The 144,179-nt window shown below is 40.9% G+C and overlaps 1 protein-coding gene across 5 annotated transcripts; it reads left to right on the top strand.

Moving 5' to 3' along the window:
* The first annotated feature begins 76,110 nt into the window (after positions 1 to 76,110).
* On the top strand, positions 76,111 to 131,222 carry PUM3 (pumilio RNA binding family member 3). Of its 5 annotated transcripts, none has more exons than XM_007534392.3 (18): positions 76,111 to 76,252; positions 80,392 to 80,480; positions 81,334 to 81,549; positions 82,019 to 82,154; positions 82,757 to 82,832; positions 92,581 to 92,674; positions 92,876 to 92,942; positions 94,926 to 95,100; positions 96,421 to 96,524; positions 97,771 to 97,849; positions 100,516 to 100,614; positions 103,070 to 103,123; positions 104,336 to 104,416; positions 116,908 to 117,050; positions 118,402 to 118,624; positions 120,989 to 121,076; positions 123,371 to 123,461; positions 128,320 to 131,222. In XM_007534392.3, the coding sequence occupies exons 2-18, from the start codon at positions 80,402 to 80,404 to the stop codon at positions 128,450 to 128,452; spliced, it is 1,938 nt and encodes a 645-aa protein (XP_007534454.1). In that variant the 5' UTR covers positions 76,111 to 76,252; positions 80,392 to 80,401; the 3' UTR covers positions 128,453 to 131,222. The 5 variants fall into 5 exon arrangements, with proteins under 5 accessions (XP_007534454.1, XP_060055757.1, XP_060055760.1 ...); XM_060199774.1 differs by lacking the exon at positions 76,111 to 76,252 and adding an exon at positions 76,274 to 76,431; XM_060199777.1 differs by lacking the exon at positions 76,111 to 76,252 and adding an exon at positions 76,321 to 76,341.
* The last annotated feature ends 12,957 nt before the right edge of the window (positions 131,223 to 144,179 follow it).

The raw sequence follows: 144,179 nt of genomic DNA, 5'->3' as shown, positions 1-144,179 counted from the left end.
AAAAGGCTAACAAACATATGAAAAACTGCTCTAGGTCACTGATTGTCAGAGAAATGCAAATTAAGACAACACTAAGATACCACCTCACTCCTGTAAGAATGGCATACATCAAAAAGGACAGCAACAACAAATGCTGGAGAGGATGTGGGGACAGAGGAACTCTTTTACATTGCTGGTGGGAATGTAAATTGGTACAGCCTCTGTGGAGAGCAGTCTGGAAAACTCTCAGAAGGCTAGACATGGACCTTCCATATGACCCAATAATTCCTCTCCTGGGGTTATACCCCAAGGACTCCATAACACCCAACCAAAAAGAGGTGTGTACTCCTATGTTCATAGCAGCACAATTCATAATAGCTAAAACCTGGAAGCAACCCAGGTGCCCAACAACAGATGAATGGCTGAGAAAGCTGTGGTATATATACACAATGGAATACTATGCAGCTATCAAGAACAATGAACCCACCTTCTCTGACCCATCTTGGACAGAGCTAGAAGGAATTACGTTAAGTGAACTAAGTCAGAAAGTTAAAGATGAGTATGGGATGATCCCACTCATCAACAGAAGCTGACTTAGAAGATCTGAAAGGGAAACTAAAAGCAGGACCTGATCAAATTGTAAGTAGGGCACCAAAGTAAAAACCCAGTGGTGAGGGGTAGACATGTAGCTTCCTGGGCCAGTGGGGGGTGGGAATGGGCGGGAGGGATGGGTCACGGTCCTTTGGTGATGGGAATGGTGTTTATGTACACTCCTAGCAAAATGTAGACATATAAATCAGTAGTTAATTAATATGAGAGGGGGAAATCAATTGTATGTCTCAAAGGTTCTCAAAAGACAAACTGAATCTTTTTAATAGATAGGCTACGTATTTGATATGCGGACTCTCTCAAAAGCCTAGACCAAGTAGATTAGAAGCTTCCAATAGCACAGCTATATACAAGATACTGGGTACTGTCCAGCAAACCATAACAAAGGGACTTTTCAAAGTTAACCCAATTAACAAATAATGTGATGATAATATTAACTATTGATTGTCTTTTTGAACCCTAAGACAGCAGGAACCTCACATCTTCACTATAGAGCCCCTACTTCCCCCAGTCCTGGCACCCTTGGATAGGGCTCACTTTCCCGTATGCTTCTCCTAATCCATACCAAATAATATTGCATCCGCCGATCACAACCTAACCAAAGCAACGATTGCCATCTCAACATGCTTCACCTCAGTGTGTATCCAGAGACTTCACGTGTGGAATGACAACCCTTCAGCTTCATTACTCGGGTGAGACCTTTCCTTTTATAGTACACTCTAATTTCATCTCAGGTAGTTCTCTTTCTAACAAAGTCCCATAACCTAGACATACACCAGTTTCTGTGAGAGAGAGTGTATGTGCACACGTATCCATAAACTACTGCAAAATATATACCTGAAAGCAGGATTACACTAGAGTTTGCAGTGAGTACCTCCCTAACACTTCCTCTCCACTATTCCAAGCTTGGGATCCATGATTGCTCAACAAATTGTTTGGCTTTGTATGTTAACTCTCTTTTCAATCACCAGGTTCCAGATGCCACCAGGATGCTGGCTAGGCTTCCCTGGATTGAAGACCCCACCAATGTGTTCTGGAGCTCAGCTTCCCCAGAGACACACCTTACTAGGGAAAGAGAGAGGCAGACTGGGAGTATGGACCGACCAGTCAACGCCCATGTTCAGCGGGGAAGCAATTACAGAAGCCAGACCCTCTACCTTCTGCAACCCTCAACGACCCTGGGTCCATGCTCCCAGAGGGTTAGAGAATGGGAAGGCTATCATGGGAGAGGGTGGGTTATGGGGATTGGGTGGTGGGAATTGTGTGGAGTTGTACCCCTCCTACCTTATGCTTTTGTTCACTAATCCTTTCTTAAATTAAAAATTTAAATAAAAAAAAAAAAAAAAACAAAGCTCAAGGACTGGCTTAAGGATCCCAGTTCGAGCCCCCGGGTCCCTACCTCCAGGGGAATTGATTCACAAGTGTTGAAGCAGGTCTGCAGGTGTCTATCTTTCTCTCCTCCTCTCTGTCTTCCCCTCCTCTCTCCATTTCTCTTTGTCCTATCCAACAACCATGACATCAATAACAACAACAATAATAACTATAATAAAACAAGGGTGACAAAAGGGAATAAATAATTTTTTTATTTTATTTTTACTTATCAATTTTATTATTGAGTTTTCAGAAGAGTCGTTACCTAGTTTTCTGTATTTTTCTATGCAAAAATGAATCATGACTTTAACTACCTGGTATTTATTTTTAAAATGTATTTATGTATTTATGTTAGATAGAGACAGTGAGAAGTTAAGAGCAAAGGGTGAGATTGAGAGAAAGATATATACAGCCCTGCTTCACCACTCATGAAGCTTCCCCCTGCAGGTGTGGACCAAAGCCTTGAACCCAGGTCCTTGTACACTGTGATGCATGTGCTTAATTAGGTACATCACAGCCCAGCTTCCTGCTCTAAAGTAGTTCTACTGTGTTCCAGTTCCAGGAGCATTTCTACCCAATATCCTTGTTCACACTAATTCCTGCACAAAGTGCTAAAAATAAGGAATAAGTATTTTACATTTTAAAAAATTTTTCTTTCAGGAGCTAGGCGGTAGCGCAGTGGGTTAATTAAGCACGTGGCGCAAAGCACAAGGACAGGCTTAAGGATCCCGGTTCAAGCCTCAGGCTCCCCACCTGCAGGGGAGTCATTTCACAAGTGGTGAAGCAGGTCTACATGCCTATCTTTCTCTCCCACTCTCTGTCTTCCCCTCCTCTCTCCATTTCTCTCTGTCCTAACATCAAAGACATCAATAACAACAACAACAATAATAACTACGACAACAGTAAAAAACAAGGGCAACAAAAGGGGAGATAAATAAATATATTTAAAAAATTCTTTTCATTCTGTTTTTGCAAGTGCTTTTTGAGCGGCACTCCCCTGGGCTCATTTGCCACTCTTTACACTTCTGAACTTTCTCCATGTGACCAGCAACCAATCTTAAGTGCAGCCCTTACAGAGAAGTTGGAGACAGCAGACTTTTCTCTTTCCCCTGATTTTACAGAAAATGAGGTTTATGGTCTGAAGTGTCTTTCTGTTCTTGTTTTTGGGTGGCTTCCAAGAGGAAAATTGGAAAATGCTGACTTGTGTCATGCACATCCTGGAAGTTGCCACTTTCTTCCTCATAAACCATCTGTTTAATGACCAGTTCTAAAATAGAAAAAAACTGCTAAGGAGCAGTAGTCAACATCTGCCTGAAGTTTTGTGCCTTGCCTTTTCTGTTTTCTTTCTTTCCTTTTGAAATCAGGACATTATTTTGCTTTCAAATATTTATATTCCAGGTATCTGAAGAGGTAATTACATAAGTGCATTTAAATCATCTTCTATTTCCATTACTTTTGTCTGACACATCTTGAAGTTTTATCCAGATATGCAATGATTGTGCTCCCTTTTTGCCTTTCTCTTATTAAAGATAAGGCAAACCATCTACTCTATGCACCTACCTCACCAAGCCTACATGTATTTTGTTGTAGTGCTGTAATCTGTGTGAGTTTTCTTACTTAACACATTTCAGAAACTGAGCAGGGCTGTAGAAGCCTGAATCAGTGGAAGGGGACATGAGGTAGTGACTCCTGTCTTCCTAAGTACTTCATCTCTCACAACTGAAAGAGAAAGCTAAGGTATCATGGGGATGCAATATATTATAGGAGAATGAAAGGGAGAGAAAGAAAGAGGGTCTTTGTCTTCTTGAGCCAGAAGCCCTGTGTCATAAAAAATGAGGCCAAATCTTGGCATCTGGAAGGTCCTACTTCAATATTAGCATATTGGTTGCTATATGAGTGACCCTGGCAAGCTAATTTTTTTTTTTAAATTTCCATCAGGGCTATTGCTGGGGCTCAGTATTGGCGCTACAAATCCACTGCTCCTGGGGGTCGGGCAGTAGTGCAGTGGGTTAAGCGCACATGGTGCAAAGCACAAAGACCAGCATAAGGATCCCGGTTCGAACCCCCAGCTCCCCACCTGCAGGGGAGTCGCTTCACAGGTGGTGAAGCGGATCAGAAGTGTCTTTCTCTCCCCATCTCTGTCTTCCCCTCATCTCTCCATTTTTCTCTGTCCTATCAAACAATGAATGACATCAACAACAACAATAATGACCACAACAAGGCTACAACAACAAGGGCAACAAAAGGGGGGGAAATGGCTTCCAGGAGCAGTGGATTCATGGTGCAGGCACAGAGCCCCAGCAATAACCCTGGAGGCAAAAATAAATAAATAAAAATAAAAAACAAATCCACTTCTCCTAGCAGCCATCCCCCCCTTTTTTTCTTTCTGATTTTCTTATTAGATAGGACAGAGAAAGTGAGAAAGGACAGGAAGATAGAGTGAGAAAATGACACCTGGAGACCTGCTTCATCACTTGTGAAGTGGACCCTCTGCTAGTGGGGAGCAAGGGTTCAAACTCAGGTCCCTGTGCTTGGTAATATGTGCACTTAGTTTGAGTGTGCCCCAACCTGGCCCCCACCAATACATTTCTTTAGCATCCTAGTATATTCACTCTGTCATCTGTAAAGTAGAATTTATCATAAATGTCTCACCAGACTTTTGCAATTACAAATAGAGAGGATTTGTTACCTATTGAAATTAGCATACCATAGGGCCATGGCAAATCTCCTCTTCCCTTATTTTCTGTCTTACTTTCCTTGTGTCTCAACCCTACCCCACCCCACTATTTTTTTGTTTGTTTGCTTTTTATTTTATTTTACTTATTTTTCTTTTTTATTTCTTTATTAGGGTATTAATGCTTTACAGTCAACAGTAAATACAATAGTTTCTACATGCATAACATTTCTCATTTTTCCACACAACAATAGGTACCCTACTAGGTCCTCTGTCATCCTGTGCTAGGACCTGAACTCCTCTACCTCACATGCCCACCCCAAAGTCTTTTACTTTGGTACAATACACCAACACCAGTACAAGTTCTACTTAGTGTTTTCTCTTCTGATCTTGTTTTTCAACTTCTGCCTGAGAATGAGATCATCCCATATTCATCCTTCTGTTTCTGACATATTTCATTTAACATGACTTCTTCACACTCCATCCCAGATGGGCTGAATATGGTGAAATCACCATTTTACTCTGAAAATGTCCAATAGTTCTAGTTTATCTATCACTTCATTTAGCTACTTCATTTCTTTATTGATTTTTCTTCCTGGATGATCTGTCAAGTTGAGAGAGGGGGGTGTTGAAATCCATACTATTACCATGTTGCTGTTAATATATTGCTGTAGTTCTTTCAGTAGATGTTTGTTGTATTTAGATGGCCTCTCTTTGGATACATAGATGTTGATAATCATTAAATCTTCTTGATTGATTAATCTTCTGAGCATTAAGTAATGTCCATCCCTATCTTTTTAAATTTTATTTATTTTAAGGTCTATCATGTAAGATGTAAGTAGCTGTTCCTGCCCTTTTTTTTTGTGGTCCATTGGCTTGTATGGTAGTTTTCCAGCCTTTCACTTTGAGTCTATGTTGAGTTAGGTGGGATTCCTGCAGACAACATATGGTTGGGTTGTGTTCTCTGATCTATCTTCCTACTCTGTGCCTTTTAATAGGTGAATTCTGGTCACTGACATTTATTGATATCAACAATTAAAGATATTTTAATACCATTATTATAGATTTTTAAATTTTTCTGATATATAGCATATTTATGGTGATCTGATTGTTTATAGGAGACCTTTCAGAATTTATTTAAAGGCAGGCTTGGTGATAGCTGATTCTTTCAACTGTTGCTTGTCTGTGAAGGTTTTTATGCCTCCATCTAGTCTGAATGACAGTCTAGCAGGATACAGCATTTTTGGTTGAAAGCCTTCCTCATCGAGCACTCGACAGATATTTTGCCATTCTCTTCTGGCCTGTATTTTTTTGTGTGGAGAAGTCTGCTGTTAACCTTATGGGTTTTCCTCTATAGGTGACTCTTTGTTTTCCTCTTGCAGCCTTCAGGACCCTTTCTTTTTCTTTATACCTTTCCATTCTAAATATGATGTGTCTTGGTGTCTTTAATTCTGGGTTAATTCTTTTTGGGACCCTCTTGACTTCTGGAACCTTTATATCTTTTATGTTTTCCAGACCAGGGAAATTCTCATCTATTATGTTCTTTAGAATGCTTTCTTCCTCTCCCTCTCTTTCTTCCTCTGGTAGGCCTATAATGCATATATTATTTCTTTTGAAGTTCTCTCATAAGTCTCTGTTGTTGTTTTCAGTATCTCTTAATCTCTTTTTGAGATCTCTTACTTCTTTCTTAGTTTTCTTTAATTCATCCTCAATCTTGCTAATTCTGTTTTCTGCCTCATTTATTCTATTCTCTCTCCCCTCTGTTGTTTTCTGTAGCTCAGCCATTTTGTTATGCTGTTCTGATACTGTATTAGCTTGTTCAGCTAGTTATGCTTTGAGCTCAGCTATTTCAGCTTTCAGCTCTCTAATTACATTGAGATAGCTAGTGTTTTCTTTCAGAGTCTCATCTGTTGTTTCTGCATTTCTGATGATAATTCTTTCAAACTGATTCCTCACTCCTATGACTAATTCCTTAATTAGCATTTGGATGTTGATCTCATTCTTCTGTGCTTCTGCCTTTGGGGGTCTTTTAGCTGTACTTTTGTCCAATGTTTCTCCTTGGTGTAACGATTATTACAGTGTGTTATGAGGTCCTTCCCCAGTACTTTTCAGTTCACTGATCACTCTTGCCTGGATTGACTTGTGTCTAAGTAAGGTACTTAAAGAGTTCACAGTTGTGGAAATTAACAGTTGTTTCAATGGTATCTCAGTCCCTGAGTTGAAGCACAGTGGCTGTTAAAGCCTCTTTTGTTCTTTTTCTTCCCTGCAGGCTACAGTAGCCTGAGGGCTTTTACTTATAAGTAGATTTTTTTAGCTTACTCACTTACTCCTGACCAAGAGATAAAGAAGTGTGAGGGAGAGATAGCACAGTAGTTATGCAAAGGGACTCCCATACTCCAAGGATCCAAAGCTTCAGGCTCAGTTCAGCTTCTCTGTCAAGCCAGGTGGCACTGCTGGGCCTTGTGTATTTCTAAAGAAGTCCTGTTTATAGTCTGTAGGTTCTGAGGCAATTATTCACCATGTTCTCATCAGGAGAACAATGTGGAAAGACTCCCACTATACAGCCCCACTGCTAGACCACCAGGCTGTGGATCTTCTCTTGGTCAGTTCTCTGCCTCAGATGTCAGCACAAGGCCTCCCCCTGGTGCTCCAGCCTCTGAGGTCAGTAGGAAATGGAGATTCACAGCTGCATTTGGTGAGTCATAGTGGAGTTTTCTCCTCCCTTCAGCAGTCTTTTTGTTGGTAAAACCGACTAGAGACGGCTCCTCAACTGGCAAACTTCCAGACTGTTGCCGGCCACTCAGGAGTAGATATGGGTTTTAGCCCCAGGAATCTCTCCTTAGGCTCCTCTCTGCCCACAAGCCACACATGTTTTCACTCACCAGTGACTTGGTGGGTTCCCAAAGAAGTCCCAGCTTATCTTGTTGCAGTCCAAGGTTATCTTTGATATTCTTTGTTCTTTAGAGAAGTTTCTCAACTGGGTTGAGCTGGAGGTCTAGGCAGAGTTGTGGTCTCTGGATTCTCTGGTAATTTGGTGGGTTCCCAAACTAGTTATAGTCCTGTCTTGTTGCAGTTCCAGGTGGTCTCCTTTGATAGTTGACCAAGGAGAGGAGAGAAATGCCACCCCCCTTTTTTTAATTGTTCTACTTGGTATTTTCTGCAGACCTCAGCACTTTCTGAATGTCAGTGTTTCAACATGATTCTCTCCGTAAAGTGTGACCCCATTGTTCTGGGTTGGACAGACTCACTCCCCTCCCTTACTGTCAAATATTCTTTAAACTCTGACCTCCATGGAGAACTCCCCCTGCACCCACATTGGGTGACAATGCCTGCCCTTTGCTTCCCTGCCAGCACCACTTTTTATTGTACTGTTAGCATTTTATTCTTGACAGCCTCCCATCATTCCTGAGCTGTCACTCACCTTATTGCCCTGAACAATAAAAAAGAAGTTATCTTTTTTCTAAACTTTATGAAATCTATATCCCTAAAGTTCACAGATGGAGTCTCCAAAGATTGTTGAGTATATGTGTCAGTGAGTAAAAGCATTTTATGTCATATACCTCAAGTACAGTGACATTTGTCTTTTCTACTGATATTTGTCTTTTAATTATGTGCTTTATGTGTGTACTACAGTAACAATCATATAAAGCATAAGACTACATTCTCCATATAAGACATAGGATAGATACATATACATACACACTCATATATATGCATGCAGAGATACAGCATTGAGTATATTTATATATCTCTTGAATTTCATAGACTGTTTTATAATATATGCAAAGACAGAAACAAAAGCTTAGACTGGAAAATGTAAATATACCTGATTATTAGATTCAAGTCAGCCACTTATCCTGTGTCAAAATGTTTTGAGACTTAACCAAAAATTTCAAATCCCTGTAATGGCCTGATATACCAAGGCTTGTCATGGTATTCAGTCTGCAAAAAGGTTGATGAGCTTTATGATTTTGAGAACTACTAAGGGAATGCTGATCAGAGGGTTAAAATGCTTTGAGTGCTGCATCCAGTGGTCAACACTAAACTGTTCTCCTTGTACTTCACTAAGATAAACCTTCGTAACTATAAATTTGGCAGCTGCAGCAGAAAGAATTACAGGGAGGGGGGTTGGAGTGTATGATGATATGACTAGACAGTTTTCAGTGACATGTCCTTGTTCTACATCATCACTCAGATGCTTTTAGCCCTGATGCATTTATTCAGTAATGCTGTGCTGCATTATAGAGGATAGAACCAGCATCTTACTTTTGCAAAGCCTAAGTCAATATCTTACATAACTCATATATCTCATCTCTCACATAGTGGTGATAATCCTTCCTTTACTTAGTGAATTCAGTAATGTCTAATGTGTCTTTGATAAATGATGGTATTCATTTCCTAAGACTGCTTTAGCAGACTAGCACAAACTGAATGACTCTTCCACAGTTCTAGAAGCAAGAGGTCTAAAATAAAAATGGCAGGATCAGTGAGATAGCTGCAGACAGTGAGCTTCTTGCTATGTGCACAGCCCAGGTTTGAGATTCACCCCTACTGCATTGAAGGAAACTTCTCTCTCTCTCTGCCAAGAGTGGAAGGAAGGAAGAAAGAAAGGGAGGCGGGGGAAGGAAAGCAGGGAGGAGGAAAGGCAAGGCAAGAATTTTGCATGTTGCCTGTGTCTTTCAGCTTCAGAGCCAGACCAGCAAAACTTGATTTCCCTTGTATAGTTGCATCACTTCTGGCTCTGCTACCACCTTTGCCTTCCTTTCTACATCTCCATGTCTCTGTCCCACTTTTTCTAACCATTGCATTTTCCTGAAACCCCCAGTCCAGTCCCACCTCACTTTTTTTTTTGCCTCCAGAGTTATCATTGGGGCTCAGTGCCTGCACTATGAATCCACTACTCCTGGAGGCCATTTTTTCCATTTGTTGCCCTTGTTGTTATTGTTATTGCTTTTGTTGTTGGATAGGAAAGAGAGAAATTGAGAGAGGAAGGGAAGACTGGGCTGGGAGAGAGAAAGATAGACACCTGCAGACCTATTTCACTGCTTGTGAAGCAACACCCCCCACACACACACAGTTGGGGAGACAGGAGCTCAAACCAGGATGCTTCCACCTGTCTTTGAACTTTGTGCCATGTGTGCTTAACCCACTGTGCTACCACCCAGCCCCTCACCATACCTAAATTTAATTATATGCACACAGGCTTCCATTTCAAAGTCATTTTCACTAGTACCAGAAATTAAGACATACACTTTGGCAGGCCATAACCCAGTCCCCTCTGACAACTAATCAAACAACTGAGAATCATTTTCTGATTGTCTCCCAGACCCCAGTATATCCTCCCACATCTTTCTTTGAAGAAGGACACTGATCTGGGGTCCCTACCTGCCAAGGTTCCTCACTCCTTCCTTGATCTGTCAATAAGTATTCAGCAGCCGAAGTCCTTTGCCGAAGCCTCTCAGCACTTCTGTTCCTCCACCCCATCCTAACTTAGGGTTATCACTCAGCCTTCCCTACACATGTACCTGCTGTTTGCTTTGAAATGAAATCGTCAGTAATTATTACACGTTCCAGAAGGGCATGTCCTGCAGATGTTGTTTCCAGCTTTTAAAGATTTTTTTGAATGTTTGACATAATAATATTGGTATGTAAAGTGATGGTTGTATGCATAGGCCTTAAATCCAGGTATATCCCCCTACATATGTCATCTATAATATCTCTGTAAAAGTTTACATGGCAAAGTCTGACAATGAACTAGCCTCTTTTAATTTAATTTATTATTATTGTTGTTGTTGTTGTTGTTGTTGTTTTAATCAGAACACTGCTCAGCTCTGGCATGTGATGGTGTGGGGGATTGAACCTGGGACCTTGGTGCCTCAAGCATAAATGGCTTTTTTAAATATTTATTTATTCCCTTTTGTTGCCCTTGTTGTTTTATTTTTGTAGTTGTTGTTGTTATTGATGTCGTCATTGTTGGATAGGACAGAGAGAAATGGAGAGAGGAGGGGAAGACAGAGAGGGGGAGAGAAAGATAGACACCTGCAGACCTGCTTCACCACTTGTGAAGCAACTCCACTGCAGGTGGGGAGCCAGAGGTTTGAACCGAGATCCTTACACAGGTCCTTTAGTTTTGTGCCATGTGCACTTGACCCACTGTGCTACCACCCAACTCCCCCATAAATGGATTTTTGCATAACAGTTGTGCTATCTCCCCAGCTAAACTAGCTTGTTTTAATATCCTTTGTCAAATAACTGTTGAAGAAAAGAGTGATAGTTACTTTGGCTTCTCTAGACAGATTCTTGAAAGATTGACCTGTACTGTTTGCTTTAGAAGCATTACAGATTATTTACTAAATCTGGGTTCAAAATCTTAGGTTCAGAATCTTGGGTTCAAACTCTAGGTCCCCACCTGCAGGGGAGAAGCTTCATGAGCTGTGAAGCAGTGCTGCAGGTGTCTCTGTGTCTCTCTTCCTTGCTATTTTTCCCATCCCTCTTGATTTCTCTCTGTATCAACCTAGTAAATGTATATAAATAATAAAAATAGTGCCTAAAATAATCTTTGTCGACACTGAATTATTTCTGACTTTCCTTATTCATTATTATTTCTTTAAATTGATTTTATTATCTTTAGTTATTGGATAGAAGCAGCCAGAAATCGAGATGGAAAGGGTGATAGAGACAAATAGAAACAGAGAGATATCTGCAACACTGATTTACCACTTGCAAAGCTTTCCCCCACAGGTTGGGACCGAGAGTTTGAACCCAAGTCTTTGTGCATTGTAACATGTATGCTCAACCAGGTGCGCCAACACTTGATCCCATTTTCCTTATTTATTTAAGCTTTTCTAGAGTGCATATGTAACACTTTTAGACTTAAGAGAAGTACATATGTTCTTCAGAGAGACTGAAAAACCCACAAGCATGGTCCATTCAAACTGTTATCAAGAATACATTGTATCAGCCAATTCTTAGGACAGTAAATGCATGAAATTTCATCTGGGGGTTCTTAAAATCAGTTGGGCTGGGGAGACACCATGATAGTTTTGCAAAAGACTGTCATGCCTGAGGCTTCAAAGTCCCAGGTTCAATCTCCAGCACCACCAAAAGCCAGAGTTGAGCAGTGCTCTAGTCTCTCTATATATAACTTTCTCTATGTATCTCTCTCTTATTAAAATAAAATATAAAAATAGTAAGTTGTATTTATTGTTTTGTGTGCATTGGTGATTTTAGTTTAAACATTTTTTAAATTGCTATTAGGGTTATCCCTGGGGCTAGGTGCCAGAACCACGCATCCAATGCTCCTGATGGTTACTCTCTCTCTTTCTCTCTCTCAGGCTCTCTCTATATATATCTCTTTATTCCTTCCTCCCCCCCTTTCTTCTTACTTTCCCATTTTATTTGATAAGACAGGGAGAAACTGAGAAGAGAGGAGGAGGTAGAGAGAAAGATAGAAGCTTGCAGCACTGTTACACCACTAGTAAAGTTTCCCCATGCAGGTGAGGAGTGGGGACTCAAACATGGTTTCCTGTGTTTGGTAATGTGTGTGCTCAACTGGGTACACCATCACCCAGGTCCCTCCAATCCTTTTTTGATTGAGGCTGTTTGGATTTTTCAGTAGTGACCCATAAATTGTCTCTGTTGCTACTTTAAGTCAATTGTTCATTGATTTTGGTAAACCAAACAAGAGTACCATTACCTTTGTAATTCTTAGGTCATGAAAGTATAGCTTTCAATCTCTTCTTTTTTTATATATATTTTATTTTATTTATTTATTCCCTTTTGTTGCCCTTGTTGTTTTATTGTTGTAGTTATTATTGTTGTTGTCGTCATTGTTGGATAGGACAGAGAAAAATGGAGAGAGGAGGGGAAGACAGAGAGGAGGAGAGAAAGATAGACACCTGCAGACCTGCTTCACCGCCTGTGAAGCGACTCCCCTGCAGGTGGGGAGCCAGGGTTCGAACCGGGATCCTTATGCCGGTCCTTGTGCTTTGCGCCACCTGCACTTAACCCGCTGCACTACAGCCCGACTCCCTTTCAATCTCTTCTAACAAATTAACAAGGCATTCAATTGTCTCTGCTAATATTAGCATCATACGAATAAACATACACAAACATGTCTGTAAGACACAAATCTGAATTTTTTTTACTGTTTTAATTTCATTGTACATATTTATTTTAGAGACAGAGAAATTGAGAGGGAAAGGTAGAGGGAGAGAAAGAGAGACATCTCCAGCACTGTTTCAACACTTGTAAAGCTTCCCCCCTACAAATGGGGACCAAGGCTTGAACCTAGGTCCTTATGTATTGTGACAAGTGTGTGTTACTAAGTGTGTTACTGTCCAGTTCCAAAATATGTGCTCTTAAAACTTTTGTTTGTTTGTTTTTGTTTTGCTTCCAAGGTTATCACTAGGGCTTGGTGCCACCATTAGGAATCCACAGCTCCTAGTGCCCATCATTTCCATTTTGTTTTTTGCTTCTTTCTTTCTTTCTACTTTATTTTTATTTGATATGAGGGAGAGAAATTGAGAGTGAAGGACAGATAGAGAGGGAGAGAGAAAATAGACACCTACAGACCAGCTTCACTGCTCATGAAGCATCCCCCATGCAAGTGGGGAGCTGGCGCTCAAACCTGGATCCTTGCATATGATAATATGTGTGCTTAACCAGGTGCACCACTACCTGGCCCCCTGACTTCTAAGATAAATCACTTGCTCTACCATGCATGCCACCCAGGTTGCTGCGCTAGCTTCGTGGGCAAGAGAGAGACTTGATCCAGGAACCAAGCTCGTGCCAGGCTAGCTTCGTGGGAGAGAGACCAGGAACTAGTGGTGTCATGGTAATACAATTCTTTATTCATGAAGGGGGGCCCAGAGTCAGGAGTGAGTACAACGGATTAAACCACATTGCACCAAACCCCAATGGCCAGCGTCTACCTCCCTGTCTGCACACCTGCCCTCCTCCAGGTCGGGACACGGAAAGAGAGAGAAACCAGAAACAGAAGTGACTTTTATAGGATAACACTGGAAGTGGCAAATTAGAAATAGAAATAGCTAGGAAAACAGGGTGGAGAAAGGATATAGGCATGCTGAGAACTTCCTTAGCAACTGTTGTGATGGTTTTAACTGGTGGGATTAATGTTATCCTGTAGCCAGGGTGGGGCTCGAGGTAGAAATAAGATAGATCAAAGGAATGGGTGGGGAGTCTTTCAGGCAAAACAATGATTATGTAAATAGGCCATAGTGTCAGCAATGGAGGATGGAGCAGGGGGGCTGGCTTCATGTCCGACATCTTCCCCTTTCTTTTTATCTAATGGCCATAGTGTCAGGAATGAAGGGTGCTTTGTGAGGCAGGGAGTTTGATAGGACAAGGCACACCTTTGGGGTTACTACTGTCCCTCCTTGCTCAACCTCTCTCTTGTTAGAGAAAGAGACTAAAAGGATAGACACACCCCGCAGGTTCAAGCCTTGCCAAGCTCAGTCACATCCTCTAAGTTTCCTGACATCTCCCTCTTATTATTTACCTAATGGATATAGTTAAATGGGTCAATGTCTGTAAACTACTCCACTTCTGTCAGGGGAATAGCAGTGTAGGGGTGAACAGAAACCTTTTGGGCAGAAACCTGAATGATACCATATAGGCATTTTTAAAAGGACTGGAATAAGACAGGGAGCAATAAGTAAGAGTAACAAGGGACAGCGTGAGACTGAAGAGAGGCCTGGTAGGCAAAGAGGGGCTGCCTGATGGGCAGAAAGGGGGTGCTGCCTGATAGGCGGAGGAGTGAGGTTCTGATAGGCCAAGGGGTGAGAGGGGTGATCTGGTGTTGCAAAGTCCCAAGACAGCTGGCTGCAAAGTCTATAGACTGCTACAGTCGGTCCTTGAGAAGTCCAGCAGTGTAAAGGGAGTGTCCAAAGGTGTACTGGCAAGTCCGACAGAAGCATCAGTCAAATGCCAATGACCAGGGGGAGAAATGCTACACGTCTATCTCGATGGGGGAGGACAGCCACTGGAATCTTGCTTTTCTGTAGAGAGTGAGTTGAAACCACCAAAATGTGGCAGGTGAAGCAGAAGCAAGAAGGGCAGACAGTGATGGGCGAGAAAGGCAGTAAGAAAGTTCTGTCCTTGGAGTCTATGAATCAGGTTCTTTAGATCATGTCAGGTCACATCATTGGTTTCAGGGGGGCGCTGTAGTCATGCCATCTTGTGGATAATGTCAGAGGACAGGGGTCCAAATGGATTTCCAGGGATTCCTGTGAAAGAAACACATACAAATATGCTTCCCATGGTTAGCAGTGCATCTGGTTCGATTTCTTATAGATATTAAAAGAGGTTTAATGTAGTTAGTGCCTTAGCCAACTGAATATTGAGGGGAGTATCCCCCCTTTTTCTTTACTTAATTGGGCCTAGGCATTTGGTGGGCCTTCTCAACAACCGTTTGTCTTTGGGGGTTGTAAGGGATGTCTGGTATGGGTGATGTTATAAAGGCGGAAAGTCTTTAAATTGTTGGCTGACAAAGGCAGGCATATAGTGGCAAAACAAGATACACCAGTTTAGTGTAGAAAAATATGTGAATGCTGTTGTTAATTTACATAAGTTGTATATAAAGAGACTTCTTATATAGTTTAATATCTTACCATATGGACAAATGCTTCTTCATGTGAAGGCCTGACATAGCTGTAAGCATTTACTTGTGAAGAAAAAAACTTGTAACAAATTAGAAGTTTACTATAATTGATAACTCAATGATTATAATTGGTTTAAGTACCTTTATAATTTTGGAAGGCCTTTCTAGTATGATTTTAATGTTGTTTAAACAGTTTAAGCTTAATAAAATGTGGAAAGATTAAAAGAACCATTGCTAGAAGCCTCAGGCATGAGAATCATTTGCATAACCATTGTGTGATCTATCATTCACCCAGGCTGTTTCTACCTCTTTAATTGAGAAGGTATATGAGAACTTTACATATCAATAGCATCTTTTCTACCTTTTGTTACACCCATTTAAGATGGAGACACACCCCAGGTGTGCAGTACCTACTTTGAAAGACTCTGAATTTTAAAGAAAATAAATTTAAAGGTTAACCTATTTAGTCTCATGTAGGAGTCTCTGTGCAGCAGGATCTTCAGACCAAATTTAGTTAAAATATATTGATTTTTAACTGATTTTTACCTTAGACTTTAAACAAACTCAGGTTACTTAGATAGTTACACACATAAACATGTAGTCTTTAACACACAGGAGGAGAAAAACTTTTGTTACGAAGACATATGTCAAACACAAATTTAGATCTGTACTGTCTTATTTGAACCATGTCCATTCACACAGTTTAAGACTAAACATTTCACATTTATTCCAAGACTTAAAAAAATCAAAAGAGAAAAAAAAAAAGAAAGAAAACATTTTTTAGGATTGTTTCTGGACATCTCCTGAAATCATGGCTGTGTCCAGCATTTTTTATTTATAAAGTCAATTAAGTTTCAGAGTAGTCTGAGCAAAATGGGTCGTACAAAAATTTGGTCATTCAACTCACTCACTCACAAAACACAACTGGCCAATCATACCATAAGATATACAGAGAAGGGGGGGGCAGTGAGGGCTCTGTGAACCAGATTTTTCAGATCCCGCTATGTTGCATTATGAGTCCCGGAGGGCATCCTTCTCCAAAAAGGGCCTCAAAATCAGCTGATGGCATGACAAAGGAGATAGGGTCAGCATAATTCTGTCTTTATTAAGAACAGAAAAAGACTTCTTTCTTCCTAAAGAAACTTGGTTTTTGACCTAGAACTGAATTCTTATGTTCCATGAAACATAATTCTACATATAACAATCTGATACAGACAGAGAGAGCTCTGGAGTTTAGGAATCCTGGAGCATGATGGTGGAAAATGATCTAATTTGGGGTGGAGAGATAGCATAATGATTATGCAGAAAGACTCATGCCAGAGGCTCCAAAGTCCCAGGTTCAATCCCCCCAGAACCACCATAAGCCACTACTTTATCAGCTGATGTACTAAGTGATTCATCTCAGAAACTCTTCTCAGTGCTGTGATATAGCAGAAAACGAGACAGGGCTATGCTCTGTGGTCACACATTTCTACCAAGTGTTTTGGTCTAGTAAGCCGTGCTTGGTTTATCATGCCAGCTCTCCTAACACACATCAAAACAAACAAACAAACAATAGTTTCAGTCAGTTTTGGAAACTTTTAGACTATCTGAGAGATAGAATAATATCTGTATAACCAGCTGTAGATTGTTGGTTTTATTTGTTTGTTTCATAGAAAGATGAAAGGGGCATATTTTGTCTGGAAAGTCATGTTTTGATACTCAATAGTTTGTGTTTCTATGCATTTGTATTTCAAATTATATGGTTCTCTGTGAAACTAAAACCCTAATGATATACTACTGTACTACTAAAGATAACTAAAAAGAAAATTTTCACAATACCAAATGCTGGTGAAGGTGTTCAACTGCTGGAATGCTCATTCAGTGCTAATTGGAACACACCATATTTTTGCCATAGTGGAAAACATTTTAGCTGTTTCTTATGTGGCTAGACTTTCTTTAACTATATGTGTCAGCAATTCCACTACAAGTATTCACAAAACGAAATGAAAACTGTACTTGAATGTCTATTGCAACTTTATTTGTAATTACCCAAAACTGAGAATAACTAGAATGTTTTTCATAATAAGCAGACCATTGTCCATTCATTTAAGGAATGGTTTTCATTAGTAAGGAGGAGTGAAATACTGATGCTTGGGAAACTGCATGTGGATCTCAAAGACATTATGCTAAGTGAAGAAGCCAAATCCCAAAGGCTTCCTGCTATATAATTCTGTTCACATGACATTCTGGAAAAGATAAAACACCTTGTACAGAAAGAAGATCAGAGTTGAGAATGGGGGGAGGGACAATTCACTATAAAGGGGAACAGGGAACATTTTCAGGGTGGTAGAACTTTGCTAGACCTGATCATGGGGGTAGAACATGGTTGTACATGTTAGCCAAGATTTTCAGAGCTATGTGCTAAAAAAAATCAATGTTACTCTATGCAAAAAAAATATTTTATATAAAAATCTTTAAAAGGAACTGGGGAAGTGGGAAAGAGAGCAGAAAACAGCATTGTACTAGACTATGTCAAGACCAACAGTAGGCAATGTTTGCTGCTCACACTGAGTAATCTGGATGGCCTTTCTGAAGGGGTGGCAGCTAAGTAGAGAATTAAATGTCAACAAGGAACCAGTGTGAACAGAAGTGCAACTCATCTCCAATAAAAGAACAGTAAGAGTAAAAGCTTAGGGCAAAAGGGACCTAATCAATAGCAAGAAGAGAGAGGTCTAAGGCAGTGCTTTGCCTTTTTTCTAAACTTCTGCAAAAGAAAAAAGTTCTTTTAATGAAAAAAAAAATCTAGAGCATTATCCCACATCATAATTTAGACTGTGAAGAGACAAACTTGCTAAATATAGTGGGTTTATGTAACTCTGAGGGAGTCCATCAGATGTCATGGGAATGGAAGAGGGGAGGGAGAGGGATGAGGCGGGAAGATCAAGACATAAGTATGGAATTGGATCCAGGTAGAATTTAACTATGCCAGTGTCATAGAATCACCTTCTCTGTTTAAGGTTTGCTTAGAAGATAGTGACAAACCAAAGCAATAAGTCAAAGTGAAGGCCTGAGAAGTTGCTAGACATCAAAGTTCATAGATCTTATTATCAATATGCATTCTAACATTTGCAGAGATGCTTTATTTAAAATACTTTTTCCTGACTTTGAAGTGAACATCATAATTTTATTGGAAAGTCTATTTAATGATAATTATTGGGCTGGAATTATGCACATTGCTACATGTAGCTAAAGAGTAATATTTCTTGTTGGCCTGTGTGTGTGTGTGTGTGTGTGTGTGTGTGTGTGTGTGTGTAGACAAAGTATAGATTCTTAAGCTTGAAGCACCATTAAAAGCATATGTCACAATTTCTATATGGTTACTTGCCTTTATTGTTACTATTTTAGTAAAGTCAAAAATTTCTATTGTTCTTTACTTTTAGTACATTTAACAACTGTAAACTAGACAAGTATTTATGCTTTTTCTTCCTATCCTTCCCTCTATATTTTTCCCTTCGATTTTTTCCTCATTTTTTTTTAAATTGGTGATTTAATAGAAGTTTACAAAATTATTAAGCTTTATGGAAACACTTTCAAATTTACATTTGGAAGTGAAAATCAACACACACACACACACCACCACCACCACCACCACTACCACCACCACTACCACCACCATAGTTCTCACAAAATCTTCTTTTTTTTTTTTCTTATTTTTTTTACGAGAGCACTGCTCAGCTCTGGCTTATGGTGGTGCAGGGGAATTAAAACTGGCACTTTGGAGCCTCAGGCATGAGAGTCTCTTTGCATAACCATTATGCTATCTACTCTCCGCCCTCTCATAAAGTCTTAGATATAGTTTGGCTGCTGCTTCTTTGTTTTTAACTTCATGTGTTTCCATTCTCTATATTCTACATATGCTCCAAATGACCTACTAGTTGCCCTTTACCTCTTATCTCATTTAGCATAATTACCTCTAGCTCTTATCTGTTTTGCTCCAAATGATACAATTTCCTTTTTTTTGTTATTAGAGAAGTGTTCCATTGAATATATTTCCCATAAATTCCTTATCCAGTTATCTGTTCTTGGGCATTTAGGTTGCTTCCATATTTTGGCTATTGTAAATAGTGCAGCTACACACATAAGTGTGCATATATCCTTTCAAAGTAGTGCTTGCTTGTTCTTTGAATATATGCCTACGAGTGTGATTGATGCACTTTATTTTTTTTGCCTCCAGAGTTATCACTGGGACTCAGTGCCTGCACTATGAATCCACTGCTCCTGGAGGCTATTTTTTCCCCTTTGTTGCCCATGTTATTTATCATTGTTATTATTGTTGCTATTGCTGTCGTTGTTGGATAGGACAGAGAGAAATCAAAGAGGAGGGGAAAACAGAGGGGGAGAGAAAGATAGACACCTGCAGACCTGCTTGTGAAGCGACCCCCCTGCAGTTAGGGAGCCAGGAGCTCGAACCCGGATCCTTAAGCCGATCGTTGTGCTTCACACCATGTGTGCTTAACCTGCTGTGCTACTGCCTGGCCCCCGAGATTGATGCATCTTTATGTGTTTTCATTTTAATTTAAGGGTTCTCCATACTATTTTCCATAGTGACTGCACCAATTTGCATTCCCACCAGCAGTGTAAGTGTTCCTCTTTCTCCATATCCACATCAACACCTGTCATCTCTTGATTTGTTGATGTAAGCTTTTTCACAGATATGAGATGGTATCTCCTTTGGTCTTAATTTCCACTTCTGTAGTGAATAGTGATGTGGAACATATGCTCATATCTATGGACTATGTGAATGTCTTCCTTGAAGAACTCTATTCAGATTTTTTGTCCACTTTTTTACTGTTTTTTCTTTGTTGCTGAGCTATCTAATTTATATATAAGTTAATTTCTTTATAAATTATTGATATCACTCTCTTGTCAAATGTGTGATGTTCACACACAATGCTTAGTTGTATTTTTATCATGGAAGATTTATTTTGATATGTAGACCTGTATTATTTTTAACACAAGATTTTAAAGGATTTGAGAGAGACAGCATATTACCTGCCCCCATCCCACCCCCAGGGGAGGTGGGCCCCAGGAGAGCAGCATACAGAGTGCTGTAAGTTTTTATTATTTTAAAAAGTCTAATAAAATCTTACTTCATGTTTATATACATGCATGTGTATTAAATGTCATAAGAGCACAATAGGAGTGTTCTTTTTTGCAATGTTAAAAAATCATTGCAAATATTTTTTTAACATTATCAGCTATTTCCTAGCTTGTTAATATACCAGAGAATTTTTACTTTCCTCTGTAGTAAAATAAAGTGATGTCAGGATTGTTTATCAGTAGCAATATTGGATAACTATGTAGCTAAGAAAATAAAGGTATAGTGGGGGCTGGGTGGTAGTGCATCGGGTTAAGCACAGGTGGTGCCAAGTGCAAAGACAGGCATAAGGATCCCAGTTCGAGCCCCTGCCTCCCCACCTGCAGGGGAGTCACTTCACAGGCGGTGAAGCAAGTCTGCAGGTGTCTATCTTTCTCTCCCCCTCTCTGTCTTCCCCTCCTCTCTCCATTTCTCTCTGTTCTATCCAACAATGACAACATCAATAGCAACAGCAATAATAACTACAACAACAATAAAACAACAAGGGCAACAAAAAGGGGAAAAAAAGAAAAGAAAAGAAAAGAAAAGAAAAGAAAAGAAAAGAAAAGAAAAGAAAAGAAAAGAAAAGAAAGGTAGGGGCTAGTTGGTGGCTTACCTGGTAGAGTTCACATGCTACCATGCTTGAGGACTCAGATTCAGCCCTCTTTCATATCCACTGTAAAGGGGAAGCTTCACAAGTGGTGAAGCAGTGCTGTAGGTCTCCCTCCCTTGCTCCCCCCTTTCCCTACCTTCCTTTCTATTTCTCTCTGAAATAGAAATGGTGAAGTTGATAACCTTGGTGGCAAAAGGAAAATAGATAGGAGAATTAATCAATTCTTCTGATATTTACAATAAAAATGTACAGGTGAGATACCAACAAGGCCTCTCCTTTCCTTTAAGACATTTGCTGTATGTCACACATCAACAGGTGATGGAAAAATGATCTTTTCAAAAACAGGTATTTTCCTGGCTCTCTCTCTCTCTCTCTCTCTCTCTCTCTCTCTCTCTCTCTCACACACACACACACACACACACACACACACACACACACACACACCCTGAATAAATATTCTCATCATTTATCCCATCACCCACAGCTTTCCTTTCCACTTTCCACTCTGGTGTTTTCTCTTATTCTGGTCACTCAGTTTGGGATTGTCTTCCCCTTCTATCCATCCCAACAGTAATGCATCACAGCCAGGCTCTGTTCCACATACCATTACTAGCACATCTTATAGCCCAACGCCTATATTCAGTAAAAGTATTCTTTATAAAATGTACTTGATTTATTTACTTATTTTGGATAGAGACAGAGAAATTAAAAGGAAAAAGGGAAATAGGGAGGAAGGGAGGGAAGGAGAGAGATAAAGAGTGAGAGAGAGACCTACAGCACTGCTTTGCCACTCATGAAGCTTCCCCCTTGCAGGTAAGTACTGAGGGCTTGAACCCAGGTCCTTGCACAATATAATGTATGTGCTCTACCAAGTGTGCCACCACCCAGCCTCTAAAAGGACTCTTTCCCATCTTTGCCATATCTTCTGCCTTTGCCCCATCTAAACTTTTCATGCAGCACATTACTTGCACAGGCACATAACCTTCTCTTATATTAACTAGGTTCTTTGTGGTTTGAATCTTAATCTGATTTGCTTTTTTAATTTCCCATTGCAATATGCCTTGTGTATCAGAGTAAATGTGCACTGATGAAATAAACTTGTCATAAAGTTGAGAACCATTAGAATTATGGGATCAGGTCTACCAGTGTTCTCACTGTCATTTCAGCAGGAGAGGCAGAGCTATGTGTGTAAAAGTTAGACTGCAGGATTACAAGACTTCCACCACTGGCTCCACCACACGCAGGCAGACTCTCTGAATCAACTCCAGCACACTTTCCTACAGAATCCTGAGCTAGACTCACAGACTTTCTCAGTCCCACCATGTCAGAAGCCTTTCTCCATCAATAGAAATAGACACAGAAGAAAATGACACCCTACTGAAGGGAAGGAAACTTTTATATACATCAGATAAAGGGCTAGTAACCAAAATAAGTAAAGAGATCACAAAATTCAGTAACAACAACAAAAAAAGGGGAAAAAATAGTTTGATCCCCAGTACTGCATATATCTGAATGGAGTTCTGCTTTCTCTCCCTCCTCCTCTCTGTCTCATGTGAAGCTCTTGTATGTAATAAATAAACACATTTTTTAAAGGTGTGTGTGAGAGGGGGGTGCATATGAAAAGATTCTTCACCAAATGTGACTGTAGGACCAGGCAGGGGCACAGCAGGTTGAGCACACATATTACCATAAGCTCAGGCCCAGTTCAAGGGGGGAAGTTTCATGAGTGATGAAGCAGTGCTAGAGATTGTCTCTCCTTTCTTTCTCTCTTTTTTCTCATTTTGTTACTGTCTCTATCCAATATAAATATTAAATACACATGGGAGGGGGAGATAGCATAATGGTTATGCAAACAGACTCTAGAGCCTGAGGCTCTGAGATCCTGGGTTCAATTCTGGCACACCACCATAAGCCAGAGATGATCAGTTTTCTGGAAGAAACACACATAGAAAACTAGTATGTGATTGTTTTAAAATTTTAAAAAGGGGATTATGTGTAACATTATGAACCAAACATTATTCTCAGTGCTGTGAAAATACTACTGGTTTTTATTCTTACAACAGGCATTTTTTTATTTTTTATTTATAAAAAGGAAACATTGACAAAACCATAGGATAAGAGGGGTACAGCTTCACATAATTCCCACCACTAGACCCCCATATCCCATCCCCTCCACTGATAGCTTTCCTATTCTTTATCCCTCTGGGAGTATGGACCCAAGGTCATTGTGGGATGCAGAAGGTGGAAGGTCTGGCTTCTGTAATTGCTTCCCCACTGAACATGGGCATTGACAGGTCGATGTATACTCCCAGCCTATCTCTCTCTTTCCCTAGTGGGGAAGGGCTCTGGGGAAGCAGAGCTCCAAGGCACATTGGTGGAGTACAACAGGCATTTTATGTGTTATTATCAAACCCCCATTTGACATAAGAGGGAATGAAGACAGGAATATTAAGTACTATTCCTAATAACACAAAGATGATCAGAGTTAGAGCTAGGATTTTTAAACTAGGCAGTCTTCTTTGTGTGGTCTGTGCTCTCAACCACAAAATTCTCTCAACAATAATACCTTTCCAAAAACCATCTAGAAACTCACTCACAAGCTTCACTAACCAGAACTGAGCCACATGCCCACCAGTTGCTGATAAGAGCAATATTAATGACAACAAAAGAGTTAAACCAGTCAATATTTATCCCTAAGACAGAAATATATTCAACTTTCCCAGGAGACAGATCCTGTAAAAAAAATATACAAATTCACCTTTGTAGCAGATGTCCAACGACAGATGAGTAGAACACCTTATAATGAATAATGAATTCACCTTCTTCACCTTATCTTTAGCAGGGCTTGAAGGGATCATGTTAAGTGAGATAAGCTAGAAATAGAAGGATGAATATGGGATGATCCCACTCAGAAGTTGAAAACTAAGAAGGGAAAACATAATGCAGAACTTGGAGTGGAGTTAGTGTGTTGCACCAAAGTAAAGGACTCTGGAGCAGGAGGGGAAGGGAGTGTTCAGGTTCCTGGAACCTTCTGGTGGAGGAGGATCTAGGTGAGGGGGTGAGAATGTTATGTGGAAGGGCTGGGTGGTGGTGCACCTGGTTGATCGGACATGTTACAATGTGTAAGAACACAGGTTCAAGCCCCTGGACCCCACCTGCAGGGGGAAAGCTTTGCAGGTGGTAAAGCAGTGTTGCAGGTGTCTGTTTCTCTCCTTGCCTACCGCCCCTCCCCTCTTGATTTCTATCTGTCTATATCCAATAAGTAAATAAAGATAATAAAAATTTTTTAAAAAGAATGTTATGTGGAAAACTGAGAAATGTTACACATGTGCCAACTACTATATTTTACTTTTGACTGTAACCATTAATCCACCCAATAAAGGGGAAAAAAAAAAGATGGATGACTATGGCATGATCTCACTCATGGACAGAAGTTGAAAAGTAAGAACAGAAGGGGAAACACAAAGCAGAACGTGGACTGGGTTTGGTGTATTGCACCAAAGTGGGGTTGCTTTCAGGTCCTGGTGCGTGATGGTGGCAGAAAACCTAGGCTGGGGTTGAGAGTATTTTGCAGAAAACTGAAAAATTTTACCAACATGTACCAACAACTGTCTACTGTGTATACTGTGAACTATGAATCCCCCTAATAAAAAATTAAAATAAAAAAATTATATCATTTCCAAAAGAAGGGAAATGGAGGTAAGACAAACTAGGATTGCCTTCCCCAAGGGACTGCATGCAAGCCATGCAGCTTCAGTACTAGATCCATCTCCTCTGCTTGCATGACATGAGGAAGGTTGTGGTGCCATAGGCATAGGTGCATGGATTGCTGCCTCTTCTCACTTGCTTCCAGACACTCCAAAGACAAGAATGAAACCTAACAGATTGGTGTGTCCCCTCACAGGTCTTGCCATAGGACCTTCACACAGAGAGGCCCAGGAGATGTTTGTTCATTATAATTGAATTTTCATTCTCAGGTCTACCTAATTGGAGAGGTCAACAGTTGGCTATGCTCAAGGCAGACAGATAATGCGTTTTCACATTGATCTAGCAATCAAATGAATTCTGTGATACCTCCCTTGCCATGCAAAACAGCATAAAATCACACATTAACATAGGTCAATGCAAAAGTCCAAACTTATTTGTTACTCTTGCACTGACAGTTTACCTTTAGAGGTAAAATTAATGTCACATCTTTATTATGATGTGACATTTGCCCCCATAGTTAGAGAAGCATCTCAGAGAAGAACCAGGAGATAGAACAAATGACATAATTTGCCCCAACCAGTGTAAAAAGAGAATTCAAAGGTTTAGCTTGAGTGGCTATGTAATGTCTCCTCTTGCCAGAGGACAAGTGAGCCCCAAATATTGTAGCTTCCAAGTGCTTGGATTGGGGGTGACTGAGAGGGCCCCACAGATCTCCCTACAGACCTCTGTCCCCAAACAGAGACAGACATTGCATTTACAGTGCACACTAGGATCTCAGAAAGAGCCTGGTCCAAAGACTGAGTTTGGAAAGTCTCTAAACACGTGGATAGTGATTGATAATTCAGGTCCCAACCCTGGAAAAAGAGAAGAGAATCAAATAGAGCTATAGCAAAAAAAAAAAAAAAAAAAGTTAGAGAGGAGCTGGACAGTGGTGTATCTGGTTAGTGCACTTGTCACCATGCCCAAGGACTCAGGTTCAAACCCCTGGTCCCAACCTGCAAGGGGACTCTTCATGAGTGGTGAAGCAGTGCTTCAGTTGTGTCTTTACTTTTTTCCTCTCTCCTTCCCTTATCTCTCCTCCTCTCTCAAATTTTGTCTCTATCCAACAAAATATTAAAAACTAAAGTTTTTTTTTAAGTGTTAAAAAACAGTTGGAAAGAGTAGAAAGCATCAGCAAAAAAGGCAGTTTGTCCTGTTGGGAAGAGGAATTTGCTGACAAAACAAAAGAACAAAAGAAGTTGTTTCTAGAAGAAATGGAAAATTGGCTTCACATGTGGCCTACAGGGTCAAATATGATAGAAGCAGATTTGGCCACCGGAATAAGGCCTCAAAGACTTTCACAAAAGCTTTTTTATGGATGAGGAATGAAGGGAATAATGACAGTGATGAAATTTCATCTAGACAGCTCTAGAAGAGACAGCTCTTCCCAGAAGTTTCAATGTGAAGACTTAGAGAAAAAAAAATGGGCTGAGAGGTGGATCACTAGATTGGAACCTCTGTCTTGACTGCAAGACAAGACTCCATTGTTCACTTGGGTCTTGACTTGATTTTTTTTTTTTTTGGCAGGACAGATAGAAATTGAAATAGAAGATGGAGATAGAGAGAGAGACATCTATAGTCCTGCTTCACCACTCATGAAGTGTCCCCCCTGCAGATGGGGTGTGGGGACTTGAACCCAGGGCCTTATGCATGATGAATTGTGCATTCAGTCATATGAGCCACCTGCTGGCCCCCTAACTTGATCCGTATAGATAAGAGTCCTTTCTGATTCTCCAAGTCTGGGAAATTACAATTGTCTGCCAGGTTGTGACAAGGACAGCATTCTGCTGAGCAGATTTGCCACATAAAATAGAGAGAAGACTTCACCTCAAGATAGCTCACTTGGAATATAGTGCACCCTCATGACCCAGGTTCAAGCCTCACCCCCACCACATTAAAGGGAGCTTTGCAATCTGACTCTCTCTAAACAAAATTTACAAAATAAATTTATAAACCATATGCTGAGAGAGAGAGAGAGAGAGAAGTGTTTTCACAAGACCAGAAAAGTCCTGTGTGTGTGTGATTGTAGGCAGTGACAAGTTCTGGCTCTGTCAAAACAGATAACCAGTAAGCCAAGTGGAGATGATAAGACAATCAGAGACCTCACCCCCATCAGCTTTTAGAAGCAAAGTGACAGCAGTCGCAGTGCTGGCAGTGATTTGCATTTGATTTGGAATTGACAATGCATTCACATGCTTCCCCCATCAAAAAGTGAGAAAGAAGACTATCCAGTGAAGTATTCATCTGACCCCTGCACCCCCAGCCCCCCACCTCATATCCCCAAAGAAAATAAGTGTTGCACTGTCTGTATATTAATATGAGTAAACTCATGTTGTGTAGTCTCCTGTACACACACGCATGTACAGATGCAGTCTCCCCTCTCCCACCTTTTGATGCAGGTGGATATCTGCCCTGCATACACCTTGCATCTGGAATTTGACAGCACAGAAGGAAGTCAATTCTTGGTTTCACTTAGCTACCAAAACACATGATGAGTGTTTTTGGAAAGCAGTTGCTTATCAGGTAGCAGGCATGATAAATGAGCCTAAATTGAGTTCTCATGTGTCCAGGACTGTGTTTAGTGGGGTGGCCCTGGGAGGGCGTCAGGGGAGAGACAGAGGGTGCTTGGGAGAACAGAGGTGTAGGAAATGTGACATTTGTTGCTGAGTGTTCTTGGGCAAGTTTCCAGACACAGTCATGGGTCTTTGCCATCACTGATCTGTTCACTTGCCGTGACCCTGTCCCCTCGAGCTCTTCTGGGAAAGCTCTGCCCTCCTGCCAGCAAACCCACAGGGGTCTGGGGCTGGCTCTGTGTACACTCAGCTGCCAAGCCCACCACCTGTCTCCTGTCAAGCTCAGCCTTGGGGTGGAAATGCCTTCCTCTTGACTGACCATGCTTGCAATACTGCCATCCGGATTTCTTCTGTGGCCAGGTCCCTGCTCTGATGTCCCCAAGGGCCACCCATCTGAGCCCCCTTTCCTGGCAAAGCCATGTGTTTCTTGCATAGGAACCCATTCTAAAAAAAAAAAAAAAATGGATCCAGTTTTCTAAATTACCATCTGACATGCCAAGTGAAGTGAAGCTCCTTGTCAAACGACTCCCAGCTGACATAATAGCATTGTGCCTGGATGGCTCCGTCATCACAGAAGCTAGGAGGGCAATTTCATTTCATCTGTGACCTGATCACAGGAATTGTGACTGGAGATCAACTTGAGGTACTCAGAGCAGCTACTTAGAAGCACATCAATTAACATTTGTACACGGCTTCCCTGTGTATAAAGCTTTTATGTACACTGTCATAATATGTTAGGGGATGATGGTAGCTCTACAGAGAGAACAAAACTGACTTATTTTCACTGCTGAAGCTTAGAAATGGGAAAGAAACAGACAGATTCATACAAAAGAGAGTATCAAAAGCAGACCGCTGAGCCAAGACGGCATAAAAGACGAGGCTTTGCCAGGGTAGGACCCAGAGGGGCTGAAATGAAGATACTGTCAACTCACCATAGATACACTTGGGGAGGAAGGGAGAGCCAGGCTTGTCTCACCAAATGCCCAAGGCTGAGAGCTTTTAAACAACTATTTGGCCAGAGTGGAATAAATTGTTTATTCTCTTGATTGGTATACATATGTTTTCATCTCTGTTACTTACAAATTGCGTTGTTGGGGGCCAAACTGTGGCATAGCCAGTAAAAGTGCACCACCCGTTACCATGCTTGAGGACCCAGGTTCAAGCCCCCACTCCCCACCTGCAGGAGGAAGCTTCATAGGTGGTGAAGTAGGGCTACAGATGTCCCTCTTTCTCTCTCTCCCTCTATCTTCATCTCCCTCACTCAGGATTCCCTGATTAGGGCCCCAGCTGCTATAATATCTATTCCTGATTTCCCTTTTTTCCTTTCTCTTTCTTTTTCCTTTGAATTTGGTCACTATCTTTTCTTAGACTGGAAGTGTTGTTTGGTTAACTGGTATTGGTTGAACTGCATCAATCCTTGCTTCAGTTACTATTGTTGTAATTTCTGAGGTTGGGTGACTACAATTGTCATAAAAGTATTTAATATAGCATAGCTTGTACTCAAAACACAACTGAAGAATGACAGAACAGAAAAATTAAAAAATACATCAATAAAAAAATGGTTAAATCAAGAGCAAATAAAACTGCTACCACAATGAATCAAGACAGGAGCCCAGAAGAAACTCCAAATCAGTCAGAAGTAACCATAAATAAGAAAAGTATGCAAGCCACCAGGTTCCAGATGCCATCAGGATGCTAGCCAGGCTTCCCTGAGTTGAAGACCCCACCAATGTGTCCTGGAGCTCCGCTTCCCCAGAGACACACCCTACTAGGGAAAGAGAGAGGCAGACTGGGAGTATGGACTGACCAGTCAACGCCCATGTTCAGCGGGGAAGCAATTACAGAAGCCAGACCTTCTACCTTCTGCAATCCTCAATGACACTGGGTCCATGCTCCCAGAGGGATAGAGAATGGGAAAGCTATCAGGGGAGGGGGTGGGATATGGAGATTGGTGGTGGGAACTGTGTGGAGTTGTACCCCTCCTACCCTATGGTTTTGTTAATTAATCCTTTCTTAAATAAAATTAAAAAATTTAAAAAAAGAAAAGTATGCAAGCAATGTTAAACCTAATAATCACAGAAATGAAGACAACTGTGGAGGAAAGAGCTATCAGAAATAGGAAAACAACATATGAGAGACCCTGAAGGAAAACACAAGCTACCTTGAGGTAATTAGAGAACTGAAAGCTGAAATAGCTGAACTAAAAGGTCAATTAGCAGAGCAAGCTAATACTATTACTGAACTGAAGAAAGAAGTTGAGAGGAAGCCCAGTGGTAGCGTAGCAGGTTAAGCGCATGTGGTGTAAAGTGCAAGGATCAGAGTAAGAATCCTGCCCCTGGCTCCCCACCTGCAGGGGAGTCTTCGCTTCACAGGCGGTGAAGCATATCTGCAGGTGTCATCTTTCTCTCCCTCTCCTCTCTGTCTTCCCCTCCTCTCTCCATTTCTCTCTGCCCTATCCAACAACAATGACAACAATAATAACTACAACAGAGTTCTGGTGGTGGGAATTGTGTGAAGTTGTACCCCTCTTATCCTATCGTGTAGTCAATGTTTCCTTTTTATAAATAAAAAAAATTTTAAAAAAAAGAAAGAGAAGTCAGATTATATAGAGAAGAGAAAGAAAACTGGTAAGTGGAAACAATGGCTATAGTGTTCATCAATTAGCCTTTTCCCAGATTGAAGAGTATCTATCACCTATCACCTCTCTGTCCAGTCACCACTCATCCATCCCTGCCCTCTCCTGGAAGGATTTAAGTTTGTAAACTGTAATTGAATCGAATAACATAGAAGGTTTGGGGGAGATAGCATAATGGTTATGCAAACAGAGTCTCATGCCTGAGCTTCCAAAGTCACAGGTTCAATCCCCTGCACCACCAAAAGCCAAAGCTGAGCAGTGCTCTGGTCTCTCTCTCTCTTTTTCTCTATCTTTCTCAAAAATAAAAAAAAATAACGTAGAAGCACAAGGATTGGGACAAAAAAGAGCAAAGATTGGGACACCCCCATTTACTTCCTGTGTCTAGATGCCTTTGCCGATCTATGAGAAAGGATACACCCAGTCAGAGTGATTATCTTGTTACACCCATCGCTCTGGCTTTGACGTTGTGTCTGCCTCTCTGCTTGTGTCTCAGCACACCCAATGAGCAATGAATTGGGGGATGGAGGGGAGGCACATTTAAGTACAGGTGCTAGTGAGCACTGTGTATGTCCAAATTCAAGTGCAGACTTGGATGTTAGACCAGAAACTATCAGATACTTGAGGAAAATATTGGCAGAACTCTTTTCCATATAAATTTGGAAGATATCTTCAGTGAAACAAATCCAATTGCAAAGAAGACTAAGGCAAGAATAAACTAATGGGACTACATAAAATTAAAAAGCTTCTGCACAGCAAAAGAAACCAATACTCAAATGCGGGGCAAGCTCTGGACGGCCTGCATTGACCACCCCATGCCCACCAGTCTGTTGGCCACCAGAGAGGTGTCATAGGGAAGGAGGAAAACAGGCCACCATGGGGGTGAGCATACAGAGAGACTTCTCTGGACACTACGGCAGAGGATAGTGTGTTTATTGGGTTACACGAAGGTATTCTTATACTCAAAGAAGCAAGCAGAAAAAAAGGAAGTATGTTCAGACCAACCATTGTGGGAACAGGGAAGTTGTGGTCTCATCAGGCAAAGGCTGATGAAATCTCAATGGTTAAGCTATTTGTGGCAACACCCTTTTGCCTGTGGGAAATGGAAATTCAACTATAATCTGTGCAGCAGTTTTGGTAAACAGCTCCTGCCCTTGGACCAGGTGCAGAATGCTGGCAATCAAGGTTGGCTGAGGAGAGGGAGGAGGGGCAGGGAGGCTTTTTTGGGTGAACTCCTACCGGTCTCAGAGAGATGATCAGGGTGTCTGCCAGCCTTGCTCGACCTTCCATAACCCCACACCCAAACAAAGAAACCTCTCACAGAATGGGAGAAGATCTTTACATGCCATACATCAGACAAGAGTTTAATAACCAAAATATATAAAGAGCTTGCCACACTCAACAACAAGAAAACAAATGATCCCATCCAAAAGTGGGGGGAGGACATGGACAGAATATTCACCACAGAAGAGATCCAAAAGGCTGAGAAACATATGAAAAAATGCTCCAGGCCTTTGATTGTCAGAGAAATGCAAATAAAGACAACAATGAGATACCACTTCATTCCTGAGAGAATGTCATACATCAGAAAAAGTAGCAGCAACAGATGCTGGAGAGGTTGTGGGGTCAAAGGAACCCTCCTGCACTGCTGGTGGGAATGTAAATTGGTCCAGCCCCTATGGAGAGCAGCCTGGAGAACTCTCACAAGGCTAGCAATGGACCTACCCTATGACCCTTCAATTCTGCTCCTGGGGATATATTCTAAGGAACCCAGCACACGTATCCAAAAAGATTTGTGTATACCCATGTTCATAGCAGCACAATTTGTGATAGCCAAAACTTGGAAGCAACCCAGGTATCCAACAACAGATGTATGGCTGAGCAAGTTGTGGTATATATACACAATGGAATATTATTCAGCTATTAAAAATGGTGACTTCACCATTTTCAGCTCATCTTGGATGGAGCTTGAAGAAATTGTTATGCTCAGAGGTTTGGGTCCTGATCACACACAAGGAAGTCCAGAGTCACATGCAAGTACAGGAGCCTTTATTAGCAATCTTAAGCTTGGGTCCCAAGAGCCTCCATGCAGGGGAAGTCTTGCGACCCCAAACATTTTTCATCTCAGCTTTTTATAGTTAGCACAGGGTGGGTACAGGTGGGGATGTTTACGTGGAACAAGGAACAGTTGGTTTCAGGTCAAGGGCTGTTCTCCTTTCTCAATATTCAGGGACTTTCTTGCTCGTCTCTGATTGGTTGGGTTCAGGGGGGAACTTTTTATGGTTTTTCTAGTAATTCAGGGTGGGGCTGAGGTCATACCTAACATGGCGGAGGGTGTCCAAAATGGAGTCACTTTTGGTGCCCTAGATCTCCTTTTGGTGCCTCTGACCTCCTCAGAAATCATGTTAAGTGAAATAAGACAGAAACAGAAGGATGAATATGGAATAATATCACTCATAGGCAGAAGTTGACAAACAAAATCAGAAGAGAAAACACTAAGCAGAACCTGAACTGGAATTGCTATATTGCACCAAAGTAAAAGACTCTGGAGTGGGTGGGGGGGAGAATACCGGTCCTGGAAAAGGATGACAGAGGACCTAGTGCAGGCTGTATTGTTATGTGGAAAACTGAGAAATGTTATGCATGTACAAACTATTGTATTTACTGTTGACTATAAAGCATTAATCCCCCAATAAAGGAAAAAAAAAATTCAAGTGTAACTAGTGATTCACTTGCATATGGCAAGTTAACAGAATACACTGGCTATGTGGAAGACCTGGTCCAATCTTAATTGTTTCAAGTTCAAAATATAGCAGATTAGAGTAGGGGAGACAGCATAACAGTCATACAAAAATACTCTCACACCAAAGGTTCCAAAGTCCTAGCTTCAATTCTCCAGACCACCATAAACCAGAGCTGAGCAGTGCTTTGGTGTCTATGTGTATTTCTTCTGTATCTCTTTATTTCTCTCATTAAAATAAAACAAAGTACATTCAAAATAGAGCAGATTGGAACCTCTCCTTGTTCTGTTTTCTCTCTCAAGTTAAGAGGACAAAATGGATTTGGAAGTGCGTTGGCAGGGCCTGTAAGATCTTTTCCTTATCTGAGGTCTCCCTCTACTGACATAACAGCCTCTCACTCTCCCCAGGCACACCAGCAGGGAAGGGGAACAGGGAATCAGAGCCTCCTGAGTTATACCCACCATTGGGTCTGCATGTCTGAAGCTCAGAGGAAAACCCTGGACAAAATCAAGACAAAGTGGCCAGTGGGTCTGGATGAAAGGAGGAGAAAGAGGAGGGGGTTCCCTGCCCTGCAGTCTCTCTCAGACATAGGAGTGGGAGCCAAAAACTATAATAACAGTAATTAATCTAGGGAAGGTCATTTTATAGCACTTCCTTCCAGGGGAGGAGGTGAGTGCAGGATTCATTGTAGCATGCATGCCTTAAGCCCAGTGTTGGGAAACTTACTCCACTATTGTGTTGCATGATTGTGCCTGAAAGTTACTGCAGGGGTCAGTGGTGGTGCACCTGGTTGAGCACACACATTACCATGCTTCAGGACCCAGGTTCAAGTCCATCTATAGGGAAGTAGTTTCAGAAAGGAAGGGTGAGGCAGTGCTGCTGGTGTTTGTCTCTATCTCCCCTTTCCTCTGAGTTTCTTTATATCCAAAATAAATAGTTGTAAAAGAGTTATTATAAAGCCTGTCTTTTTTAAAAAAATTAATTATTTATTTTTAGAAAGAGACAAATTGAAAGAGAAGGAGGAGGTGGACAGGGAGAGAGAGATTTGCAGCACTGCTTCACCACTCATGGAATTTCCCCCTACAGGAGGGAACTGGGGGGTTGAAGCTGGGTAATGTGTGGCTCAACCAAGTTTGCAACCACCTGCACCACCCCCCTTTTTTTTATATTCCTCCATTTTAGGTGATAAAGATAGACACAGTGACCTCTGTTGTTTATTTAACAAATTCCCCACCCCAATCCCAGGAGGCAAATATGGTCAAAGGGAGGAACAAAGCTGAGAACAAAGCCCTGTTTTCTTCCCCTTCCAACCCTGCCTCTGGTAGTCAGACTCCTCGGGGAGCCTTTCATTAGAGTAAGTAGTTTGCTGACAACTCTTTAGGCACTGTGTCAATTGAGTGTGTGAGTGAGATATCCTTATTACTCACTTTCACACTTGGGGAAACAGGCCCAGAGAACTAGCATGTGGTAGAACCAGGCTTGGAATTCACATCTCTGCATTAGCAGGGCTTGGACAGTTGCATCAGAGTAATTCTACCTGTTTTTTGTCCCTACATAGCTTTGGACATGGGAAAACACCACAGTCTTATGCACTGGATTGAACCAAACTGTGATAATACTGGCTTGGAAATGAATGATTTGGTGGTGATGAGGTTAGGGGGGAGGGTGCCAGGCATATAAAGCAAACAAGTTAAGACTTTGTCTCTAGACCCAACTTTCTTCCCAACTGACACATCAACTTTCATGAAGTAACTCTTGTCCACATCTTTATTCTATAAGCTTAGCAGTTTCCACAAGGACACCTCTTTTTCTTTCTTTCTTTCTTTTTTTTTTTTTTCAGATATGGGGTGGTGGGTGGAGGGGAGGGAAAATAGCACTGAAGCTTCTGTCAAAGTAGTAGAGGCTGGACTTGAACCTGGGTCACACACATAGCAAAGCAGTGCACTATCCAGGTGAGCTATTTTGCTGCCCAGATGAATCCTATTTGATTCAACCTATAGGGCAGCCTCCCTCCAGCATCACATAGCTCTTCACTTAATCCTGTGACTCCTAGTATCCTCAAGGCTTGGTCAGTACTTCCAGCTCCCACTAGACTGAATCCCTCCAGAGGGAAACATGCCCAGTAGGTATATTTCAGATGTCACTGGCTTCCAACTAACAAACTTTATAGCCTTAGGCGAGTAACTTAACTCTTTTACTTCTTTCAGTCTTTAACAAGGGAATTAATAGTTGACATATTTTTTGTGAGTTAATTCCCTTATCTTCATCATTTTGGGCAAAAGTCTGGTTGGCCTTTAAACAACACAAGTTTAAATTTCAGGTCAGCTTGTAAGATTTTTTTTTTTTCCCCTCAGGGGCTGGGGAGATAGCATAATGGTTATGCAAGAAGACTTTCATGCCTGAGGCACTGAAGATCCCAAATTCAGTCCCTAGCACCATTACAAGCCAGAGCTGAGCAGCAATATGGTTTTTTGTTTTGTTTTGTTTTGTTTTGTTTTGTTTACGAGATTTTACATGATGGCAGAGGATCTAGTGGGGGTTTATTGTTATGTGGGAAACTGAGAAATGTTACGCATGTGCAGTCTGTTGTATTTACTGTCAACTGTAAAACATTAAGCCCTCAATAAAGAAATTTAAGAAAAAAGTTTTTTTTTCTATTTTTAAAAGGACTTACTTATAGGAGAAAGAGAGAGAGAAAGAAGCAGAACAAAACTCTGGCATATTCAGTATTGGGATCAAATTCAGGATATCCTATTTGCAAGCCCTGTGTACTATCTATCACTGGACTGATGAGGATTATTTTTTCAGCCCACAAGTTTGAACCCATAGATTCAGCCAACTTTAGATGCTCACACAGAACTCTTATATTGTTTTGTGGAAAACTGAGAAATGTTATGCATGTACAAACTATTGTATTTACTGTTGACTGTAAAACATTAATCCCCCAATAAAGGGAAAAAAATCAACTGTCAGTTACACAGGATTTTGCAACTCAGGAAAAAGATCATCATTTCCCTGATGCCAGCATTAACCAAGAGCCAGCCATAGCAACTAGTATCCATCTGTGGTAGGAAGTATTGTTTTTATTAATTTAATATTTTTTAAATTTATTTGCTTTTAATGATAGATAGAGAGAGAGACATACATGCATTGCTAAGCTTTGACTGATGGTGGTGCTGGGGACTGAATCTGGGTCCTGGCAGCCTCAGGCATGAGAGTCCTTTGCAGAACCATCATGCTATCTCCCCAGCCCTTTTTATTTGGTTTTGATGTAGCTTTGGTTTTCAAACCTCTAAGTGTTTCAGAAGTACAGTTCAGAGTGAACATGAGCAAGTGAGTGAACACAGATACTTGGGGTTTGATGAAATGATTTTTGTAAAAGGCAGTAGCCTTGAAATTCCCTTTTTATGCAGTTGTTTGTTAAGTGCTTTTAGTATGAGTTGCTTGTAGTATGAGGTGTAAAATTCCTTGCCCCTTCCCCCTTGAATAAGCAGGACCTAATCAGTTAAGGCCACCCATTGTTCAAAGGACCCTGCCTGAGGACAAGCCTTATCAGGACCTAATCAGTGAAGGCCACCCATTGTTCGAAGGACCCTACATGGGGACAAGCCTTATCAGGACCTTTGAACAGACTTTGTGGTGTGCTGCCTACCGGATGGGTGGTCATAGCCGATGGCAGGAGGATGTGGCGACCCTGCCTGGTTGAATTCTATTGGTTGTGTGATCTTACTATATTTGAAAATAGCCCGCGCTTTGCTTTGTATGGACCCCGCTTTTTGCTAAGTTTGAAATGATTGGATCTTGTGTTTGCTATAGCCTGTTATTGGATGTAGGTTGATAAGGTGATGTGCTCCCCCTCCCTGAGTGTAGTCTGAATTCCTATAAATTGTATGGTTTGAGCCCTGTTCGGGGTCGAGTTTGGTAGACTAACACCAGTCACCATCTCGGCCCGGATTGCAATTCGTCAATAAACATCTTTGCTTCCTTACAGTGGATGGTGGTTTGATTTATGCTCGCTAACAATTTTGATAATATTAACATTGTTGGGTGTGTGACATCTATCTTCCTCTTCAGTGGTAGTGGTGCAAGAAGAAGCTAGAGGATTATGAAGTGTTCTTGGCCCCAACCCCCATATCTTTACCAAAATCATTAGATAAAAAAAAAACCTTTCCCCTGCTACCATCTGTGACACTCTGAGCATCCTACTTTGAGTGCCCTCTAGTTGAATCAAATTTAAAATAAGAGTGTTAATCAGAGAAGACCCAGAAATACATGAGTTTGGGGTTTGGAAGCTGTTGATCAAGAATTTGAAATGAAGCATGGGAATTCAAAACCATTCAGGGAAGTCTCCTGAGATTTTTTTTTATTATTATTGCCACTTGGACTTCACTGGGATTTTTTTTTTAATTTTTTATTTAAGAAAGGATTAGTGAACAAAAGCATAAGGTAGGAGGGGTACAACTCCACACAATTCCCACCACCCAATCCCCATAACCCACCCCCTCCCATGGTATCTTTCCCATTCTCTATCCCTCTGGGAGCATGGACCCAGGGTCGTTGAGGGTTGCAGAAGGTAGAAGGTCTGGCTTCTGTAATTGCTTCCCCGATGAACATGGGCGTTGACTGGTCGGTCCATACCCCCAGTCTGCCTCTCTCTTTCCCTAGTAGGGTGTGTCTCTGGGGAAGCTGAGCTCCAGGACACATTGGTGGGGTCTTCAATCCAGGGAAGCCTAGCCAGCATCCTGGTGGCATCTGGAACCTGGTGATTGAAAAGAGAGTTAACATATGAAGCCAAACAATTTGTTGAGCAATCATGGATCCCAAGCTTGGAATAGTGGAGAGGAAGTGTTAGGGAGGTACTCACTGCAAACTCTAGTGTAATCCTGCTTTCAGGTATATATTTTGCAGTAGTTTATGGATACGTGTGCACATAAGCTCTCTCTCACAGAAACTGGTGTATATCTAGGTTATGGGACTTTGTTAGAAAGTGTTCACTGGGATTTTTGACTGCATGATTCCACCACTCCCAGCAGACTGTTTTTTGTTTGTTTGTTTTTGTTGTTGTTTTTTATTTTTTCCAGGTATAAGGTGAAAGGCATAGAGAAAGAGAGAGACACATAGAAGGAAAAAGACACCACAATACCACTTCACCTCTCCTGAAGTTTCCCCTTTGCACACACAGTGCTCCCATGTGAAGACCGGGAGTCCAAACCTGGGTCTGCATACTTGGTAAAACATGCTCTCTACCAGGTGAGCCATCCCCTGACCCCAGAGCTCCTTATACTCAGATTGGCTCAAGCTGGATGGGAACCCATTTATCTGCTGCCCTGAGCTCATTCCCTGGATACTCAGGACTTTCCTGAGTGTCAGGAGGGATGGGGATCACCAGACTGACCATCCATAGTAATGAAGGGCTTCTTCCATCTCCCTGTGCACAGGAAACCCTGAGGGCCTTTCCAAAATGTAGGAGCTTCCCCCCCCCCCCCAACTATTCTGTCCTGGGACACGAGAGTCTTGTTTGGAGCAAGTGCCAGAGGTGATGTTGACACAAGCTGATGGCTGCCTCAGAGCAGGTGGCCACACTCCTGACCCCATCTTGACACCACCACCCCCTCCACCACCACTGTGACATTTGGTGGGTACCTGGGCCCGTGTTGGTATCATTTCAGCCCTCAGGCCAGCTTACTCCTAGTTCCTGCATGTGACCCCTGCCAGGAATATGCAATCAGTAGACATTCTAGAGCAACAGTTGTTTATAATCCTGATCACAATTTAAAGGTAACTTTTTATTCATTTTTCCTGTTAGCTTTGAGAGGGGATAGTGGAAACAGTCATCCTTCATTTCTGGCTTCCAAAATTCTTGACACTTTTTATTTGAGCTTCTTCCCACCGTCATCTGGCACAAACCCTCTTTTGTTGATTTGGTATTTCCTTTGTGGATAAACTTTCTGGCTCTGGAAAAAATCCTTCTCCTTTTTATGAGGCACTTTTAACCTGCAGGATTTCCATTTAGCTTAATTGGCATATTTATGGATTGAGGTGGGTGCCTAGAGGGTTCAGGCCACGGCATCCTTTTGTATAAATCGAAAAAAATGAAATGAGCTGTTCTCACAGTTGTGTGCCCTTCAGTCATGGAGCGCAGTAAAAGGCTCATCATTCACAGGCGGTGGGCGCTGGGGGGAGATCAATAGGCATAATGCAACTCGGAGCCGTTTAGCAAAGCAAAACTCAGGGACTCGCAAAGCCCAATTATTCCAGGAGCTTGGCCATTACTAATTCCCTGTTAAATCCTTCCTAGGCCAACGTTCCTGCCCCATGATAGAGAATGGCCTTCTCAAGGCCCAATGAATCATACTGCTCAGGTTAAGCCCAAGAGAGTGTTCTCCTGAGTCAGACGTTTTTTGTAAACTCCAGTCTCCTACTGTCCCCTCTGGTCATCAGCCCACCTGCTCACAGTGGTTTCCTCAGGTCATTTCAAAGCCTGATGTCCTCTGAAGGCAAGTGTGAAGATTGATTCTTAGTGGTTGAATATAGCCATGGTTAATGGTTTATGGATTTTTACATAGCCTGGCTGGCATGGCCTGTCTATTATGTCTCCATTAAGGTTGACAGAGGGGAAGAGAAAGTCGAAGGGCCTGGGGAAATTTTGGGTCTTTACTCCAAGCCATACTGAGAAGTGTCTCCTTAAACAAGAGTTCTTAGGACTTCCAGGAGGCATCTTTTGGTGAATCCTGGAGAGATTTTGGTCTCTAGGCTCAAAAAAGTGCTTCATAAAAGGAGAAAGTGATGTCAGGGGAGCCCTGCTGAGCTTTGGTGGTGAACACCAGATGCAGCTGAGTGAGCCTCCAAGATGGCGGCAGTGGGTGGAAAGACAGGGTCTATAAGGCCTGAAAACTCTGAATGTCACCTTGTTTGGGAAAGGAGTCTTTGGAGATGTCATTAAGGATCACTAGATGAGTTTGTCCTGGATAATGCAGGTGGTCCCTAAATCCAATTATAACCCAGTCCTCATGGTGAGATCAGAAGTCAGCACAGAGAGAAAAGCCATGCAGAGCCAGGGTAGAAGTTGGAGAATGCATCTGTAAGCCAGGTGGCACCAAGGAGTGTCCATCTTCTCAATGTTTTTTTCCAGAAATATGGATAGAGGCAGGGCAAAGGATCTCCCTCTGAGCCTTATGAGAGAGCCATTCCTACCAGGCAGCTTGATTTTGGACTATTTATTTATTTGATAGAGATAGTGAGAAATCAGGGCAGGGTGGTGGCACACCTGGTTGATCACATATATTACAATGCTCAAGGACCTGGGTTCAGGCCTTTGGTCCCCACCTGTAGGGGAAAAGCTTCACACTGCTGCAGGTGTGTCTCTGTCTCTCTCCCACTTAATGTCCCCTACTCTTTCAATCTCTCCCACTCAATCTCAATTTTTCTCTATATCTATCCAAAATAAATATGTATTTCAAAAAGAGAGATAGAAATTGAGGGGGGCAGGTGGTGGCACATTTGGTTGAGTACACAAGGACCCAGGTTTAAGCCCCTGGTTCCTACCTGTAGGGGGAAAGCTTTGCCAGTAATGAAGCAGTGCTGCAAGTGTCTCACTATTTCTCTTCCCCCTCTATCTCTCCCTTCTCTCTTGATTTCTGACTGTCTCTATCCAATAAAGGTAATAAAGAAAATTTTTAAAAAAGGAGTTGAGAGGGAAGGAGAAGGTAGAGAGGGAGAGAAAGGGCCAGGTGGTGGTGGTGCCTTTGGTTTAGTGCATATGTTACAATGTGCAACGACCTAGGTTCAAGCCCCAGTCCCCACCTGTAGGGGGAAAGCTTTGCAAGTAGTGAAGCGGTGTTGCAGGTATCTCTCTGTCTCTCTTCATTTATATCATCCCCTTCCCTCTTGATTTCTAGCTGTCTCTATCCAGTAAATAAGTAAAGGTAATTTTTTAAAAATATATATTTTTAAAGAGAAGGAGAGAGAGAGATACCTGTAGTACTTGTTTCACCACTCCAGAAGCCTCCCCCTTACAGGTGGTAGCTAAGGACTTGAACCAGTTCCTTGGGCACTCAACTAGGTGCACCACCACCTAAAGCTGGATTTTGGACTTCTGACCTCTAAAACTTTCAAAGAACACATGCCTGTTATTTTAAACCACCAAGTTTAAAGCCCAGGGGAATGAATACAGTGGCTGACTACCCAGTGACCCATCACTCCCACCCCATTAACTCCTCCCCTGTTAGCCCTGGAGAAACTCAGGAATCAAGGGAAAATAGGAATTCTAGAAGCCAGTGGTAAAACAAGCTGCCATGAGCTGCCATGGAGAAGACCAAACGTTGTCTTGTTTGGGGAAGGATGGATGGGTGATCACAACTGGGAGAGTGACAACAAGAAGTGGAAATGGAGAGAGAAGATGCAGAGAGGCTTGATGAATCTTCATTTGCTTCTCCTCCCAGTAACTTGAAGAAACCACTGACCTGTCCATTGTTGAGAAAATCTATACACTTGCCAGATGTTCTTTGTTGGTGTCACATAAACATGGGCATAAAAGTTTTGCCAGGGTGGGGGGTGGTGGTGGGAGATGATGAGAGGAGGTATAGAACAGAGTAGAACTGTGAGTGTTCCCTCCTCACTTCCTCTTCCCCAGTACTGCACTCCCTCAGTTTCTTCTCTCCCTCTCTCTCTCTCTCTCTCTCTCTCTCTCTCTCTGTCTGTCTCTCTCTCTCATTTGAATCTGAGAGAGTTATTGGCTTCCCAGCCCCAGCTTTTTCACCATTCAGTGAGAGGCAAGTAGACAGATGGACAGAGACAACAGATAACATCACTCCACCATCCAAGAAGCTCCTCCAGTGCCATCCATGGAGCTCCCAGGTAGCATCAGAGCTGAACCCAGGATTTCACACCCTACAAGGTATGCGCCCTACCAGGCAAGCCAGTTCCCAGTGCGTGTCATTAAGATCCTAGCTGAGATATGCCAGGCCAGCGTTACAGGTGTTTCTTCCCCGGGCACGTGCTCTCTGGGTTGGAGAGAACTCGACCGGAGTCAACCTTACTCAGCAATGCAGGAGAGGATCAAGGAACTTGTGGCGGAGTGGGAATGCAATGCAATGCCTTTATTGATCAGAGACAACACACACACACACACACACACACACACACACACACACACACACACACACACACACACATCTTTAACCAGAAGTGGCAAGTGGGAAAAGGAAATGGCTAAGAGACAGGGTGGAGAAAAGAGCACAAAGGTAGAAAGCTTCCATAGCAGCTGTTGTGAAGTTTCTAACCAGTGGGATTAACCAATACCCTGCAGGCAGGGCGGGTCTCAGGCAAAATGATTATGTAAATAGACCACAGCATCAGAGCAGGGGGGCTGCCCGACAGAGACAGACCCCTTGTGGGCCCCCCATAGGACCTTGCCCTCAACTTGGATCAACAAAGGTAGAGTAATGTTTCATCCTCTGAAGGGAAGATGGACAATATACTCTATGCTACACCTGAGGAAGATGGGTTCTGATATTGGGGCAGCTTGGAATGTTACTGCTCATGACCACAGAATGTGAGCTCAGATCTACAGGGATGCAGAGGTCACATAAGCTCCTAAGCTGAATATGGACCCCAGACCAGACCAAATCAAATCGATGAGGTTTACAGTCAACAATATTTTTACCCCTTTCCCATATTAGGGAGCTACTCTCTTCCCTGATGCAGCTTTCTGGTCCTTTACCAGCCATGACATCATCTCCCCAGACAATAACTTGGATGCACCTGCATATCAGATTTCAGGCTCAGGGGGAAAAAAAAAAAACTAGTATAGCCACAGGCCCTTTGGAATATAACTAAAATATGCCTACTAGCTACCTACAAAATGGAGTACCCCCCCCCAACTCTTCATCTGCACTATTCCAGCCTTTAGGTTCATGATTGATCAACAATTTGGCCTTGTATGTTAACTCTCTTTTCAGCCACCAGGTTCCAGATGCCAGCATGATGCTGACCAGACTTCCCTGGACAGACCACCCCACCAATGTGTCCTGGAGCTCTGCTTCCCCAGAGCTTCACCCTACTAGAGAAAGAGAGAGACAGGCTGGGAGTATAGATCAACCTGTCAACGCCCATGTTCATCGGAGAAGCAATTACAGAAGCCCGACCTTGCACCTTCTGCATCCCACAATGACCTTGGGTCCATACTCCCAGAGGGATAAAGAATACTAAAGCTCGGGAGTCAGACAGTAGTGCAGTGGGTTAAGTGCAGGTGGTGCAAAGAATAGGAAAGCTATCAGGGGAGGGGATGGGATATGGAGTTCTGGTGGTGGGAATTGTATGGAGTTGTAGCCCTCTTATCCTATGGTTTCGTTAATACTTCCTTTTTATAAATAAAAAAAATAAAAAGAAAGAAAGAAAGAAAAGAAAAGAATGAAAATCTTAAAGAGAAAATTGACCCCTACTGTTGGACTGGGACTTTCTTCAGCTAAAAATAAAGTCTTTTTGTTACTGTCAAAAAAAAAAAAAAAAAAAAAAGATCCTAGCTGAGCATTTCTGAGCACTGCCAAGATCTGCTGTGGTTGTGTGATGCAAGAACCTTCACCCTACCTTCACTCTTCTCTCCTCAACCTCAGTTGAGCTTACACAGTCAAACTCTTGAGGTTCTGTCCAAAGTAGAATGCTGGAACAATAATTTCAGATGAACATGAAAAATGCCTGTATGAAAGGTAAATACATGAAGCAGAAAGAGCCAGATGTGACCCCATGCATTGTGGTGGAGGGTGACAGTTTACTGAAGGGTGAAATGTGTGCTAAAGCTTTTCTTGGGGACATGTGGAAATCTACCCTCAGGACGGTAACAGTCCTGTGAATCAACATTTCCTCAAGAAAGTTTCATGGAGAGAGAGAGAGAGAGATGCCTATTATATTTACAAAGAGAATAAAATGTATGACCTAAAAATAGGTCAGATACAACTAACTGAAGGATGAATTCAGTGGATTGGACAGTGGTTTGTAACAGACATTGAGCAGGTAGCTTTTGTGAATAAAGAAACTGTATAAATTGGAAATGTAAGGCCTTAGCAAAAAAGTTCCAATGGAAATAGACCAAGACACATTTTTAAAAAATTCAAGTTTACTAGTATCAGATAAAAAGAAATCAATGCAGTTCTACTTTGCTCTCCATTTGGGAAAGATATAAAGCAATTGCAGGTGGACCTTGTTTTACTTGCTTGACTTTATTGCTATTGAAAGATAACACCTTGAGTGCACACATTACCATGTGCTAGGGCCTGCATTCAAGGCCCCACTCCACACAAGTGTCTCTCTCTCCTCCCCCTCTCCATTTCTCTCTGTCTCTGTCCAATATACAAATATAAAAGAATATAAAAGGGATATTTGCAATACATGTTCTAGAGACAAGACAAAGGTCTTTTATCCAGAATATAGGAAGAAATCCAACAGAGCATAAGACTTAACAGCAATCATAAGAAAACAAGAGGAAATAGAACCTTGACAAATAAGGGACTCCAACTAAATGCTCGCCTTCACTGACACAGGGAGGGATGAAAATCAAAGCCGCCGTGAGCTATCTCTGCGCATTCTCTAGATTGGCTGTGTTTTCTTTACTTGGGGGTTAATGGTTTATAGCAGTTATCGACACATGGATACAATTTCTCATCTCCCCATGACCGGTGTCAGTAAAACACTCTCACCTTCAACTGGGGTCCTTTTCCACCAGCATGCACCAGGACCCCAAAGCCTCACCCCTCCCCAGTATCCTTTGCTTTGGTGCAATACACCAAACACAGTCTAAGTTTTACTGTGTGTTTCCACTTTCTGTCCTTATTTCTTTTCTTTTTTTTTTTTTTTTTGCCTCCAGGGTTATCACTGGGCTCGGTGCCTGCACTATGAATCCACCGCACCTGGAGGTCATTTTCCCCCATGTTATTACCCTTGTTGTGCTTGTTGTACTTGTTATTGTTGTCATAGCTATTGTTGGATAGAACAGAGAGAAATCAAGAGAGCAGGGGAAGACAGAGAGGAGAAGAGAAAGATAGACACCTGCAGACCTGCTTCACTGCCTGTGAAGCAAACCCCTTGCAGGTGGGGAGCCAGGGGCTCGAACTGGGATCCTTATGCCAGCTCTTGTGCTTTGTGTCATGTGCTTTTAACCTGCTGCGCTACTGCCCAGCTCCCTCTGTTCTTATTTCTTAAATTCTGCCAAGTGAGATCATGCCATATTTATCCTTCTCTCTCTAGCTTATCTCACTTAACATGATTCCTTCAAGCTCTGTCCTAGATAAGGTAAAGAAGGTGACTTCATCATTCTTAATAGCTGAATAGTATTCCCTTTTGTACATACATCACAACCTTAGCCACTCATCTGTTGTTGGACACCTAGGTTGCTTCCATGTTTGGGTGATTACAACTTGTGCTGCTATGAACATAACTATGCACAGGTCTTTTTGGATGGGTGTGTTTGTTGCCTTAGGATATATCCTTAGGAGAGGAATTGCCAGGTCATAGGGTAGGTCCATTTCTTAAGGTTCTGAAGGTTCTCCAGATTGGTTGAGTTTTTAAAATCCAAGCTTTTCCATGTTAGTAAGAACATGAAACAATGAGAACTTGTGTGCACTGTTGGTAAGAATGTGAATTCACTATAAAATAGCTGGATATTCAGTACACACACCTCTTTTCTAGCAATCTCATTCTTGAATATATGCCCTAGAGAGAAGATCCATCAAGAATAAGTCCTGTAGAGCAACATATTCCAAAGCAATATTATTCCTATGAACAAAGGTACAGAAAAGATGGCTGTGAAAGAAAAACTGATAAATTAGATATTTTATTTATTTATTTATTTAAGCCTCCAGGGCTATTTCTGGGGCTCAGTGCCAGCACCAGGAACCCACAGCTCCTGGCAACCAATTTTTCCTTCTTTTTTTTTTCTTTCTACTTGATTTTTACTTGACAATACAGAGATAAATTGAGAGGGAAGGAGAGATAGAGAGAGAAAAATAGATACCTGCAGACCTGCTTCACTGCTCATGAAGCATCCTCCCCACAGGTAGGGAGTGGAGGGGCTTGAACTTGGATCCTTGTGCATGGTGATACATCAGTGTGCTTAACTGGATATTTTATACAATGGCATTCCACACAACAACAAAAATCAGTGACAACTACAGACAAAATGTTGGTTAAATCTGGCTTTTATTTTGTAAATGTTGGGCTAGGGGAGGAAGAGACAGAACTAATACTGTTTTAGTCCTTTTGAGTTTCTATGGCAAATTACCATGGACTGAAAGACTTCTAAATAGAAGCTATCTGAACAGTTCTGAAGTCTGGAAGTTCAAGTTCAGGATGCTTGTAGAGTCAGCATCTGGTGAGAAGTCTTTTTTCATGTATCCTTACACAGAGGAAAGCAAGCCTTGTGATGACTCTCCTCAGTGCACTAAGCCCATTAATGAGCCCCCTCCACCCTTACTATCTCACTTAATTCCAATTTCCTCCCAAAGGTCCCACCTCTGAATAACATAACATTGTGAGTTGTCATTTTCAACATTTGAATTTTGAGAAGGACACAAACATTTAGTTTTTTAACAACTTTATTTGTGCAAAGCTCAAAAGTGACAAAAGTTAAGATATAGCATTGAGGGATAGAAACTTCAGTAGTGAGAGTGAGAATAAGGAGGAGAGGAGTGTAATGGACAGCAGAGGAAAGTGACCAGGTCAGATATGTGAGCATTTCTTCCCTCTTGCCACCAGGATTATCCCTAGGGCCTGGTGCCTGCACAATAACTCTGCTGCTCCTGGTGGCCATTCCTTAAGAGGAGAAAAGAGACAGAAGGAGAGAAAAAGTCTTTTTTTATTCAAAGGGACTCTCATACCTGAGGCTCCAGAGTTCCAGTTCAATCCCTCCACACAGCTTCCCTCCTATAAGTAGGGACCAGGGACTTGAACCTGGGTCCTCACATCTGGCAACATGAGCACTTTAACAGGTGTACCACCACCTGAACCCACCACTTTTAGGAGGCTGGCAATACTGTACTTCTTAAAACAAATGATAATTAACCAGGTGATTGCTTTACACTAATTCACTGTGTTGCACATTTATACTTCATGGTATTATGTGTGAGTCCATATATGTGTATTTTTTTTTTTCCTCCAAAGTTATTGCTGGGGCTCAGTACCTGCACCATGAATCCACTGCTCCTGGAGGCCATTATTTCCCCTTTTGTTGCCCTTGTTGTTGTAGCCTTGTTGTGGTTATTATTGTTGTTGTTGATGTCATTTGTTGTTGAATAGGACAGAGAGAAATGGAGAGAGGAGGGGAAGATAGAGGGGGGAGAGAAAGACAGACACTTGCAGACCTGTTTCGCCGCCTGTGAAGCAACTCCCCTGCAGGTGGGGAGCCAGGGGCTCAAACCAGGATCCTCACACCGGTCCTTGCGCTTTGCCATGTGTGCTTAACCCGCTGTTCTACTGTCCAATGCCCCATATTTTTTTAAACTTAAGTTGAAAAGGAAAAAAAAATCCTGAATGCTAAACAGTGAAGATATTCAATTCAGGCAGATATATCTGAATCAGGGAGAGAGATTGGAAAAATTGATAACTAATTTCTTCAAGGTACTGATTCTTCTTCTTCTAGCATTTGCCCTTCTTCCGTAGCCAGTCAACAGCATCAGGTTGAGCCTGATGTAAAGTTTCGAGACCTCCTTTGAATCTGGAGAGGTGGCAGTCGTTGACTATGTGGGTCATAGTCTGTCTGTAGCCACAGGGGCAGTTCGGGTCACCTCTGGCTCCCCAGCAGTGGAACATAGCGGCGCACCGGCCATGGCCTGTTCGATAGCAATTGAGGAGGGCCCAATCATAACGTGCTAGGTCAAAGCCGGGTTGACGCTTGCAGGGGTCTGTGATGAGGTGTTTGTTCTTTACCTCAGCTGACTGCCAACTCTGTTTCCAAGAGTCTGGAACAGAGAAGTTCAGTGTAGGCGTAGGGGACCAGATTGGGTGACGAGACATCAAGCGTTGGACAGGGTGGGAGAAGATATCTGCGTATATTGGCAGGTCCGGTCGAGCGTAGACGTGGGAAATGAACTTAGATGATGCTGCATCCCGACAAATATCTGGCGGGGCGATGTTGCTAAGAACTGGCAGCCATGGAACCGGGGTGGAACGGATGGTTGCAGAAATTATCCTCATGGAGGAATATAATTTGGGATCGACCAAGTGGACATGGGGACTACGGAACCATACTGGGGCACAGTATTCTGCAGTGGAATAGCATAATGCCAGAGATGATGATCGTAGTGTGGAAGCGCTCGCACCCCATGAGGAGCTGGCCAGTCTTGCAATGATGTTATTCCTCGCGCCCACCTTTGCTGCAGTTTTTATGAGATGTTCGTGAAATGACAGAGTGCGATCGAGAGTAACGCCAAGATAGACTGGCTGGGCTTCATGCCGGATTCTCGTATCACCAAGCTGCACATTAAGCTCACTCGAGGCCGAGGCATGGTGTAGATGGAAAACAGATGATACCGTTTTTGCAGTGCTAGGGATTAGTTGCCATTTTTTACAGTAATCAGATATCAGAGACATGTCTTTAGTGAGTGTTTCCTCGAGGATGTCGAACTTGGATGCCTGAGTTACACAGCAGATGTCATCGGCGTAGATGAAGGTACTGATATAAAGTACTGATACCTCTGTGTGTGTGTTTTCTGATGTTGTTAACAAGTTCTAAGCATTTTCATTGTGATTCCATCCTGGGCAATAAGGACTGGGTCAGTGACTGTATAAGGAAAGGAGATTCATTTTTATGTTTCTAGTATAAGTATTTCACGTAAAACACTTGACTTACATCAATTCTTCCTTACTCTGCATGAAAGAATGCAAATAAAAATGTCCAGAATGACATTATTAAAAATTGGAAGAACTGGAAAAAGAAGTATTCATCAAAGCAAATTTGCTCAATTGGGCTATATCAGCCTCAAACTAAAATTTATCCTTCCTCCCCCCAAAAATCAATCTTTCTAAAAATGTTTAGTAAAAGAGAATAAATTTAAAATGTTATGTTTTCTATGGTTCTGATAAAATGCATAGACATACCAAATATAAACTGTAGTGTTTAAAGGGTATACATTTATCTGATAAAAAGGTGTGTGGGGGGAAGCAATGACCCAGACAAGAGAAGAAAACTGGACATATGCAAACACCATTCTAGATTCAGGAGGGAGGTAAGTCAAGTCTAGACAATACCATTCCCTAAAAATGCTAAATAATTGATTTCTAGAATTATAGCACCACAGTGCTGGGAAGACCTTTAAAAAGTCACTGAGATGTGGTCCAGGAGGTGGTGCAGTGATAAAGCTTTGGACTCTCAAGCATGAGGTCCCGAGCTCAGTCCCCGGCAGCACATGTACCAGAGTGATGTCTGGTTCTTTCTCTCTCCTGTCTTTCTCATAAATAAATAAAATCTTTTTTAAAAAAGTCACTGATATGTATAACTCTGATTTCTTAAAATTTCAGTATTATCACTATGTTTCAAGACACAGCAGAGATTTCAAATAGAAATTTTCCAAATTTTTTATTTTGTCAGGTAAAGTGTATTTAAATCCTACTACTATCTATAATTACGACTAGTTGATAAAATAAATGGTGCGCCATCGTTACAGAGAAAGAAAATGAAAATAAATGGTAGTCCTTTGAATTGAGTAACTTAATATTTATGAAGGCATGGTGTGTATATCTTTTCAGGGACTTTGTAAAAGTTTTATAATATAAAGTCACCAATCCTTCCGGGGCAAACAGTAAACTTTGACCTCATCTGTCATTTGTCGAATACCTGTGCCTTTTTCTTCTAAATTCAAGAAAAATATTTCTAAAGCCTTAGAAATGTAGAATGGGGGAGTCGGGCTGTAGCGCAGTGGGTTAAGCGCAGGTGGCGCAAAGCACAAGGACCCGCATAAGGATCCCGGTTCGAACCCCGGCTCCCCACCTGCAGGGGAGTCGCTTCACAGGCGGTGAAGCAGATCTGCAGGTGTCTATCTTTCTCTCCTCCTCTCTGTCTTCCCCTCCTCTCTCCATTTCTCTCTGTCCTATCCAACAATGACAACAACAATAATAACTACAACAATAAAACAACAAGGGCAACAAAAGGGAATAAATAAATAATTATAAAAAAAATTAAAAAAAAAAAAAGAAATGTAGAATGGATAATCACTGTCTCCTCATAAGATGTCATCTTCTTTGAACACTTGTAGTTCTCTCATTAAATTCCCTTCTAGTTCTTTCCCTTCCTGGCCTTGGGCCAGGGAGAGTGCATGATGTTTACAGGTTACAGTTTTCACTTGGCAGCCTGAAGATCTGAATAATAGACTTTATTCCCCCTCCCAACCCAAACATGCGACCTTCCTCTTGTTTAAATACTCCCAGATCTTCTGTGTGTACTTCATACACCTGTTTCAAGACTGTAAGTATCCTTGTTACCCTACTACAGTGTCTAGGTTTGTATAGACTTCAAAAAAGTGATAGGAGCCCAGGAAGCAGCACAGTGAACTCTCAAACATGAGATCCCAAGTTTCAACCCCAGCCTTGTGTGTGTCAGAGTGATGCTCTGGTTCTCTAAACTCTCTCTCCCCACCTCTCCCTTACCCCCCCATATATATATATATATATATATATATATATATATATATATATATATTCTGGGCAGAGGGTAGATAGCATAATGGTTATGCCTGAAGTTCCAAAGGCCCATATTCAAGCCCCTGTACCACCATAAGCCAGAGATGAACAGTGCTTTGGTAAAATAAAAACAAACAAACAAAGATATTCTAGATGATATTGTTTAGGCAGTCAGCTTCAGCCACAATAGAGTAAACCCATCATCAATCTTTTTTTTTTCTAATTACCATCAGGGTTCCTGCTGGGACTCGGTGCCAGCACTACAAATTCTACACTCCCAGAGAACATTTTTTTCCCTTTAAATTTTTTTTTTTGACAGGATAGAGAGAAATTGAAAGGAAAGGGGGGAGAGAAACAGACACCTGCAGACCTGCTTCACAGCTTGTGAAGCATCCCCCCCTGCAGGTGGGGAGCATGAGCTTAGACCTGGACCCTAGCACTTGGTGATAGGTGCACCCAACAGGGCGCACCACTGCCCCCCATCATCAGTCTTAATCTCCATTTGATGCGCCTTTATTCACTTAGCCTAAAATTGCCCAGATCAGCCCTCTGACCCTTATTAACCCATCTGACAAAACAAGTTAATGAGTCAAGAAAATAAGGTAGTGGGCATCTCAGAGTCTTTCAGAGGACTCAGTGTCAGTATGCCGGGAAAAAGGAAATAGAAAGAGCACAATTTCTCCTTGGTGACTGCTCTCTAGCTCCACCTACTGGCATTAGTGTCCTGTACAGTTTCTCCAGGCTGGCCAGCTCCTGGTGGAACTAAAACTTGGCTCATGGGTCTGTGATGTGCAGAATGGTTATTTGTTCCTTTGTGTGTCTGAGTGCTTTGCTACTCCAGACTGAGTTTTTCAGGTAAAAAGAGATGACTGAGACAGAGGCAGAGAAAGTGAGAGTGACAATAAAGGAAGTTAGGTCTTTCTTATGAGTGCATCCGTTCCTTAACTTGAGCCCAATGGTATGAATGAGGGTTTAATTGCTTCAGCTGACATATGCAATTGATTCATCAAAGAGGCTTTGACTCTTCTTAGACCATGATTTTCCACTCTCCAAGAGGTCAGTGAACAGTATTCAAGGGTCTATAAAATGTTTTTTTAATGAAAGAACATCTTTATTTTCATGAACTAAAACTTAAGCATTTGCAACAAATGTCACATTACAGATGTTACATAGATATTAAAACATCACTTTTCCTAACATTCCAAAATTGTAATAGACAGGAGATTTTTCTTTGGAACTGGAGGCATTTATATTTAGATTAGTAAGAAATAAGGGGCCAGGTAGTGGCACACTTGGTTGAGTGTGCATGTTACAATGTGCAAGGACCCAGGTTCAAGCCCCTGGTCCCCACCTGCAGTGGGGAAGCTTCACAAGTGGTGAAACAGGGCTGCAGATATCTCTCTGTCTTTCCACCTCTCTATCTCCCCTTCCCCTCTCAATTTCTCTCTGTCTCTATATAATAAATAAAAATAAGTAAGTCTCTACTATTAATCATGAATAAAAAGTGAAATAAATAAGAAATTAAATAAAACTACTGGATAGTTTGCTCATGTGTGGAATCTAGAGATCTGAAACAAATGAACTTAAAAGAAAAAAACTATCTTGGGGGCTGGGCTGTAGGACACCCAGTTAAGTACATAGTACTAAGGGCAAGGCTCAGCTCAAGGATCCTGGTTCCAGCCCCCTGCCCACCTATGGGGCGGAGGGTGGGATCACTTCACAAACAGTGAAACACGTTGTCTATCTTTTTCTCCCCCTCTTTATCTTCCCATCCTCTCTCAATTTCTCTCTGTCCTTTCCAATAAAAGTGGAAAAAATGGCCTCCAGGAGAGATGAGTATGAAGTGCCTGGCACCAAGCCCCAGTGATAACCCTGGAGGAAAAAAACAAACAAAATTGTCTCTAAGACTTTGTGAAAACTATGGTGGTTATTGTTGGGAAGGTGAGGCACAAGACTTTAGAGGTGGGTGGGTGTGCAGTGGAACTAGACCCTGTAATCTCACAATCGTGTAACCCACAAATAAAACTAGAAAAAGAGAAAGAGGAGGGGAAGGAGGAGGAAAAAGAGGAGAGATATTACTATGTCACACATTGTTAATATGTTCCTGTAACTGTGCTCCAACGTAATTGGCTTGCTTGGTAATCCTATGCATCCTATTCTCTACATGTAAAAGCATGATGCCAAAAAAAAAGTATCCCAGAGCCTCGGTAAACTGCCAAACGGGCTAGGAACCACCGTATCAAACTCTGGTCAGAGAACTTGGCTTGAAAAAATAGAATCCCTTAAGTCATTGCTGCCAGAGCAGCCTGAAAAATTGCCTCAGAACAGATGTGGCAAGACTACATCCACGCCCTTGCATTTGAGATTCAAAGCACTGGAACTTTAGAAACAGCTTAACAGCCAAGGCTCTTCTCTAACTTGCTAAGAATTTCAAGGAATGACTAATCCTATGGGTCTGGCCACTGTCGGGCATTTTCAGGGGCAATGGTGCCATCTGGTGGCCAGTGACCTCCCCCACACCTCAATTTGCCTTGCAGTTTCTTCTTCTTCTAGCATTTTGCCCTTCTTCCGTAGCCAGTCAACAGCATCAGGTTGAGCCTGATGTAAAGTTTCGAGACCTCCTTTGAATCTGGAGAGGTGGCAGTCGTTGACTATGTGGGTCATAGTCTGTCTGTAGCCGCAGGGGCAATTCGGGTCGTCTCTGGCTTCCCAGTGATGGAACATAGTGGCCCACCGGCCATGGCCTGTTTGATAGCGATTGAGGAGGGCCCAATCATAACATGCTAGGTCAAAGCCAGGTTGACGCTTGCAGGGGTCTGTGATGAGCCTTGCAGTTAAGGCTGTTCACAGCAAAACATTGGGACACTGGACAGTCACTTCATTTTCCTCCTCTCTCTCTCTTCCTCCCTCTCTCTCTCCTCCCTCCCTCTCTTCCTTCCTTCTTACTTTTTTTTTTATCTTTCTGAGCGCTTGTCAGCTTTAGTTCACTTATGATGGGGGGACTGAACCTGAGATCTTCAGTGCCTCAGGCATGGAAATCTTTGCGCATAGCCATTATGCTAATAGAAGTCTTTTTGCTTAACTATTATGCTGTCTATGTTCCCCATCTCTTTTGTATGACCCTGAGGCTATCTCCCCTGCCCCAAAGGCCATTTAAAAGCCCTAACTTGTGTTCACCCTTTAAAAAAAAATTATTGAGAGCCAGGTGGTGATGCACCCAGTTGAGCACACACATTACTATGTACGCTATTTTTCCAGACACTGGAGAATTCTCCTACTTCCTCCTCCACTGTGCTTAGTACCTTCTACCATGGTATCGGTCACCCCTTTCTCCATACTTATTAATGTTTGCCTTCCTCCTCCTGCAGGGACATCCTCTCCATGAGGGCAGAGATCTCTTCAGTGTGTCAAAGTATCAGTGTCTAAACTGCCCTGAGCAGATTCCTCCGTGTCTATTACTGGGAATTTCCTGCCACCCAGAGACCATATAGCTCGGAGGGCAAACCTTTACTTACTGTTCCTGAAATGAGCTCTGGGCATCCCTCCTACCCCTCCCTCAGCTACCTTTATGCTTCAAATCACTTTATTGGGAGAAATAATAATTGGAAGAACAGTTGTTGTCACAGAACTACCATGTCTTTTTTTTTAAGATTTTATTTATTTATTAATGAGAAAGATGGGAGGAGAGAGAAAGAACCAGACATCACTCTGGCACGTGTGCTGCTGGGGATCGAACTCAGGTCCTCATGTTTGAGAGTCCAAAGCTTTATCACTGCACCACCTCCTGGACTACAGAACTACCATGTCTTATTGCCTACCACCAAGTGCAGTCTTCCTCCACCATCCATCATGCACTGCGCCCTCCTTGTCCAACTCTCAGCCCTCTCCCTCCACCCAGAGTACTAGCTCACTAGTCTGAGGCTTCTTCAGTTCCACCTGTTAGTGAAGCATCATTCTCCTTTGTATTATCTCACTTAACATGATTCCTTACAGTGCCATCTATGATGTGGCAGAGGAGAGAATGTCATCCCCGCTTATAGCTGAGTAGTAGCTCTGTGTCCATACACCATGACTTCCTTGGCCACTCATCTGTCCTTGGGCATCTGTTTGTTTCCAAACATGAGCTATAACAGATAGTGCTTCCATGAACATAGGTAGTGTGCATTACATCTCTGGAGGTAGGTGTCTCTGTATTCTTTTTTTTAATAGCCTCCAGGGTTATCACTGGGGCTTGGTGACTATACAACACATTCACTGCTCCTGGTGGCCTTCCTCTCCTATCCCCCCTTTTTATTAATTTGATAAGACAGGAGAGGAGAGGGAGATAGAGATGGAGAGATACCTACACTACTTGCATCACTACTCATGAGGCTTCCTCTCTGCAGGTTTGGGCCTAGAGCTTGAATCCAGGTCCTTGTGTGATTCTGGGAATAAACCCCTAGGAAAGGGATTGCAGCACATCACACGTTAAAACTGTTTCCAATGTTCTCAGGAATCTCCAGACTGTTTTCCTCAGGAACTGGATCAGTTTCCATTCCACCAGCAGAGCAGAAGTGTCCCCTTTCCCCCACATCCTATCCATCACTTGCTGTGTCTGTCCTTTCTGACATATGACACTCTCACAGGCATAAAGTAGCATCTCCTTGTTGTCTTAATTTGCATTACTCAGATAATCAGTGGCTTGGAACACTGTTGTTTTGTTTTGTTTTGCTTTGTTTTGTTTTTGTATGTTGACTCTCTGGGGCTCTTCACTGGTGAAGATTCTGCCCATATCTTCTCCCCATTCATAATGGGGTTGTTTTTGTTGATGTTGTTGCTGTATTTCATGAACTTTTATCTACTTTTAAAAATTATTATTGGATAGAGACAGAGGGAAATTGAGAGAGGAGTTAGTGGTAGACAGAGAGACACCTGCAGCCCTGCTTCACCACTCGTGAAACTTTTCCCCTTTAGGTGGGGACTAGGAGCTTGAAGCTGGGTCCTTGTGCACTATAATATAAGCACTTAACCAGATGAACCACCGCCTCACCCCCTTTTATCTGCTTTTTTATTTGAGCCCTTTGCTGTTGTTCCTCTGGAGATGGTGTGGAGGTCACTGAGTGGCGCTTGAGTCTGCCCTGAGCTGTACTGGCTTCCTCTGCTGCCTAAAATCCTGGAGCAAGAGACTGCAAACCTACTTTTCAGGATAAATATGAACCAAACTTAGGACACAGAGTTTACTCAGTCAATGAAATAGTTACCTTGGGTCATGTGCTACTTTGCCATACATGCAACCCAGGTCTGAGTCCAGTGCCCACTGAATTGAAGAAAGCTGTGTGGTCTCTCTCCCTCCCTCCCTCTCTGGATCTGTCTGAAAAGAATCTAAGTCACAGGTTTTAGAAAGGTTATGGAAGAAGCTAACAGTATACAAATTGACACTGTTTGGCTAGAATGGCTATCCTCAAGTTTCTCCTTGAGGGATTTTTGTAGATAACAACACTAAGGCACCTCAAGGAAAGGATTCTGACCCTGTGTTAACTGGAGGGTTGGGGCACTCATGATTCTTAAAAGCCACTGGGTGATTGCCTCGAGCCAGCCCTAGCACATTATTAGGGTCCTCTGAAGAGAAGAGGAGTCAGTGAAATGAATGAGAGACACATCAGCTGCTTTAGGTGCAGGCGAGAATCCTCTATGGCCTCTGTCTGCAGAGCTTTATTTAAATACTTTTTGCCTGGATACAGATGACATCATGTATAACTGTTTTCATTAACATCAAGGATACAGTTGACATCATGTAAAACTATTTTTATTAACATTAAAAATAACTCCAGACATTACCATTATAGGAATGTTCTCCTTGAAACTTCTCTTGGTCTGAAACAGCCTGCCCTCCCCTAGGTTTTGACCATCTGTGTGGCCTTTGAGTGGCCAAAATAACTTCAAACATTACTTTCTTTGTTTAGGCTGTCTGTGTTGGGTTAGCATATCTTTTCTGGAGCTCAGTCTGACAGCTTTTCTTCTTAACCCCTTCTTGGATGGGTCTAAGTAAATAACACTTTTCTAATATCTAGCAAACTGTCTGACTAAAGGAATCTTTTGTTGTAAAGTAAGCACATATCATGGGGGCTCTCTTCTGGCTAACCTTAGCATATATGAGAGTTTGCTAACTTCTACCCATTAACCCTTAACTTTAACTATTTAACTCTATAAACTCTGTATTCATCATAGATACCTATAACTACACAACCTCTAAACCTGTAAGGGAAGCGGGGGTGAGGGGTGTCTGTGGCTGAGGGTAAGCTATAGGGCCTCTTTATTAATTAGGAGGAGACTACAGTCTGTCACTCATACTATAAGCCACCCATAGATCTGGCTTTTGGTCTGAGTCCAGCTAGTAGAGAAGCTGTAGTGGTGACAAACAGCTTTTTTTCTGAGAGCCTCTGAGTGCAGCAGTTTCTGCTCCGAGGCCATTCTCAGTCTTGTTACACTCCCTGCCATAATTGCTGTCACTATGTACTTCCCTGGGGATCTCTTTTTTATTGTCCCCAGGTAATATTTTTGCATTTTCAATATAGCCAACAAGTCCTCAAATTATCAATGTAATTGAAAACAAAAGGATGAATAGCTTCAGTTTAGTTTAAAACTTCCTGCTTTGCAGTTTGTTCCTGCCTGCTCACCTCCACCATTAAACAGAAAGGATGAATAGCTTCAGTTTGGTCCTGGCCTGCTTGGACTTTGTCTGACAGCAGGTGTGACTCTGCCTCTACTAGGTGATTCCAGTGAATGACTAGTATTGAGAAACAGTTCCCAGTTCTCTCAGAGTAGAAATGTCTTTGATGCATTGTTTGCATTTGCTTCTTTTGGCAAATGGGAGTTGTAATGGAGAGCCTTTTTGATGGTTTGTTTTTTCCCATTTTATACATGATCCAAGAACGGATGGAATTTGAGTCATATCCTAGCCCCAATTCAGGGCTATTCCCCATCACTACATAGAAAAAGTCATTTCTCTATGAGGTCATTCTACTCCTTTGTGACCACCTCTGCTTTTCCTTGATTATGTTTTTTCTACTGAATGTCAATCTTCCCCCTTATACTGCAGAACTTGAGAACAGAGACCAAGGGAGCTGGGAGGTGGCACACCTAGTTAAACACACATGTTACCATAAGCAAGGACTCAGGTTTGAGCCTCCTCTCCCTACCTGCAGGGGGAAAGCTGCATGAGCATTGAAGCAGTGCTGTAGCTATTTCTCCCTCTGACACATACACACACTTTCTATTTTCCTATATCCCCTTTCCCTCTCAATTTCTCTCTGTTCTATAAAGAAAAGAAAAAAAATCTTCCCCCCACCAGCAGTGGATTTGTCACTGAGCCCCAGTGATAATCTTGGTGGTAATAAAATAAAATAAAATAAAAAAGAACAGAGACTAGGTTGACTTTTAGCTCAGGTCACAGCATATTTTTGGTCCCTGTAAATTGCTCAGAGGGAATGGATTAATGAACAAATGAAAATAGCTATTCGGTCTCTGGTTCTCAGAAAATTATCATTTGGGTTGTTCATATCCTGCTGTTGGAGGCTTTACTGCCCAATGATTGTCACTCAAATGCTGCTTTAACTGTAAGAGCACCTTAAATACATATACACTAACACAAGATATGGAGAGAGACAGAGAGAGAGATGGAGAGAAAGAAATATGAACCAGAGAATCAAGCTGGCATACGGGATACCAGGGATTGATTGAACTTGGGACCTCATCACCCAAGTTTAGCACCTGAATTCAAGTGCTACCTCCCAGGCTCCTAAAAACATCTTTTTACTCAGGTCAAAAGAGGTGCTAGAAATCCCATATGCTCTCCTTTTACCCAGATCATTTCTGCAGCTGAAAGACTGACATGGAGAATTAAATGTACATCTACTCAGAAATCCCGGAACAGCAGGCTTGTCATAATGGGTTTCAATGGGATCATCCCCCTCCCTCCCCAGTGAGTCCAAGACAAAGAGAAGGGAAGAATGATCTCACTGAGATGTTTTCCCTAGGGGGTCAGGTGGTGGTGTACCTGCTTGAGTGTATATGCTACCATATGCCAGGACCAGGGTTCAAGCCCCTAGTCCCCACCTGCACAAAGAGAAGCTTCATGAGCTGTGAAGTAGTGCTATAGGTATTTCTCTCCCTCTCACCTTTTTTCTCTCCCTCTCCCTTCCTTCCCTTTCAAGTTCACTCTGCCTCTATCCAAAATAAATAATAATAATAAAGATGTTTTCACCAGGGCCAGCAAAATAGTTCACTCGACTGGTGTGCTGCCTTGTGAGCCAGTCCCACACCTTATTGAAGAAAGCTTTGGTGCTGTGGTTTCTTTCCTTCCCTCTCTGCCTCTGCCTGTTGTGTGTGTGTGGGGGGGTGGGGTAATCCACTTATCTGCTTCTTTCTAGAAGAATCTAACAGTCCCTACAAACTGGAAATGCCCCACCACTTCCTATGACATTATAGTCACATCACCATATCTGTGACTTGGGTCGTGCATCAGAATTTGTCAACATCAGTTCTTTAGACACCATTAGCATTTAATCAGTAGTCTTTGAGTAGATGGACCTCCAGACTGTGGGTGGACATCATCCAGTGTATTTAAATATAACAAAAGACTGCTTTCCCAGAAGCCCAGGGCATTCTCTCAGCAGAAGGCCTTTACACTTGAACTCCCCAGGTCTCTACCCAATGGCTTTTCTTTGTCAACAGTGGATTTCAAATTTACCAGCCCCATGTAATCACATGAACCAATTCAATCTTATCAGTCTCTCTCTAGACACCCAACAAGACCTATTGATTCTTCTTCTTGGAGAACTCTATTCTACCCATAGTAACAGCATGTAAGGAAGAGTAGAGAGATAATGGGCTGGGCTAGAGACAGTTCAATGGGTAGAGTGCCTGCCTTGCCATGTGCTTGATCCAGGTCCAAGCCCCTGAACCACATGGAGAGTCCTGTGATGGCACTGGTGTCTTTACTTCTGTGTCTCTCTTATCTAATTGAAGAAGGCAACCTAGAGCAGTGAAATCACACATGTGAGAGGTCATATCAACACCAAAAGAAGAAAGAAAGGAAGAATGAGAGAGAGAGAGAGAGAAATGAAGCTAGCACTCTCTCAGGGCATCCTTTGTAGAGAGACTGAACTGGCTCAACTAATCCAGAACATGGCAGAAACTAAAACACCTCCTGGGAGATTGCCAGTTGGTTGGGGTTTGTCCCAAACTTAATCTCTCAGGAGAGGTCCTTAGAAATCCCTGGACTACTTTAAGCTAAAGTTAATCAGGCCAAGCTTCTAGTCTTAAAATTCATTTAGAAAAGCTATTACATGTGCCTGAATTTTACTTCAGAGAAAACAAAATGAAGACCCATCAAATTTCATTCCAGTCCTTACAAACTCCCTCATGTATACAGCTCTCTCTCTCAATCACTCTAGGCTGAAACATGAAGTATTGCTTTTATTATTATTATTATTTTCCTCTAGGATTATTGCTGGGGCTTGGTGCCTGCACTACGAATCCACTACTCCTGGAGGCTATTTTTTTCCCTTTTGTTGCCCTTGTTGTTTATCGTTGTTGTTGTTAGATAGGATAGAGAAAATTGAGAGAGGACAGGAAGACAAAGAGGGGGAGAGAAAAACAGACATCTGCAGACCTGCTTCACTGCCTATGAAGCGACACCCCTGCAGATGGGGAGCCGGGGGGTCAAACTAGGATCCTTATGCTGGTCCTCATGCTTGATGCCACATGCTATTAACCTGCTGCGTTACCACCCAGCCCCATGAAGTATTGCTTAGAGTGGTGATAAACTAACTGGAATAGTGTAGACTTTGCTGGAGGGCAGGGGCTTATAGAGGGCTCATAAATAAATTTTAAAACATAAACAAAGAAAAATAATCATAATTATTCCTGAGACTTGAACTTTAATGTCAGTCTTTTCAAAAAACAGCACTGGGTGATCTGAGACATGCCTCTGCTGATAGATACTGCTATCCAAAAGGAGTATGAAAGACCTGAGGAGAGAGCATAGTGGTTCTGCAAAATACTTTCATGACTGAGGCTCTTAGGTGCCAGGTTCAATCCCCAGCTCCACCCTAAGTCAAAGCTTAACAGTGCTGGTAAAAAAAAAAAAAATACAAAGGAACAATAATAGAAACAACCCATAAAATACACACAGCAGGGTGCTGGGTGGTGGCACACCCAGTTAAATGTACATAGTTCTATGAGCAAGGATCCAGCGGTTAAGTCCCAGCTGACCTATAGGGGGAATGCTTCATGATCGGTGAAGCAGCTCTGCAGATGGCTATCTTTCTCTCTCCCTCTCTATCCCCCTTTCCTCTCAAATTCTCTCTGTACTAAAATGGTGGCAGTGGAGGCGGAGAAAAATGGCCACCAGGAGCACTGGATTCATAGTGCCAGCACTATGCCCCATCAATAACTCTGGCTGCGAACAAAATAAACATACACACTGCAATCACTCAAGCTGGCCACAAGACCCTTCAGAGAATTCTCTCACTAATGAAGGAGTGGATTTCAACCTTATGGCATCTCCTAAAGCCAAAGGACCACAGGCCTCAGAATTTTCTATTCTTTCTCCTCATTCCCATCTATCTATTCATTGCTTTTCTCCACTTCCCTTCCCCATTCATCTGATCCACTTCAGCTACATTTTCTCGTGTGCTCTTTCCATTTTCTGTATTCTTTTCAAGAGTTTGCCCACCAGAGAGCTCCACCCTCTGGGGTATAAGCATGTATTGTTACCTACACAGCACATTCTGATGAGGGAGAAGGAGATAGAAGAAGGGCAAATCATGTCTTGTTGTGTCATAAGGATGTCAGCAAACAGGAGCCTTTACACAGATGTCAGACTAGTGTCGCAAGAAAGAGAGATGACCCAGGAACCAAGTTCATGGCGGCAGGACAATTCAAATCTTTATTCATTCAAATACTCCAGTCTGATAGTAGCACACCTGGTCAAGCCACGTGGCACAAACTGTGATAGCCGGTGTCAGCCTCCTAGTCGCACTCTGTCATTTCACAAACATCTCATAAAAACTGCAGCAAAGGTGGGCGCGAGGAATAACATCATTGCAAGACTGGCCAGCTCCTCATGGGGCGTGAGCGCTTCCACACTACGATCATCATCTCTGGCATTATGCTATTCCACTGCAGAATACTGTGCCCCAGTATGGTTCCGTAGCCCCCATGTCCACTTGGTCGATTCCAAATTATATTCCTCCATGAGGATAATTTCTGGAACCATCCGTTCCACCCCAGTTCCATGGCTGCCAGTTCTTAGCAACATCGCCCCGCCAGATATTCGTCGGGATGCGGCATCATCTAAGTTCATTTCCCACATCTACGCTCGACTGGACCTGCCAATATACACGGATATCTTCGCCCACCCTGTCCAACGCTTGACGTCTCGTCACCCAATCTGGTCCCCTACGCCTACACTGAACTTCTCTGTTCCAGACTCTTGGAAACAGAGTTGGCAGTCAGCTGAGGTAAAGAACAAACACCTCATCACAGACCCCTGCCAGCGTCAACCCGGCTTTGACCTAGCACGTTATGATTGGGCCCTCCTCAATCGCTATTGAACAGGCCATGCCGGTGCGCCTCTATGTTCCACCGCTGGGGAGCCAGAGACGACCTGAACTGCCCCTGTGGCTACAGACAGACTATGACCCACATAGTCAACGACTGCCACCTCTCCAGATTCAAAGGAGGTCTCGAAACTTTACATCAGGCTCAACCTGACGCTGTTGACTGGCAAACGCTAGAAGAAGAAGAAGCCTCCTAGTCTGCATGCCTGCCCTCCTCCAGGTCAGGACACTGCAGAGACAAGACAGAAATGGAAGTGGCTTAACAATACCGTACATGGTTAGGAAAGGGGTGGAGAAAGGCAAAGGGGGGCTGGGAATGGTATGAACCTCTCCAGCAACTGTTGCTAGGGGTTCAACTGGTACCATTAGCAATACCCTGTGGAGAATTAGGAAGGAGACCTTTAGTCATTTGTAAGACAAAGCAGAAGATTGATATGTAGATAATAAAAGGACAGGCCATAGTATCAGGGAATGGAGGGTGGAGCAGGCTTAATGTTTTAAGGAATGCCGGGCTCCCAGAGGCGGGAAGATGCAGGATGTTTTTGTGAGGCAGGGAAGACTTAAATGGCCTACAACCTTTGAGGTTCATGTGTCACCCCTTTTGCTCAACCCCTCTGTAGAGAGAGAGACTTACCAGGACAGACTCACCTCTCAGGTCAAACCCTGCCAGGCTCCACCACATCCCCACAACCTCCCTACACACAGACTGAAAGTTCTGGGGAAACTTATGCAGAGAGGGTGGCTCCAGATGTAGATTCAGCAAATACCACTCATTGTCCTCCTGTGGGAATCTCAAAACCAAGTTTCAACATGTGACTTCAAAACAGTAAGCACTCTTGCCCCAACTTTTTCACCAGCTGACATCACTATAATGACCTGTTAGAATTATTGGATCTGTATACATGACAGTCCTGTAATTCACAATAGAAAAAAAACTTGTAGTGGGTAGATAGCATGATGGTTATGGAAAGACACTCTCATGCCTGAGGCTCTAAAGTCTCTGGTTCAGTCCCCTGCACCATCAGAAACCAGAGCTGAGCAGAACAAACAAACAAAAAACCTTGTAAAAAGTGGTTGGCCAGAGACTTGAAGCCAAGTTCTCATACATGGTAAACTGTGCTCTCTACAGAGTGAGCCATCTCCCAGCCCCAGTAATTATATTTTCTGCTCCATGAAAAAAAGTGAGGAGTATCTAAAGTGAGTAAGTGTGGAATCTAGATGTTTGTTATACTAGTTTCCCAGGAGTGTGTTTATAAGCTTTATCACACTCCCCCTATCTTTATCTAATAGCTATTTACAGGTATTTTTAGTATAAAATAATTGCTTTTTTATAATTATTTTCCTCATTAATGTATTTTGTTTTGTTTCACTTTTTATTTTTGTCTTTTTTATTCCCTTAAATACATATCAGATATATCTAGTCTGAGGGTTTCTCCAAGCCCAGCAGATACCATCTTGATGCGCATGTGGCTCACAGTAAATTCTGGGAAACCACCTGCCCCCCAGACCCAGGAGCTTCCTTTAGCCAGTGAATGGTGAAAATTATTATGTAAACATTCTCAATCCTATACCCTCTTGGGAGGGACACCTACCTCTAAGATGTCTGATGCCCTGGCTTCCAGAGGGCCCCACCCACCCACCAGGATCAATCTCTAGCCTCCCACAATGTCAAAATGCTTGGCAATGAGTACTCTGAGTGTTCCCTTAAGTTTCTCTCCCCCAGTTCTGTACTGGCACTTCCTGTCACCTCCCATTCTGGTTGGAGGGTTGATTTCTGGAGGAACTCACTCACAGAGCCACCTCTCATATTTGCTCCCCACAAAACCATCTAGACACAGTCCGGCCATATTGAACTTCCTTGGGAAGTTCAAAGAGATAGTCAAAGCTGCATTGGTAGGTACCTCACCACCTCCCCTTATTTTAGTCTAGGGCCCAAGATGATATGCTGATATAATGAGGCCTTTTTCTGCATGAGACACTCAAAGTTAAGGTTCGAGAAATTTGAATTTACTCATCCTTTCCTAGGGGACACAATGCTCATCCTGACCCCTGAGCCTTTGCCAACATTATTCTCACCACCTCAGCCTCCATATCAGTTTGCCTAAGTCAGCCCATCACCACAAACCACATCTCCTTTAAGGATATTATTGATAAGCATATCAGCCCCTGGGTTTCATGCATATTAGTCACAATTACTACCATTGAGCCATCTCCCTATTCCTCTAAAACAGTGGAGAAGTAATTACAGAAGCCAGACCTTCCACCTTCTGCACCCCATAATGACCCTGGGTCCATATGCTCAGAGTTATAAAGAATAGGAAAGCTATTAGGGGAGGGGATGGAATATGGAGTTCTGGTGGTGGGAACTCTGTGGAATTATACTTCTCTTATGCTATGGTCTTGTCAATCTTTCCATTTTATACATAAAAATTAAAATAAAAAATGGGGGAGGAATGGGTAGTGACACACCCAGTTGAGCACATGTTACCATGAAAAAGGAATTGGGTTCAGTACCTGTCCCTGCCTGCAGTGAGAAAGCTTTGCAAGGAGTAAACCAGGGCTGCAGGTGTCTCTTTCTCTCTCCCTCTCTATCTTCCCCTTTCCTCTTGATTTCTGTCTTTAAATAAGTAAAATATGAAAAAATAATTTTAAAAGGGAAAAGGATGAGGTTTCTAGAACTGGAAAGATGGATGATCCTGGTTTTTGTCTGTGTTTGCCATGTCAGGAGTTCCTCAGACCTCCTGAAAAGAAGAGCCTGTGGACAGAGCTGAGAGGCGTGGCTCACTGAAGCCTCAAAGTCTCACACCTTCCAGACCCAGGAGACAGCTCAAAGCAATGTCATATCTCCCAAGGCTATTTTTAGAACATATCCAGGGTCACAGGTCTACATCATTCCTGCTCAACTCAAAATTCTTCATGTGCGATTATGTGAAAGCATGGTAGAGCATAGGGGAACGGGTCCCCCATTCTTGAGATGGAGGTCTGAAAAGAAATCCCACCTGTCAGTCTCTCCCTTTCAGGGACAGAGCTTGGCGGGAAATGCTTTCCTGACTTGAATTCCCTTTTGTCAGTCTCCCAGGCTTCACAGAGACCTGCAACTTCTAACATTTAGCTCATTCCCTTGCTACAAACCAAATGGTTGCCGTCTTGAATACTCCATTACACTGCCTTGCCAGTAACATAACAATAAGACCCCCACACACCTCTTCCTGGTCCTTTGTTCATCATGACTTACATTAATACTCTGCCATTCTCTGCTTTATCTCACTCTGCTGGTTTAACAACCATGTTTCTCTTAACACCTTTAGATAATTAACATTTCTTGCCTCATGGAAACTAATTGTTTTGACTTTTTTGTATCTCATCAATTCAGGTCATTCCTTAGCCTTTCCCACTATAGGGGTACTGACCTTTTGAAAACCTGTGATTACTGACATATGTGAAAAATGTTCTTTGTTCCACTTTGCTATATAAGCTTTGTCCTCCTCCGAGTGAATTGGAAGTTCATACCTGAATTTCTCCTGGCATTTCTTTCTGCATCATGTGATCACTAGAATCGGTGATGGGAAAGCCAGTGGCTTACCTCTGTTGTGAGGCCACCCATGTGAGCACCAATATCTTCAGATGGTCAATCTTAGTTGTGGAGGGCCAGAGTTCTCTTGGGGTTGTTCCCTGTTTCCCTTCCTCTACAGTCCTTCTTTCCCACTTTTTCTTTCCTTTATCTCTCACAAGCTAATCCCTGCATCTCTCTCTTGCTTTCCTAGCTCTGCCATAGATCTTGTTTCTCAGAAAGCTTTAAATAACACAGCTGGATCCAGGAGAAGGTCCAGAAAGTTGCTTCCAGGAAAGATATTCCAATCCATGTGTAAGGGACAATCCTTGGCACAAAATGGTGGTTGAACTACTAAAAAATAAATAATAAACACTAGTTAAACAAAGGGGGAAGGGATGTGGCCATCTCTTTTGTTCCATCCTGGATAGAACCTGAAAGCATTATGTTAAGTGAAGTCAAAAAGAAGACAAATACCAAATGACCTCACTTACAAGTGAAACTAGAAATAAGCTAGAAAAGAAAAACACGGAATGATACTTGGACTGTGTCATACTGCACCAAAGCAATAGACTCTGGGGAGTAAAGAACCAGGAGGGAGTGAAAAGGGTCATGGGTTACTGATGTGGCCATATATCAACAACCATAATGTAAAACATTACCCCCCAAATAAAATTAAAAGAAAAAAAAAAGAACTGTCTACATAAGAGACCAGATGGTTCTGCACCTGGTTGAGTGTACATATCACCACGCACAAGGATCCTGGTACAAGCCCTTTACCCTCACCTCCAGGGCAGGGAGTATCATAAGCAGTGAGATGGTGCTACAGATGTCTGTCTTTCTTGCTCCTTTATTTCCTCTTTCTTCTCAATTTCTCTCTGTCTTTATTTATTTATAAATACAATATTAGAAAAGGGGGGATCTGGTGGAGAGGAACGCTCTTGCCAATGAGAAGGTTCAGGCAATTAAAAGTAAGTGAGGGGCGTGCATGTGGGGCAGTGATGCTAGTTGATTCCTGCAGAGGACTGATGAGAATGGGACCAGTCAGAAAGCTAAGGGCCAGTGGGAGATCCAAAGGCCTCTCTGGTAACTTACAAACAGACTCCTCTCTCCTGCTGGGGAAAAGAAAAGTTGCAAAAATCCAGTCATGAATCTCTAGAATCTTTTATTTTGTATTAGTGATTTACTACTGATTCACAAAATTATAAGATAACAGGAGTATAATTCCACAGCTTTCCCAACATCAGAGTTCTGTGTCCCCATTCTTTCCATTGAAAACTACATTAGTTCTCCCGAGATCACAGATACGGGCTGACAATTATTTCTATAATTATATTTATATATTATTTGCCCCCTTTTCCTGCTATGGTCCTAATTTCTCTTCCTTTCTAAGTCATACCCACTCCTATTGCTATTTACAAATGTCTTTCCTTTGTTCCTCTTCTCTTTCTGGGTCTTGGAGCTCAGAGCTCTCTGGTTATCTTCCCCTAATATTTATTTTATTTTTTAATGTTTTTTTTTAATTTTTTTTTACATTTATTTATTTATTTTCCCTTTTGTTGCCCTTGTTGTTTATCGTTGTTGTTATTATTGCTGCTATCATTGTTGGATAGGACAGAGAGAAATGGAGAGAGGAGGGGAAGACAGAGAGGGGGAGAGAAAGACAGACACCTGCGGACCTGCTTCACCACCTGTGAAGCGACTCCCCTGCAGGTGGGGAGCCGGGGGCTCGAACCAGGATCCTTATGCCGATCTTTGTGCTTTGCGCCACCCTTTTTTAATGTTTTTATTTATTTGTTGCTGGCTAGAGACAGAGAGAAATTGAGAGGGGAGGGATAGATAGAGAGGGAGAGAGACAGAGAAACACCTGCAGCTCTACTTTTCCACTCGTGAAGCTTTCTTCCTGCAGGTGGAGACCAGGGGCTTGAACCTGGGTCCTTGCACACTGTAATGTGAGTGCTTAAGCAGGTGCACCACCACCTGGCCCCCTTCTCCTAATATTTACCCCTCTGGGAGTGTGGACCAAAATTCTTTTGGGGGTGCAGAGGATGGCAGTTCTGTCTTCTGTAATTGCTTCTCTGCTGGACATCAATCCGTACCCCTGCCGGTTTATGCCTCCCCCTAGTAAAATTCTCTAGAATCTTTAAAATGTTCAGTCATGGCTGGGGAGACAGCTTAATGGTTCTGCAAAAAGACTTTCATGCCTGAAGCACTAAAGATCTCAAATGCAATTCCTCACACCATCATAAGCCAGAACTGAGAAGTGTTCTGATAAAATAAATAAATCTATCTCAGTCAAGAGCTGGTAAAATAGCTCACCTGAATAGTGAATCTGCTTTGCCATGTGCACAACCCAGGTTCAAACCTGACCCCCACTACAGTAGAGGAAGCTTCAGTGCTCTGTTGTCTTTCATTCTTTGTCACAGTCTATATTTCTATCTGAAAAAGTCAGCCTGGCGCAGTAAAAAAAAAAAAAAAGATGATAAAATAAGTAAAATAAAATGCTCAGTTCAAGGTAACCTATTAGACTGAAGCCAATCTGGAAAAAATACTAGAACAATAAGGAAAGAAAAATTTGAGACCAAAAAAAAAGAAAGAAAGAAAGAAAGAAAGAAAAACTTGAGACCCTGAAATATGGGTAGGTACATGGATGAGTTTACAGACTGAGACATAGCTTTCTCAGATCTGCAGAGCAAAAGTGAGATTTCCGAGTGGCCATAGCAAGTGGAAAACATGGACGGATTATGGGTTCCTACTCCTTGGAATGAACCACAGTGCTCATTTATAGCTTTGCACCAGGGCTATGCTAGCTCATTAACCTTCTCTTTTAAATTGATGTGAAGAGATCTGGACCATCTGGACCTCCTGCAGAAAACCAGTCACCCATTATAGTTGAAAAGTAAGTGCACAGTTGGTATGCTAGAGATCTTGGGAAGAAACATGTCTTCCAGAAAGGGAGAAAGCAGACTCTAGTCAAGTTTTCAGGAGTGTAAAGGCCTAGGACTGAAAAAGAAGAGATGCCTGCTTTTAAGACTGGCAGCATTCCATTCAAAGTATAGACACATCACTGCACCTTGCATTCTCTATGGTGAAGGAGGACCTGTAAAGTGTCATTGGTCTCTTTTGCTTCCAGACACAACAGATTTTGCACTTGGGACTTTCCTGTGGTTCATGCACCAGAAGACATGGAAGACTGCTTGCTCCAAGTGGCTCAGGAAACAGCTATTCCAGGGTTGGGGAGAAAGCACAGTGGTTCTGCAAGGGACTCTCATGCCTGAGGCTCTAAAGCCCCAGGTTCAATTCTCCTCCCCAGCACCACCATCAGCTAGAGCTGACAGTGCTCCGTTCTTTCTCTTAGTCTCTTTCTATATATTTCTCTTTCTCTCTCTATCTCTCATTAAAATTGTAAAAAGAGAGCTATCCAGTAGATCCAGGCTATCCTGAAAGCAGACTTTCTCATTTAGATGGGCACATCTGGCAGGCTGAGGTGGGAGAGCTGTCAGCACTGAGGGAGAGTCAGCATAGAGTTCAGGTCAACACAAGCTGAAGGATCATGAGACTTTGGATTTCTGAGGCCAGGTCATGCTATCTGTAATAGACAGTTACATCTATCTTAGGAAAGAGCTTCTGGTACGTTACCAGGTCCCAGTAGAGATAGGATGCCTGACTGCAGAGCACCAGTGACACCCATCTAGGACTGGCCACTCCTAGCTGTGTTCTGCTTAAAAGTTCAAATAACCCTGCAATAGTTCATGGTTAAGTGAAAACAGTGTATCAGGGAGTGTGCCCCCCTCCCAAGACCAGAAGGCACACAGAGCTCCTTATCATCCACATGATTACATCAGCCCTCAACTTCACCCTTGGCCATAGAACGAAGTGCCATACATAGAGCTGAAGGAGGTGGGAAAAACCCAAACACAGTTTCCAGAGATCTCAGCTTATGGGTCCAGCAGTGGTTACAGTCACCTCCAGACAGCAGGGCAGCAGATGAGGGAAGAGCTTCTTATGGGCAAGCAGTGAACCTGCTCACCCAATATAAGCAGTTCAAAGTGAGAATCCAGAAAGCTTCCTAGTTACTGGCCAAGGACTGGGCAGCCTGCCAGGAGCCTGGGATGAGAAGTGCAGTAGAAGACATGGGGGCAGAGAAGGATATGTGGGTGGACACAGGAGAGTGGGTACAAAATGTGAACATTTTCATATGCATTATAATACCTAGCAAAGGGCACTCAGTAAGCAAGTACCCAACATGACTCAGTCATTAAACATTAGCTTTGGGCACAAGTCTCTCTGTAGCTGGTTTGTGAGGGACATCTGTGGAGTGGCCGTGTCCATGGGACCTACCACTCCACACTGACCTTCTACTCACCAATGCCCATCTAGCCAGTGCTTTCTTTGAATGCAAAGTCTACAACCTACAGAAACTAATGCTGAACCCCAGATACTGCATGACTCCCCACAGACATCAAAAGGTCACAAAGTAGCAAAGCAGTCACAGTGGGCTCCTTTCATTTTGGAAGAGTTAGTGCTTTCTCCTCATGGGTATAGAGTCTTATTCCAAGTGTTGGCTTGCTCTTCCTGCTTTTAGAGTCTCAGTCAGCACCATTACTTAGATGCTTATGACATATCTGATTTATTGGCACAGAATCTTAGAAAATGGAGACTCTGAACAAGGAAGACATTTTGCCATAGAAGTGCAGGAATGGGCCCACATTCATAAGCCTTAGCTAATACTGTACCATCCAGTACTTCATATTGTACCATACTGTAAGTCCTAATTCATATTGTACCATCCAAAGAGGGAAAGCCCAATAAAGTGCTGTTGAAGGAGCTTGGCACCTACTTTGCCATGCTCAAGATCCAGGTTTGAACCCAGACCCTACTGCAACTAGAGAATTTTTTGGTGCTGTGGTCGGTCTCTCTCTCTCTCTCTCTCTCTCAGCATTGTCCCTGAGAGACTCTGGTGGCAACAAAAAAACCAAAACAACAACAAATGATCTTTTCATTCATAGTTTCAGACCAGTATTGTGAACTAAAATTCTTCTCACTGCTATTCAATCTCTCCTCCTCCTTTACAGACTTTCCACCCTTCAGTTTCTTAGTTGATTAACTTTATCTTGTATCTGCTTCCTGGAGAATCCAACTTGATAATAATAGATGTATTTTGCACCCCACAGTGATCCTTGTCCATGTTCCCAAGGGATAAAGAATAGGAAAGCTTCCAGTGGAGAGGATGGGATATGGAACTCTGGTGGTGTGAATTGTGTGGAACTGTACCCATCTTATCCTATGGTCTTGCTGATATTTTCATTTTATAAATAAATTTAAAAATAATGTGTGCACTTAACCAGGTGCGCCACCAACTGGCCCCAAATTAAAAAATAATGTATGTCATCTGGTTCATTTTTTATTGATCTGAAAAGGAGGAGGAAGGTTGTATATGTATTTAGAGCCAAAACTTGACCCTACATACTTTTTAAAAAGCAGAATGGGAGGACTAAGGTCACATAATGGTGTGCAAAATGACTTTCATGCCTAAGGCTCCTGGGTCCCAGGTATAACCTGCAGTGCCACCATAACCCAGAATTGCACAGTGCTCTGATTAAAAAGAAGAAAAAAAGTAAAATGGGAGAATTAGAAATTTATAATTATTAATGTGCGTGGCTATCAAGTCTTTATTGATCATAAATCCAGGAAATCACAAGTCAAACCAGTCACCACGGCACACAGGAAAAACCTCCCCACATGAAAAACCTCTTTACAAACTTAAAAAAAAAATGTACCAAAAAATAAAATGAAAACATGTTGATTGTTCTCTAGATGAAACCCAGAGCTGGTTCATATTACTTGAGGTTTGTTTCACAAAAACGTAGTGTGGTATAAGTACTCCATGTAAAAATAACAGTTGGTGGACTTTATTTCTCTCACTTTTATAAAGACAGAGGGGAAGAGGAGAGGGGGAGAGGGGGAAGAGTGAGAGGAGAGAGAGACACACACACACAGAAAAAGAGACAGACAGACAGACAGAGAGAGAGAGAGAGAGAGAAGGAGATCATAGCACTAAGGTTTCCTTCAATGTGGTGGGGGCCAGACTTGAAAATGGGACAAGCCACTACCCAAATGAGCTGTATGGCTGAGCTGTTTTGCTGTTCCAGTTTCTTCCTCTCTCCCCCCATTACATGCCGACATGATGTTGTATTAAAAGTAGATAAGCTTTGATTGTGGTCACATGATTTTTCTGTTGCTCCTAAATGTGTTATCAGGAAAGTAGATTAGAACAGGTCAATTTCATGTTTATAGAACACAACCAGAATATTAAGAATGGGCAATTAATGTTTAGACTACATTAGTGTATTTTTTTTTTTAGCAAATGTATGGTATTTAAAATCATAATCCATACTACTCAGAAGCAGCTCATTTTTTACTAAAAGAAAATGTATTGTCAACTGTTCTGTTCCCATGGATTTGTGATTCTGATAGGTCCTGAAAATAAAACCCAATCTGTGGCCAAAAATCTCACTTATGCTTTATATCAATAACTAGTCCTTCATCCTTGCTTATGCATTTGGGGAACAGAAACAACGCTAATTAGTTAGAAGTCCAACAACTAGAACTCTCTCTCTTGATTTTAGAGGTAGGAAGACATGTGGAAGCTGACACCTAACAGACTTAATTTTTAGAAAGAAAATTGCACAAAATCAGGAAGATTTGAAAAAAGCAAACTTTTTTTTTTCCAAAATGCATTTGAAAGTGTCTAGTGCAAATTTAAACAACTTTTCTAAATCCAGTGATATTAAATCACTACATGATTTCTCAAACAACAAGAAATGTAGTTATGCCCAAGGCATTTTACACAGATATAAAAATATTATACATCAAATTCTTTAATTCTTGTGGAAAATGAGGAACCAAAAGATTATGGGTCTAATCCTCAGCTAAGCAGAAAATCAAATCAACAGCTTAAACCCCATTCCTTAAATAAGTGGCTTTTAGTTTTAGCTTCACATTTAGCATAATCTGGGGACTTTTCCAAATTCATAATGCCCAGGACCTTCTTCAAGTTAATTAAATCAGAATTAACTGGTTTTTTTTTTTTTTTTTCTTAACTCCACAGGTAACGGTATTGTGTGGTCAAGCTTGAGATTCACTACCTTGGAGACTAATCATTTTAAGTTTTAATTTACTATATATTTTAGTTTTTCTTAATCAGATTAGTTTAGATTACAAATTAAATTTCTACTGCTGAATGGAAGATTATTTGCCACCTGATTTTTTTTTTTTTTTTTTTGCTTCCAGGGTTATTGCTGGGGCCTCAGTGCCTACATTACAAATCCACTGCTCCTGGAGGCCATTTTTTCCCTTTTGTTGCCCTTGTTGTTACTATTATTGTTGTTATTGCTGTTGTTGTTGTTGGATAGGACAGAGAGAAATCGAGAGAGGAGGGGGAGAGAAAAATACCTGCAGACCTGCTTCACCGCTAGTGAGGCGGGTTAACCCCCCTGCAGGTGGGGAGCCAGGGGCTTGAACTGGGATCCTTATGCCTGCTGCGCTACAGCCACCCCCCCACCTGATCTTTAATTTTTCTAGAGTACTGGGAAAAAAATGAAACCCAAGTGCCAGCTTAACATTATGCTGGAGAAGTTTCCATTCCTGTGGGATAGCTGTCTAACTCAGTTTTAGGCACTGAAAAAGAAGGGCGCCCTCCAGGGTCTTTTCCTCCTGGGATACATGCAAAAAAGCCCTATTGGGAGAAGATGTGGTTTTTTTGTTGTTGTTGTTTGCTTTTGGTTTTTTTGTTTTTTACCAGAGCACTGCTCAGCTCTGGTTTATGGTGGTGCAGTGGATTGAACCTGGGACTTTGAAGCCTCAGGCATGAGTCTCTTTGCATAACTATTATACTAGCTATCCTTGTTTAAAGGTTTTATCCCTATCATCATACTCCTAACCCTGAACTCATATAAATCCTGAAAGAGAACATTGCATTTTACAATCAAAAAACATGTGTGAAGTGAAAACAGAAAAGATAAGTACCATAAGATCTTATGTAAGCAATATTACAATTATTAAAATATTAAATTCAGAAATAGAACATATCGGTGGTTGCCAAAAGTAAGGAATAGAAGTGTAGGAGAAATGAGTGAAGATGGTCAAAAGGTCTAAATGTATTGTAGAACAAAAGGAGGTGAGACAACATGTTAGTTATGCAAAAAAAACATGATAACATGATGGTTATACAAAAAAAGCCTCATGCTTGAGGCTCCAAAATCTACGTTAGTCTCCAGCATCACAAGCCACAGCCAAGCGGTGCTCTGGTATCTCTCTATATATCTATCTTTCTGTCTCTGTCTCTCATTAAAATTAAAATATATATTTTTTAAAAATAGTAAAAACAAAAAATAAAAAATAGTGAGAATAAAAATTCCTAAAAACTAGGACAATGGAACTTTAAGTCTGAAAAAAACCTGGGTCATTGATGACATTGTTGAATCATAGTATTATGAAAACCAATGATCTTCAGAATTTCTACCGTGTGAAGATTATTTCCTAAGCTAACTGAGCTTTCATTACTTTTAACCAAAAGTCTTTCTAAAACCCATGCCTCTTTGTTCCATCCCTCTCAGCTTGTGAATCAATCAAGATTTAGTATTGTCTAATAATTTTACAGATGTTATCTTAAGAGTCACACCACCCTAAAAGTGCTGTTATTCCTATTTTACATATGCAGAAACTGAAACCCACAAATTAACTACCTTTTTATAGTCATGGAGACCTTAAGTTCTATGCCAGATTCATTCGAGTCCAATGACAATGTTTTTTTAATGGGCCATTTATTATGTAGCAGTTACATTGCTATAATGTTATTCATCTGCTAGATGTGTACACATCTGGTGGCTCTCATTAAATTACCTGCTGCATCATTTAGAGAGAACATTTTATGTTCTGAAAGGTATACTTTTTTTTTTTTTTTACTAGCTCTGGCTTATGGTGGTTTGGGGGGGATTGAACCTGGGACGATGGAGCCTCAGGCTTGCATAACCACTATGCTGTCTACTCCCACCTAGTACAAAAAAAAAAAAAGCTTAACATTTAGATTTTAGATACACAATCATTGTGCTTAATAATGTATTTTCAGTATCTTCAAATAAAAAAACTCCATACTTTTAGTCAAGAGAGAGACCTGAAACCTTATTAATAATAATCTAGAACTTAAAAGTTTTGTGTACATGTTTAACGAGCTAATGAGTTTGCAAAGATAAGAGGTTCTATGGAAATGAAAATATCATCTGTGGAGTTGAAAATATAAATACACCCTTTTCCAGTGATCCGGTAGTTATTTTCCATGATCAACACTCACCATTCTGTTTCTTAACAGATACTTTTGATGAGCCTCTTTCATTCTGTATTTTCATTGTTCTGTATTTGCTTCTGGATAGTGGATTAGGGATGGTAGTCCAGAAACTGAGGAGTTCAGACTGAGTTTAAAGTTAACGCTAATTCTATTTAATTTAGAATTAGGGGTACTATGCATCCCCCCTTCCTCCATAAATGAAAGGGAAAGATCTATTTAACTGATTTTGAGACTTGAATGAAATGAAATGCAATTGTACTTATACTCATGAACTTAAGGCAGCCAGAGGTACTCAGAAAAATCCATTTTCAAAGTAGAGGGTCAGGTTTTTTGAGAGTAACATTGGCTCCTGCCCCTCAAAAGTTTGTGGTACAAATAATGTCTGGTTTCAAGCCTGACACCTTTAAGGACAGGAGGCAGTCAGATGAAAAGACAGTGAAATCTGAAGTTGGATGCACCTGGAATCAAGTCCCAATTTCCAAGCTTTCCAGATTAATGGAAACTGAAAATGGCCTTCTTTGGGAAAAGGCTTTTACAGATAAATTTAAGTATCTTCAAATGAGATGATCCTGATTTACCCTCTTGGCCTTAAATCCAATGGCGAAAGCTCTTATAGGAAATAGAAGAAACAGGAGGTTGAGCAAACACAAACCCAGGAGAGGTGGGAACCACCAGAAGCTGCAAAGGGCGAAGCTTTCTTCCTTCAACCCTGTTGAAGGGGCTCAGCTTTAACGAGTTTCATTTCGAAGCTCCAACCCCTGATACTTGTAAAGAATAAGTCTGAGGGCCGAGGCAGATAGCATACTGGTTCTGCAAAGTGACTCTCATGACTGAGGCTCCAAAATCCCGGGTTCAATCTCCAACACCACCATAAACCAGAGTTAAGCAGTGCTCTGTTTGAGTAAGAAAAAAAAAATAGGGTCACAGTTCAAACCCACTCCCCAGATAAACGTTTGCTCCCCCAAGCTAAACTAACAAGAGGGGAAACAAATGCTTGCACTCCATCGTTTATTTAATGTTACTTGACATTAGAGAATGAATTGCTTCCGGTTACGCCGGCCAGACAAATTTCCATTTCAACTACGCGGCAATTCTCGCGAGAGGTAGTGGCACCTGTCGGTCTAGGAAGCGAACGGGTTAACGACGTCACTTTCAGGCACTGCGGACACATCCTGGCCCGACGGATCCTTTCAAGGGACAAACCTGCTTGTGCCGCTGCGCTCGCGCTTCTGCAAGAGACGTCGCGAAAGCGGACCAATAGAAATGTCGAATTTCCAAGCTAATTCCCACCCTCTTAGTCCCGGGCTTGCTGCGGAAGGAGGATAAACGCCGGCCCGGGGGCGGGGCGGAAGCGGAAGTGGAGGCTTCCGAGTGAGCGGCGATTTGTGCCGGGGGTGTCCCACGTGTGAGGTGAGTCTGGCTGCTTTGGGGGCAGCTCTCGGCTGCGGGTCACCTCCCTCGGGGCTCTGGTGTGGACGAGGCAGCGCCGTACGCACAAGGTGGGGGTGTTCAGGTCTGCCCGCGGCGGCGGGGCGATAATAGGACCGTGTCTCGCGATTTTCTGGGTCGAAGGGAGCCTGGCGAGGAAGGTAGATCTAAGACCATTACCCGCGGCGCCCTGACGGGTGCTGGCACAGCCTGGGCTCCTACCGCCGCGCCTGTCTGTCCTGCGCTGAACACAGTCACTCTGTCCCCTGTCGGGGGTGTTACCGGAGTCTCAGGCAGAGACGCGACACCTCGAGGCTTGAATGCAGGAAGCAGTGTTTGCTATACCGGCAGAGCCAGCCGTACTCGTGTCCACAAACGAGTGTTCCGAGCACGATGGCGTTTGCCCTTTTATACAGTTATCGACCTTCCCATAGTAACTCATCTCAACAGACTTCATAGGTGACTTTTTCTTTTGTGTGTCCGGAGAGTATAACTTGTTGGGCAGAAGGAGTAGGTTCTCAGACCATTGACCAAGACCACTTGGATGACAGCAGGAGAAAGCCCTGTTAATGTTGGGAGGAATGGGAAGGTAGCCGCTAACTGATTTTTTTTTTTTAAAAAAAGATATTTATTTATTAAAAAGATGGGAGGAGAAAGAACCAGATATCACTTCGGTACATGTGCTGCCGGAGATTGAACTTGGCACTTCGTGCTTGAGAATGCTTTATCCACTTCGCCACCTCCTGGACCACTGTTTTTTTTTTTTTGTTTGTTTGTTTTTTAACTAAGAAGTAAACCCTAGCTTTTTCTCTTTAAAAGTTAACCCTTGCTTGCCTCGGGTGCCGGGCGCAGTGTAGACAGCATGCACAGCTGTGTCTTCTAAGTGTTGGGTAGGAAACAAAACGGGGGGCGGGATGGTCTTAAATCGAGACCTAAAGTCCGAGTCGAGTTCACCATGACAGCTGGTCCTTGGGCATTAGGTAACATGCCAGCTCAACTCAGAATGCCACTCATTGCTCGGTACCCCCTGAATATTGACTGTGCAATAATATAGTTTCAAGTTTATGAGACTAAAGTTCTGTGTCCCCCACACTCACACCTTTCAGAGATAACTCTCAGAGTTCCACAAGTCTTAGAAACAGTTTGCTCTTGGTTTTTATTGTGTTCATGTATATCAATTCTCTAGATTCCACATATGAGTGAAACCATCTGGTAGTTGTCTTTCATCTCTTAATTCACTAAGCATAATTACCTCTAATTCTGTCCATTTTGTCCCAAAGGACACAATGTTGTCTTTTGACTGCAGAGTAGTATTCATTTTGTTTGTTTGTTTATTTCACATATCTTTTTCAACAAGTCTAGAAATGGAATTCAAATGAATTTAACTATTGGGTTGTTGCAAAAGTCATGATGTGATTTTCTCTTTTTTCTATTTCTTTCTATTTTATTTTCATTTGACAGGACAGAGAGAAATTGAGAGGGAAGAGGAGCTAGAGAGGGCACGAGAAGGATAGGCAACTGCAGACCTGCAGGTGGGGAGCATGAGCTTGGACCAAAATTTTTGCGCATGGTGATTGATACATGCTTAATTGAGTGCACCATCGTTGGCCATGATGTGTTTTTCTGTGCACAAATGTGTGGAAGCTGGAAGAAAGTTGACCTGAGTAACTTTAGAAAACAATGTTTTGAATGGTTACTGTAAGAGAGAATGCCCTCTCTAATAAATAATAGAGTTGATAAATTTGTATGTCATTAAGATAGGACTAGTAGTTCTGTGTGTGCTAGGATTAAAATGCATACACAGATAAAGGGGGCAAGATTCACTATTAGAGGGGAAAATGTTACAATAGCCACACTGGGGGAGAGGAAAAAAAAAAAAAAAAAACAAATAGCCACACTGGCATCTCTTAGTCCTTCTGCAGTAGTATTTTTTTTTTTATTTTAAAGATTTTATTTATTTATTTATTGAGAGAGGAGAAGAAAGAGAAAGAACCAGACATCACTCAGGTACTGCCTGGGAGTGAACTCAGAACCTCATGCTTGAGAGTCCAGTGCTTTATCCACTGTGTCACCTCCCGAACCACTGGTAGTAATTTTCTAAAAATGCATTTATAAGGGCCAGGTGGTGGCACACGTGGTTGAGTGCATATGTTACAATCCCCAGTCCCCACCTGCAGGGGGAAAGCTTCACAAGTGGTGGAGCAGGGCAGCAGGTATCTGTTTCTTTCCCTCTATCTCTTCCCCTCTCAATCTCTCTGTCTCTATCCAATAATAAATTATAAATCATAAGAAATGAATTCATGTATATAATGTCTCTGTACATTTGATTTTTAATTTTTAAATAATTTTAATTTTAAAATAATTTCAGTTTTACAAGAGTTAACATATAGCAAGTTCTAGTATACTTTAAAAAAAATTATCTATTGGATAGAGATAGTCAGAAATTGAAAGGGAAGGGGGAAATAGAGAGGAATAGTCTTCAACCATGAACACCTGAACACGCCCGATCTTGTCTGATCTCAGAAGCTAAGCAGAGTTGGGCCTGGTTAGTACTTGGATGGGAGAGGAAGAGAGACAAGACACCTGCAGCCCTGCTTCATCACTTGCAAGGCTTTCCCCCTACAGGTGGGGACTGAGGTTCTTGAACCAGGGTACTTATGCATTGTAAAATGTGTGTTCAACCATGTGTACCACCACCCGCCCCCAGTTCTAGTATACTCTTCACTTAGCCTAACCATGATACACTTAGCAAATCTAAAAGTAGCATTAGTACAGTACAGAAACTTCACAATTTTTTTTTCCTGTTTTAAGAAACAATGTATTTAGTGATATAATTTCTCTAGTTTTCATCAGTTTGTCACAGTTTGTTAGTATCTACTTGGATCTTGTCACTAAGATACTTCTCAAGAATCCTGGTCAGGCACTCCAATAAGGTTCATCTGATGCTTTCACGTAAATAGATTGGCATGTGAATTTTTATGAGTTTTCAGATTCCCTTAATTTGCTCATTTAAACCATCAATAATCAGACATAGGCTGAAGTATGCCAGTTGGTGGAACCATAGTGCAATCACTTTTCCATGAACATTTCAAGGATGATAAATAACCTAAAGGGAACTGAATGATTTGAAGATCTTCCCTTTTGCAAAAACTACTATTTTCAAGAACCTTTTAGAAGTGAGGGATCATGGTCACCCTACGTACCATGACACCTCAGGTACCAAGAGGTAATCTGTTAGGCAGATTCCTTTAAAGCAGAGGTGGGGAACTATTTTTCTACTTACAGTGTAATTCTGTAGAATATACACGATGATCAATTTTAAAATTAGTGCTTATTGTTGCTTTGAATACAGCTCCGGTTTCTTTGGGCCAGACCAAATGATTATCTGCTAGATCTTACCCACTCCTGTTTTGAAGAGAATATTGGGCTGTCAGAAAAGTCAATGGATTTTTTGCACAGAAAATTCATCATGACTTTTCTGACAACCTAATAGTAAATATCTTACCTTTCTTGATCTTTGGAGAATCATTTAAAGCTTTGGACAGTTGAACTCAATCTTCTGTATTAACTATATCAAGTTTCATAGAGAATTTTCTAGTAATCTTTGATTTTCACTAAATATGAGAAGTGCAAGTGTAGCCTATAGTTCTTGGCTGTTATGGTAGAGATCAAGGGATCAGGTGATAGTATTGTCAGTTTCTCATTAGTGTCTTTCCAGATTATATGAAATGCAAGCACTGATGTTTGTGTTTTAGTATTTTTTACTAAGTTACTTAGTTTTTTTACTAAGTTACTTAGTTTTTTTACTGACACTTGTGTTTTTAATTTTACTTACTGACACTTGTGTTTTATCTACAGATAATATATTTTTAGCTATATCTTGCCAAAGTATTATCTCCAAATATACACAAACAAACCAGGTATATGTCTGGAGTTTTTTTCCCCCTACTGGCATCTCATGTTTTTGTAAGTTTCAGTGATTGTAGTTCTGGACTTGTGTGGGTACTTGTAATATACCCAGATGATTTATCATGCATCTCTGGACCTGGGAACTAAGTGTGACAGTGACATGATGGGGAACAATTCAGTAATCTTTTGGGGGATTTGTTTTCATTTTTCAGAATTGCTACAATGGAAGTTAAAGGGAAAAAAAAGTTCTCTGGGAAAGGTCCAAAGAGCTCACAGGAAAAACGATTTCGTAAGAACAATGGTAAGATAACTGTACCAGGACATGCCTCCCATGTGACTAGTGAGGGGGATATAGTATATCCCAGGAAAAATTAGTGTTGTGATGCATGTGCTTGCATGTTTCTGCTGAGCTATAAGCATCTAAGAAAGTGCCAAAATAATCAGCAATGCTTTACTCAGCTGGCAGTGTTTACCCTCATTTGCTTCACTGATTCACCAAAGTATTGTACTTATGTTTGATAAATTGTAGCTGACTGATAAATGCCAACTGCTTTTTTTTCAAGATTTCTGATTGTTATGTCTTTATTATTCCATCAGATGTCAGTGTTGCAAACTAGGAAATTATATGATAGTACATAAAACTATGTACTTAACTAAATGTTTCTTAATGTATTTTTTCTTTTTATTTGTTTATTTAATCAGAACACTCCTCAAAGAGACTTAATGATTTTTTAACTAGAAAATTTGAAAAGGTTAATATCATTATTTAAATGTTATGATTTCTAAATTTGAAGTGTTCACATGAGTCTTAGGCTCTTATTATGTTATTTAATGACAGTTACTAAAATTTAATACAAAAATATCTCTGCTATGTGCATAGGGCACAAATAGCACCAGGTGGACAAAACTAACCCCTAGAGTTCTAAATAGTTTTTATTACATATTCCCCTACTCTAGGCTTAACATAAAAACTTAAGTTGTCATTTTAACATCAGAATTTTCCGTTTTACTTTATTTTTTAGAGTCCTGCTGTGCATTATATTTAAAAGTAAAACAATATTTTACTGAGAACATGTGACTTTCTGTAGCAGATACACTGAGTAGACTAAATCTAGGTCCAGGATCAGTGAACTAATATTCATTGTTGTCACCAGATTCTACTTCTCCAAAGACATTCCCAAGAAAAGTTAAGGAAGGTGGGCCTAAAACCACATCTAAGAACTTTGAGAAAAGTGCCACAAAACCTGGGAAAAAAGGTGTGAAACAATTCAAAAATAAACAACAAGGAGATAAAAGACCAAAGAACAAATTCCAGCAGGCAAATAAATTTAGCAGGAAGAGAAAAGCCCAGCCAGGCAGTAAAGGTGATGGTAAGTACCTAGTTCTTTAGCATAGTTGTCATGGAGACCTTGCCTTGTCTGAGCTGTAGCAAGACTTTCAAATTCTGTTGTAGGGGCCTCACATCCTTCCTTCCTTCCTTCATGGCCAGTGCTCTGGGTTTGTATTGAATAGGAGTAGATAGGTAACAGGAGGTATCCTCCTCGCCAAAACTGTCTTCACTTAGAGTTCCTATTTTCCTAGAAATTTGCTAAATTGCCATCAGAGTTAAGCTAACTTATAATGACTTTATTATTTTATTTACTTATTTATTTACCTTATTGTCAGCTGAGTTATCACTGGGGCTCAAATGATAGTAAAAGTTCACATAGAATGATGCTTCCCTTCCCCCGTGTTTTCATTGTGAGTATTGATTCTGATAGAAATTGCCCTATGGGCCTAATTTGTAGTAGTTTGTTGCACTCAGTATGTTTAATTGAAAACAATTTCTGTAATGACTAGAATCAGCAGCCAAGAAGCCCAAGTGGGATGACTTCAAAAAGAAGAAGAAAGAACTAAAGCAGAGCAGGCAACTCAGTGATAAAACCAATTACGACATTGTTGTTCGTGCAAAGCAGATTTGGGAGATCTTGAGAAGGTAACACCAGCTTACCATGTCTTTACTAGTTAGTCTCCTTGAGATGATGGAAGAGTAGTAGTGTACCTTATAAATAGTGCAGTGTCCTAAAATAATTGAGATTGCACTTGGGTTGTTAAGGGAGTACTCCTCTAACAATCCATCAGAGGCATCACTATTTGAATGTCTGCCCACTGAAGAAATGTGTAGAATCATGAGGATATTGTCAGATATGCTTATGAAGATGTATGAGTTACAGTGAGTTTGACTTTTTTTTTTAAATAGATTTCTGACAAAGCAAAGGACAGGTAAGGTTATTGGTTAGGTTTTGAGATGCTCAAGTGTTTGTATCTTGGACTTGTTTTAGTATTTTTGTCACTTTTGAGGGTCTGGTTATGAGAATTTAGATTGATGCATGAAATTATACATTGTGAAATTGAGTTTCTGCCTTTGAGAAAATTACTTTTCTCTGTCATCCCTAGAATAGTAATTCCAGTGTTAGGTTTGCTGCCTTTGTAAAGAAAATCATACTGAGTTGTGTGACCATACCACTGGTTTTAGTTTCATGCGTTTGAAATAATGTCTGTACTTAAGCTATGCAACCTCTTTTTTATTATTTATAGAAAAGATTGTGACAAAGAAAAAAGAGTGAAGTTGATGAATGATTTGCAAAAGTTGATTCAAGGGAAAATTAAAACTGTAAGTAGAGCAAACAGAGTAAGTTGATTTTAAAATTGACTCAGTATGAGGTTAGTTGACTATTCATACCAGTTCGAATTGTTTTCAACTTTTGACCCAAAATTTTAGGTACCTTTTGCCGTGGTTTTATTGAGAAATAGTTGATGTACACCACTATATGAGTTTAAAGTATACAACTTGGGCGGGGGGGGGGGGGGGGCTGAGTGGTGGTGTACTCAGTTCAGTGAGTACATTATCATGCTCAAGGACCCAGGTTCAAGCCCCCAGTCTCCACCTGCAGAGGGAAAGCTTCATGAGTGGTGAAGCAGATCTGCAGGTGTCTCTGTTTCTCACTCTATTTTCCTCTTCCATTTCAGTTTCCATCTCTATTCAATAAGTAAATAAATGAATAAAATATGCTTTTTTAGAAGATACTACAGGGGCATAGTGGTCGGGCATCTGATTGAATGCACATGTTAGAATGTTCAAGGACCTGGGCTCAATCCCCTGGTCCCCACCACCAGGGGGGAAACTTCTTGAATGTTGAGCAGGTCTGCAATAGTCTCTCTTTCTCCCTCTCTATCTTTCCCTTTCCCATGAGTTTCTCTGTCTCTATTCAATAAGCTAATTAATCATTTATTTTAATTAATTATTTTCAATATTTAAAATTTTTTTATTTATAAAATAGAAATATTGACAAGACTATAGGATAGGAAGGATACATTTCTACACAGTTCCCACCCCCAGAACTCCACATCCAGTCCCATCCCTTGATAGCTTCCCTTTTCTTTTCCCCTCTGTGAGTATGTACTGAGGATCATTATGGGGTGCAGAAGGTGGAAGGTCTGTCTTCTGTAATTGCTTCTCTGCTGAACATGTTTCTCTGCAAGTTGATTTATACTCCAACCATTATGGTGTCTTTTTAGGCCTTTCTACTTGCTTCATTTATTAACTCACTGCAAAACTGTTGTGCACTTTTGCTTCAAGGTATATATTTTCCTCTAACTTAGGGATACATGTACATATGTCGTATCTCATGGGCCCTGGTCTATATCTAGGTTTTGAGGTTTGTTAAGAAGTGCACCACCTGAAATAGAATTAAGGAAAGGTCTCACCACAGTAATGAAACTGAAGGGTTGATATTCCATGCCTGACGTCTATGAACATGGTCCGAAGTATAACATGCCAAGGTGGTACTGTTTGCATTGCTTGGGTTGAGATCAGGTGCAGGATCAGATGGTATGAATTGAAAGAAGCGTGCAGGAAAGTGAATCCCACCCTAGAGGTTCCAGGCCTGGGAGAAATATGGGCTTTATAGAGAAAAGGGAAGGTTCCTGATGTCTAAGGGTTTAAGAAGGCAATAGGTAGTTACTGCTATCACCAAATTATTTGGCAATTGGGTTAACTTTGAAAATCCCTTTGTTAGCATTTGCTATATCATACAAGACCTCACCATAATTTATGTTGTTTTATGCTATTTAAATATACCTGTATCTTAAAAAGTAACACCACCAGTTATTTCTGTTCTGTCTGGTCTAAGCTTTTAAAAGATTTAATATTTCAAAGAACATGTCATTATTAGACATGTATTAAAAATTTGAGGCCACTGTTAATTCAATCTGATTACTATTTTGAAGTTTTATGTGCTTAGATTGTAGGAACATATACTCAGCGATGGTCTATGCATCAAAAAGTTTGAGACATTCGATCCATTTTTCCTTTCTTATATTAATTAGTGATCTATGAGACTGGAAATTAATAGGAGTGTATATTATTAACATCATTCATTCCCACCACCAAAGGTCTATGTCCGCCCCTCCCCCCCCCCCACACACCAGTGAAGCTGAACATCTACCCTCACCCTCCACCCAGAGATTTTTTTTTTTTAATTTGATGCCCTACCAAACTCAGTCAGATTCTGCTTTGAGTTTCCCTTTCTGTTCTTCATGCTCAACTTCTGTTTTATGATTGGGATCATCCGATACGCATCTTAGTGTACACATAGGTGTGTTTATGATTGGGATCATCCGATACTCATCTTAGTGTACACATAGGTGTGTACACATATCTTTTTGGTTGGGTGTTATGGAGTCCTTAGGATATATCCCTAGGAGAGAAGTTATTGGGTCATATGGGAGGTCTATTTCTAGCCTTATGATGGTTCTTCAGACTGCTCTTCACAGAGGTTGGACCAGTTTACATTCCCACCAGTAGTGCAGAAGGGTTCCTTTGTCCCACAATTTAAAAAAAATATTTATTTAATTTATTTATTCCCTTTTGTTGCCCTTGTTTTATTGTTGTAGTTATTATTTTTATTGATGTCGTTGTTGTTGGATAGGACAGAGAAATGGAGAGAGGAGGGGAAGACAGAGAGGGGGAGAGAAAGATAGACAACTGCAGACCTCTTCACCGCCTGTGAAGCGACTCCCCTGCAGGTGGGGAGCTGGGGGCTCGAGCTGGGATCCTTATGCTGGTCTATTAACACTTTGCACCACGTGCGCTTAACTCGCGCTACCGCCCAACTCCTTGCTGCTGTCATTTTTGATGTATGCCGTTTTCACAGGGATGAGGTGGTATCTCAGTGTCATCTTTATTTGCATTTCTATGATAATCAGTGATCTGGAGCAATTGTTCATGTTTGTTAGCCTTTTGGATCTTTCCTGTCGTGAATGTTCTGTTCATATCCTCTGCCCATTTTTGGATGGGGTCATTTTTTTTTTGCTGCTAAGTTTGGTGAGCTCTTTATATATTTTGGTTATTAGTCTCTTGTCTGGTGTATGGCATGTGAAGATCTTCTCCCATTCTTTGAGTTGTCTTTTTGTTTGGGTGATGGTTTCTTTTGCTGTGCAGGAGCTCTTCAATTTGATGTAGTTCCATTGATTTGTTTTTGTTTTAGTCTTCCTTGCAGTTAGGTTTGTTTCATCAAAGATGTCCTTGAGGTTTAGGAGGGAAAGTGTTACACCAATGTTTTCCTCTAAGTATTTGATAGTTTCTAGTCTAATATCCATGTCCTTGATCCATTTGGAGTTGATTTTTGTTTCTGGTATCAGATAAGGTGGTTCAGTTTCATTCATGTATTAGGCCAGTTTTTCCAGCACCACTTATTGAAGAGAGCCTCCTTCCTCCATTTAATAATTTGGGCCTCTTTATCAAAAATTAGATGTCCAGGTTGTATTGTTATGTGGATAACTGGGAATTGTTATGCATGTACAATAAATTAGATGTCCGTAGGTGTGGGGATTTAGTTCTGGGCTTTTAATTCTGTTCCCTGGTCTATGTACCTATTTTTCTTCCAGTAAAAGGCTGTTTTGATTATGATTTCCTTATAGTATACTTAGAGATCTAGAAGTGTGATGTCTCCATTTGTTTCATTGATTTTGATGTGACAGTGAATGGGAGTGATTTCTAGATATCCTCTTTGGACTTAGTGTTCACATAAAGAAATGCCACTGATTTTTGTACATTGATTTTGTAGTGTAACATCTTGCTGTATTGCCTAATGATTTATAGTAGCTCTCCTGGATTCTTTAGGTTTTTCTATGTATATTGTCATATCGTTTACAAATAGTTAGAGTTTGACTTCTTCCCGTCCAATCTGTATTCCTTTGACTCCTTTCTCTTGACTGATTGCTCTGGTGAGAACTTCCAATACTATGTTAAAGAGTAATGGTGATAATGTTCAGCCCTGTCTAGTCCCTGATCTGAGTACACAACATGGCTGTTTGATCTACTATTTTGTACAGTAGTTGCCACAATGAGTTTGGTTAGTATTCATGTCATCACATAACTTGATAATACTGGCTCAATTATACATTTACTAGTGAGGGCTCTTTTGCTAAGAATTGTTAAATATTAAGTTCATATATTTGGCCATGCCTTTGAAATTAATTTACTTAACCTGAATCTGTGTTCTCATAGACTCTTCAAGAATTTATTAATTTATTAGTATTGGTTAAACTACCTGTTTCTAGAGCCTATGAAGTCCACAGTAGATAGAGCACCTAACTTCCAAATATGAGATCTGAAGTGATGCTCTGCTTCGTGTTAGTAAATAAATAAAATTTAAAACACTGTATAATGTCTTACCTTTTTTTAAAGTGATCTTTTTTTAATTTATTCCCTTTTGTTGCCCTTGTTTTATTTTTGTAGTTATTGATGTCGTTGTTGTTGGATAGGACAGAGAAATGGAGAGAGGAAGGGAAGACAGAGACGGAGAAGAGAAAGATAGACACCTGCAGACCTGCTTCACCGCTTATGAAGCGACCCCCCTGCAGGTGGGGAGCTGGGGGCTCGAACTGGGATTCTTAGGCTGGTCCTTGCGCTTTGCACCACCTGTGCTTAATCCACTGTGCTACAGCCTGACTCCCATAATGTCTTACTTTTTAAAAAATATTTATTTCCTTTTGTTGCCCTTGTTTTATTGTTGTAGTTATTGTTGTTGTTATTGATGTCATCGTTAGATAGGACAGTGAAATGGAGAGAGGAGGGGAAGACAGAGAAGGAGAAAGATAGACACCTGCAAACCTGCTTCACCGCCTATGAAGCGACTCCCTTGTAGGTGGGGTCTCGAACTTGGATCTTTATGCGATCTTGCGCTTTGCGCCACCTGCACTCAACCCTTTGTGCTACAGTCTGACTCCCAATGTCTTACTTTTAAGTATATATTGCTCTATGTCATACACATGTGCCAGTCCCTGTTTAGGCGCCAGATGCCGGGCTAGTTTTGTGGGTGGGAGAGAGATGACCAGGAACTCATGGCTGGGCAGGGAATGCAGTTCAATCTTTACTAATGAGCGGGAATGCAGTGCAATCAGTCTGATCTCTCTTCATTAGAAAATCCTGTCCCTTATATCTCCTGAGGCGGAAGTGTCAGGTCGGAAGAGGAAATACATAGGATAGTGGGTGGGGAGAAGGAAAAAGCACTCATATCAAGCTTGCATCTAACCAGTGGGGATTAAACCAATGCCCTATAGGCAGGGCGGGTCTCAGGTAAAACAGTGATTATGTAAATAGACAACAGCGTTAAGCAGTGCGTGGTGATCAAAACAGAAGGGGTCTTAGAAGCAGAATTAGAAGCAGACCAACATTTCCCCCTTTCTTTTGGCCATAGTATCAGGAGTGTGGGGTCAACAGAAACCTATATCATGCAGGCGTTTTCAAAAGAACTGACACAAGACGGAGAAACAAGTAGAAGAGCACCAAGAACCAGTGTGATGCCAAGTGGAGGCCTGAGGGAGGCATTTCCTGTCTCTGTGGGCGTTTCATGCCTCAAAGGGCGTTTCCTACCTCTGGGGGCAGGACCTAGTAAGGAGGGGGGTTTCCTTTCTCTGGGGACAAGGCTTGCAGGCGAGGGACTTGGCCTATAGAGTCCCAAGGCAGCTAGCTGCAAAGTCCATGGTCTGCTGCGGTCAGTCTTTGAGAAACCCAGCAGCGTAAAGGGAAGCTGCTATAAAGTTGTGTAAAGTGTCCAAGAGGTGTACCAGTAAGTCCAGTAGAAGTGTCAGTCCAAAGCAGATGACCATGGAAGAAATGCCAGGGAATGAAACGCTGCACATCTGTCTCGATGGGGAAGGTCAGCCACCGGAATTCCGCTTTTCTGTCGAGAGTGAGCTTTGGAGGCTGTGAATCTGTTTCTACAGGTCGTGCGAGGTCACATCATTGGTTTTTGGGGGGGGGGGGGGGCGTGTGTTGTAGTCATGCCATCTTGTGGACCATGTCAGAGGACGGGTCCAAATGGATTTCCAGGGATTCTATATGAGCAGATGCTTTTTCATATGAAGACTTGACAGCTGTAATTTACTTACTTGTAAAACAAAACTTGTAGCAGATTAGAAGTTTACTATAATTGATAACTCGATTATAATTGGTTTAAGTACCTCTATAATTTTGGAAGTCCTTTCAGTATGATTTTTCAAGGTTGTTCAAACAGTATAAACTCAATAAAATGTGGAATAGACCACAGTGTTAAGCAATGCGTCATGATCAAAACAGAAGGGGTCTTAGAAGCAGAATTAGAAGCAGACCAACACACATGCATATAATAACTTTGCATATATGTGTGGTGCAGATTTCTGATTACCTTGTTTTCTTCTTTGCTTTTACAAATATGTAAAAACTGGTGGCACACCTGGTTAGTTGAGTGCTCACATTTATAGTGCACAAAGACCTGGGTTCAAGCTCCTGATTTCCACTTGTAGGGCGGAAGCTTCATGAGCAGTGAAGCAACTCTACACATATCTCTTTATTTTCCCCATCCCTCTCAATTTTTTTTTTTTTTTTTGCTTCTACCCAATACATAGAAAAAGTATCAGGTAAAGATTTTAAAAAATATAATAGATTTGGGAGACCCAAAGTAATTTTCATTGTTGCTGTTTGCTGCTATTATATAATAAACTTGTATTGACTTTTATTTGTTTATATAAATGCTTAGTGATTATTTCATTTGTGAAATAATAGGCTTGGTGTCGTTTGGGACTCTGGAGCCTTTGATAAGCCATGTGCCTAGGTCTAACTAGATGTTATATAGTACTGTTGTGATTTGCAGAAATGTCCAGCTGCTTCTTTCCTATAAATATAACAAAATATTTTTAGTGTAGAACTACTTCTTAGTTGTAACAGTCTGCAAATATTTTATACTCAAGATTGCTTCCCAAATACCCTTGTTATTTCTGCATGACCATGGATGTAGAAGTTAGTGTGGTGTTTGAATTTTTACACTGTGCTGTTTTAAGTATGTGTACCTTTAGATAACAATCGCCCCTTCTCCCCCCAACAAATTTTTTGAATGAGGTATTGGTTTTTATGATACTGTGTCCATTTGTGCTTTGCACCTTAATGCTTCAGCATCTTTCTGATCACCACCAGAAGTCTTAAGTTTTGTCAAAAATGTCTGTATACTTTTTTTTTTTTTTTTTTTTACCAGAGATCAGCTCTGGCTTATGGTGGTACAGGGGATTGAACCTGGGACTTCAAAGCCTCAGGCATTTACCCCTGGAACTATACAGCTCTGATTTAGGGAAATTCTTCTGAAATCTGGGACTCTTACATTTTGCTTCTGATTTGTTAGAAATTGAAGACAGAATGATTAACGTAGCAAGCAGTGTTCAGGCAAAAGGCTGTATGTAACAGGGAAGAAGCTGGTCTGACATCCACATTGGGCCAGTCCCTCACATAACAGAGAACCGGTACTATGACATAGTGAAAAATAATTTGAGCTGGTTGATCATTTGTAAATCTTGCCAGAAAATTAATTTACATGTTATTGAAGACCTAATCCATTGTGTAGTTTGTTTAGGGAGAGCTAAAGAATCAGATTTAAAGTCAAACATTTCCAGGACTACAAATGAGTTTATATGTTCAGGGAATATAATGAGTATAAGAGAACTTGAGTGATGTTGGCTTGCATATCAAGAATTTCAGGGGGGTAGGGAGAGACTCACCAATTAAAGTGCATCATGTGTGAGGAACCAGGTTTGAGTCCCCTACACCATATACAACAGGGAAAGCTATAAATGGTGGAGCAGTGGTGTTGGTACCTCTCCTTCTCTGTTGCTATCTGGAAAAAATAATAATAAGGAAAAAGAACCTCTAGGAATAGTAAAATCATGCATTTGTGAAGGACTGCTGCAAAAAAGGGGGCATCTTAGAGCCTATGTCTAAATGTTTAGTTGCTGAAGCCAAACATTGTAAATGACTCTTGGGTCATTTATATTAAAGAATAGTAGGGGTTGAGCCCCCATACCTATGGACATCTAATCTTTGACAAAGGGGCTCAGACTATTAAATGGGGAAAGCAGTCTCTTCAACAAATGGTGTTGGAAAGAATGAGTTGAAACATGCAGAAGAATGAAACTGAACCACTGTATTTCACCAAATACAAAAGTAAATTCCAAGTGGATCAAGGACTTGGATGTTAGACCACAAACTATCAGATACTTAGAAGAAAATATTGGCACAACTCTTTTCCGCATAAATTTTAAAGACATCTTCAATGAAACGAATCCAATTACAAAGAAGACTAAGGCAAGTATAAACCTGTGGGACTGCATCAAATTAAAAAGCTTCTGCACAGCAAAAGAAACCACTACCCAAACCAAGAGACCCCTCACAGAATGGGAGAAGATCTTTATATGCCATACATCAGACAAGAGCTTAATAACCAACATATATAAAGAGCTTGCCAAAACCAATAAGACAACAAATAACCCCATCCAAAAATGGGGGGAGGACATGGACAGAATATTCACCACAGAAGAGATCCAAAAGGCCGAGAAACACATGAAAAAATGCTCCAAGTCTCTGATTGTCAGAGAAATGCAAATAAAGACAACAACGAGATACCACTGCACTCCTGTGAGAATGTCATACATCAGAAAAGGTAATAGCAGCAAATGCTGGAGAGGGTGTGGGGTCAAAGGAACCCTCTTGCACTGCTGGTGGGAATGTCAGTTGGTCCAACCTCTGTGGAGAACAGTCTGGAGAACTCTCACAAGGCTAGAAATGGACCTACCCTATGACCCTGCAATTACTCTCCTGGGGATATATCCTAAGGAACCCAACATATGCATCCAAAAAGATCTATGTACACATACGTTCTTGGCAGCACAATTTGTAATAGCCAAAACCTGGAAGCAACCCAGGTGTCCAACAACAGATGAGTGGCTGAGCAAGTTGTGGAATACTACTACACAATGGAATACTACTCAGCTGTAAAAAATGGTGACTTCACCGTTTTTAGCTGATCTTCGAAGGTCCTTGATAAAATCATGTTGAGTGAAATAAGTCAGAAACAGAAGGATGAATATGGGATGATCTCACTCTCAGGCAGAAGTTGAAAAACAAGATCAGATTAGAAAACAGAAGTAGAACCTGAACTGGAATTGGTATATCCCACCAAAGTAAAAGACTCTGGGGTGGGTGGGGAGAATACAGGTCCAGGAAGGATTCAGAGGACCTAGTGGGGGTTGTATTGTTATATGGGAAACTGGGGAATGTTATGCATGTACAAACTAGTGTACTTACTGTTGAATGTAAAACATTAATTCCCGAATTTAAAAAAAAAGTGAAAAAAAATAAATTAAAAAAAAAAAGAATCGTAGGGGCAAGGGTAGATAGCATAATGGTTATGTGAACAGACTATCATGCCTGAGGCTCCGATGTCCCAGGTTCAGTACCTGTTACCACCATAAGCCAGAGCTGACCAGTGCTCTGGTTAATCCCCCAAAAAAGAATAAAGAATAATAGTGCCTGGGAGCGATCTCATTGTTGAGTGCTGGGTGTGCAATTCTGAGGATTCAGACCCAAGGCTTAATCCCTACCACCACCATATTCTAAAATTGAGAGTGCTCTGGTATCTCACTCTGTCTCTGTATCAGAGACAGTTACTTAATAGATTGATAAATTAAAATATTTAAAATGCAAAATAATGAAACAATAAAATTTCTGAACAGAAAAATTGTATTATTGGAGGAAAGAAGCTTTCTGAGAAAGCTGCCTTAATATGCAATCATCAGATAGGCTTGACTTAGTTTGGGTGGATTTTCATTATTATGAGAATCTTCACAAAATGGTCAAATCTATTTCTGTCTTAGTACCATATGGTAGACAACACAACTAACGTTTGCCTTTCTGGATAATTAACAAGTATTTCGACTTCCAAGTAGGGCTTGATGTTATCCACGAAGACCTTCTCGTTTTGTAGAGAGCAATTTTAAAGAGACATGAAATCTTCAGAGAGAATTAGACTAAAAGCCCAAACTTCTCCCTACAGATTGCATTTGCACATGATTCAACTCGTGTGATCCAGTGTTACATTCAGTATGGTAATGAAGAACAGAGAAAACAGGCTTTTGAAGAACTGCAAGGTACTTCTTATATATTAAAGGCACTTGGAGTAATTTGCATTAAGTCATTTATCCTCTGCATTACCATTTTTGTTTTTACCTGAGACAGAGAATAACTTATCTCCCTGGGATTGTGCATTTATTTAGTTTTTGTTTTTTTCCTTTGTTCCTAGAGCATTGAAATGAAGTGGTCAAATCATTATAATGTATTTTGTTTTCTAGGTGATTTGGTTGAATTGAGTAAAGCTAAATATTCCAGAAATATTGTTAAGAAATTTCTTATGTATGGGTGAGTTTTCCTGATTTATAAGATATATTTTTATTCATTTCTTACTCATAAAGGTTTGAGCCCCAACTGTGTGCAAATGTTGCTTAAACTCTCTAATTGTATTAATGGTCCGTAAATGCTTGTGGTGTTTTCAGGAAGTGTAATATTAAAAAACAAACAATTATTGACATTAATAGAAAACTATCATACTAGCTTCACCACCTTATAAATGTATCTTCAGTCCCAGAAGAAAAGAAATGAGATAATTAGCTTGTAGTTGGCTATTTGTATTCAGATGATAGAAGTACATGTAAGGAGGGACAGGTAAGAAAATTTAGAGATAGAGAGCCAGTGGGTTAGAAAATGTCTAGATGGTAGGATTTCCTAAATTTGATGAACCTGATACATGACTTTTTCTTTTGAGTACAATAATGCACCAAAATATGTTGGTAGCCAGTAATAAATATGTACAGTTGACAAATTTCCAGAATTTTTTTTTTACTATAATATCAGCTGCTTGATTATTTTAGGATGAGATAAATACATCTGATTAAGTCTTATTTTTTAAGCTGTGCTGGGGAAGGAGTCCAGGGCCTGGAGCCTATAGGACATAGCTGAGCTGCTTTCCCAGCCAAGCTTATTGTCCTCTGCTTTTCAAAGAGGTGAGGGAAAGACACCAAGACACAGCTCCGCTGGCCATGGAGTTCATCAGTCTGCATTTTGGTGCTGTCCATGGTACTAGCATTTTGCTGAGGATCAGAGCCAGGACCTCAAGCTAGGAAGTCTTATTTGCTGAACCATTTTCTGGGCCCTGCATTTGCTTTAAAAGAGGACCCTATAACATGCTATATCTATAAATAGATAATTTATTATATTATATATATATATATATTATATAACGTAATATATAAATAATACATTTCTCTGTATCTTTGGTTTTTAACAGTTTGTATTGAGAACTGGAATTTGTTAAGCACATATTGTATGCTGGTCACAGTTTTCTTTCTTTGTGTTTGGTTTTGGAGAGGAAGCTGGAGGGGAGAAAGACCACAGCACCAAAACTTCCTTCCTTGGGGTGGGGCTCATATTTGAAGCTGGGTCACACACATGGCAAAGCAGCTCACTATCCAAGTGAGCCATTTCACCGGCCACAGTCACTGTTCTTAGTGTATCTTAACTGGCTTATTCCTCAGTCTTATTCTATCTTTATTATGATTTAGAAATCTTGATCTAGTGATTTTGTATAAATGGGAGTCTACTGAATTCCATGTCTCCTACACATATTGTATTACAGAATAAGTATTGTCTACTTATTTCTGACTTTAATTTACATGACTGGCAAATTGATGCAAGCCTCAATGTCAACCACAGTCAATGCATTTCAGAGTGATGTATGGAAGTGTTGAGTTTCCTGTAACAACTGAATAATGATTTTCTTAACTTAGTTGTTTTACTTGAGTTAAATAATGGAACCTGGTCTCCAAACAAGTCAACTTAACATGTTCATATTTCAGAATATCCTACAATTATATATTCCAAATTTGAAAGGAAATTTGTTAGATAAAAATAATTTATCTTAAAATAAATATAGTCAAAAAAAGTGTAATTTCTAATCACTAGGCAACTGAAAGGTTTATTTCATTTTTGGTGCTTCAATTATAAGTAATCTTGAAAAAGTGATTACAATTTAATATTCAGAGTAAAAAAAAAGAAACAGAAGTACAGAGAGAATAAATAACTTGGTCTGGGTCTCTGAGCTGGTAAGAAGTAGATTTCAAAGTGGAGCAACTGTCTACTGAATAATTTGGAAGTTGAGGTGCCCCAAATGCAAAGCAATTTGATTTTCCTTCTAAGGAATACGTCTTTGCTTTAGTGCATGCACACACAGAAGCACACGCACCTCGACATTGATATGTAGGTCTCAGGAGTACTAAGTTATGTTTTGCTGCTGCCCAACTTCTCCTGCTTGGACTTACTTCTTCCCACTTACGTTTTTGGGTTTAGAAGTAAACCGCAGATTGCAGAAATAATGAGAAGTTTCAAAGGTCAAGTGAAGAAAATGCTCAGACACGCAGAAGCCTCAGCAATTGTGGAGTATGCGTACAATGACAAAGCTATTCTGGAGCAGAGGAACATGCTGACCGAGGAGCTCTATGGAAACACATTCCAGCTTTACAAGGTGGCACTTCAACACAGTCTTTGCCTAGTCTTTCTCTTTCTCCTTTAACATTTAGTGCTCAGTTTTGTAAATGAATGTTTTTATTCTACCTGGGCCTTGAAGGGATTATCATAGTCCCTTTATTCTTGTGGAAAACTTGGCATTTGATGAAGGAAAACGTGTAACTGCACTTGCTTTTTCTTACCCAGCACTCTTTAATCTCCTTTTTTTTTTTTACCAGCAGAGGATTGAACCTGGGACTTTGGAGCCTCAGGCATGAGAGTCTCTTGGCATAACCATTATGCTATCTACCCCTGCCCTCTTTAATCTCCTTTAAACTACTTTTCCCCTCCTTTCTCTCAAGTATTCTGTATAATGCTGCAGTACGCCTACTTTCAAAGTCAGTCAGACTTAAGTAGAAGACTCTTAGTATGGCAGTGAAAGGGCAGAGGGTTACCCTTTATTTAGAGTGTACACATGACAGGTTCAAGCTCCTGGTCCCCACTTTCAGGGGACAGTTTCCATGAGTGATAGGGCAGTGTCTGTCCTCCATCCCTTGGCAAGCAAATAAACAAAGGTGGGTGGGGCTGTTGGGGGTTGGAAATGGCCACCAGAAGTAGAGGAATCATCTTGCAGATATTAAGACCTGGTGGCTAATAACAAAAAAAGTAGTATAGCTCTGTTAATACCCACTGAGCAGCTCTAGTTGAAATGTATCAGACTGCCTGTTGCTACCCTCTCATTTGTTCATGTGTGTGGACTGGCCTTCTCCAGGTTTCATCACCCACACACCCCTCCAGAAAGGGGGGGGGTGATGGGGGAGTAGGGAATCAGCCTGGGATATAGTAAAGGATTTGAATCTGAAAAATATCTGTAATGGGACTAGGATTTACTTCAGACTTTGGGACATAAATTCACCCATTTATCTCATAGATTAACTCCTGGGTTGCCTTAGCTAGTTAGGGTCTCCTCCTACATTAAGCTTACTGCCCTTTTTCCTTTGTACAGTCACAATGAGAACATCCAATTGACACAGAATGCATGGTAGCAAGATTTGTGATCTTATAATGAGGTACATGTTAGCTACTTGGTATGTGCCTTTTGGCGGATTACTATGACCCTAGGTACTTTGGTGGGTTATAGAGCAAGAATATTTCCATCTTTTGAATATATTCGACATCTTATTGAATATCTCCATAGCCTGTACTATTTGGCATTGTAAATATAGGAAATTTAAAATGCTACTTTAAAAATGACTGGTTGGGATTCTTTGTTTTGAAATAGATTGAAGAAAGTTGACTAAATTTAGAATGATGTGATTTTTTGTTGTGGTTGTTGCAGTCAGCAGAACACCCAACCCTGGACAAAGTTTTAGAGGTCCAGCCAGAAAAACGAGAGCTTATCATGGATGAAATGAAACAAATCCTAACTCCAATGGCCCAAAAGTAAGAAAACTATTCTTGTTTCCTCATGGCAAATAGCACTCAATGGAGTAAAGTTTTACATGATCTCTGTGTAGGAGGTGGAGGTCACTTCACAAATACAGCCTATGAATTAAATTGTAAGACAAATGTTTGGCTTTTGTGGCATTTGAGGTGGGAGTAGCTTCTGGGACCAGACTGTGTGAATGTGAACCTTTATATACCACTCAGTTGCTAACTGTGCAACATTGGGCATTTTCACCTCTGTGCCTCAGTTTATATTTCTCTAAAATTGGGATTGTAATAAATATGTCATAGCCTTGTGAAGATTAAGTGGGAACACTCAGAACAGTGCTTTACCCATAAAAGCAACATGTGTCTACTGTCTTCTCCCATGTGAACTTAAAATCTTTTGGTGCCATATTATCAGCTTCCACTATATACCTGCATTTACTTAGTATCACACTAGAAAGACACTTAGACATTTAGGACATAATTGCTGATACTATCTGGATCCAGTTGGGTATTAATACTGTGAAAATTATTTTATTTTTTAATTATTTTTTTTTGAAAATTATTTTATGACATGTAATATGTGAAGTCCCTGACAGAAAGAAGCAGCTATAGGAAAAAAAAAAAAAAGATCCTCCTACGGATTTGCAGTTGTTTTCACCTTTTTTTTTTTTTTTTGCCTCCAGGGTCCTCACTGGGGCTGGGTGCCTGCACCATGAATCCACTGCTCCTAGAGGCCATTTTTTTCCCCTTTATGTTGCCCTTGTTTTATTGTTGTTGTGGTTCTTATTGGTGTTGTTATTGCTGTTGTTGTTGGATAGGACAGAGAAATTGAGAGGAGGAGAGAGAAAGACAGACACCTGCAGATCTGTTTTATCACCTGTGAAGCAACCCCCTGTAGGTGGGGAGTCGGGGCTCGAACCAGGATCCTTACACCAGTCCTTGGGCTTCGCGCCATGTGTGCTTAACCCACTCAACTGCCACTAGCCCCCTCACCTCCTTTTAAAGAATTCTAGAGTGCGTTCTGAAAGATGGTTTCATCTTTACTGATTAGATCCTGGATATTTATATCCTGGTTTTGGCTGTAACTGTTACTGAAATAATTTCACTCCCTGCAAACTTTCATTTTAATGTTAATATTACTGAAAGTTATCATGATAAATCATGCTTGCTAGAAATTTCCTTTGTTTTGATACCGAACTTATTCATCTTTTATGCTGTGGTATCAGAGCTGACATATTTCCTTTCTTTTTTGCAGAGAAGCTGTGATTAAGCACTCATTGGTACACAAAGTATTCTTGGACTTTTTTACACATACACCTCCAAAGCTAAGATCAGTAAGTTTGTGGCTTTAGCTTTCTAAAATTATAAAATGTGCAGTACTACTTTTGATGGGAATTGTGTTTTTGGAAGATTTTAATTATTAATCTTTTACCAGAGCACTGCTTAGCTCTGGCTTATGGTGGAACTGGGGATTGAACCCCAGTCCTTGGAGCCTCAGGCATGAAAGTCTTCAGCATAACCACTGTGATATCTCCCCAGCAGTCTTTTGGAAGTTTTTAAGAGTTGTTTCTATATTTAGAAAAGATAATCCTTTAACTTAAATATAAATAATGAGAAATGCATTAAATTCCTTTCTTTTTAGTTATTTCATTTAGGTTATTACCAGAAAGCTGCTGAAATAATGATAGTTTTACCACTTGCATTTTTGTGCTTTAATTCTAGAGTGTCCTCTGTGTCACCTGATCTGAAAAAAAAAAATAATAAAAGAAGGAATATCCAGCCTTCAGGTAGTTTGAAATTTACCTGTGCCACCACCAAAGAAAATGTTAGTCTTAGAAGGTTAAAATTAAATAGACCATGAAACTGGACCTTGTATGATAGAATAAGGCAAGAAGTGAAAGTAATTGAACCAAGTCAGCGTTGAGAATACAAATGAGAATTTATTGTTTAGACTCTAGAACTTTGCTGGCTTCATCATGTACTGAACTCATCGTCCATTTTTCTCTCGTAATAGGAGATAACTAAAATAATGATTCACTTCTTTTTAAAACATATTTCACATTAATTTTGACCCCCTGAGAATTACCATATAAAGTAAATTTCTAAGAATAGCTGTGCTCCTGAGCCTATGGTTCAGTGACTATAATAGCTCCTTCTGCTTTTGGAGCCTTTTCTTCTGAATAGTACCGGATTTGCTGAGATAAGACATTATTTTCTGAACTGAGCAAATGGTTATTTGAATGTAATCAGTAGTGGAGACTATCTTTTTAGCATTGAGTGCTTTTTTAGTAATAGCAAAATATCGTTGGAAGCATACTATTTATAAATATGGAATAATGAGATAAATGTTTTCTGGCTATGGGGCCATTTTCAAGAAAGACCAACCATTCCACCTCACACCCCCTCCCCCCCATAAAAAAAAAAAAGTTTGAGTATAGTGAAAACATAATTGGAATGTGTGTCACTTACCAGCTGGCTAGCTTTGAAGAGATTTCATTAAGTTAGCTGTAGAAGCTGAAAGCGGTGTTCTGGAGATCTATCCTTGGAAAGAATTATAAGATAATTAAGGGTAAAGTTACTCATTCTTAATAGGCCCCTATCCTTTATCCTGGAAGGAGATTTTCTATATATGTAATATAAAATTTTCTTTTCCATTTATTTATTTACCAGAGGACTGCTCAGTTATGTCTTGTGATGGTATAGGGGACTAATCCTGGGACCTCAGGAATGAGAGTCTGCTTGAATAACCATTATACTATCTCCCCAGCCTTAATTTTACAATTTTAAATCAGGAGTGGACTAATGTGACCCATCAGCTGTTGGCTATCAGAACTCATTTACATCCTATATCCTAGACTTTCAAAATATAATTAAGAAATCATATACATTGAAATAAATAACAAAGATTTAAAATAAGTTAGACTACCTTATCAGAAATTAATGGGGACTGGTAAGGTAGCTCAGCTTGTTAGAGCACAGGATTACATGCCTAAGGCCCCAGAGGTTCAGTCTCAGACAATACCATATGCTAAAGCTGAGCAGTGCTCTGGTCTCTTTTATTCCAAAAAGAAAGAAAGAAAGAAAGAAAGAAAGAAAGAAAGAAAGAAAGAAAGAAAGAAAGAAAGAAAGAAAGAAAGAAAGAAAGAAAGAAAGGAAGAAAGAAAGAAAGAAAGAAAGAAAGGAACTAGTGAAATAGATCATTGGTAAATGAGGACCTAGTCTAAGTGCTAATATAGAGATTCCTTTTTCTTAGGGAAATTTAAATGTCTTTATGGTTGAGTTATTTTTCTGATGCTTTCAAGACAAAATTGTTTGGTTTTCTGTTTATTATGTATATTACTCTTCTAGTGAATACTTCTTTTAGTCTTTTATCTGGCTTTTCTCTTAAAGTCTCCCTTACCATAGCCACCTCTTATACTTTTTTCCCTAGGTCATTAATATTATATTTGCTGACATGAATAGACAGTGATAAAACTCAAGTGTCCTAATTGAAATTGCCTACTAGCCGCATTGCAGCCGTTGATTTAAAATAATGTTTCTACAAAGAACTTGCCTTTCTGTTTGCTTATTGATAAAATTAAAAATTAATATATTGGGAGACGGGCGGTAGCACAGCGGGTTAAGCGCATGTGGTGCAAAGCGCAAGGACCAGAGTAAGGATCCTGGTTTGAGCCCCCAGCTCCCCAACTGCAAGGGAGTCGCTTCACAGGCAATGAAGCAGGTTTGCAGGTATCTCTCTTTCTCTCCTCCTCTGTCTTCCCTATCTCTCTCTATTTCTCTCTGTCCTATCTAACAACGATGACATCAAAAACAGTAACTACAACAACAATAAAAAAACAAGGGCAACAAAAAGGGAAAAATAGATATAAAAAATTAATATATTTGCCATGTACACTTTCTCATTCTCATTCCCTGCATAACTGTTCCCAGTGGGCAGTTTTTTGAAAAGCAAACAGAAAGAATAAACTAAAGTAAGCCCTGTTGGTATTTTGTTCTTCAGGAAATGATTGAGGCTATCCGGGAAGCTGTGATATACCTGGCACACACACACGATGGTGCCAGAGTGGCCATGCACTGCCTCTGGCATGGCACACCCAAGGTGAGTAGGTGCCTATCGCTTAGGACTTGACTTTAGTTCCCATCGGTTTTTGTACTGTTGGGTGTAAACGACCTTCTCTTCTACCAACCTTATCCCAAGGTGCCCTCCTGGGAACTGACTCCTCCTTCAGCCTGTGATTCTTATCTCCTGGAATTGTCCTTTAAGTATGAAAATCTTAAATTATTGCTGCCAGGAAAGGAACATGTCAGGAAAGTAAATACAACACTTGGGCTGAAGTTTATAGAAGTTTTGGTGCCTGTCAGGTACTTTGATTTCAAATAAAATGATCTTACAAGGGAAGGAGGAGATAAAAACTTGCTCATATGTATGTTAATTACTTTGAGGGTAAGGATAGAGATCCCCCTGCCCAGGACACAAAGAGGCTCAGGGCCTGTCCCCAAAGTATGTGGGGTGGGGTTGGCTGGGCAGACTCTGCCCTGGTTCCTGGTACAGGGTGCTCTCCCGCCATGGACCTCTGGATGCTGGACAACCCCACTAAAGCTGTCTGTCTTGACCAGTGCCAGGTCCCCCTTGTTGGACCAGAGTAGAGGGCTCTCCCTCTCCCCCCTCCCTGCCCCCAGGGGCTCTGGCTTTTGTTAGCCTGGACTTTGCTCTGTGGGCCCCCTAGGAGGCTGACACTACCTCCCCACTGCCAAACTGTCTAACAGGCCCTGTGGCTGAGACTGGAGGCAAGGGGAGCTGGCTTTTACTCCAAATGGGAAAGTGACCCAAACATTCTAGAGAGGACTTCCCTGCTGGACTCTGCTGTGATTTCCACACTGGTCTTTGTAAATAAATGGTGTGGTCTTTGTGTGGAAAAAAAACAAAAGATAGAGATCCCTGTCATGGAACTTTTAACAGAATTATCATTATGTTTCTCAAAGGCACCTGTACTTTGTCTGCTTTCCCAATCAACACAATTTTTTTTTTATTTTCAACACAATTTTTTTTAGTCAACAAATAAGAATTAAATGCCATCTTTTTTGCTAGATGGACGGTTTTTAAAAATATTCAGACATTAGAGGAGAGGTCTTAAGCTCACAAACTCCAAAAAGAGATGATTTCACTTGATTTGCCTTATAATGAACCATTTATGAGGACTTTTTTTAAATTATTGATTTAATAATGATCGACAAGACCATAGACTGGAGTGGGGGGGGGGGGTTCTACAATCCCCACCACTAGAGTTCAGTATCCCATCCCCTCCATTAGAAGCTTTCATGTTCTTTTTCCCTCTGGGAGCATGGACCCAGGATCATGATGGAGTGTAGAAGGTAGAAGGTCTGGTTTCTGTAATTGCTTCTCCACTGGACATGGGCATTGGCAGGTCGATCCATACTCCCAACCTGTTTGTCTTTCCCTAGTGGGGCAGGGGTCTGGAGAGGTGGGGTTCCAGGCTACCTGGAACCAGATGACCTGAGGTCATCTGTTCAGTGAAGTCAGGTTAGTGTCATCTGCAATTGGTGGCTGAATAAGCAGTAAGATATAAAGCAGAAGAAATTGTTTAATAATCAGGAATCTAAAGTTAAAGACTATAACAGATGAGATTTAGGAAAAGGGTAGTAGGTCTATTTTAGATATATTCCAAGAGGCCCATGACTTTACTTATTTTTACCTGAAACTGACAGCTTAACGTGCAGGTGGGCTAAAGGTACTGTCTGGGGAGATGGTGTCAGAGTTGGGAATGGGACTAGAAAGCCGGATCAGAGAAGAGAGTAGCTCCCAAATATGGAAAAGTATATAAATATTGTTAACTGTAAACCACATCTATTTGATCTGGGACTCATATTCAGCACAGGAGAGACTGTCCTGCATCCCTGTAGGTCTGAGCTTGCATTTTTGTGGTTATAGCTAGGAACCTTCTTGGCTGCATTCACTGCAGCACCCGTCTTCTCAAGTGATAGAGTATTTTGGTCTAACTTCCCTTTGAAGAATGGAGAAGATCCCACCAATGTTAACATTGAGGGCAAGGTCCTGAAGAGGCCCATAAGAGGGTCCACTATATTTTCTTGATCGCAATGACCAGTGATAGTGGAGAGAGGGATCTGTTAGAGATCTAGGCCCAACATGTTCGTGTGGGAATCCTGGGATTCCCTGACAAGGGCCCTGGATAATGGGGTGGCCTGGTAATGGCCAAAAGAGCCATCATTGAAGTGTGTCGATCTCTCTTTTTTTTAGGTCTCTCCACTTGCTTGTTGCACTTAATGAGTCACTGCAAACTATTGTGTACTTTTACATTATGGAATATATTTTTCCTTAACTTATGGATACATGTGCACACGTATTAGCGATAGGACTTTTATATATTCCATTGCAGGCTTTCAATTCTTACTTCATATCAGCTATTTTCCCTAATGAAAAGTGTGTCATATCAATAAAAATAAATTATGAATATTTGACTGAAAACTTAATTATCAATAAAAACTCATAGGGAACAACTTTCCTTTTTTTTAAGGATAGGAAAGTGATTGTGAAGACAATGAAGACTTATGTTGAGAAGGTAGCTAATGTAAGTATAGTAAAACTACATTATTCTTTGGTTTTTTTAATAGTAAAATGAATTTATGTATTTCAGAAAAATTGATTCAGGAGATCTTCAAGTTTTATTGTTTTACTTTATAGTATTATCGCTATCCATATATTATTAAATTTAAACTGATGTTCCCTTTTTAAATTGACATGCATTATGACAATTCTCCATTTTTAGTAGCTATTTCTGACACTTTTTTTTTTTTTTTTTACCTGAGCACTTTTCGGCTCTGGCTTATGGTGGTGTAGGGGATTGAACCTGGGGACTTTGGAGCCTCAGGTTAGAGAGTCCCTATGCATAACCATTATGCTATCTACCCTCCACTTTAGTAGCTATTTCTAAAGGCCTGATAATTTTACTAGTTTCTGTGAGTGTTCAGTCATGTTACTAATCATAGAAGTTATGGATTAGTTACAGTGCATTTGTATACATTTTAATATCTAGATAAGTAAACTAAATCACACAATTTTTCTTAGCAATAAAGCTGAGTGAAATTTATCTCCCTTTTCATAGATTAAATGTATAGTGTGGGCGAAGAAAATTCTGATTATATTCTGTAGTTCTTTGGACTATTTTGGAAATGCAGCAATAGCATTCTGTATATGATTAGAGGATCCTAAAAAAAAAATTCTAAAAAAAAATCTGAATTCTCAAAATCCTAGATGGTATTCCATGTTATTTCTAGAATATATACAGTAGTAACAAATGAAATATGAGATTCTCTATAAAGAGTTGTTTCTGGGAAGAGAATCATAATTTGTTATTGATTAAATGTTTTTAAAAAGATTTTATTTACTTATTAATAAAAAAGATAGGAGAGAGAAAGAACCAGGCATCACTCTGGTACATGTGCTGCCGGGGATTGAACTCAGGACCTCATGCTTGAAAATCCTATGCTTTATCTACTATACCGTCTCTCAGAATACAAGTAAATATTTTTGCATGATTTTCATTAAAATGTCTTGAAGTAAATTTTAATGAAATGGAATGTTAATAGAATGTTTTTAAAGATACTGAGAATAAAGACATTTTCATGTAATCACACAAATAGAATGGTCTAGTTTGATGTTTTATTTTTTAACCTTTTGACTATCATTTAAGGACTTTTGTTTTATTTTCAAGTATCTATTTATTAATAAGGCATTTATTTGTAGCAGGTGTTAAACTTTTACTGACTTACCATTTTTACAGGGTCAATACTCTCATTTGGTTTTACTGGCAGCATTTGATTGTATTGATGATACCAAACTTGTGAAGCAGATAATCATATCGGTAAGTAGTTCCGATGGTCATGAGTATAAATTGGATTAATGTGTCAAACATGCCGTTTGATTTCATACTTGAATTTAACATTTTGACTTGTGCTTTCTGCCCAGAATTTATTTATTGTTAATTTTTATTGCTTTAATCATGATTGACAAGGTTGTAGGCTAAGAAGGGTACAATTCCATACAAGTCCCACTCACTGCCAGAGTTCCGTATTCCATCCCCTCCTTTGGAAGGTTCCCTATTCTCTATCCCTCTGGGAGCATGGACCCAGGATCATTATGGGGTGCAGAAGGTGGAAGGTCTGATTCTGCAATTGCTTCTCCTCTGGACATGGGCGTTGCCAGGTCGACCCATACTCTCAGGCTGTTTCTATCTTTCTTTTCTGTGGCAGGGCTCTGGAGAGGTGGTGTTCCAGGACACATTGGTGAGGTTGTCTGCCCAGGGAAGTCAGATTGTCAGCCCAGAATTTCTGCCAGTGCCTTGATGAAGACATACCTGTTTTATGGGTTCTATTTCTACATAAACCATAGTTTTGTAACAAGATTATAAATCAGCATTGTTTTAAATATTTAAGACTACTTAAAATAAGCTGGTATGGCCTTTTAGAGCATATAACATTAAATGAAAATTTAGTAATGCACCATTTAAATTTGATTAAAATAGTTTACACAGTAATTCTTCCATTATTCAGGAAGAATAATATCCAGGCAGAGTAGATCCATGGCCTTTCTTCCTATTGGGGAAACTGTCTCTGCATAGCTGCTCACCTTATCACTGTCTGTCTTGGATTGAAGACAAAACAATAACAACATAACCTGATAAACTGCACTCAATGTTATGTTTCTGAAAATTCTTATGAAAGCTTTTGTAGTATAAGAGTAAAAATAACAACAACAAAAAAAAGAGTAAGAATCCATAAATCCTTAAAATACTAGCTCCCTTATTTAATAGAGACAAATTGAGTGAGGAGGAGGCAAAGAAGGAAGGAGTGAGAGAGAATATGAGTGAGTATGAGTGACTGTCAGAGAGAAACCTGCACTTAACATGGAGCTTCCTTCCTGCAGGTGGGGATTAGGGGGTTGAACCTAGATCCATGAGTATGGGAACATGTGCATTTAACTGCCTGGCTCCTCCAGTACTTTTTATCTTTCTTACATTTTTTTTCTGAATATTTGTTGATTTATTTATGAGAAAGATAGGAGAAGAAAGAAACAGACACTGCTCTGGTACATGTGTTGCTTGGGATGGAACTCAGGACCTCATGCTTGAGAATCCAGTGCTTTATCCACTGCGCCATCTCCTAGACCAGTCTTATCCTTCTTATCATATATAATGTCTTGAGATTGTCTAATTTGATATGTCCAAACTCTTCTGTTGCTATAGTTTTTTTAAAAATATATCTTACAACAACAATGGCAACAAAATGGAAACAGTGGCCTCTAAGACCAGTGGATTCTAGTGCAGGCACAAAGAAAGGGAAGGAAGGAAGGAAGGAAGGAAGGAAGGAAGGAAGGAAGGAAGGAAGGAAGGAAGGAAGGAAGGAAGGAAGGAAGAAGTGGCCACCAGGATCAGTGGATTTGTAGTGCTGGCACCAGTGTTAACCCTAGTGGTAATACACACACACACCACCACCACCACCACCACCACCACCACCACCACCACCACCACCACCACACCTGTATAGTCATTCATCAGAAAACTTGTTTTCCTTATTTTAATTTTTTATATTACAGAATTACATGTCCACACCATTCCTGCCACCAAAGTTCTGAATTTTCACTCTTCCCACTGCAATCCACACTTCCTCTAAAGTTTTAGACATGGGCCAACCATCTTCTCTACAACTATCTGTCCACATTTATACAAAGTTGCCCCTTCTTTTCCTGATTCAATCCTCTAAACCACTTTCTTTCTCTCTAACCCACTCATGACATCATAACTACCTCCATATGTCCCTCTCCTTTTCCTTCTCCTCTCTCTGGGTGCTGATGGAGCTGGAGTGTGGAGTCCTCTTATCTTCATCCTATCTCTTTCCCCCCACTGGGAGTATGGATCAAGGTTGTTTATGGGGAGTAGAAGGTAGGAGTTCTGGCTTCTGTAGCTGCTTCTCCGCTGAGCATGGGTGTTGAGAGGTTGATCCATACCCTAGCCTATTTCTATCTTTCCTTAGTGGATCAGAGCACTGGAGATGCAAGGGTCCAGGACACATTGGTGAGGTCATCTACCCAGAAAAGTCGGGATCGAGTCATGGTAGCATCTGCAGCCTGGTGTCTTGTAAGGTGGCATGACCTAAGTTGAGACAAGATGTTTAATGAACAGGAACCAGAAAATAGGATCAGAGCAAATGAGATTAGGAATTTTAAGGTAGAAGAAAGCTAGGGAAACCATTTTAGGCATATTCCTGGGGACATACAACTATAGTAGTTTTGCTTGAGTTAGTAGCTAGTCTGAGGTTGGATGAGACTATTGTCTTAGAGAATGATGTCAGAGTGGAGAAAAGTGCTAGAAAGTTGGATTAGGGAAGGAAGTAGCTCCCATTCTTAAAAAAAAAATAATTGTGGCTAAAATTAGCTATCTCCATCCACCTGCCCCTTAGGAGTGTTTTTGCTATTCATAGTTTTTTAGAGTTCCACACAAATTTTTGAATAATCTGTTCAATTTCCTTGAAATATATCATTGGGATTTTAATAGAGATTGCATTGAATCTATAGATTGCTTTTGGCAAAATTGCCATTTTAATGATATTTATTCTCCCAATTCATGAACAGGATGTTCCATTTCTTTGTGTCATCCTCTATTTCTTTTAACAGTGTCTTATAGTTTTCCTTGAAAAGGTCCCTTACATCTTTTATTAGATTTATTCCTAGATACTTGGTCTTCTTGGGTTCAATTGTGAATGGTATTGCTTCCTTCAGTTTCACTTCCGACCTATCTTTTGCATAAAGAAATGCCATGGATTCATGGGTATTGATTTTGTAGCCTGCTACTTTACTGAATTTATTGATCATTTCCAGTAGTTTCTTGGCAGAATTTCTGGGGTCTTCTAGGTATACCAATATACATCTGTGAATAATGAGAGTTTAACTTCATCGTTTCCAATTTGTATTCCTTTGATATCTCTTTCTTGTCTGATTGCTATGGCAGGGACTTCTAGGACTATGTTGAATAAAAATGGTGAGAGAGGACACCCTTGTCTAGTTTCTGATTTTAGGGGGAAAGCTTTCAGTCTTTCCCCATTGACTATGATGTTAGCTGTGGGTTTATCATATATAGCCTTTATTATGTTAAGGAATTTTCCTTCTGCTCCCAGTTTCTTGAGGGCCTTTATCATAAATGGGTGTTGTACCTTATCGAATGGTTTTTCTTCATCGATTGATAGAATCATGTGATTTTTTTTTTTTTTTAAACCAGAGCACTGTTCAGCTTGGTACGGGGGATTGAACCTGGGTCTTTGGAGCCTCAGGCATGAGAGTCTGTTTGCAAAACCATTATGCTATCTACCCTCCGCCCAGAATCGTGATTTTTATCTTTCCTTTTACGATATAGTGGATTATGTTTATTGACTTACGTATATTGAGCCATCCCTGTTCCCAGGGATGAATCCCACTTGATCTTGGTGGATTATTCTCTTAATATGTTGTTGTTCGATTAGCCAAGATTTTGTTGAGGATCTTTGCATCGATATTCATCAGGGATATATGTCTATAGTTTTCTTTTTTGGTGGGGTCCTTTCTTGCTTTGGGGATCAGAGTGATGTTAGCCTCATAGAATGTATTTGGGAGTGTTCCCTCTTCTATTTTCTGGAAGAGTTTGAAGAGGATGGGTGTTAGTTCTTCTTTGAATGTTTTGTAAAATTCATTAATACAGCCATCAGGACCCAGGCTTTTGTTCTTGGGGAGCCTTTTGATTACTATTTTAATTTCTTTACTAGTGATTAACCTGGTAAGTTTATCTACTTCCTCTTGTGTCAAGGTTGGTAGTGATTATGACTCTAAGAATATGTCCATGTCTTCTGAGTTGTCAAATTTGGTTCCATACAGATGTCCATAATATTCTTGCATAATCTTTGGAATCTCTACCTCATCTGTTAAAATATCTCCTTTCATTTCCGAGTGATTTTACCATAGCATTCTCTCTTTTTATCTTCATGAGTGTAGCTAGTGGCTTATCTATTTTATTTACCCTTTCAAAGAACCAGCTCTTGGTTTATTAATCTTATTAATGGCTTTCTTGTTTTCTATTTCGTTGATTTCTGCTCTGATTTTGACTATTTCCTATCTCTTGTTGACTGTTGGTTCTTTTTGTTGCTCCACTTCTAGTTGCTTGAGGTGGATTGTTAGATGGTTTACTAGTGATTCCTCCTGTTTATTAATGTTAGCCTGTATTGCTATGAACTTCCCTCTCAGCACTGCGTTTGCTGCATCCATAGGGTCTGGTAACTGGTTTCTTCATTTACTCTGGTATCGAGATAATTCTTAATTTCTTTTTTGATCTCTTCAATGACTCATTTATTGTTCAGCAGCATATTGTTTAGTCTCCAAGCTTTGGTGAAATTTCTTTTCCTTTTTTGGTTGATTTCTAGTTTCATGCCTTCATGGTCTGAGAGGATGCATTTTATAATTTTAATATTTACATATCTGTTTAGACTGTCTTTGTGGCCCAGATACGGTCAATCCTTGTAAATGTTTCATGTGTACTTGAGAAGAATGTGTACCCACTACTTTTGGGATAGAAAGTTCTGTATATAACAGTTCCATTTCATTTATGGTTTCATTTAAGTTCCCTATTTCTCTATATATATTTTTTTTTTGGGTCGTGTCTCTTGCTGTGAGTGTTGTATTGGTATCTCCTACTGTTATTTTGTTGCTATCAATGTCTCCCTTGAATTCAGTAAGTATTTGTTTTATATATTTATTTTATATATTTATATATTTGGGTGTTCCTAAGTTGGGGGCATATATATATTAATGATGGTTATATATCTTCTTGTTGGATTGCACCTTTAACCATTATGTAATGTCCTTCTCTATCTTTGATTACTTTCTTTGCCTGAAAGTCTCCTTTCAGAGAATAGGATAGCTGTCCCTGCCTTTTTTCATGAGTTATTAGCTTGGAACATTTTGCTCTAACCTCTTATATTAAGTTTCTGTTTTTTCTTTGGATGTGTGTTTGCTGAAAACATAATGGATGGATCCTGTTCTTTAATCCATTTAGCTACTCTGAGTCTTTTGACAGGTGAATTTTGACAGGTGAATTAAAGGTGAATAGGCCATTCACATTTAAGGTGATTATTGATAATATGTGTTTTACTTATGTCCATTCTGATTTTTGTTTTGAGTTTATTTTAAATTGTTGAGTCTTTGCCCATTTGTTTCTATCTATCCTATTTTGTGGATGAGTTTCTGTAGTGAATTTCTTACTGATTTTTCTTGTGTTTTCTGCTAATCTCTGTTCCCTGTTTTGTTTTGTGGTTACCCTGTGTGTAATAACTAGCATTGTGTATCTAGACAAGTCTTTTTTAAGTTGACCTTGATTAACAAACACTTGACTTCTTTGTCTTTTAATTCCCTCCCCTATTTGCTCATTTCCTATTTTATTGTGTTTTTTATTTCTAGTATACTGCTGTTCACCTCGCTGAGTGTGTTCCTTTGTTTCCTCCTTTCCTGTAAGACTCCATTTAGTATTTCTTGTAAGGTGGGGTTGATTGTGGCAAATTCCTTTAGTTTTTGGATACTTGGGAATCCTTTATTTCTTCCTAGTACTTGAAGGATAATTTTGCAGGATACAAAATTTGTGGCTGAAATTCTCTCTCCTTTAGTGCCTTGAATATGTCATTCCACTCTCTCCTTGCCTCTAGGGTTTGTGAAGAGAAATCTGATGAAAGTCTGATATTTCTCCCTTTGTATGTAACTTCTTTAGTTTCCCTAGCAGCCTGCAAAATTTTCTCCTTGTCGTTGAGTTTTGATGATTTTATAATAATGTGCCTTGGTTTTGGTCATTTGGGATTTGTGAACCTGGGTGATCGATCTGCCTCCAAAATAGGTATGTTCTGAGGATTGCCTAGGTGAGGGAAATTTTCATCTAAAATTTCTCTGAAAATTACCTCTGGACCTTTGACCCATCCTACTTCCTCAGGTACCCCTATAACTCATATATTCAAACTTTTTAGGGAGTCTGCAATTTCACAGAGAGTAGCTTAATTCTTTCTAAACCTTTCCTCTCCCTCATCTTTGAATTGAAAGAGTGGGCTAATTGGAAATTAGATTGGAAATTCTCCTTTCTGCATGTGTGAGTCTGTTTCCTAAGCTTTCTGAGATTGAACTGCGCTAAAGGTGTCTTTCAGTCCTTGCAGTTCATGCTGTTTAACTGCTTAGTGAACTCTGCTTTGAATTCTTCTTTCACACTTTGTGGCTTCTTATCAAATTCCAAAGTAAAATGCCCTTTCAACTCTTTCTTATATTCTTGTAGAGTTCTCATAAGATTTCTATAGTCTATCTCTGATAGACTCTATGCATCTGGAATTTCTTGGATTTTGTCTGATTTACTTCTCTTTGTGTGATGTGCCATGCTGTTTAACTTTCTGCCTCTTTGCTTTCGCATGTATGGTATTGATTATTGTCGGCCAGCTGGTGGTGCTGTTGTGTTCTTTGCTGTCCACTTATTTGAATCTTCAGTGGTGAGTGGGGGGGCGGTGTTTTGGGGATCTCTTGTGGGCTGACTTTTGTCTTTGTGTTAAACTCAGACTGGGAAAAAACAAAAGCGAACACTCACCAAAATAATAATAATAAGAAGAAGAACCCTGAGTCAAAGATTGAGAAGTTTTAAGCTCCAGTTTCTTTTCTTCTGGGGAGTCTGATAAGTATGTTACTGTCTAAGATGGCACGGGCTGGTGCCGAGTGCCGTCAGCCCAGAGCTCTCATTTTGACTGACCATATCTTCCAACCCATTCCTGTTTCCCCAGCTGTTTGAGCTGGCACCCACCTGAGGCTGTGGATTTTTTTCAGCTGTAGATTATGTGTCCGATTCGATCTCTTATTGTGTTTAATAGTTGTATGGGGGAGAGTGAAGGTCTGAATGTAGCTACTCCATAAACTACCCCTCCCAGAACACATCAGAAATCTTTGTTTGATACTTGTGGAGCTCTGGGAGAAAGTGACAAAGTCTGCTTCCACTCCATATGCATAAGGATGATCAGAAAGAATGTGCATGTAGTCATGTGGTGGTGCTGTGGCTCTTTTTCTAGCCTATCTGGACCATTTGAACTGAGGGTAGGAAAATGTATCAGCTGGCAGACAGGAAGCAGAGTTGTTTAGGCATATCAGCAGTAAGGTTCTAGGGTGTGTGAATTTCTTATGCTCTTGTTATCATTTTCCAGTTTTCTCTTTGACTGGGCTGAGATTGTGATGATTTTCTTTGGGATAGGATTGTGGGAAGAAACAAGTTGGCAAGACTTTCATGTCAACACACTGATATTTTGACATGGTCCTTGTGTCTTTATTACCCTTTTCACTACAATCAATAATGATTGTTTTCATTCTGGTGACAGAGATGTGGGACCATAGATGGGCTAATGAATAAAATTGTCTTGTGAAAATGGAAACAGGCTGGTCTATTGAAGGTTTTGCCTTTGTTTAATATTTTCATGGCATCTACAATTTGCATAATTCTTCCAAAGCAGTGTCAAGAGAAACCAGACTTTCTTCAGGACTTGCCACAACTTCTGATAGATTGATTTTCCCCAAAGATTTATCTCCCTTTAAGTCACTGTTGAAGCAGTTTTTAATTCCTTGTTCTTAATCAACTGGGTTCCCATAACTGTTGAACCAGCATTCCTAATGGCCTCAGACTTAGGGCAACCATTCCTAAGAATGGCCTGACTGGCTGTTGCTGGCCTCCACATGACAAATGCTCAGCAGGCCCTGGGTATCATTAAACTATGTGGCTGGTAATGAAATTCTGTTATCTCGATTATGTTTGCTTTTTTTCCTATCCATCTACCATCAAATTTGTTGCGGTACCCACCACTTTTAAAAAATAGTCAAGAAAGCTTAGTGCTCCTATGCATTCTCTTCTTTGTAACTAGACTTCCTAAAATGGCAAGTTGAAAATTCCCATTCTAGTCAGCTGAGTCCTCCTCACCTTTTAAAAAAGAATACACACTATTTCCTACCTGCTTTACTTTCCAAAGGAAATCCATCTATAAAATTTGATCTACTTGGACCTGGAATTGTTAGTGTGCTGCAGCTACTTTGGATAGAATTGTACTTCTGAAAAGGAACTAAGTGCCCTGGCCAGTTGCTGTTTGAGATTGAGTAAATATTGGTGCATACTTTTAAAAGTGTTAATCTTTTTAAATACACAGAAAGGCATAAAAGAATTATATAGGGAGCACCCAACTTCCCACCACCTGACATAAAGAAGTAGAACTTGACAAGTGCAGGTGAACTTCAGGCTCATTGTCTATTGTTTCCTGGTCGCATAGCCCATCCACCCTTGCCCCTTAGTCCTCAGGTGCATTTTCTTATTTTCTTAGTTCTTCACTCTGTAGGTGTATAGAATATTCTCTTGCATGTTTACAAGTTCTCTGTGCTTTTTGTTTGTCTTTTTTGGGGGGATAGAGAGAAAAATTGAGAGAAGAGAGTTGAATAGAGACAGAGACACCTACGGCCCTGCTTCCCCACTCGTGGAGTTTCCCCCTGCAGGTATGGACCAGGGGCTTGAACGTAGGCCCATGCACATTGTAATGTGAGTGCTTAACTAGGTGTGCCACACTTGTCCCCCACAAGTTCTCTTTACATAGCTTTTTGTCTTCTGAAACTTGACTTTTTTTTTTCCCCTTTTGGTATGGTTTTTACAATTCATCTTGAGATCAGCAGTGCTTTTATATTGAGTCACGTAGCAGTGATTAAAGATTGCTCTCTTTTGCTTATTTTTATTACAACCCTTTATAATACAAAAGCCTGGCTAGTGAAATAGCTGGATAGTGTTCTGCTTTGTTGTGTGCAGGCTCAGGTTCAAGCTCAGCCTCCACTGCACTGGAAGAAACCTCGATGTTGTGTGCTTGCTCAAATTCTCTCTCTCCCCCTGCCCCCCCAACCCGACCCCTTTGTGTCTCACTATCTAAAGTCACTTTGGAGCCGCAGTGCCTTGATAATTCAAACAAACAAAAAGATACAAAACTAGACATCAGATTAGATTGGGCTCATGAATTATGAATTGCCTATTCTTGGTGCCAAATATTCTACCATGAGTATTTCACAATTTTCCCACTTTTTCATTGATAGACATTTAGATTGTTTACAATGTTAGCAACTTAAAACATTATTATTTTTTTAATTTCAAGTGATTCTATGAGCATTCTTGCATGTCTTCTTGTTTCTCTAAGGCATTTATTTTCTCATCCAACCAAGAAGTTTCATATTGTTAAGCACCTTTTGCAGAGCAACGGACTTTCCTAAAGTGTCAGGTTGAACTTATAGCCTTATAAACACACTCCCTCTTAAGACCAGACTCTATAAACTACTCTCTGATCTCCCAGCCAGACCTGTTTCTCTGTCCTCCCAACCCCTGTAATTTTTGTCTTTCCATCCATTCATTCAGCCATTAGTCATGGTGTGATTACAGACTCAGAAACCAGCATTCACAATTCAGACACCAGGAAGATGAATGGAAGATGGAGTGAGGGAGTGGCACTGTGGGGAAAAGAAAGCGCAGGTGCGCCAAGCAGAGTTGTGGCCACTAGCCTCTGAAGATGTGTCTTTATGGTGCTAGAGCTTGATAAAAGTATTAAATTATTCACATTGTTGTATAGCAAGTCACCTTATAAAACACCACACTAGCTAAACTTTCCTTTCTGTTTAGAGTTCTGTCAAAAAGGTAAAATCATGAGTAAAGTTGTCATATTTTAAAAACCACCAGGGCCTGGGCAGTGGCACAGTGTTAAGTGCACGTGTTGACACACGTAAGAACTTGGGTTCAAATCCCCATTCCCCAGCTATAAGGGTGTGTGGGGGGGGCATTCATATGTGCTTTCTTGCTTCCCCTTCCCATTACCTCTCAGTTTGTTTTTGCCCTATCAAATTAAATAAATTTTTTTAAAAAGATATACTTAAAAAAAAAAAACAACAACACTCAAGAAGGCTGCAGTCATACTACCTAGTGATCAAACCATTCTTTTTTTTTTTTCCCTAGCCTCTGGTAATGAGTCTTCACTCATGTACCATTTCTACCTCTCCAGTTCACTTTTCACTCAAGTAGAGACAAAAATAGCACTGAAATTTCTTGCAGTGCTTATAGCACTTAAGCCAGAGCTGAACACATGGCAGTGCAGGCCCCCAAACCATCCTTCTGTGTTTATGTCATTCATTTTGTTTTTATGTAGTTCCAGGGAATGAATGAAGTGAAGGTCTTTGTGCTCATGAGAGGCTACTTTCCTAGCTCAGTTTTCACTTTCTATTTTTAGAGTTAGAGGGAAATGCAAAGGCAAGAGATGCCATATCAGAATTCTCTTGGTGCTATTTGTGGTATTCTTTTGTGTTCCTGACCTCACACAGGATAAGACACTAAACTGTTTACCCAAGTTCTAGCACTTTGTTTAAAGTTTGTGCTAAGTTTCTGCTACTAAAGTTCTTTTTGTTTCCACCAGAACTACAGAAAAGTTTACTAGGTCCTCAGATGATGTCAACAATAGCACCTCTGAGAAGCTTAGGGTTTTAAAAAGAAATGGGCTGGGACAGTTGGGCGGTAGCACAGCAGGTTAAGGGCATGTGGCGCAAAGCGCAAGGACCGGCATAAAGATCCCGGTTTGAGCCCCTGGCTTCCCACCTGCAGGGGAGTCGCTTCACAGGCGGTGAAGCAGGTATGCAGCTGTCTTTCTCTCCCCCTCTCTGTCTTCCTCTCTCCATTTCTCTGTGTCCTATCCAACAACGATGACATCAATAACTACAACAAAATAACAAGGGCAACAAAAGGGAATAAATAAAATTTTTTTTTTTAATTAAGAAAAAAAGAATTAGCCTGTGTTCATCTGGAGTTGCATCATCAGCTTTGTGGTCATAGGTTTCACTGTGTTGTGGTCTCATGGAAGATGACTAAAAGCTTAATTTCTCACTTGATTTCTGTTCTGAAATTATTAATGTTATTGAAAGGAAAGGGTACTTAAGAGGATAGCCCAATTTCATGGAGACATTTTTGCCTTCAAAAGATCTTTGTGTTTTTTTTTTGAAAGAGATAAGAGTTGAAGTCAGGAAGGCAGGAGTAACCTGAGTACTGTGGTGATCCTCCATCCTCCCGCTTGTCACCTCTCCCCTTTGTGGATCCCTCATCTGTAACCTTCAGGTCAGACTGAACTCTTTCTGTGACCACAGCCAGTGCTGCAGAATCTTTAATGGTCAAACACACTCGGTCTTGAATATCTATTAGGTTCACTGCTAGAAGGGGAAAAGACAGGCTGTTTGTCTGTTGTGTTTTCCCTATCAGAAATAAGGGAGTTTTTGTTTTGTTTTTAACAATGACTTTTCTGTGTTTGAAAACACGAGCAGATTTGCACAGAATCTTAGTTGGTATGAGAATGGTATTGCTTTTGTTGCTTAAATTCAAACAGCTAGAAAAGGAGGCTACTATTCTTGCACTGGAAATGTCATGAGTGTAATTATCACTGCTCTAGGGAGTCTTTCTGCATTTGCTTCACCCCCCCCCCTTTTTTTGCTTTCAATGTAATATTTAGCACAGTCTTCATTTCCATGAATAAGCAACCTAACTTTAAAAGTCTCTACACACTTGTTCTTTTTGACAGAATTTCTTTATCCCCTTTCACACACATCTCAGTAGGGAAACTAACAAAAATGTTCATCCTCCATGCTGATAGTTGATTGCAGCTGCAAATTAACTGTATCTGTAGTGGCCAAAAGAGTAAATGGTCACAGAAAATGCAGATAGCTCCTTTCAGTCTATGTTATGTCCTTGGGGTTGGTCCGTAATGGATTGCTCAGTAATGCCAGCCAGTTACAGTAGCGAGTAGATTTTGTGTTCCAAGTATATAATCCGACTGTAAAGCTAGAGTTTCAGAACCAGCTCTATACACTCTGTGAAGTACTTTGCAGGGACTGGGTGGTGGCGGACCCAGTTGAATACACACATTATGGTACACAGGGATCAAGGTTTGAGCCCTCGCTCCCCATCTGCAGGGAGAAACTTCATGAGTGGTGAAGCAGGTCTGCAGGTGTCTCGTTTTCTTTCTCCCTATGTGCCTTCCTCCTCCCCCTCAATTTCTTTGTGTCCTGTCAAATAAAATAGAAGGGAAAAAAGGGAGTAAGGGGCTGCCAGAAGAGGTGAATTCCTAGTGCCAACACCAAGCCCCAGTAATAACCCTGGTGGCAAAAAAAAAAAAAAAAAGTACTTAAGTGTATATATTTACCATTTATAGCCCACATGTGCTTATTTCAACCTTTCATATATGTCATAGAATGATGATTTTTGTTTCTGTGAATTTATAGGAAATTATTGCTTCCTTGCCCAACATAGTAAATGACAAGTATGGCAGGAAGGTACTTTTGTATTTACTGAGCCCCAGAGATCCTGCACATACAGTCCGTGAAATCATTGAGGTTCTGCAGAAAGGAGATGGAAATGCACACAGGTGAGAACAGGTGCAGTGACCTGACCCCATTCGCTCCTCTGCTCTAGTGTTTGTTAACTTTGAGTAATTGTACACACTTGCAGAAATTACTCACAAATGGATATACTGTTGTCATATTCCCTCTCCATTTAAAACTTAAAAGATAGGGGGCTGGGTGGTGGCGCACGTGGTTGAATGCACACATTACAGTGTGCAAGGACTTGGGTTCATGTCCCCCATCCTCACCTATGGGGGGAATACAAGTACTGTTGGTGTATCTCCCCCCCCCCCCCCAGTTTCTTTCTGTCCTGTCAAATAAAGATAATAATACATAGGGAAAAATGGCCACCAGGCATGGTGGATTCATCATGCAGGCACTGAGCCCTAGCAACAACCTTATTCGCAATAAAAACAAAACAACAAAGTAACAACAACAACAAAAAACCCTTAGACATCTCATTTTTAAGCCTGTAGTTTTAGCAGACTCTTAAAGCTGGAATATTTTGTTTTATTTTGGAAAGGAAATAAAGGCAGGGCAGGAGGGCTGGGCAGTGGTGCACCTGGCACAGCATGTAGGCTACCCTTCTCAAAGACCTGGGTTCAGGCTTCTCATGCCCCACATGCAGGGGGCCAGCTTCGTGAGTGATGAAGCAGTAGTGCATGTGTTCTTTCCTCTCACTTTTTCTCTGTATATCAGAAAAAAAAGAGAGAGTGTGGCTGCTGGGAATGGTGGAGTTGTACTGCAGGCACAGAGCTTCAGTGATACCCGTAGTGGCATTAAAAAAAAAGTGAGGTGGGTGTGGGTGAGCAGAGAAACCGCTTGCCAGGGATGCATTAACACAGGCACAACGCAAGCTCAAAAAGTGCTGTGATAGCGTAGACCTTCAGTGTATCTGCCCCTCTCTCAGTGCAGAAAGTGACCCCAGTTACACTAAATAAAAATGGAGCCCAGAAACACCATGCCAAAGCAAACAAACAAGAAAACCAAGTGCCTGCAACACAACGAGCACTCTGGTGTGTGGTTTGTTTTGATTTTGCTTTATTTTTTCAAAGTGTCATGTAATTATGTGCTTTTGAAGAGTAAAGTCCACATTGTATGTGAAGGTATTTTATTATTTGGTTTAAGTTTTTTGTTGTTTCTTTGTGTTACATAAGGATGCTTCACTTTTTGAGTGTTTGTTCTTTGTCAGAAAAAAAGAGCTCAGTTCTGCCCTCAAATTGCTTATACTCTATATACACAACAGAATGACAATCAGGGTGGACTGTGACACTTGACTTAAAACCCTTAGCGTTGTCTTAGGCTGATAAATTTCACCACATTGCCTTTGCCATTTATCTTCTCCTTCACACCTCACTCAATGTATTCCAACAGTAAGAAAGACACAGAGATTCGCCGACGAGAGCTCTTAGAATCCATTTCCTCAGCTTTGTTAAGCCACTTACAAGAACATGCCCAAGAGATGGCTCTGGATAGGTCTACGTGTGTATTGGTGTCTGGCATTCTGGGAGCCTCCACCGGAGACGTGCAGCCAGCCATGAATGCTATCGCCAGCCTGGCAGCAGCAGAGCTCCACCCTGGCGGTCAGAATGGAGAGGTAAGACGTGTGGGAATGCTGTAGTGACTCTAAAAGTCCCAGTCACTGAAGAAAGACATTGTTGGGAGAGCAGGGGTGGTGATCACTTGAGCTCACCAGCAGTACATCTGAACACTGAGAAGTCAGTACATAGTGCCATCACAATACTCTGGCAGACGTTTAGGAGGATTCCATATTCCTTTATGTGGCCCTCTGTCAGTCATAGTTGGCCTCAGGTTGCCCTGCCAGTGTTTTCTGTGTTCCTGCTTCTATTTCGGATTTGCTGTAGACCTTTGCACCTCTCTGCATTTGTGCCTCCCTCCCTCAGTCTCAAGTGCAACTAAGGTTTACACCCTGCAGCAACTGCAGAATGCTTTATGAAATGTGTTCTAAATTCCTCTCACTATAATGTGTTTGTTCTGACAGTCCTTGCCTGTGTTATGTGGAGTTTGTGTCATTTTGCTTTATATCCTAAATTTGTCAATTTACATACCTGGTAATAGGTATTGATCAACATTTACCCCTACCACCCCCCAAAAACAAGGCTTACCAGTTTATGTAACACAGTATATAAATAAATAATTGGACAAATGTTCAGTTTTGTATTGAGACATGTGCTATGAAGAAAACTGCTGGAACCTGGTGGTAGCTTACTAGGTTAAACATACATAGTACAAAGCATAAGGATTTGGGTTCCAGCCCCCTAGCTCCTCACCTGCCCAGGGGCTAACCTCCCAAGTGGTAAAGCAGGTCTGCAGGGGTCTCTCCCTCTCTGTTTTCCCTTCCCTTCTCAATTTCTCTTTGTCCTATCAAAAAAATTGAAAAAAAGGCCACAGGAGCAGTGAATTTGTAGTGCAGGCACCAAGCCCCAACAGTAACCCTGGAGGCCAAAAAAAAAAACTGCCTGTTTCATGGAGTTATATAAAAATGGTGGAGGGACCAGGTGGTGGCACACCTGGTTGAGTGTACATGTTACAATATGTAAGGACCCGGGTTTAAGCCCCCTGTTCTCACCTGTAGGAGAGAAGCTTCATGAGTGGTAACAGGGCTACATAAATGGTAACAGGAGCTTCATGAGTGGTAACAGGTATCTCTCTGTCTCTCTCCCCTCGTATTCCCCCCCCCCTTCCTTTTAATATCTGGCTGTCTCTATCCAATAAATGAGTAAAGATAATATTTTTTAAAAAAGGAAATCGGAACCCTTTTGATTTTAATAAATAAATAAATATGGGGGAGGTCTGTCCCAGGAAGGCTTTCACGAGGCAGTGAAAGAAGCTAAACTAAGACCCAAGGGCTTAGTACCTCAGTAGAGAATGGTAGGGAGAGGCTTCTTGGAGGGCAGAACCTATGAAACAGCGTGAAGGAAGGTGGGTGATGTCCATCTCTGAGAACCAGAAGGCTGAGTTGATAGACCAGCCATGCAAGGACCTTACTATTTCCTGATGCACAAGATGAAGAGAAATAGGCCATAGATCTTAGAGAAGGTCTGGCACCTGCCCTCAGAGAGCAGGTGATTTCAGGAAGCTGCGGACATAGTGAGTTGTCTCTGCATACCTAGTCTCCTTAGCTTGACAAGAAGAAGACCTCAGTACTGTGAGAGTAATCAATGTGACATTGAAAAGGGAGTCGAATGGAACTGGGAAGATGGCCACTTGACTTCATAGGACTGACTTACTTGGATCAGATGTACTTTATAAACATCATTCAGAATAAGGTATTAATGTTCCTGCTGTAGTGCTCTGTACCTTAAATGTACCTCAGAACCTCACAGTACAGTCTGGTGAGTGATTACCTTGATTATTTTATTTATATTTTTAAGGTCTATTTATGATAAAGAAAGGAGAGAGATCCAGAGCATCACTCCTGCATATACAGTGGTGAAGATTGAACTCTCATCCTCATACCTGAAGATCTAAAGCTTTAAAATCACTTCCTAGGCAGTATGATTAGCTTAATCTGAAAAATGTGCATTGTAGGCCAGGGGAAATAACTCAGAATGTGCGTGTCTGAGGCTCCCAGTTCAGTCCCTAGCATTCTGTGTTCTTGAGTGGTGCTGTGGCATCCCCCCCCCCCCCCCGCCAACCCTCTGTCATATTAAATAAATAAAATGAATCTTTTGAACAGTTCTCTAAAACAAGCAAACCATTGTAATGGTGCTGCTCAAACAACCTCACGAAGCTGCCGCTGAGCTGTTTTTCAGTGGCTGTATGTATATTCATCTCCATTCCGGTCTGGCTGTGGTGCTTTTCTAGATAAAGACCTTCCTAAGCTTTGGGAGACTTAGGCTTGGCTAAGCTCTGACCTGTTATGTGGTGATTAGAAGTAGCTACATACCAAGAGTTCGGTGGAATTAACTTTTTAAATGAATGTATTTTTGTCTCGTAGCTCCACATCGCAGAACATCCTGCAGGACATCTAGTTCTGAAGTGGTTAATTGAGCAAGATAAAAAGATGAAAGAACGTGGAAGAGAAGGTAGGCTATGAAACTTAACCTTCTCTTATATCCGATGAGGGATTTCAGTAATTCCCATGTCTCTGAACTTTATATCAGCCATTTAAGCTCAAATGAAAGTTTACTATGTGTTTGGAAATGATGTCACTGAATAGGAAATAATCTGGTGTTTGTAAATAATCCTTCCTTTTGGAAATGTGTGTTTTTATTTATTTATTTATTTATTTATTTATTTATTATCTTCATTTTCTCTCTACTCATCATTGGTCCTATAGACTTCTGACCAGCCTAGTTAGTGCCCTCTCTGCCATTTTCCTTGAAAATGTGTGAGCAGAGTAGAGACTCAATTGTGAGGATCATTACCCCAACTGAAAGGCACAATATTTCTTTATAGCTTTTGAGAATAGGATAAGCAGAATGAAATTATCCTCACCAGAGCATTTTGAATTGGTCTCTGTTTGGCATTTGATGTGATCAGAGGGTGAGCCAGTCCTCAGTACCTTCTCTTTCTTTTTTTTCTTTTCTTTTTTCTTTTTTCCTCCCCTCCAGAGCACTGTTCAGCTCTGGCTTATGGTGGTGCTAGGGATCGAACTCAGAACTTTGGAACCTCAGGTGTGAGAGTCTGTTCTATGTAACCATTATGCTATCTCCCTCTCTGCCTTCTCATTTTTCATAAACTTAGAGCCATTCTTCAGAAACCCAGTTCTTGAGAGGAAGGTAACTCTAAGAAATTGTACACCATTCCCCTTCTCAATTCTTTGGCCAGCTCTGGTGTAACTAGAGTTCCACTTAGGAGGCATAGATACGTACCAGTTCCTTCTTTGGGAATCAGCTGTACTGTAATAACAAAAGATGAATGGTAGTCTTTTACCTTATTTTTGTATTAGTGATCTAGCAGTGTTTTATAGAACTACATGGGTTTCAGAAGTGTACTTTCACACCTTGACATGGTATGTGTAAGCTACCACACCATCTACCAAAGTCCTGTGCCCACCCTTACCCCCTCTCCATACCCTCACAAAGCCTGAGAGTTTGTTATTACTATTACTATTATTATTGGTTTAGACTTGTATATTCTATTTATGAGTTCATCTTCATTTCTTGTTTCACTCATTACATCATTGGTGAATGTTTAGCATTATAGATAGAAATTGACAGGTGAGTGACAGAATAGTTATTCAGCAACTATTGGGTTGCTGGGAATGTCATGACAGATTTTTCTGTGCAAAAATGCATCATGACTTTTCCAACAACCCAACAGTTGTGGCACCTTCTGAAGGAAAACTTAATTTCAGACAAATTCAAAGTGTTACTGCCATTTAATTCCTGGGTAACTTTCAGGTCAGCATTAAGTCATCATATAATTAAAAAATATATAAATATGATGAAGTGCTTGATCAAAACATGAGTAATTACTGCTAAGCATGGATTAAGACTTGGATCAGGGTAGAAAGAACTGGCTGTATTAATGTATAATATGCTGGGGAGAAAGCATGATGGTTCTGCAAAAAGACTCATGCCTGTGACTGAAGTACCAGATTCAATCCCCAACACGACCATAAACCAGAGCTGAACTGTGTTATCTGGTTGGAAGGAGGGAGAGGGGGAGGAAAGGAGAGGAAAAGAAAGCAAAAGAGATAAGAAATACATTATATAAGGCCCAGGAGATAGTGCATGCTTTACCATATGTGAAGCCTTTGAATTTGGTCCCCAGCACCACGTGGACATACCCGTGGACACCACCAGTGGGGCTCCCTAGACAGTGGATCAGTACTATCTACCACCTCTCTGACCCCCATCGGACTGTAAAAATATACACAGGGAGGCTGCTGAAGTGTATCCTGGGTATGTGAAGCCTTCTCTTCGTTCTCTAGCTCTAGTTGAACACAACCCAAAAAGCACATTACAGAAACTTAAGCGAAAGTATTTAGTGCTAAGAGAAATTGGCTGAGAACATTTTTCATCACCTTATTAAAATGTGAGCACAGAGCCAGGAGATAGCTCACCTGGTAGAGCACACATTTTGCCACATATAGGACCTAGGTTCCCCCAGCCACACACATGCCAGCACCTACATAGGGGAGTTTCACAAGTAGTGGGGCAGTAGTATCTCTCCTTTCTCTGTCTCTCCCTCTCTTACCCTCAACCTAATAGCAGTAGTAATAATAATAATAATAATAATATATCTGCCAGGAGTGGTAGGATCATGCAGGCACAGAACCCCAGTGACATACAAATAAGTAAAATAAAACACTTGCAGGTTGAAGGGTAGTGGACAAGGAGAGCAGCAGTTTAAGTCTCTGCATATTTTACAGGTTGTTTTGCACGAACACTTGTAGAGCATGTTGGCATGAAGAACCTGAAGACCTGGGCCAGTGTAAATCGAGGTGCCATTATTCTCTCTAGGTATGTACCTTGAATCTTGTATGTCTTTCCAGCAGACAGCCTTATTATGTGAAAGAGAGGTCCCCCACATGGCTGTCTCCTCATTTTGATAGTTGTTTCTTTGTCCAGTTTGTTCTCAGTCTCTTAGGGTCTAGTCAAGTATGCCCAACTTAAAAAGCAAGTGTAGCCCCATCAGGCCTTACAGTTTTTTCCTGACTATTTCTTTTTGGATGTCAAAGATAGTAAAATTGTAACATTAAAAGATGTCATGATTGTTTTAGCACATTTATGGGTGGGGGACCAGGTGGTGGTGCACCCGCTTGAGCACACATGTTACAATGCGCAGGGACCTATGTTCGAGCCCCCTTATCCCTACCTGCAGGGGAAAGGTTTACAAAGAGTGAAGCAGAGCTGCAGGCGTCTCTCTGTCTCTCTCCCTCTCTATCTCCCCCTCCTTTCTCAATTTCTGACTGTCTCTATCTAATAAACAAAGATTTAAAAAAAAAATGATGAGGGTTACCAAAGAGTTTAATGAATTAGTGTTTTGACCCTATGGAAACTGACAGAGGTGTTTTGTTTGTTTGAATTTTGTTTGTTTGTTTTATTATTGCCGCCAAGGTTATTGCTGGTGCTCACTACGAATTCACCACTCCCAGCAGCCTTTTTTTCCTTTTCCTCCTTTTCTATTTTGTTAGGTCAAAGAGAAATTGAGAGGGGAGAGGAAGAGAGAAAGGTACAACTGCAGACCTGCTTCACTACTCCGTAGAGCACACGTTACCATGTGCAAGGGCCTGAGTTCAAGCTCCCAGCTCCCTCTCAATTCTCTGAGTATTGACAAAAAGGGGGAGGGTGGTGGAATGGCCTCTGGCATCAGTGGAGTCATCATGAGAGCAAATAATAGATTTATTTGTATATAAAAGACAGAACCAGAACATCACTTTGGCACATGCAATACCAGGGATTGACTTTGTATGCAATTTCATTCAATTTCAGCCATTTTAAAACAACTTGAGAAACATTTGTAACTGGTGTTTGTATTTATTTCTACCTATAATTAAAGAAAACTGATGATTTGTGAACTGAGCTATATATATGCTCAATTTACAGTTGGCTAGATGAGGTTTGTAATTTACAGTTCATTTGATATCTCCATGTGTCTTGAGGAAATCCTAGATTAAGTACATTTATGTTTAAGTGGATTTATGCTCAAGTTTTTGTTTTTCCCCTATTTTGTTGCCCAGGTGGGGGAAGATAGATAGCAACCTTATATGAATTTCCCATGTAACACAATTTAATGTCTTGTTTGTAAATGTAATAAGGAACTTTTAGTATTTAAGATTTTTCAATACACACAGACAAATTCTATTATAGCATATATTTCTTCAGGTTTATCAGTGTTTACAAATGTTTGAATAGTACAGAACATTTTTTTCATTTTTTTTTAATATTTATTTATTTATTCCCTTTTGTTGCCCTTGTTGTTTTATTGTTGTAGTTGTTGTTGATCTCATTGTTGTTGGATAGGACAGAGAGAAATGGAGAGAGGGGGGGGAAGACAAAAAAGGGGTGAGAAAGATAGACACCTGCAGTCCTGTTTCACCGCTTGTGAAACGATTCCCCTGCAGGTAGGGAGCCGGGGGCTCGAACCGGGATCCTTACACTGGTCCTTGTGCTTAGCGCCACCTGCGCTTAACCCGCTGTGCTGCCGCCCGACTCCCCATTTTTTTCATTTCTAACTAAAGTTGTTGATTTTCCAGTTGTTGATGAACAACTGAAATTCTTTAGCTGAAACAGGAACTTTTTGATAAGATTTTTTTTTTAAGTACTAACACCTACTGACACATTTTTTCATTACATTCAGTTAGCTTAAAATCTCAGTGATGCCATGAAATTAATTTGTAAAGATTTTCTTTTTTATATATTTTTATTTATAAAATGGGAAATAATTGACAAGACCATAGGATAAGAGGGGTACAACTCCACAAATGCCCACCACCACAACTTTGTATCCCATCCCCTCCTTTGATAGCTTTCCTATTCTTTATCCTTCTGGGAGTATGGACACAGGGTCATTATGGGATGCAGAAGGTAGAAGGTCTGGCTTCTGTAATTGCTTCTCCACTGAACATGGGCATTGACAGGTTGATCCATATTCCCAGTCTGTCTATCTTTTTCCCTAGTGGGGCAGAGTTCTGGGGAAGCGGTACTCAAAGACACATGGTAGGGTCGTCTGCCCAGGGAAGTCGGGTTGGCATCATGGTATCATCTGGAATCTGGTGTTTGAAAAAGAGTTAAGATATAATGCAGAACAAATTGTTGACTAATCATGAACTTAAAGGCAAGAATATTGCAAGTGAAGACTTGGGGTCTCCATTTTGGAAAAGGCTAGTAGGTCTATTTTATGTATATTCCAAGGGGCCCTTGACTTTACTAGTTTTTGCTTGAGCCTGACATCTGATATGCAGGCTAAGTTATTGTCTGGGGAGATGATGTCATGGCTGGGAAAAGGGCTAGAAAGCTGGATCAGGGAAGAGAGTAGCTCCCAAATATGGGAAAAGTATATAAATATTGTTAACTGTATACCCCATTGATTTGATCTGGGTCCCCGTAGATCTGAGCTCCCACTCTGGTCCAAAAATGGGCAGAGGATATGAACGGAATATTCTGTACAGAAGAGATCCAAAAGGCTAACAAACACATGAAAAATTGCTCCAGGTCACTGATGTCAGAGAAATGCAAATAATGACAACACTGAGATACCACCTCACCCCTGGAGAATGGCATACATCAAAAAGGATAGCAGCAGCAAATGCTGGAGAGGTTGAGGGAACAAAGGAAACCTGCTGATGGGAATGTAAATTGGTCCAGCCTCTGGAGAGCAGTCTAGAGGACCCTCAGAAGGCTAGAAATAGACCTCCCATATGATCCAGTAACTTCCCTCCTAGGGATATATCCTAAGGACTCCATAATACCTAGCCAAAAAGATATGTGTACATCTATGTTCATAGCCCACAATTTGTAATAGCTAAAACCTGGAAGCAAACCAGGTGCCCAACAGATGAGTGGCTGAGAAAGCTGTATAGTATTCCATTTACACAATTGTTCTTAATAGAACAATGAGCCCACCTTCTCTGACCCATCTTGGATGGAACTAGAAGGAATTATGTTAAGTGAGCTAAGTCAGAAAGACAAAGATGAGTTTGGAATGCTCTCACTTATACACAGAAGTTGAGAAAGAATAGAAAGGGACTCTCAAAGCAGAATCTGTTTGAGTTTGGTGTATGGAACCGAAGATTTTTCATTGATCAGAATTCTCATGGCATGGTTTTCAAGCCTTTGGAAGATAATAATAGGCTTATTAATGGATTGCTACTTAGAACAGGAACTCAAGAAATTTATTTGAGGTTCTGAAGAGAATCTGAACTACTAATATCCTAATCATATTATGATCATTCTGTTTGATTTTAGAGTATTGCCATGTGTTTGGCTTGTTTAGTAAAATTATATTTGACTTCCATGCTGTAGGTAGGGGACCACGTTGAACACAGGCCCTATGTGCTCAACCTGATGTGCCACTGCCTGGCCTCTACAACTTAATTATTCATTTTGTAGATTTAATTGTAAGAGAGAGGAGAGGGGAGAAAGAACCAGAGTATCACTCTGGCACATGCACTGCCATGGATTGAGCTCAAAACTTCATGCTTGAAAGTCCAATGCCTTATCCACTGCACCACTATTCAGACCACTTAAATTCAGCAGTACATCTTCGTTGTTTTGTATTCTTACACTGGGTGACAGGCAGGTTTCAGATCCAGACAGTTAAGTTCCAAAATAAAACCCATTATGCCACCAGATGTTTTATCTGTAGTGCTCAGTAATAAAAACCAGTAAATAATTCCCTTCTATGCCCTGTCTTTTCTTTGCACCCATTAACTGGTGCTGTCTCTGTCAGTGAGCATTTTTTGGCCATCTGTGTACAGAGTTTTTTTTTAAAAAAAATGAAATATTAGGCTCCTACTCTTGAAATTTAGTTGAAGAAAGATAAGAGTGCATGTTTAAATGCAGAGGATAACCCTACAGTTCTCTATGAAATTTAGTGCTTCTACATATGCGCAATTCCCAACAGCAAGAATATAAAACATTTTTCATGTACTTGGTTTTAGGATATATGATACTACCATTTATTTGATAAATGAAAAATGCAATATATTGACTGGCTTTATAGGGACCCAGTTGAACAAATACATTACCATGCATAGGGACCTGGGTCCAAATTCCCTACCCCCACCTGCTTCATGAGCAGTGAAGCAGGTCTGCAGGTGTATTGTCTCTTCCCCTTGTTGTCTCTTTCCCCCTCGTAATTTTTTACTGTGCTATCAAATAGGGAAGGGAAAAAAAAGGGCAAAATGGCTATCAGAAGTAGAGAATTTGGGAATTAGGCGGTAGTGCAGCAGGTTAAGTGCAGGTGACGCAAACACAAGGACCTGCATAAGGATCCCTGTTCGAGCCCCCTCCTCACCACCTGCAGGGGAGTCACTTCACAAGTGGTGAAGCAGGTCTGCAGGTGTCTATCTTCTTTCCTCCCTCTGTCTTCCCCTCCTCTCTCCATTTTTCTCTGTCCTATCCAACAACGACGGCATCAATAACAATGATAATAGCTACAATAAAACAAAAGGGAATAAATAAATATTTGAAAAGAAAGTAGAGAATTCATAGTGACAAGCCTGGTAGCAATTTAAAAAGGAAGGAAGAGAGAAATGCTGTGCTTATAGTAGTAAATCTTTTCCAAAAGTTAATGAGTTTTTCATATTGTGGATACATGTTGTATTTGCAAATGACCTACAGAACTTGTTGCTTCATTTTCATGTTCCCTTTCTAGCCTTCTCCAGAGCTGCGATGAAGAGGTGACAAGCAAAGTCAAAGCTGGACTGAAAAGCCTGATTCCCACATTGCAGAAAAACAAGAACGCTAGCAAAGGAATAGAAGCTCTGCTTGAGAAATTGACTGGATAGAGGGAAATGGCAAGATGAAATCACCATTTTCTACCCTCCCATGCTAAAAAGAGGGTTATTTCCACCTTACTGATAATTTGGCTGTTATGAATCTGTGTGTGTGTGTGTGTGTGTGTGTGTGTGTGTGTGTGTGTGTGTGTGTATGTAAGATTGTTTATAAAATGGTTTTCTAAGAAAATGGCCTTTTTTTTTTTTTTTAATTCCTGACATCTCTATCACATTGAGCAATGAGTGAATCAGTGTGAAGCCATGTGGAAGCTGTAACAGGCATTTACACAGGACTGGTCAAGCATATGTAAGTGCCTATGTGTGTTGTCTAAGGAAGAAGACATACTCAGTAAGCTGTGGTCTGAGAAGTCTTCCTGGGGAGATAGGACTTGCTAGGGCCTCAGAGGATGAGAGAATGTGGTGAGGAAGAGCCACAGGGAGTCTTGGGAGCCGCAAGGTAAAAGCTTTGAACTGAACTAAGGAAGCCTTGGGGCTTTGTTGGTTTCAAGAAAGACAACCAGCAACAAGGCCAGCTGTATTATTGCTGCCTTGTGGACTGAGCCCTGTGCCCAGAATCTGTCAGAAAGTCACTTGAATAAGCTGAGAGTCATAGGAGAAAATGTGCTTGATGAACTGGGGGTTGGGGGTGGGGCTTGGTCATAGTGGCTCCCCACTTTAAGGTCCCTCTTTGGATCTGTACCTTCTAACTCCATGATTCCTGTATGATGAGATGTCATTTTCTCTTTTGGGACTATCCCTCCAATATTTGAAACCTGTAAGGTTTTTGTGTTAGAAAGGAGGAGATGCAAAATTGTTTGAAGTTTGAATCTGAACAGGGTCAGGGACTTGAATTTTGAAACTGATCTGCGTCTTTGGCAACAGTTCTTGGAGGAAGGCTCAGCTGTTCTTCCTGTGGGTACCTGGCTACTTTTGACTCTGAGTCTTGACACCTTCTATAATTGACTTACCCTAATAAGACACTCCTCTCCTCACCAGTGTCAGTGCAGTTGACCTGCTACAACAGGGCAGTGCCAGGACCTAGCCTGCCAGGCGCACTGAGCCCTGTTCAAAGAGCAATAGAGCTGAGGCCTGGAACTGCTTTCCTTTCCTTCTGTTTTCCTTTTCTTCCCTTTTCCCTTCCTTCCTCCGTCTTCCCCAGCCCCCTTCCCTCCCTCCCTTCCTCTCTTCCTTTCTTTGTCTCTCTTCTTTCTTTTTTTCTTTCTAGCTTGGATTCCATCCTTCTACCTTCTCTTACCTTCCAGCTGAATTTTAGAGTTAAAAATGGGACAGTTGAGGGAACTGGGGATGCAGTGAAGGAAGTGATAGGGAAAGTAACATTAGAGCTTACTTTTAAATTTTATTGATGTGTTGTAATGTCTTATCAGCATGCAGGACCCCTTCAGAAAGGGAGACAGGGACAACCCTACTTTTTGCTCCATGTTTGGGACCAAAAATTAATGTATACAGTTTCTAAAGGTAAAGCATATACCAAAAACAATAATTCTTCTCTATTTAACTCCTCTACACACTGCCTTGTCTTCCCCAAAACAACTACCTCTGACTCTTTAGCTCTGTAATTGAGATTTTCACCACCGTTTTCTCACTTCTACCCTCGCATCTCCACAATAGAAATATTTGTGATAAGACAGTGTTTATAGAGTTCCTTGATAGGCCCACATAAGTTGTTAAATACTGAAAGAAGGTAGTGAACTATCTTTACATTTCTTGGAAGTAATAATTACCTCATCTGGTTTTTTTTTATGTTTGTTTGTTTGTTTGTTTTGTTTTGCTTTGTTGTTGAGAAAGAGCCACCAAGGGAGTCGGGTGGTAGCACAGCAGATTAAGCTCAGGTGGCGCAAAGCGCAAGAACTGGCTCAAGGATCCCGGTTCCAGCCCCCAGCTCCCCACCTAAAGGGGGTCGCTTTACAAGCAGTGAAGCAGGTCTGTAGGTGTCTGTCTTTCTCTCCCCCTGTCTTCCCCTCCTCTCCATTTCTCTCTGTCCTATCCAGCAACAACGTCATCAATAACAATAACTACAACAATAATATTTAAAAAAACAAAGTTAACAAAAAGGAATAAAGAAATATTAAAAAAAGAAAGAGCCACCATACCATCAAAGCTTCCTTTAATGCAGTGGGGGACCAGGCTTGAACTCTGGGCTGTGCACATGGCAAAGCAGTGCACTACCCAAGTGAACTGTTTCACCAGCCCTCATTTTGTTTATTTTCATTTGTTTACTTTTCTACATTCTTGTGGTTACTTTCACCCAAGCATTTCATTAGAATTGCTCACACTCTTCCTCTTATTTGCCTCAGCCCCTCTCTTGTGTGTTAAGGTGCTTACTATTGTGGTGCCAGCCCTCTCTCATGGCTCTGGGACCCCCACTGGTCCCCACAAAGTAGCTCTTTATAAATCTAAGGATATTGTATTTCATGTTTGTTTTGTTTTTGCTTTGCACTCTCTTGTCTGTCTCTGGTTCATTTTTGGTCTTTTTTGTTGGGTTGGTTTAAGATACTTCAAACTGATCAGAAAGGGAAGCAGGCCCCCTTTGCTCGACTATTAACTATTCTTGGCTGTGCCGATTAATTATGATGCTAGTGTTTGTGTCAGAATCAGGGACTACTCAGTGCCTCCAGAGAGAAATCTGCCTAGCAGTCAGTGCACAGATTCTACTTAATCCACCTGCTTTCAATACAGCACGGCCTCATTCTCTCTCATACCTAGAACAATTGGACCAACATGTGTCTACAAAATAAACTCAGCCTTCTGCTGAAGTGTGAAATGGTGGTTGATCAGTCTAGCCCATCCCCGTTTCCCAGCCCATGCCTCACCAGCCTTTCCCCAGTAATTGGCACCTCTGTTTTTTTGGAACTTTGTATGTATTTAGTACAGAATAACTTTTATTCATGCACTTTATTTTTTTTAATTTCTTTTTTTTATTTCTTGATTGGGGAATTAATGTTTTACATTCAACAGTAAATACAATAGTTTGTACATGCATAACATTTCCCAGTTTTCCATATAACAGTACAACCCCCACTAGGTCCTCTGTCATCCTTGGATCTGTATTATACCAACTCACCCACCCCAGAGCCTTTTACTTTGGTGCAATATGCCAATTCCAGTTCAGATTCTGCTTGTGTTTTCTTTTCTGATCTTGTTTTTCAACTTCTGCCTGAGAGTGAGATCATCCCATATTCATCCTTCTGTTTCTGACTTATATCACTTAACATGAATTTTTCAAGGTCCATCCAAGATTGGCTGAAAACAGTGAAGTCATCATTTTTATAGCTAAGTAGTATTCCACTGTATATATACACTACAACTTGCTCATCCACTCATCTGTTGTTGGACACCTGGGTTAATTCCAGGTTTTGGCTATTACAAATTGTGCTGCTTAGGACATTTGTGTACACAGATCTTTTTGGATGGGTGTGTTGGGTTCCTTAGGATGTATCCCCAGGAAAGGAATTGCAGGATCATAGGGTAGGTCCATTGCTAGCCTTCTGAGAGTTCTCCAGACTGTTCTCCACAGAAGTTGGACCAATTGACATTCCCACCAGCAGTGCAGGAGGGTTCCTTTGACCCCACAACCTCTCCAGCATTTGCTGCTGTTACCTTTCTGATGTATGACATTCTCACAGGAGTGAAGTGGTATCTCATTGTTATCTTTATTTGCATTTCTCTGGCAGTCAGAGACTTGGAGCATTTTTTCATGTGTTTCTCAGCCTTTTGGATCTCTTCTGTGGTGAATATTCTGTCCATGTCCTCCCCCCATTTTTGGATGGGGTTATTTGTTGTCTTGAATTCATGCATCTTATATTCAGCTTTCTCAACCCTGCTAATTTATCTACTGCTTCCTGTACTAACAAAAGTGTTGCTGTTGTCCCTCACTGGTGACTTCTTCTTTGTTGTTGTTGTTGTTTGTTTGTTTTTTGATTTTGTTTTTTGCCTCCAGGGTTATCATTGGGGCTCGATGCCTGCACTACAAATCCACTGCTCCTAGGAGTCTTTTTTTCCTATTTTGCTGTTATTGTTGCCATTGATGTTGTTGGATAGGACAGAGAGAAATCGAGTGAGGGGGAAGAGAAAGACACCTGCAGACCTGTTTCACCATCTGTGAAGTGACCCTCCTGCAGGTGGGGAGCCAGGGGTTCCAACTGGGATCCTTATGCTGGTCTTTGCGCTTTGTGCCTTGTGCACTTAACCCACTGCGCTACCGCCTGAGCCCCATGACTTCTTTGTTCTTGAGAGTTTATACCATGTTTATTCTTAGACTGGAATCTGCAAGTGATTTTAACCAAACTCAGACTTACCCATTTAAATAGATGGTTGATTTTTTTTCATGGAAGAGTTTACTGGATTAGAAGACTTTGTGTGTGTGTGTGTGTGTGTGTGTGTGTCCGTCCCCAGTTTCTTTTTTAAAAAAAAAAATTTATTTATTATTGGATAATGACAGCCAGAAATTAAAAGAAGAGACACCAGCAGCCCTGCTTCACCACTCATAAAGCTTTCCCTCTGCAGGTGGGGGATCAGGAGCTTGAACTTGGGTCCTTGAACATTGTATCATGTGTGCTCAACCAGGTGCACCACCACCTGGCCCCAAAGATTTATTTTATTTTATTTTTCAAATTGTACAGAATTTGTATTTCCCCCAGAGGTCAGAGGTTGCCTAGAAGGAAAAAACCCAGCTTCTCCTTAAGCCTGGAGTTATGCATATTTGCATAACTAAATAAAGGCCCTTAGAGGAGATGATTTCCAACACTTCCCAGGTTCAAAAGATCGCTCTTTAAAATTTGAGATGGCACTTGGGTGTCTATTTTAGTTGAAATTTGTAAAAGGTTACATCTTAATTGTAGTAGATTAATCACTCTGAAGAGTTAGTCTCACAAAGATGAGAGTGCATGCAGGTATATTTAGATGATGGTTCAGAGAGCACAAAGTTAGAGTAGCAATTAATTTTGATACATGAATCTAAGTGCTATACCAAGACTGAAGAACTGAACAGTCATGAGCATCTACCACTGGAACTGTATTCCTCACTTCTGAATAGCCTAAACTAAGGAAAAATAGGATTGTATTGTCACCTCATAAGTTACGGGCTGAATTGAGTCCTCAAATTTGTGTTGAAATCTTAAGCCTTTGACCCCCACAGTGTGCTCAGAATGTGACTAGATTTGGAAATAGAGCTTTTCCAGAGTGAAATGAAGTCAAACCCACAATGATTGGATTAGAGCGCACAGAGAAATAGAAGATTGTATGGGGTTGGCAGAAGAGCTCACCCGGATACTATACCTGTTTTGCCAAGCACACAGTCCAGGTCCAAACCAGGTCTCCAGCACATTGGAAGAAGTTTGGTGCTATGGTTAATTGGTCCGTGCATCAATCTGTCTACAGTAGCTAACCTGGAGCAGTGAAGCACCAATGACAGCCAAAAAAGGAAGGGAAAAAATAAAATCAGCAAATGCCTGTGAAGGCATAAGATATGCAAACTAGGAGATCGAGCCCCCAAGTGAAACCAGCCCCGCATCAGTAGGAGCTGCAATTGCTCTTGGGATCGAGTGCCTCGTGGTGACGACTCCATGGCTGTGCTGTGCTGCCCTCCAAAGCACAGGCAGGCCAATGGTTTTGTAACATGTTTGTACCAAAAAACAGTGCCTTGAAAGACACCACCTGCGATTCTACACCCAATCTTGTAAAAGGGGCAGGCCCTTTTTTCTGCTAAGGGCCATGTGGATGTTTTTAACATCATTTGTGTGCCATACAAAATTAAGCAACTCAGCAATTCACAAAAAGCTCCTTGATGTATTGAATTTCAAGTCCCGTCTGTGGTTGTCTTGGCAAGACCAGACCAAATGATTTCTTCCCCACAGCCTGCCATCAAAGAATGGTATTTGAAAAATTCATCAAATGTTTATCTAGTTTTTAAATAAGGACCTATGCCCGTTGCTAAATATAAGTAGAAGAAGAAAACTACAACACATGGTAATGAGAAATCTTGGTCCATACATCCTTGTTCTTAGGGAAATTAATTATATTTTGGGAAAATGATTAACTCTTAGTTGTACCTGATGACTACTTGACTAGAAGGTGGTAGAGATCTTGTAAGGTGATTATGATCAGATGACTTTGTGCTCAGCGTGACTATTATAAATTAAGTATAATAAATAATTTAGAAATCTGTGGGCAGGGGTAGATAGCATAAAGGTTATGCAAAGAAACACACCTGAGGCTCCGAAGTCCTAGATTCAATCCCCCGTGCCACCATAAGCTAGAGCTGAGCAGTGTTCTGGTGTTTCTGTGTTCTCTTTGCATCTCTTTCACAAATAGAAGAATTCGGGAGACTATAAAAAAAAATCTGGAGTGACTTCCAGATGCTTGAAAACGTATTCCTTTTCATTAGGCATCTTCTGGCATTCAGAGCTCATCCTCACTTTACCTCCCAGTAAACTGGCTTGCTACAGTCATCAGTGATAAATGGACTAGGCACCTTTCTATTTATACAAGTCTTGGGATTGTATAGTAGTACAAAAGCACTCTCAGGAAACAAGTCTTGGATCACATTTTTCTAAGCAAGATCAATTCTATCCCATCTGTATCACTCAATACCTATGTCTAGTTTTTGATGTGGGTCTGCTGAAACTCCAGACCCAGTGAACATGTTTGTGTCTGACTGGCAGCTCTTTGTTCCCCCTTTTGCACTCCTCAGAGAGATGACAGGCTGAGGGCACCTCACTGTGAGTGATTGCTTCAGTCACATCATCCCCTTAGCCAGTTAATCAATAAGTAGCAACTGAGAATATGGGAGGTGGGGCCAGAACTGGTGCACTTGAAGGCCTGGGCTTCTGTGAGGGGAGCTCTTCTCCCTTCCCCCTCAGATCTGTATCTCCTTAAATCAGTCCAGTGGTGCTGCCTGCTTGGATGGTAACTCTTCTTTTTTGAATTTTTTTTTCTCCCACCAGGGTTATTGCTGGGGTTCAGTGCCTGCAGGATGAATCCACTCCTCTTGGCAGCTTCTTTTTTTTTTTTTTTCCTAATTTATTTGATAGTACAGAGAGAAACTGAGAAGAGAGGGATAGAGATACCAGCAGACCTATTTTACTTCCTGTAGGTAGTTCTGCATGGTAACCAGTGTGCTCTACCAGCTGCCTCGCCACTTGGCCCTTACTTCATGAATTCTAACAATGCACCTTTTTCTTTTTCCCACATTTTAACATCTGAAGGGGTGTCAGCACACAGTCATTGTTTACTAGTAAGTGAAGTGATAGTGCCTGCTAGACTCAGGGAATGTTATAGTGAATAAAATGAACTGTTACTTTGCTTCCTCTACATAAACCAGTTCTGTATGTCTGTAATGCTTTTTCATCCCTCACAATGTTTTCTTCTTTGCTAGATTCCTAGAGCTAACCAAGTAGGTCAGGATAAGGTATCTTCTGGATGTTTGTGCACTCATCACACAACTTTAGATAAAGCAAAATCACAGAGGAGAGCAGACTGGGAGCACTAGTGTAGCAGTTGGTAGCCACTGCCTTCTTAGACAAGCAGCATTACCTCTCTGCTTCAGTTTCTTCATGCATAAAAAGGTGATACAGTGCATTTCCCTGAGCCAGTGGGGATTAAACTATTTTGTTCATGGACCACCATGTGTATAAAGCCACCATACATAAAAATGTCCACCAGCACCTATCCTGGGCCCCACACAGGTAGAGCTCACTGTCAGGGCCAGATTTCCATGTAAGTGGGGAAAATCATGGGATTGTCAGAAAGGTTCCTATGGTTACTCTGAAAGCTGACTTGGACAGGAGAGATCCCATCTTTGGGATTTATTCATTTAATGGAAATTAAATTGGGAGAGATAGAGAAGGACCCGGGTACAAACCCCTGATCCCTACCTAATTGGGGGGGTGGGGGTTGCTGGGGAGAGAAGCAGCTCTCATTTTGTCTCCTTCCCTTTCAGTTTCTCTTTATCAAGAACAGGAAAAAATGGTCACCAGGACTGGTGGATTCATCTTGTAGGCACTGAGCCCCAGTGATAATCCAGTTGGAAAAAAAAAAAATAGAGTTCCTGTGTGAGGTGTTTCCAGCAGTGCCTTGATAAGAAGCATTTGCTGTTTGTTTTTAGATCGTGATTTGAGGTTTGGCCCCTGCTTTGACCAGAAGTATAGATTAATCTAAAACCATTCCAAAATTGTTATTGCTATAAGAGAGGAACAGGGTTAGAATGGGTTATCTTTTGTTATATATTTGCACACCTTTTAGAAAAAAAAATGTGAGAATGTCTGGTGCTTTTTTTTTTAATATTGTGCATTTATTATTGAATAGAGTCAGAAATGGAGGGGAGGGAGGGAAAGAGAAAGACCTGCAGCTCTACCATTTGTGAAGCTTTCCCTCTGCAGATGGGGACTGGGGGCTTGAACCTCGGTCCTTGCACACTAATGTGTGTGCTTAACCAGATGCACTACTGCCTGGCCCCCTTGTCTGGTGTTTCTTGTCTATAAAAAATAATTCCCGGGGGTTGGGTGGTAGCGCAGCGGGTTAAGTGCACATGGCACAATGCACAAGGACCCGCGTAAGGATCCCGGTTTGAGCCCGTGGCTCCCCACCTGCGGGGGGGGGGGGTCGCTTCACAGACGGTGAAGCAGGTCTTCAGATGTCTGTCTTTCTCTCCCCCTCTCTGTCTTCCCCATCTCTCTCAGTTTCTCTGCCCTATCCAACAACAACAACATCAATAACAATAATAACAAGGGCAAAAAGTGGGAAAAAATAGCCTCCAGAAGCAGTGGATTCATAGTGCAGGCACCAAACCCCAGCAATAACCCTGGAGGCAAAAGAAGAAAAAAATGTACCCATGTGCCAACAACTGTACTATTAAAAAAAATAATTCCTGAAAATCCCAAAGGATTGGGCCCATAATCTAGCAAGATTGTGTATGTAAATACCATTCTCAGGTGTTTATGATTCTGGGGTAGATATTCCTTACCTCCTTTAGCTCCCAAGTCACAGGATTTCATTATAGAGATAGAAAGTAAGAAAGCAAGCTTAACAAAACCTTTGCTATTAGAATTATCCAACTTTTTCCACATTTATTTCATTAGAGAGGATATCAGAAAAATAACATGAGTATAAGTGTAATGGAGAAGTATTCTTGAAGTAATGAAACCCCCCTTTTTTTTTTAATTAACTGTTGAGAAATCTATCTTCCATATAAAGTTTACTCAATAAATAGACTAAATAATGGCCAGATCTATTATAAGGAGAGGATTTCTTTTTTTAAATTTATTTATTCATGAGAAAGAAGCAGAGAAAGAAAGAACCAGACATCACTCTAGTACATGTGCTGCCGAGGTTGAACTTGGGACCTCATGGTTGAGAATCCAATGCTTTATACACTGCGCCACCGCCTGGACCTCAAGGAGATTTCTTTTTTTTTTTATTTTTTATTTTTATTTAAGAAAGGAGATATTAGCAAAACCATAGGATAAGAGGGGTACAGTTCCACATAATTCCCACCACCCGATCTCCATATCCCACCCCCTCCCCTGATAGCTTTCCCATTCTCTATCCCTCTGGGAACATGGACCCAGGGTTGTTGAGGGTTGCAGAAGGTGGAAGGTCTGGCTTCTATAATTGCTCCCCCGCTGAACATGGGCATTGGCTGGTCGGTCCATACTCCCAGTTTGCCTCTCTTTCCCTAGTAGGGTGGGGCTCTGGGGAAACGGAGCTCCAGGACACATTGGTGGGGTCGTCTGTCCAGGGAAGTCTGGCCGGCCTCGATTGGAAGGATATGAGGCCCAGAGATGGAATAACACAGAAAAGTCAGAAACTTCCTAAAGGCGTTAAAAAAAAAAAAAAGGCCAGTAAGAAAGGAGTCAGATGCACTTACTAGTGTGGGATGTTTTGGAACTGTCAGACTTCCCATCTGAATTATCCAAAGCCTAGAAGTAGGTCAAAACAATTTGCCCCATTTAAAGACATTCTGCAGTGTGGCCTACAACACCACAAGGCTGTTTGACTTTGCCAGAGGGGTGGAACTTGGATATTCTATTGTGCGAATTAAGACCCAGACCCAGAAAGAGAAAGACAACATGTAAAATACTGGCAAATTGCAAACAGTTTCTGTCCATAGAGGTAGTAGCTCCAAAGATTATAGTTTTAGTATGCTGTGAATATAAACCAGTGCTGCCTTAATTTTTGTGTTCTTCTAGTAGTCTTTTGCTGACTATATATAAAGGTAATGGAGGAAAAATATTTTTCCCCCTACACTTGAGATTTTTCTAAACTGGAGGCCCTGCTTGTAAACAGAAGACAGATTGATGATTTAATGGCTTAGAAAATGTATTTAAGGGAGTTGGGCAGTAGTGCAGCGGGTTAAGCACACGTGGTGCAAGGACCGGCGAAAGGATCCTGGTTCAAGCCCCCAGCTCCCCACCTGCAGGGGAATCGCTTCACAAGCAGTAAAGCAGGTCTGCAGGTGTCTGTCTTTCTCTCCCCCTCTGTCTTCCCCTCCTCTCTCCATTTCTCTCTGTCTAACAACGACAACATCAATAACAACAATAACTACAACAACAATGAAAAGGGCAACAAAAGGGAAAATAGATTTAAAAAATTAAAAAAAAAATTTAATAGGGGGCCGGGTGGTGGTGCACCTGGTTGAGTGCACATAATGCAATGCACAAGGACCCAGTTTCAAGCCCCCAGTCCTCACTTGTAGGGGGAAAACTTTGTGAGTGGTGAAGCAGTGTTGCAGGTGTCTCTCTCTCTCGGACCCCCTTTCCTCTTGATTTCTGGCTGTTTCCTATCCAGTAAATAAAGATAATTAAAAAAATTTATTAGTTGAAGTGCTACCTGATGCAGGAGCCTTCACAGGGTGATAAATTCCCCTAGGAAGTAGTTAAACCTGAGGGGGTTTTCTTGCTGGGTCTGATGAAGAGCCAAAAGCCATGTGGAAATGTGCATGAACTCAGCATAGGGAACTGAAAGACATGTTCACTGGGACTCCTCTCAGTGTTCCTCTGTCTTGGTTGGTAAGCCAGCTCCTTTTGCTTCAGGGCTCTCGTAGGAGGGGCTTGCCTGCTTCAAGGAAAGGTCTCAAACTTCTTCCTGTACCTACCATTTCTCAAATCCCTTCAGTTTAAACAGTCAGTGCACCAAGGGTGTTAATATTTGGAAGTAGTATATAGAAATATCTTTATCACCCTGCTTGTTTTCTCACTGATGAAACATCCGTCTTTGACACATTGAGATTTATATGTTGGTCATGATTGCAGTGTTCTGAAAAGAATAGATGCCAGAGGGTAGCTTTTTGTTTCACTACTGTGCTTTAAATATTACCATATTACAGTCTGTTAGTAGGCAAATCCTAGGAGATTGAATTACTCTTTCTAAAAAGTTTCAGTCAGTTGCTGCCTGTTTCCAGCAAATTACTTGCTTTGTATTTTTGTTGCCAACTGCAGTTATGATTGTGACTTTACTTAAAAAATTCACATCATTTTATTAGTGGAAGTTAATGGGTTATAGAACAGTGTTGACACATGGGTACAAATTCTCATGATAGGTGTCTGCAAAACACTTGTCAACTTTAAGATTTGTTAATGAAGGAGAGGGTGGGGGGAATCAGAGCATCACTCTGGAACAAGGGGTGTCGGGGTTTGAACTTGGGACCTTATCCTTGAGAGCCCAGTGCCCCATCTCACTCCCTGCCTCCCAGGCCCAATTGTGACTTTTCTGTGGGAAATAGTAATATTTATGTATCTACATTGCATCTTAAGTTATATCTATTTTTTAAAAAGCTTTAGAGAGTGACAATTATAGAATAATATCACAATTACTTAGCTTGATTTTTAAAAGTTTTCATAACACTTGTTTATGACATTACAGGGGTTTTTAGGTAGACAGCATCTGTCTATATAGTCCTTATTTATATTCCCCACTGTAAAAGGCAAGCTCTGGTTCTTCACCATACAATCTATCCCTTTCACCCTATTTACTTTTTTGTTTTTACCTCCAGGTTTATTGCTGGGGTTTAGTGCCTGTATTACAAATCCACTGCTCCTAGAGGCCATTTTTTCCATTTTTACAGGATATGACAGAGAAATGAGAGAGGAGAGGAAGACGGGGAGAGAAAGACACTAGCAGACCTGTTTCACTGCTTGTGAAGTGATCCCCCTGCAGGTGGGGAGCTGGGGGCTGGAACCAGGATCCTTGCGCTGGTCCTTGTGCTTCACACTTTGTGTGCTTAACCAGCTGTGCTACCACCTGGCGCCGTTACCCTTTAGTGCTCCTCTCCTTGTTTACTCTTTACATTCCACATATGAGTACAATCACAGTACTTTCACCATTTGGCTTATTTCATTTAAAATAATACCCTCTGGGTTCATCCATCCATGTTGTTGCAGATGTCTGCTTAATTTTTAGAGCAGATTTGTATTCCATTGTGTATATAGCACAGCTTTACAGCTCATTATTATTTTTTTTCTAACCTAATCATCTATCAGTAGCCACTTAAGACAAGTTATTCCAACTCTTGGTTATTGTGAATAATGCTGTAATGAATATGGCATGCATATTTCTCCAAATTGATGTTTTTGATGGGGAGCTTATCCAAAAGATAGATACAACTCAATTATATGGAATTTCTATTTTTAATGTTTTAAAGTATTAGCCTACTATTTTCCACAATAGCCATACACCATTATAGCAGATGAGTCTCCTTATCATCATCATCTCCAACACTTTTTTGTAATAGCCATTGGTTTCTTTTTGGTAATAATTTAATAATTGAGCAAGGTAAGCGCTTAATGGAAGAATTGTCTTTTTTTTTTTTTCAGTCAGAAGAGCTGGGGCAGGGAATATAAGTAACTTCCTCCAGAATTGTCTGAACCAAGAAAAGCTATTATGAAGAAGCTGGCAGTATGATGAGAAAATTCATTGCAAGATGTAGGTGGGCAAAAAAGTACAGTAATATTTCAATGAAAATGAGCTACTTCAAGATACAGTGTCTCTGGAGAAGTTTCTTAAGGTAAAGCTCTGTCAAGGCAGTAATAATGACATCAATTTCCAGTGAGTTGAAAGCAATACATTTGTAACCTATATTTAAACCAGACAGTAGTAAAAAAAATCAAGAAAACAGAAAATTACTGATGCCTCCATGCATCATGTGTTTAAACCTCTGTCTTCCTTTTTCATTGTATAAAAATAGCTTCTATGTTTCTCGAAGGTGGCAACTTTGCCAACTAATCCCTTTTCCTGCCTTAAGTCTCCCCTTAGATATACCAGGAACTCAACCTGATATGCAGGATAAATCAAGGGGAGAAAGAGGACAAGCAACCCAGTGGGATAACCTCCAGGGAGTTGAGGAGGAGTTTACAGACCTTGACCAGAAAAACTGTGGTAGAATAGAGTTATCCCCAAAGTATATCATTCCTTGTGCTTTGGTTCTGTTGTACAGGTAATGCATTTGGGATAAGGTGAGAGACATCTGGCAGAAACTGCTTAAGGGCTGACATAGAAAATGAAGGATTAATTTGATGGAGTGAAGAAAAATATATCTATGAGCAAATAGAAGTTCTTGTCCCTAAGCAAGAACCAGATATTTACCTTAGGCTGAACTATTTCAACTCTCTGGGTCTCAGTTGTGACTTCCAGAAGGGTTGGGATAGGACTGGTGGTTTTCAGAGATCTTTGAGGAGCCAGACTGACCTGAGAAGTATCAGGAGGCTCCATGTAGCAGCAGAGAGGCACAGAGCAGATGGGGCTTTACACCAACTAGCTGGGCTCCAGTTGGAGCAACCCACTTAGAGAGGGCTGTTGAGAAAGTCACTCATAAGCTGTTTGAACCCCAATAATGATAACGAGTGTACTCAACGGGACGTGCCACCACCTAGCCCAATTTTTTCTTTTTTCTGCTTTGCTTGCTTTCTCCCGCACGCACTTTTTTCATAAAGACTGAGAAAATGAGAAGGGAGCAGGAGAAAAAGAGATAGACACCTGCAAACCCCCCCCACACACACACACAGGTGGGGACTGGGAACTTGAACCTGGGTCTTTATGCTGTCTACTAAGTGTGCCACTGTTTGGCCCTGAAGCCAAAGGTTCAAATATCATGGTCCCTCACTTGCTGGGCATTCCAAAGTCTACTACCTAATTTTAGTTTTTCACAAGTTTATTTATTGGATAGAGACAAATTGAGAGGGGGAAAGGGAGATAGAGAGGGTGATAGAGGGGCTCGGCAGTGGTGCACCTTATAGTATGCAAGGATCTGAGTTCAAGTCTCTGGCCCCCACCTGTAGGGGGGAAGCTTCACAAGCAGTGAAGCGAATCTGTAGGTATCTCCGTTTCTATTTCCCCTCCTTTCTCAATTTCTCTCTGTATTTATCCAAACTAAATAAATACAAATAAGTAAAATATTTTAAAAGGGGTGGTGGTGGTTGAGAGACATGTGCAGTCTAGCATCACTGTTCTGAACCTACCCTTCTGCGGGTGGGGACCAGAGGCTTGAATCTAGGTCCTTACATGCTTTCCTAAGTCATAAAGCTTCATGCCCCCACAAACCCCACATCTTTTTATTTATTTATTTTTTGGCTTGAACTTGTTAGTGTGTGGACTCCTTGGCAGACCTGTCTTAGGGAACTGAGAACAGCCTTAGAACAAACCAGATGTTTGTGTGGGTAGATGGATGGGAGTGGGGGGTTGTTGATGAGGTTGCTTTGCAAATTCAACCCAAATTAAGTGATGGCAAAAAATCAGTGTCTGATTGCTCCTGCTAATGAGGACTAGATAGAAAGTAGCACTTATTCCTCATCTTTCATCTTCTCAGATACTTTTTCTTAGAGCAGCATAGCTATGCAACTAAGGACATAGGGCTCTGCAGATTAACTCCCTCCATGGAGATCACTTCCTAGTGATACGGCACATTATCCAATCTCTGCAGAATGACAGTAACAGGGTGGTGCGACAGTTAAGTATTAACACAGTTCCTGGATGCATAAAAAATAGCTCTCATAAGTTTTCTTACTACCTTTGTCAAGGAATTGCCTAAGGCAGAAACAGCTAGTTTCCTAGTTCAATAACCTCAGAAACAAAAGCTTGCTTTTAAGCTATGTGGTCATCTGCCCAAGTCAAGCATACCACCAGTCTTCACTGAAAACAAAACAAAAATTTTTAAAATGCTTTATTTATATATTTATTTATTTATTTATTTATGAGATACAGAGAGAAATTGAGAGGGGAGGGGAGATAGGGAGAAAGACAAAGAGACCTGCATCCCTGCTTCACCACTCATTAAGCTTCCCCCCTTTAGGTGGGGACCAGGGACTTAAACCTGGGTCTTTGTGCACTGTAATGTGTGCACTTAACCAGGTGTACCACCACCTGGCCCCTACAAAAACTTTTTTTTTTTAAAAAAAAAGCAAACTTCTTTTTATTTTATTTTATTTTATTTTATTTATTAATGAGAAAGATAGGAGAGAGAGAAAGAAAGAACCAGACATCACTCTGGTACATGTGCTGCCGGGGATTGAACTCAAGACCTCATGCTTGAGAGTCTAGTGCCTTAGCCACTGCGCCACCTCCCGGACCACACAAAAACATTTTTTTAAGAGTATTGTGTAAGAGAAAGGATACTTGGAGAAAGTCATGCTGCAGGACTGTGAGGCTTTTCTCCACAGATCAGATGTGATGGCTGGAACTCATGTAGTCATAGTGGGCCATAGAGATAGTATTTCCCCTCTAGGAAAATAAG

Source organism: Erinaceus europaeus, chromosome 10, assembly GCF_950295315.1.
Source record: "Erinaceus europaeus chromosome 10, mEriEur2.1, whole genome shotgun sequence".
NCBI classification, from domain to species: Eukaryota; Metazoa; Chordata; class Mammalia; order Eulipotyphla; family Erinaceidae; genus Erinaceus; species Erinaceus europaeus.
The sequence above is the reverse complement of the archived record's forward strand: the minus strand, read 5'-3'. Positions and strand labels throughout refer to the sequence as shown.

What these genes read in the sequence shown, in the direction of transcription:
- PUM3 (XM_007534392.3), top strand. Translation starts at nt 80,402, where the DNA reads ATGGAAGTTAAAGGGAAAAAAAAGTTCTCTGGGAAAGGTCCAAAGAGC. An exon ending in GGAGATGGAAATGCACACAG is followed by an intron (nt 117,051 to 118,401) that starts GTGAGAACAGGT and finishes GTATTCCAACAG; the next exon opens with TAAGAAAGACACAGAGATTC. An exon ending in GAAAGAACGTGGAAGAGAAG is followed by an intron (nt 121,077 to 123,370) that starts GTAGGCTATGAA and finishes CATATTTTACAG; the next exon opens with GTTGTTTTGCACGAACACTT.